Source organism: Carcharhinus amblyrhynchos, chromosome 1 (assembly GCF_965287045.1).
Source record: "Carcharhinus amblyrhynchos chromosome 1, sCarAmb.v2.hapA, whole genome shotgun sequence".
NCBI lineage: Eukaryota > Metazoa > Chordata > Chondrichthyes > Carcharhiniformes > Carcharhinidae > Carcharhinus > Carcharhinus amblyrhynchos.
Genome location: NC_137324.1, coordinates 115,858,416 through 116,002,594, shown reverse-complemented (window position 1 = coordinate 116,002,594; position 144,179 = coordinate 115,858,416). Strand labels below are relative to the sequence as shown.

The 144,179-nt window shown below is 42.6% G+C and overlaps 1 protein-coding gene across 2 annotated transcripts; it reads left to right on the top strand.

Moving 5' to 3' along the window:
* The first annotated feature begins 34,178 nt into the window (after nt 1–34,178).
* On the top strand, nt 34,179–142,197 carry pde5ab (phosphodiesterase 5A, cGMP-specific, b). Of its 2 annotated transcripts, none has more exons than XM_080191359.1 (21): nt 34,179–34,987; nt 54,891–55,473; nt 59,265–59,354; nt 74,899–74,970; nt 76,529–76,618; nt 79,490–79,627; nt 83,783–83,850; nt 92,688–92,796; nt 92,913–92,997; nt 112,172–112,347; nt 114,627–114,677; nt 116,983–117,129; nt 117,744–117,869; nt 121,405–121,499; nt 123,795–123,882; nt 126,791–126,891; nt 129,441–129,518; nt 133,822–133,885; nt 135,849–135,923; nt 136,134–136,217; nt 138,174–142,197. In XM_080191359.1, the coding sequence occupies exons 1-21, from the start codon at nt 34,860–34,862 to the stop codon at nt 138,285–138,287; spliced, it is 2,562 nt and encodes an 853-aa protein (XP_080047485.1). In that variant the 5' UTR covers nt 34,179–34,859; the 3' UTR covers nt 138,288–142,197. The 2 variants fall into 2 exon arrangements, with proteins under 2 accessions (XP_080047485.1, XP_080047476.1); XM_080191350.1 differs by having other exon boundaries at nt 114,627–114,686.
* Nucleotides 142,198–144,179: the final 1,982 nt, after the last annotated feature.

Below are 144,179 nucleotides of genomic sequence, written 5' to 3'. Positions count from 1 at the left end.
ACACTCTACACTCGGTTCCCTCCTCCAGATCATCTATATAAATGGTAAAAAGCTGAGGCCCCAGCACCGACCCCTGGGGCACTCCACTAGTCACCATCCGCCAATCCGAATAGCACCCGTTGACCCCAACTCTCTGCCTCCTATTTGACAACCAATCCTCTAACCACGCTAACACCCTACCCCCAACTCCATGTCCCTCGACCTTCTGCAATAACCTCTTGTGAGGCACTTTGTCAAACACCTTCTGAAAATCTAGAAAGACCACATCCACGGCTCTCCTCTATCCACCGCCCTAGACACATCCTCATAGAACTCCAGTACATTTGTCAGACACAACTTCCCTTTAGTGAAACCGTGCTGCGTCTGCTCTATCAAGCAATTCCCTTCAAGATGCTTCGCAATTTCCTCCTTAATGACAGATTCTAACATTTTACCTACCACAGACGTTAAACTAACCGGCCTATAATTCCCCGCCTTTTGCCTGGCACCCTTCTTAAACAACGGCGTAACATTAGCCATTTTCCAATCATCCGGCACTTCCCCGGAATCCAGCGACGTTTGGAAAATAACCACCAAGGCATCCACTATCACCTCTGCCATTTCTTTCAGAACCCTCGGATGCATTCCATCCGGTCCTGGGGACTTGTCCACAATCAGCCCCTCCAGTCTGTCGAGCACCGCCTCTCTAGTAACAGTAATGTCATTAAGACCCTCCAGTCCTACCACCTTTCCATCGCTAACACCCGGCAAATTATTCATGTCCTCCTCCGTGAAGACAGAAACAAAAAAGTTATTCAAGACCTTAGCCATATCCCCATCCCCTACCACTAGGTCCCCTTTCTCATCCTCTAAAGGACCAACATTCACCCTAGCCAGCCTCTTCCTTTTTATATATTTATAAAAACTCTTGCTATCCTTTTTTATATTAAGCGCTAGCCCAGCTTCATAGTTTCTCCTACCCTTCTTTATCAACTTCTTTGTCAATCTTTGTTGATATTTAAACCTCTCCCAATCCTCTTCTCGCCCACTACTCTTAGCTACTCTAAATTCCTCCGCTTTTAGTTTAACACTTTCCTTCACCTCCTTCGTTATCCACGGCTTATTACTTCTCCTCCTACTAACCTTTTTGACCAAGACGAATGGGATGCTGGCCTTCATAGCGAGGGGGATTGAATATAAAAGTAGGGAGGTCTTGCTGCAGCTGTATAGGGCATTGGTGAGGCCGCAGCTGGAGTACTGTGTGCAGTTTTGGGCGCCGCACCTGCGCAAAGATATTTTGGCCTTGGAGGGAGTGCAGAGGAGGTTTACTAGGCTGATACCGGAGTTGAGGGGGTTGAGCTATGAGGAGAGGCTGAATAAACTGGGCTTGTACTCGTTAGAGTTTAGAAGAATGAGGGGAGATCTCATTGAGACGTATAAGATGATAAATGGGATGGATAGGATAGAGGTGGAAAGACTCTTCCCGCTCAAAAAAGACAGTAGGACTAGGGGGCACAGCCTCAAGATAAAAGGGGGGCGGTTTAGAATGGAGTTGAGGAGGAACTTCTTCACTCAAAGGGTGGTGAATCTCTGGAATTCTCTGCCCGTTGAAGTGGTGGAGGCTGCCTCGCTAAATATTTTTAAGACGCGGGTTGATGGGTTTTTGATAGGAGAGGGGATTAAGGGTTATGGGGAGAGGGCGGGAAAGTGTAACTGAGCCACGACAGATCAGCCATGATCTTATTGAATGGCGGGGCAGGCTCAAAGGGCTGGATGGCCTACTCCTGCTCCTATTTCTTATGTTCTTATGTTCTTTGAGATTGAAGGCGAAGTAGAAAAAATAAGTTATTGTGAAAACTAAAGATTTGTGGTAAAATTAGCCCTCCCACCCCAATTGCCAGACTGACCACCCGCCCCTCCCCGGTCACTAGACCGACCTCCTTCCTTGGACAGCCCCAATTGCCCCCTCCCACTCCATGGGATGCAGAGTGGCAGTGGGTCACCCCAACCACCACTGACTGACTGCCCCCTTCGCCCCACGCTCTTACCACTGCCTGGTGGGCAGTGCCAGGGTGCGAGGCTGGTAGTGCCAGACAGCCCCCCCTTACCCCTGGCCTCAATGGTTTCCAGTTCTACCAGCAAAGCCATCATGACTGGTCCCTGCTGCTGAGGGCCTCTCCCAGGGAGGCCACAGGTGATAATGCCCTGGCTCATTAATTCAACTCAAAAGACATTTAAATATAATTTTAATAAATTATTCAGCCTCATGCCGGAAATGGCTCACAACCATCCGAGGGCAAAAATTTCTCTTCACCTCTGTTTTAAATGGCCAATTTATTTTTAAACTGACCCCTAGCTCTCTCACAATTAGAAACATTTTCTTAACATCCACCCTGTCAATACTCCTCAGGATCTTATGTTTCAATCAAGTAACCTCTTACTCTTCCATTCTCCAGCAGATACAAACCTAACCTATCTGACCTTTCCTCATAAGACAAGCAACCCACTCCAGATATCAATCTGATAAACCTTCTCTGAACTCTTTCCAAAGCACTTATATCTTACCTTAAATAAGGTGACCAAAACTGCACACAGTACCCTAGTTGTGGTCTCATTTGTGCCCTGTGCAATTGAAGAATAATCTCCCAACTTTTGTGTTCAAGCATAACTGCCCTACTTTTGTATCCAATTTTGCTAGGGCTCCTTGATTCCCCACTCAATCGAATGCTGCCTAGATGTCAAAGGAAGGCACCCTCACCTCACTTCTTGAGTTTTACTCTTTTGTCCATATTTAGACCAAGGCTGGGATGATGTCAGGAACTAAGTGGACCTGCCGAAACCCAAACCCAGTGAGTAGGTTATTGCTGTGTAAATGCCACTTGATGGCACCAAATATATAATTATGGAGAGAATATATGAGACCATGAAAACTATTTTGTGATTTCTGATTATCTCAGTGATTCATTGATTTTGCATCCCTTTAATCAAATCTGCTTATCTACTGCATACATTCCAAATTGACTAATTAGTGGACATTGGCTGCCTAATTGGGATCATTTTTCCATTGAACCATCAACAAGAAAATTATCAAAATGAACATGAACCAACCTTTACTAACAAAGTAATATAGTAATACATAGTGTCAATTGATTAGGAGGTAGTCAACAATTTAAAAATATTTGATTATACTTATCTATAGAAGGACATAGTTTGATGTTAAAATGAATCAATGGGCAATCTTGAGTTGTATACAAATCAAGTATCTTTAATTTGTCTTAAATTATGATGAGACAGATACTTTTTACTTATTTGAATGAAACCACAGAAGCCAAATTGGATTTATAATCCCCCAAAAATTCTGTACTTTGAATGAAAATATTCACTGATGGAAGGAATCTCTGGGTTACGGTAAATAATTGCCTCCAAATTAATGCGTTGTCAGAAAGAATATTTTGAGATGTGAAGCTCAAAAAAACAGTGTTATTAGTAAGAGGTGACAAATGGAGAGCCGGAGCCAATGAAGTATTTCACAAAGGACTATAATTCAAGTGCACATCACCATTCTGTCTCAAAGTAATAAAAATAATTGCACTTCATTTTTCTCCTGGCTCGATATTGCCTTTATTTGGACTACTTTTTAAAAGTTAAAATGTATCAAGTATTTCTTCTAATTTAGCTTCAACAATGACTGTATTGTGATAAATACTTTCAAACTAAAGGGCATGAACTGTTCATAAATGCGTCTTTTTTTCATAATACAAAGCCTTATAAAGGGTCCTCTTACAAATTCCAAGGTGTGATCAGGTTTATTAGATAAACATTTCTTCTTTCTAAACTCAATAAGTTTTTTCAAAACTCAATCTCACTCTGTTTAACATTATTCTCAGAAAACTATGAAGACAGAAAACAGAATGTGAACTGAAACAAGTGGAGTACGCAAGGAGTCTAGATAGGTGTAAGTTCCTTTTCCATAACTTTTATGTTGACTCCTTTGCAAAATGATATGTCATGTGAAGTACAGTGAAAGAGCAGAATTGATGCCTGATCCACGGGTGAGCGTACCAGGCATCTTTCCAATTTATTCCATTGTCCTGATCCTAAATATCACATTGATCACATGATAAAATATTTTGGTTATTTTGGTATATTTGTCAAAATGTGACTATATCACCAAATGTGATCAGGTACATTTTGCTAGGAAGAATAATAAGAGGCAATATAAACTAAATTTTACAGTTTTAAAGGGGGTCCAGAAACACAGAGTCCAGAGAGTAGATGGGAATGAAAGGACAAACTGAAAAAACTGTAACAGAGACATACAAGTTCCTGGCTTTACAATCATATATGGACAGTGTAAAGTAGAAAAACCAGGAAGCTGTGTTAAACTTTTATAAAGTATTAGTTTGGCCTGAGCAGAGTATTGCACTTACTTCTGGACAACTCACTTTAGGAAGGTTATCAAAGTTTTTAAAAAGGTGCTGAAAAGATTTGCAGGATTGCTTCTGGAGGTGAGGGAATTCAGTTGTGAGAATAGATTGGAGAAGTTGGGGTTGTACCCCTTGGATAGAAGAAGGCTGAGCAGGTATTTAGTATAGGTATTCAAACTCATGAGAGATCTAGACAGAATAGATTTACAGACACTGTTCCCCTTATCAAATGAGTCATAAACCAGAGGACACAGATTTGAGGTGATTGTTAAAAAGAACCAAATGAAATCTAAGAAAACATATTTTATGCAATAAGTGGTTAGGAACTAGAATGTAGGATCTGGAATGGACTAAAATGGTGTTGTAGGCAGATTGAATTGTTGCTTTCAAAAAGGATTGAATAAGCATCTGAATCTGGACGGCATGACGACACAGCAGTTAGCACTGCTGCCTCAGTGCCAGGGACCCGGGTTCAATTCCCAGCTCGGGCCACTGTCTGTGCCGAATCTGCACATTGTTCCCATGTCAGTATCAGTTTTCTCTGGGTGCTCTGGTTTCCTCCCACAGTCTGAAAAGTGTGCTGGTTAGGTGCATTGGCCATGCTAAATTCTCCGTCAGTGTAAGCGAAAAGGCACCAGAGAGTGGCAGCTAGGGGATTTTCACAGTAACTTCATTACACTGTTAATGTGACGCAAGTAAAATCTTTTAAGAAAATATGAACGTACAGAGTTACAGGGAAATGTGGAGAACTAATTAAATTGTTTTTTCAGACTGCTGGCCCAGACCCAACAGACAAAGATACATTCCAGTGAGAAAGGAGACTCCAGAGCCAGAATTTTACTGTTCTGCCGACCATGGGAATCGGAGTGGGTGAGGGGCGGACTGTGGAAAGATCAGTTGACCTTGGGCAGGATTTTCTGGTTTCAGAGTGAATGAGACTAGAAAATCCCATCCTGGGCATAGGATGAGGAGACACCATGGGTGGAAAGAAAGTTCAAACTGAAAGAAAAAGCATACAATTCTGCAAAGATTAGTGATAGGTCAGGAGATTGGACAGAATTTACAAACCAGCAAAGAATCACTAAAAATAATGAGGGAGAAATTAGAGTATGAGAAAAAGTTACATACATACATGCATATAGTTAAATGTTTTGACAAGTATTTAAAAGGAAAAGACTAGCTATAGTGAGCATTGGTCCTCTATAGAATGAAGTTTTGGCAATTAATAATAATAGGTAATAAAGAAATGGCGGAATTGTTGAACAGATATTTTGCATGTGTAGAAGACACAAATAACATCCCACAAATGCTTGTAAACAAAAGGTAAAAGGGAGGGAAGAACTTAAAACAGAGACAATCACCAGTGAAAGGGCACTGAGAAACTGATTAAAAAGCTAGGCTGCTAAGTCCCTAGGATCTGATGGGCTTCATCCTATTGTTTTAAAATAATTGGTTGCAGAGAAAGTAGTTGTAAGTTTCCAAAATTTCCTAGATTCTGGAAGACCCCATCAGTTTGGAAAATAGCGAATGTAATTCCTCTAGTCAAGAAAGGAGGGAGACAGAAAACTATAGGCTAGTTAACCTAATATATGTCAGAGAAAATGCTTGAATCTATTCTTAAGGAAGTTATATTAGAACATCTTGATGGAATTAGGCAAAATCAACATGATTTTGTGAACGAGAAATCACAGAATTTCTATAGGACAGAAACAGGCCATCCAGCCCATTGAGCTTGCACCGACAACAATCCCACCCATGTCCTATCCCCGTAACCACTGTATTTACGTTGCTAATCCTCCCGACTCTAAGGGGCAATTTAACATGGCCAGTCAACCTAACCTGCACATCTTTGGACTATGGGAGGAAACCCACACAGACAGTGGCCAGGTATGTACTGTTCAGAAAAAGCAGAATAAATCCAACCCAATCAATAACCACCTATCTCAATATCTTTCCTATTCTGTAACACTTTTGAAAATCAATGGGTGGGATTTTCCGGTCATGCTCACTCCAAAACCGGAGAATCCCGCCAGAGGTCAATGGACCTTTGAGTTGTTTGTCCCCCGCCCACTTTAATTCCCATGGTGGGTGGGAAGAGAGAATTCTCCCCATATATGCAGCATCAATGACATTACCTTCATCAACCCTTTCCTTTATCTCATTGAAGAACTCAATCAAGTTAGTCAAACATGATCCTTGCTGATGTTAATTTATTAGACTAAATTTTTCAAATCTCAATTAACTTTGTCCTCAGTTATTATCTCTAAAAATTTCTCCAGCACTGATGTTGAGCTGACTGGCCTGAAGTGCCTGGCTTTATCCCCTTTCTGTTCTTAGGACAAGGGCATAACATCTGTATTCCTCCAGTCCTCTGGCACTGACCCATATCCAAGTTGAATTCAAAAAATGTGACTAGATGCTCTGTAATTTCCACCCATACTTCTCTCAGTAACTTCGGACACATTCCACCCAGACTGGGTGACTTTTCTACTTTGAGGGCTGCCAACATTTAAGTACCTTGTCTTTATTTAATTTGTATCCAATCCAACTCACCACTGCCTTCTTTCCTGCTACATTGGCAGTGTCTCTAATGAAGGCAGAAGCAAAGTACCCACTTATTACTCAGCTACACTGTACTTCCACAAGAAGAAATTTCTTGCCCCTAGTTAACTCCATTCTTTACTTGACTGGCCTTTTACTGGCTATGTGATGCTGGAAATTTAAAAGTAAGGCAGAAATGGTGGAAAATACAGAACAGCTCAGGCAGCATCTGTGGAGACAGCATGCAAGATATTTTGTGTATGCACCTAGCATCTTCCCTTCTTACAAATCAGGTGTATAGTTTCTGCCTTAACGGAGCAATAGTAGACTAGAAATATGGCAGAATAAACTTGAGTGACACATTTCCACTTGACTTCCTCATACAATTGATATTCATAGAATCATAGAACCCCCTACAGTACAGAAAGAGGCCATGCGGCCCATCAAATACGCACTAATAACAATCTCTCCCGGGCCCTATCCCCATAACCCCACATATTTTCACTGCTGGTCCCCCTAACACTAAGCAGCAATTTAACATGGCCAATCAAACTAACCGATACATCTTTGGCATGTGGGAAGAAACTAGGGTACCTAGGCAAAGCCAGTGCAGACACAGGGAGACAGTCATCAGAAACTGGAATTAAACCCAGGTCTCTGGTACTGTGAGGCAGCAATGCTAACCACTAGGCCACCATACTTTCTTTCACAGTTGAACTGAATTCCAAACATTTCCACACAATGGAGAATTGAAAACCAATGAAAGTGCAAATACGTTAGGTTTTAATATAGTTAGAAAATGTTGAAATAATGCAGTGGCAACATAGTTTTTAAGAACAATTCATTCCCTGCTCACCTCAGAAAAAGGTACTTGGTTTTGTATCGCCACTTGAATCAATAATGCTGGAGCTATGTTCATCAGCTCACTACTTTAATTTGGTGTGGCTTTGACTTTGTTCAGCCACCACTTTCTCCTCTTGGACGTTTCCTAGGAATAAGGCTCATGCCAGGGAAAGCACTGAATGTCACAGCAGAAAATGCTCACACTGGAAAGCTCCGTGGGTTCTGATACTTTTTTCAGTGATTTCCATCAGATCCTTCATTGAATATAACCTACATTTTGGCATGACTTTTCCATGCTTAAGCCGAAAGATTTATTTTATCTTAGTTTCTGAGTTTAAAGGAAAGTTTTCTAATAGTAGCTACTACAGGAGGAAGAGCACTGTGCCAAAGCAAATTATTTATGGGAAAATGATGTGTAACTGGATGTTGCATTCAAAGGAAAAATAAACAAAATTGTCACTGTCTAAATAAGCTCAAGTATGTTGGTTTGCAAGAGATTGGGTGGATTCTCAAGAATCATGCTCCAACCAACCTGGAACATTTAGTTCTGATGAAAAGGTCATTGAGATTCCCTTTCTCCCCCCACAGATGTTGGCGCACAGGCTCTTTCCAGAATTTTCCATTTTTATTTCTGTTTTCAAGCATCTGCAGTAGTTTGCTTTTGGAACACTTAGTAACATGACTGTGAACTAATACAGATAGCATGCTTGGATGTACTTTCAAATCAATCAAAGCACACAAAATGGACTGAAAAATGGATTAGGATCGAAAGAGAAAGGGACAGGGCCAAAACAGGGTTTATAAGGATACCAACAAAATACTGCAGCTGCTGGAAATCTGAAATAAAAACTGAAAATGGTAGAAAAACGCAGCAGGTCTGTGGAGTGAGAAACAGAGGTGACATTTCAAGTCTGTATGACCCTTCAGAGCAGGAGAGATAGAAATGAATCGGGTTTTAACATTTTGAAAAGAGGAGATAGAACAGGTGGAGCAGAGTGGGTCAGGGATAGGTGGATGCTCAGAAGAGATTTGGCAAGACAAAGGGAGTGCTAATAGTTGTGTTAAAGACTAAGGAAGGTGCTAATATGGTATGAAGGTCAGATAGCAGAATGTGTTAATAGCAGAATAAGGGTCAGCGCTCGCTGAAAGCAAAACACAAGGACAAGTTACAAACTGGCCGTGTGTGTGTGTGTGTGTGTGTGTGTGTGTGTGTGTGTGTGTGTGTGTGTGTGTGTGTGTGTGTGTGTGTGTGTGGGGAGAGGGGGGGTTGGTGTTTAGGGTTTTTTTTGTAATGGTCCAGATAATGGTCCAAAGGAGATGTCAGGGGTAAGTTTTTCAATCAGCTGCCGTCGGTGGTGGTAGAGGCGAACTTGCTGGGGTCTTTTAAGAGACTTCTGGATGAGTACATAGGATTTAATGGGATTGAGAGTTATAGGTAGGCCTGGTACGTATGGATATGATTGGCACAACTTGTGGGCCGAAGGGCCTGTTTGTGCTGTAGTGTTCTATATTCTATTTTCCAAGTTAATAGTTGAACTCAATGTTAAGCCCAAAGGGTTGTAACGGAATTTATAAGGAATTGTTGTTTGTATAATATGGTAACAATTTGCTGCGTGGTTTAGTCAAGCATGGCCACATCTACTTTATTAGTAGCTTGAGATCAGGCCTATTGATAGTCATTGCACTGCTCATTACTAAGTATCAGTCCATGATACATTCAGAGCTGCCCCATTCTGGTCAGACATTTCCCATATACTTTCATCTTTTCATTACTCCTACATGTAGAACTATGAAAGCCCTAAAAGGAAAGGAGAAGCACTGAATGCTACTTCTGCATATTATTTGTTTTCGCTTACATGCTTAGTCTTTTTAAACACACTGTGATATTGCCAGATTTCTAATTTCTGTGACTCAATTTTGTTACTTAATTTTGGTTTCTGTTGGCACTCTTCCCAGTTGCTTGACTCCCCTTTTATTGTCAAACTCTAAATCCCCTGGTTTCTTGTTTCATGTGTTGTCCTGGCTGCTGTTCTCTTTTAATGAGAGATTTTCCGTTTCTTTACTGCTGGCACATGACAGGAGTACATATCAAGAAACTGTGCACTCCCAAGCCACACATACTCATCCAGCTGGATGGAAAGTCAGCGGTGCACATTTTCCTATTATGCGCTTCTAGCGTATGCCAGAAACACTAGTGGAAAACCAGTCCTTTTCTTTGCTATTTCTCTTTTTAAATCCTTTTCAGCTGCCTCCATCTTCATTCAAGGCACAAATCTGGAGTGTGATCAAAAAACTTTCACTTGCCTGGATGTATGTGGCAAGAAACTCAACAGCATCCTGGCTTGCCTGCTTGACTGGCACTCCATTAACCACCTTAAAGGTTCACTCCTTCCAGTATTGGACACTGGGGCAGTAGTGTGTACCATCCACAAGATGCACTTCAGCAACTCACCAAGGTTCCTTCGGCAGCACCTTCTAAATCACAATCTTCAGCACCCAGAAGACAATGCCACTACCTATAAATTCCTTCCAAGTCGCACACTTTATATGGCCAATCCTTCCTTTCTGTACAAACAATAAAAGAACATAAGAACTAGGAGCAGGAGTACGCCATCTGCCCCCCGAGCCTGCTCCGCCATTCAATAAAATCATGGCTGATCTTTTTATGGACGCAGTTCTATTTACCCGCCCACTCACCATACACCTTAATTCCTTTACTGTTCAAAAATTTAACAATCCTTGCCTTAAAAACATTCAATGAGGTAGCCTCAACTGCTTCACTGGGCAGGGAATTCCACAGATAAAGACTCCTATCCTTCTTCCAGTCTATCACTTTCTTCCCTCTCTGTACTCAATCTTCTTTGCCTTCTCTGAAAGTTAAGTAGTTTATTGGAAATTATAGTCAAAGGTCCACATTACCAAAACAAATGTTTCACTGCCAGGTGCAGCAAGTTGGTCATTTATTAAAGGTGCCATTTAATGACACCGGCACCTAATCTTCCTTGTAACAGAAAAACTGGCAGACAAGTAAACAGAACAGTTAAGATAGTCTGGAGGTAACCAGGGAACGGTATGAGAAAAGATCATGAAAAATAGAACAAAGATCATAGAATCAGAAAGGAAAAAAATAACAAATAAAGATCTGGGACCAGTAAATTGTGATTTTCCATTTTCTTTTCCTCTCAACCTTTTACAAACTAATGGAGAAAATTACTCATCCATAGCAGTACCACCCAATTTGCACTTGATTGATCCTAGATGAAAATGCACTTGTTACTGAATAAACTTACAGACTCCATGACATCCCCCAGTGCTAATTGCTTTTCTCTGTAAGCCCCGGAGGCCTTATCCTTTGCAGGGTTCTGCATTTGTCACTTGAACTATCACCTCCAAGATCCAGTTGCTCTGCAAGGGACTGGAAGGTGACTTTGAATGTGCATCCCAACAAGCAGCACTCCCAAAATATTTTATCTTTTAATGCTTTAGAATCCTTACAGCTGAACATGTAGGAGGATAGATTCTTTTCGGCACTAAAAATAATGGTGCTTCTCTGGTTGCACTTAGGTAGATGGGAATGGAACCAGGTGAGAACGACATTGCACATTATGTGCCAAATATTGGACAATCAATAATACTGGTTTATCATCTTGCCTTATCTGTTAGCCTGTGCTATTTAAATGCAAATTCATTCAGTGCAATTTATGCTAATTAATGCTATTATACATTCAATTAATGCTAATCAGTTCTATTCAGTCTATTAACATAGAAATTCATGTTTATATGGCACTTCTAACATAATAAAACTGTCCCAACACACTTCAATGGATAATTATAAAATAAAATTGTCACCAAATCCTGACAAGATATGTTATGGTAGAGGAGGTGGGGGAGGGGGAGGGGGTGGGGGTGGGGGGGTAGTGGAGGGGAAGGGTGGGGTGGGTGGTGGATAGTGGAGGGGTGGGGTGGGTGGGAGGAATGGGTAGGAGGGGTGGGGGGTGGTGGCGATTACAAAGACAGAGAGGAGTGAAGCCATGGAGGGATTGAAAACAAAGAAGATTGCGGGCCGCAATTCCCCCGCCCACTGCGTTAGTTTGGCCAAGAATGCACTTTAGGAAGGAAGTAAATGCTCTAGAGAGGGTTCATAACAGATTCATGAGAATAATTCCAAGCATGAGAAATTTCAGCTACGTGGATTGATTGGAGAAGTTGGGAATTTCTTTTTAGAGAAGAAAAGGAGGAGATTTGATAGAGGTAGCCAAAATCATGAGTTCGAGACAGAGTATATAGGGAGGAAAAATGAGGGATTTTCCCAGTAACTTCATTGCAGTATCAATATAAGCCCACTTATGACTAATAAATAAACTTCAAACTTTAAACTGTTCCCATTGACAGAATGATCAAGAACCAGGTAAATGACAAAAGAACCAATAGCAAGATGTGGGAAGCTTTTGTTTTACTCTGAGTGATTAGAATCTGTAAGGCACTGCCTGATATTATGGCGGAGGCCGATTCAATGGGCCAAATGGCCTCTTTCTATGCTGCAACCATTTCAACTCCATAAATAGTCTAGTCTGAAAGTAGCACAGACATGGATGAGGGTTTTACCATCAGGTGAGCTGAGGCAGAAGTGTATTTGGACCATTTTATGGGAATGGAGCTAGTTGGAATCTACTCCCAATCATCAGTGGCATGATGGAAGGTGGCAACACCTACACAGCAATAACCTGCTCAGTGATGTTCAGTTTGGGTAGCCCAGGGTTGCTTGGCTCCAGAACTCAGTAAAGTCTTGAACACAAACAAAACAGCTGAATTCAAAAGGTGATTATCTTTAATCTCATCTTTCCTTTTGCTAAATGTGGCTTCATTCAGTGAAAGATTTTCTTCCCAACTCCCACCAGTTTCAATTTTTCTCAGATTCCCTAATGCCACTATCTGTAATATGAGGTTAAATATCCCTCATTTAAAATTACTTCTTTGATCTGATGAAAGAAGTTGACTTTACAACCATTTGGAATTCACTAAATATTTTTAATCTAATTTATTTCTAACTCCCAAAACAAAATATTCATGGATTGCCTTTATTGCAAAGATTGAAAACACTGGGCGTGAATCTTGCAAAACAAACTAAATGCCCAAAGAGCAGGAGTACAGGAGATTTTGCTGCCCGTTTTTTGGGCGAGCTGAATGAATCTCTAGGACCCTGTGCATCTCACAGTTCGTGACATGATTCGTGGGAGGGGTAGGGGTGAATCCGCCAGAGAGGCAGACTTCAAGGTGCTAAACGGGCCACTGCTCATCTACCGACCTGTGGAGGAGATGCCCCCTCCATTGTTGGCCTCCTAGTCACCGGCTTCCCGATTGCTTCCCCGGACCCTCCCTCCCCCCACACACACACAATTGCCAGCCTCTGTGACCCCCCCTTCTCTCTGATTGTCATCCTCTGTGACCACCCTCCTGCTGACATCCATGACCCCACACCCCAACGTCCATCCTGACCCCACCCTCACTTGGTGCAGCCCGACTCCCCCAACCCCATGGCCAACCCCCACCTGCCCACACCACTGGTCCCTACTGCAGAGCGCGCAGCAGGTACCCCCCCCAGCCACCGTCAATCAGCCCCGCCCCAGTAGGTCCCCCTCAGAGTTTTGCAATCGGCAAGACACAAGCCACAAATCCTGCTACAGGGACCCGCCACTGATATTTCCCAGCCTGCTACACTTCTTGAGGAAGGCCGGGAGAATTGTTTAAATTCTGGGCTGTATACCTTTCAAATCAGCGTGGACCCAACCTTATAAACATCTGAGGTTGTTTTAATTCAGTTACTTTAGAACTGCTTTTTACCATTTTCTCAACCAGCCTCCTATTTCTACAGTTGATCCTAAAACCAACAGACCTATTCTATGGCCTGTGAACCATGAAGTAGATACTCACAACAATATAGTTGATCCTATGTCACCGAGCTGAGGCTTACATCCTGGTGAGGCTGCCAAGACTTCAGAGCTGTCAACCCGATGACAACCCTGGTTCATCAGCATCAAGAGTCAACCCACTGTTCTAAATTAAGTAAATATTACTTGGACAGCACAAATAGAGACAGCTAATTAGGAGACCACTCCGAAATAGCATTGAGTTGGGTTCACTGTCAATAGGTGTGGGCTTGGAAACTTCCATTTGGTCCTGACTTTGGAGTCCTGCAACCTGTGGGAAAATCCAGCCTGAGGTATCAGAGATTTTATTTTCTGTCCAGATGTGGACTACATTTTGAGAAACAGCAACATCTGCTCATGGTCTATTTTAATATGAATTAAATATTTATCGCTCAGCAGAGGATTCACTTTAATCCATTTCTTTTCTTTGTATTCTGAAAACTTGAATTTATTCTGAACATCATCTTGCTGCACAGTTTGATTTGCATCCAAAGCTGACTCAGTTCCCTGGCCAGAGTTTCCTCTCTCCTGCCCCAACATGTGGACTTTCAATAGCTTGCCATTCTCTGCCCACTGTAGGGAAATAGGGCAGGATTTTACAGCCTCACTCATCCTGAAACCATAAGGTCACACCCAAGGTCAACGGACCTTCTTATTGTCTGCCCCTCACCCGCTCCAATTCCTGTGATGGGCGAGATGGTAAAATTCTGGCCATGGAAGGTGGGAATAACAACAAGCACTGGAGGACTTGCATTTAAATAAATACTTTTAGTAGGAAAGAAACATCTTTAGGTGCTTCACAGAGACACCAGCGATTCTCCCAAATTGGGATTAAGTGCTCACACCAGAGAGAAATCTGGAGGGTTTCCCATTGGTGTTAGTTGTGTCTATCAACTGGGATTCTCTCTGTGCACAACTAGGTGCAGGAAGAGAAAGAAACACAAGTTTCCAGAATCACAAATTAGTTCCAGCACAGCAAGAGACCAATCAGCTCTTCATGTGTCTGCCAGGAATAATTCACTCAGTGCCACTCCCTCATCTTTTTCTTCATGACCTTGCAATGTTGTCCTTGTCATGCAATGATCCAATTCTCTTTTGAAAGCCATGATTGAATCAGCCTGCATCAAACTCTTAGGCAGAGCTTCCCAGATCCTAATCACTCGTCGCCTGAGAAAGATTTTCCTCATGCCGCCATTACAACTTGCCCCAATCTCCTTCAATTTGTGTCCTCTGTTTATTATCCACCAATGGGAACCATTCTCTAGGTAAAATAATTAGTTAACTGCATCACAGGAATGCTGCTGTGACTAGTACTTTTTAAAAAATGTTATCTTTTACATTAATTGGGACCGAGAATAACACAATTTCTCTTAGCTAGTAACTCAGTCTGTTCAATAGTTAGTTATCATAGAAACATAGGGATTAGGAGCTGGAGTAGGCAATCCAGCCTGCTCTGCCATTTAACATAATCATCGCTGACCTTACGCTGATCTCAACTCTACTTTCCTGTCTGCTCCCTATAGCCCTTTATGCCGCTTTTCTGCAGAAACATATCTATTTCTTTCTTGAATCATAGAATCCCTACAATGCAGAAGGAGGCCATTGGCCCATTGAGCCTACGCTGACCACAAACCCACCTAGACCCTACACCCGCAACACCCATCTTCCCCTCCCTCTATTTACCTTGCTGGACTCCTGACACTAAGGGACAATTTAGCATGGCCAATCAACCTAACCTGCACATCTTTGGACTGTAGACAAAACCGGAGCACCCGGAGGAAATTCACACAGACATGAGGAGAATGTGTAACCTCCACACAGACAGTGACCTGAGGCTAAAATTGAACGCAGGTCCCAGGCGCTGTGAGGCAGCAGTGCGAACCACTGTGCCACCATGCCGCTCACAAATCTGTTGATTGATTCTGCCTCAATGAACAGTTCTATGTAGAAGGGTGTCAGATCAATGTCATAACTCAAGGCAATAACCTATTTTGTGAGGCGTTATATTGCAGGCATATTAGTACCTTAAAAATGTTGTTTCAAAATCAATAAGGAGTTATCATAATTAAATTGTGACATTTCAGCTAAACATTCCATAGGATTCTAGAGTTATAAGAAAACTAAGAAACTACATTTGTAAGTTTTCATTTCCATAGAAAAGAAACATGCAGGTCATTTTTTTCAGTTTCCCCGAGGATTGTACAATGTCAACCAGAGGCAAATGGATTTCTGAATGACCCATTTCTGAGGTGACTCACATCTGAATACCGCATCTATTTGTATGGGTCACAATGTTCTGACTCAAGTGGTTAGATATTACAAAAGCAAAATACAGCAGCTGCTGAAAATATGAAACAAAAACAGAGAATGCTGGAAGCATTCAGCATGTTGGGTAACAACTGTAGAGAGAAAATCAAACTTAACATTGCGGGCTGATGATCTTTCATCAGAACTGGCACAAGTTAGAGATATAACAGATTTTAAGCAAGTATAGAAGCTTAGGATGAGGTGGAAAGGGATGAAAGATCAAAAGGGAAGGTCTGTGATATGATGGAAGGCAGCAGTGATTCAATGACACAAGAAATGACGAGGGCGGTACAGTGGTTTGCACTGCTGCCTCACAGCGCCAGGGACCCAGGGTCGATTCCGGCCTTGGGTCACTGTTCGTGTGGAGTTTGCACATTCTCCCCGTGTCTTTTGGGTGGTCCTGTTTCACAGTCCAAAGATGTGCAGGTTAGGGTGATTGGTCATGCAAAATTGACCCTAGTGTCAGTGAGATTAGCAGGGTAAATATGTAGGGTTGCGGGAATAGACTTCGGAAGGATTGTGATTGGTGCAGATTCAAATGGTCTCCTTCTGCACCGTAGGGATTCTGTGAAATGCTTAGGTAAGGCAAAACAAGTTTGTTAATAGGACAGATAAAGATGCAAAAGAAAGGTCCAGAGGACCCATGAATAGCAGCATCAGAATAATGACCAGTATCTGCTGTCCAAAGCAAAAGATTTAGCAACTGAAATTACTGAACTCATTCTTGAATCCAAAGGTTGTAAATTGCCTCTTCAAAATATGAGGTACAGTTCCTCAAGCTTCATTAGAACAGTGCAGGAAGTGCAAATATAGATAGATGGGACTGGGACATAGAATTAAGATAATAAAATGGGTCATAATTTCCTAAAAGTGACAGTGAGTGTTGGATTTCCACTCCATGCCCAATTGCCTACATGGATTTTCTTTCATGCTTTCAAGCCTGGCAAGATCTAGCGCAGTTGTCCTTGAGACCCATCATTAAAGTTCAACTTTGTTGGATTAAAGAACATGCCCCCTTTGTAACTGCACCAGCTACCATAAAACCAGGGAGGCTAAATGGTCTCATTAAAACTGACAGGCCAGGGAGGAGGTAAGTGCAAGAGAACTGGATATGATTTGGGGTATTGGAGGATGAATGGGGGATCAGAGTTCAAAGGGGTGAGGAGGTATGGGGGTAGGGGCATTGGAGTTGGGGAGCTGTGGGAGTGGAACCCTGAGGACAGGAGTTGGTGCTTGAGAGGATGGATGGAATGGGATCCTGGTCAGTGCGGGAGGGTTGGAGTTCGCGTGGGTGGGGGCAGGTGTGTCCTGGGAATGGGACGGCCTGAGGTGCAGAAGGAGTCTGGTCCAGTTGTGGGGAGGGGGAAGACAGTTGGACCTTCAGGTTGGGGGGACAGGATCGGATCAGGTTGGGTGAGCGACAGGAGGTGGTATCAAATATAAAAGGCAGTTGTCTGGTTGAGTCAGGGGGATTCTCATGGGATGTTGGCGGAAGAGGGGGCTTTAAGAATAAGTTGGTTTAAGTTGGTTGCAGAGAATGGGTGAATCACATGGGGAGGAGATTTGTTGGGGGAGGGGCCAGACCCCAGGGGACTGGGATGTGGGGCATCGCCCTGTGGAAGGAGGATGGCAGGGGTGGGCGTTGGCAGGGGAGGGGGTGCTGGTGGGCTCAGTCTGGGTGTTTACAATAGTTATCCAAAAGTTAGAAGAGGTTTTACTTCTGCTAATGTTTTCTGAATAAAGATTCATAAAACAATCTTGAAAAATTGTTTTTTCGGATGGTTCCCAAAATAGGATAATTGCCTAGAGGGGGTTAGAACTTCTGGGAAACTGCTGTGCAAACCCTTACCTGGGAGGTTCCGAGAAGGATTTTCCCAGTGCACCTTTGGGCCAACCCCTAAATCTGCTGCTGGGAGATTGGAAGTTGTACACCAATATGATCATGGTTGCAGACTAAATGAAAGTGTTCAGGAAAGCAATGACTCCCTCTGTCCCCAGTATAGAGGAGAGTGCATTGCCTGTTGTGGACAGAACATACTAAATTAAGTACAAGCAAATTGCTGTTACACCTGGAGAGAACACTTGGGCCCCTCAGCAGTGGGAAAGGAAATAACAGCTAATCATTTTTACTTTGGACTGACATGATCACTGATCAGTGATGACATTAAGTGCAAAAAGAATAAAATATTTTGTCTGCCTTGTTAATAATCTGTTATGTTCTCAATCTCAAGACATATCACTCTTGGTTAGACATTGTTTATAATCTTCATTTGCATAACGGAGTTCAGAAGCATTGAGCTCAATTACCTATCCTGCAGTAGTATATCCAAACTGAGAAATGATAGGACAGACAGTAACCCAAATACTATCTTGTACATACTTTCTCAAATCTGCGTCGGTATTTGACTTTCATTCTGCCAGGATTTTGATGAAGAGCTCTGTATTTTTCTTCCAATGTCTTGCTGATTGACATTGTTATGTCTTGCAGCTGGCAATAGGATGTCCTTCACTCTTTCAGCTGTTCCACCTTTTCTTTTTAAATTAATTTTTTACTCCATCCTTAATGTTACAAAGCCAATGCTCAGAATGGACTGGGCAAACCCAAATCCATTCCTTGCTTGCTTCAAAACCTCAATTCAAATTGAATCCAATTCAAGGTCCCCATGAGAGAGACAAAATATGATGCAAGCTGACAAGATAAGGCATTGCACCCCGTCTTGGGCTTGATCTGATGCTTGATCTTAGGCAAAAGACCTCTGCTGGTTCCTTGCAGCAGTCAGCGTGTGGCACACTGCTATGTTACTTGAGATGCTCACTATATCATACCTCAGGTCATAACCAGCTTGATCAGGGCAACTGAAGTGCATGTTCATCCCAACAGCATGGACAACAAGGGGAATTTGTCACTTTAACAGTCACATGGAGAGACTACGCTATAAACAGGAACCATGATGTGGAGATGCTGGCTTTGGATTGGGATAGACACAGTAATAAGTCTCACAACACCAGGTTAAGGTCTAACAGGTTTATTTGGTAGCACAAGCTTTTGGAGCGTTGCCCCGCTCATCAGATGAGTGCTCTGAAAGATCGCGCTACCAAATAAACCTATTGGACTTTAACCTGGTGTTATGAGACTTATTATAGATGGGACTCAGGACTGCTTGCTCACATGAGGCCTAACTTTGTCAACCTTCCTTTGGAAACTGAAAGTCTGCAGGGCCCACTTGTTGCTCAACTGCTGGCAAATGCACTCTACATTCGACAGTCTACACTCTGGTGTGAGGGTATTGGTGGGTGAGTGCCACATTTCTGTTGTTCTGCTTCACTAGCCTGGCTTCTATTCAAAGAAGCTAAGAAAGAAATTCTCAAGAAACCCCCATCTAAAACAGGAGGAGGATTTGACAAATGAAAGCAGATGGCAAAGGATTGGTGACAATGAGAAAATTAAGAACACATTAATGAGATTTGATCATTAATAATTTAAGAAGTTTGCTTATTTAAATATTGCTTAATACCCTGAAGAGCCATTCCATTTCTTCATAATTAAGTATCAATGTAAATGAGGCAAGTAATGAAGATGGCGATACCATGTCATTAACACTTTATTGTTCCATCCACTAAAGATTAGTTAGCAGCCAAAATGGACAGAGACTCTACTTCCTGACTCCCACCCAGTTAAATTTTTTAAAAATTCATTCATGGGTTGTGGGTGTTACTGGCTATGCCAGCCTTCATTGCTCATCCCTATTTGCCTTTGAGAAGGGGTGGTGAGTCCCTGAGGTGTAGGTTCACCCACAGTGTAGTTAGGGAGGGTGTTCCAGGATTTTGACTCAGCAACAGTGAAGAAACAGCAAAGTATTTCCAAGTCAGAATGATGAGTGACTTGGAGAGGAATTTTCAGGTGGTTGTATTCCCAGTATTTGCTCTCTTGTCCTTCTAGATGTTGGTCGATGTGGGTTTGGAAGGTACTGCCTAAAGAACCTCGGTGAATTTCTGCAGTGTATCTTGTAGATGGTGCACGTTATTTATATGGCTAGTCTAGTTCAGTTTCTGATCAATAGTGATTTACAAGATTTGACAGAGGAGGATTCAGCAATGGTAATGCCTTTGAATATCAAGGAACAATGGCCAAATTCTCTGCTGCTGCAGATATTCGTTGTCTGATAATTGTGTGGCATGAATGTTACTGGCCACTTGTTAGCTCAAACCTGGACATTGTCCAGGATATTTGGACATGGATTGTTTCAGTATTCGATGAATCACAATGCTGTAAACATGGTACAATCATAAGCAAACATCCACACTTCGGACCTCATGATGGAAGGAAGGTCACTGATGTAGCAGCTGCAGATAGTTGGGGTCTATGACACTACCCTGAGGAATTCCTCCAGTGATGTACTGGAGTGAGATGATTTACCTGCAACAATTAAAAGCATCTTCCTTTGTGCTAGATATGATTCCAACCTACAAAGAATTTTCTCCCTCATCCCATTGATTCCAAGCAGTTTTACTAGGGCTCCTTGGTGCCACAGTTGGTCAAATGCTGCTTTGATGTCAGGGGCAGTTACTCGCATCTCAGCTCTGGAGTTCAACTCTTTTGTCCATGTTTTAATCAAGACTAATGAGGTCAGGAGCTGAGTGACCTTGGTGGAACCCAGATTGAGCATCTGATTTTTGCTAAGCAAGTGCCACCAGATAGCACTGTTGATGACACCTTCCATCACTTTACTGATCATTGAGAGTAGACTGATGGGGTGGTAATTGGCTGGGTTGGATTTATCCTTCCTTTTCAGGACATAACATACCTTGGCAATTTTTCACATTACTGGGTAGGTCCAGTGGTGAAGCTGTACTGGAACAGCTTGGCTAGGGACGCAACAATTTCTGGAGAACAAGTCTTCAATCTTATTGCTGAACTATTATCAGGGCCCATAGTCTTTGCAGCACCCAGTGTCTTCGGCTGTTTCTTGTTGTCGCGTGGAGTGAATCAAGTTGGCTGAAAACTGACATCTGTAATGCTGGAGACGTCCGAAGGAGGCCGAGATGGATCATCTGCTCGACATTTCTGTTGAAGAATGTCACGAATGCTTCAGCCTTATTTTTCGCACTGACGCGTTGGGCTCCTCCATTGTTGAGGTTGGGGTATTCGTGTAGTGTTCTCTTCCAGTGAATTGCCATTGCCATCAGTGCCGGATGTTCCATCCAGTTTCATTTTTTTTAGGCTTTTTAGCATTTTGATCCCATTGAGTTGCTGCCTAGGCCCCTTCATCCACTTCACTGTGGATCTGGACGCACATGTAGATCAGACCAGGTAAGGACAGATATTAGTGGACCAGATGGGTTTTTACAACAATTGATAATGGTTTGTTTCATTAGACATTAATTCCAGATTTTAACTGAATTCAAAATCAAATGGTGGGATTCAAACCAGGATCCCTGGAGCATTCCCTGGGTGTCTGGATTATGGGTCCAATGACAACATCACTATATCACCACCTCCCCAGCTGAAGCTGAACTGACAGAATGAGAATGATCATTGAAAAGGCAGAAATTACAAAAGCCTGAGTCTCACCTCTGTCTATGGTACTGATGTCGAGACATCAAGATTAGGCTATATGTTGGCGTGAACATGTGCACTGTATCAGACATACATAAATTCTGTCTCTTTTGCAGCTTGGTGACTGTTAAGCTTCTTTATGGATTTGTGTGCATTTTGGACATTTTAACTGAAAATAACAGTGGAGTCAGCTACTGGGAACTTTTAGCATGTCATTGGCAGTGCACCCTGGAAAACTCAGTATCAGATGTAGTTTTGATATTTGACATAAGGGACAATGTGATAACTGGCTCAAAGCAATCTGAGTCTATACAAAGACATGTGAATACAATAAGTAAGCACAAAAGAGTAGTTTAGTGATCTTGGCCAGGATTCTCCCAGCCCGCTGTGCTGCTCGAGCAGGAAAGCGAGCTGGGAGACATCAGTGGCGGCCATTTCACAGGATTCACACTGGGCGTCACGGCCTCTGCATGTCTCCTAAGTTAAGTTTTTGAGCATAATCAGCTCCTCACTGAAATCACCATGGAGTTGATTATCATATTGAAATTGTAATTTCAATATGATTAGAGGGCCCAGGGCCTCTGGGTCTGGGCCTGCTAGAGTCTCCCTCCCCTCACACCCCTCTCCGACCGAATGTGGTAGCCTCCAGCCTGGCACCCTGGCACTACCCAAGGGACAAACTGGCAATGCCCAGTGGATGGGACCAGAGGGGGCACAGGGTTTACTGGTGATATGACAGGGAACAGATTGGTGGGGGTGGAGATCTGTTGCAACTCTACAAGAGGGAAGGGGGGGAGTGAGGGCTATCAGGCTGGCCATCGGGGTTGGGGCGCAGTCAGGGCTGTTGGACGGGGGTGTTGGGGGGATTGGGTCTAGCCCAGGGAGGTCTGAGAGTCCAGCCATCAGGCAGTTGGGAGTGGGCATGGTGGTCAGATGGCCAGTGATCAGGAGGATTGCAGGGCTGGCCAGTGATTGGGAAGGCCAACGATCGGGAGACTGGCAGTGCGGGCCACTGCACATGTGCCAATCTCTGCGCTGACAGATCAGCGCGCATGCACAGTGGCCCCTTCAGCGCTTTGCTGCCAGCCTCTTGGGTGGGAATCAGCCCCACTCCCTATTTTCCAGAGTGTATTTCACTGAGGTACTCTGCAGTGCTCAGAGTGTCAGAGATTCCCCCAAGTAAAAAAAAACGTGGGAATTACTCCTGTTTTCCGGCACATTGGGAATAGAACATAGAACATTACAGCGCAGTTCAAGCCCTTCAGCCCTCAACGTTTGCGCCGACCTGCGAAACCAATCTAAAGTCCATTTAACCTATTATTTCAATATCATCCATATGTTTATCCACTGACCATTTAAATGCCCTTAAGGTTGGCGAGTCCACTACTGTTGCAGGCAGGGCATTCCACACCCTTACTACTCTCTGAGTAAAGAACCTACCTCTGACATCTGTTCTATATCTATCACCCCTCAATTTAAAGCTACATCCCCTCATACTAGCCATCTCCATCCGAGGAAAAAGGATCTCACTGTACACCCTATCAAATCCTCTGATCATTTTATACGCCTCTATTAAGTCACTCTTAGTCTTCTTCTCTCTAACAGAAACAGCTTCATGTTTCTCAGCCTTTCCTCATTAGACCTTCCCACCATACCAGGCAACATCCTGGTAAATCTCCTCTGCGCCATTTCCAATGCTTCCACATCCTTCCTATAATGCCAAATGTATGCAATACTCCAAGTGCGGCTGCACCAGAGTTTTGTACAGCTGCAACATGACTTATGGCTCTGAAACTCAATCCCTCTACCAATAAAAGCTAACAAGCCATACACCTTCCTAACAACCCTATCAGCCTGGGTGCCAACTTTCAGGGATCTATGCACGTGGACACCGAGGTCTCTCTGCTCATCCATACTACCAAGTAACTTACCATTAGCCCAGTATTCTGTATTCTTGTTACTCCTTCCAAAGTGAATCACCTTACACTTTTCCGCATTAAAGTCCATTTGCCACCTCTCAGCCCAGCTCTGCAGCTTGTCTATGTTCCTCTGTAACCTGCAACATCCTTCCGCACCGTCCGCAACTCCACCAACTTTAGTGTCATCCACAAATTGACTGACCCATCCTTCTACGCCCTCATCCAGGTCATTTATAAAAATGACAAACAGCAGTGGCCCCAAAACAGATCCTTGCGGTACACCACTAGTAACTGAACTCCAGGATGAACATTTCCCATCAACCACCACCCTCTGTCTTCTTACAGCTAGCCGATTTCTGTTCCAAACCGCTAAATCATCCTTAATCTCATGCCTTTGTGTCTTCTGCAAAAGCTTATGGTGGGGAACCTTGTCAAATGCTTTACTGAAATCCATATATACCACATCAACTGCTTTACCCTCATCTACCTTTGGCCACCTTCTCAAAGAACTCAATGAGTTTTGTGAGGCACGACCTACTCTTCACAAATGCGTAAAAGCCATCTCTTCTAGTACACTGAGATGCATTCTATCAGGACCAGGACACTTGTCTACCTTTAGTCCCATTAGCTTGCCCAACACTACCTCTTTCGTGATAATGATAGTTTCTAGGTCCTCACCTACCATAGTCTTTCTGTCATCAATTTTTGGCATGTTATTTGTGTCTTCCACCATGAAGACCGACACAAAATACCTGTTCAATGCCTCAGTGTTTCCTCATTTCCAGTTATTACATGCCCCCTTTCATTCTCTAAAGGACCAATAACATCTTAAACCTGACCAGAAAATGCCTACTTCTAGTTTTAACAGAGGAGGGAGCAGGGGGCACAGAGCAAAGCAACTAACACACATCCAGGAGATAGATTGTACATTTAAATATTCTACTGAGGCTGTCAGCCCTTCTGGGATCCAGCAGCTGAAGGGACGTGAGGACTGCTTCCTGGAAAAAAATTGCTTTTATGGCATTGCTTGTGGGTCAGGAGGAGCAGGGGTGCTGTCTCCCAGCATAAAAAGGAAGTACAAAAGCAGAAGGGGAGGTTTGAGATGACGGAAGTGCTACCTGGACAGCTTCAGGCAAAAGGATAAGAACAGAGCAAGGTCACAGGTGGGTTCTACTTCATTGCATTCAGATGAGGACACTGATGGGGCAGCCTAGGAGAACGCTGCTGACGATGTACACTAAGCTGCTTCCGGATAGCCTCCATTCACTCTCTAATGGCATGGAGGAGTCTGACTCTAACATAACATGGAACATTGTCCAATATGGAAAAGATGACGGTTGTCTCAACTTCTTTTGCAGCAGAGGCAAGGGCCACCCTGCTTCGTTGGAACATCTAATGGAGGTCATAAGACCTGTGTTTGCTGTTATCAGGCTGAGGATCTGAATGCTCAATGAGCCCTTCACAGTAGATCGCTAGGATTGCAGGGAAGCTACCCCTGTTTTAGTTTTATTATTCATCTGGGCAGGTCCTGTCGATTGTTACTTTTCATTGGTTGAACATTAAGATTCCTGGAATGTGAATTTGGGTTCCATAATCAGGGATGTATTGTGCAGGTAGTGGTAGTTCCTGTATTCTATATATTGTATATATAGTATTATATAGTGCAGTATTCTGGGAAGAAGGGCACATGTAGGCCATCTTCAGCACATGCTGGGAAGCTGTAATTCAGTGAAACACTGACATCACATCGCCTGAATGGAAAATCTGAAATCAAGATTCCAAATTTGGGCAAGGCTGAACAAAGATCAGATGTTCTGCTGTATGATGGACAAAAGAAATAGGAGTGACACTGTAGAGAATTACCTTTTGTTCTCTTTCAGGGTGATAGCCAGGCTGTCAGTAGTTGTAAAGAATGATGTCTTCGCTCATGGGTGGAGGGAGGGGGGTCTTTTAATATTAGGGGTCATAAATAACAATAATCATTAATAAATTCAACAATGAATTTAGGAGAAACTTCTTTACAGGGGAATAGTTAGAATGTAGAACTTGCTACAACAATAAGTTCTTGAAGCAAATACCATTGATATATTTAAGGAAAGTTAGATGAATACATGAGGGAGAAATATGGAAGATTGTGTTTATAAATTTGGATGAGCAAGGCTTGAAGGAATTCTTGCAGAGTATAAACACTAATGTAGACTTGGAGAACCAAATGACATTTTATGCAATTCTATGTAAATAGGAGGATTTTTTGATCATTCTGGATAGATAAACTCTGAACATCATGTCTCATTTCTAAATATCTTGAGACCTTGTAATGTGTTACTGAAAAAGGTTTAAGCCAGCTTAAAAAATAAGTAGATCTGTAATACCAAGAATATTAGTAATGTTGCTTTAAGACAATTCTGAAATCAATGCATTCTATAATCTATATTTACATAATGTACTTAAATGTATAAGCAAGAGGACAGGCTGAAAGCAGTAAGATAGAGACTGAAAAAGTAAAATATCTAACCGACGCTATTTGTGTTTCTCTACTTGGTTTTGTTAATATGTCTCTAGCAACAATACACCAGAGCTGGCCAGCAGACAATCATGGGGCACTTGTGTCTCTTCTGTGGCGGAAGTGTAGCTTTTTGAATGTTTTGTTTAGCTGTCCAATCCAGCTGTCCCAATAACAGAGATGCAGAAATAACAAACTGTACGATCAGCTACAACCAGTAAGTAAAAATTTCCTTCTATTCTGAATGAGTTGATCTATATTAATTTTCTAATTGATTGCAATATATGTATTACTTACTACTAATTTTGTCATCACATTTTGTGTTATGATGCACTTTGAAAATATTCTAAATATTCTTATTTCGAATACTGGCTGTTATTGTCTTGGTTTCAACATTGCTTTAGGTTGCAACAAAGTACACTATATGAAAACAAGTTTCTAATTTGATTCTTTATGAGGATTAAAACAATGAACTGTTGTTATGGCATTACATATATAATTTTTGAACTTTGATGTTCTATAATTAGTTTGTTACAAAGAACTGCTTTATGACATGCAATCCAGTATATCCAAGTCTATAATCGGCTTCCACAGATATTATTGAGCATTTTCTGCCACAATTCTATTCTATTTGTTATATTTTTCTCCCAAGGTAGCTGATGGAATTTGAATCTGATTAATAAAATCTGGAATTAAAAGCTAGTCTCAGTAATAGTGACTATGAAACTGCTTTGATTGTCATAAAACCCCATCTGGATGGAAATCTGCCATCCTTACCTGGTCTGATCTATATACGACTCCAGACCCACAGTAATGTGGCTGACTTTTAACTGCACTCTGAAATGGCCTAGCAAACCATTCAGTTCAAGGGCAATTAGGGATGGGCAAAAAATGCTGGCTTTGCCAGTATTGCCCACGTCCCATGAAGGAATCATGAGCAAAAACTTACAAAAGCCCACGAGGCATAATTCTCTACTTACCAGAAGATGAAAATATAATCAATGTCTTACCAAGATCCTGATCTGATGAGCTATAGCAAAAGATTTAGAATGAGTAATGTGCCCAATCTTCAGATTGAAAATCTCCATCATTTGTATAGATGCCTCTCCATCAAAACTTGTGTTTATTTTGGCATGGACAGAATACAGAATAGATCCAAGTTCTGAACTGTGTAGTCAAAACAGACATTGGCTTTATTATTCGCAGAAACTGGAGACTTTATTGGAAAATAAATGACTTTTTGATCTATATCTATTCTCATGGTAAACAGCAGTGAAGGCGAGGTTTGGTAATGGGGCTTTTTTGATTAGAATGATGTTTTTAATTCATGAAAGTGAAAACGGAACTGTAATCTCTTCTTGAAATCTGGTGAAAAATTGAGTTTGTCATCCACATTCTTGTTCAAGGAACTAAACAACACAAGCAGATTGAGCTGAAACAAATGTTTAGCAAACAGCAGGCCATATATTAAATTTGGAAGTATAATTTTTCAAAGCAAAAAGTAGAATGCTGGCTTTCACAGTTATATATTAGAGGACAATATGTGTTCTAATTCAGCATATTTAACACACATTCATGTTAGAGGCAAATAAGGAATAGGGACAGCAATGTCAGACAGGGGTATGGAGAGGCCATTCCAGTTTTCCAGGATTAGGTAATTCATTGTGCAGCTTTTCACCAAGTACGTAGGGGGGAAATTCCATTTTATTTGATAGTTGAAGCAGTTTTAAGCACACACATGATTCTAGAATGTGTAAATCTGTTAGAATAATTTTTGATTGATCAATTTGAATTTGAATGCATCACAGCATTCTCCAGAGGATTTCCCCGTTCAACTTTCAAACAATCAGTCTGGAACCCATTGAAGGAGCAGATGAAGGTCAATAACACAGGCATAGAATTGGGTCCCTGCAACGTCGAAAGAACAAAATGGTATCACTGGAAGAGGCAATAGCTGAGTCTATAGAGCAAAGGAATGCCATCATTAAGTATGAGAGCCATGGGAAGAGCAAAGGGGAAGCAAGGCAAATAGAGTAAGAAGAAATGGAAATGAAGAAAGAGGGAACAAGGGGTTAAAACAAGATAGGTTGAGAGAAAGAGGGAAAGAGTAAGGGGAGGAAAGAGGGAAATTATACAGCCAGAAAAGTGAATGGGAAAAACAAGAAAAGTTAAAATGAGAATGGCAAAGCAAGGAAGAATGGAGTTGATACAGAGAGAATGTGAAAATGGGACACTAAGTGACAAAAGATGAAATGAAGGAGAAAATAGTGAAATAGAAGGCAAAATAGGGAGAAACAAGTAAGAAAGATCAGTAAGCAACAAACGAGAGTGAATGAGAAAACTAAGAGGAAAGTAGACAGGTATCATGATGGTATTTGTCATATTTAGGTAAGTTTTTAAAGGACAAATGTATGAGTGAGTTTGTGAATCGGTGAATGGATGGGTGAGTGAGTGAATAGATGAATGGATAAATGAGTGAGTGGGTGAATAGTAATTAAGTGAACAGGTAGGTGGATGAGTAGTTGAGTAAGTGAGGTTGGTAAAGTGGGTATGTGGCTTATGGGTAGGTAAGTGAGTGGGTGAATGGGGAGGTGGCTAGGTAATGAGTGGGTAGTCAGGTTGGGGAGAATAGTTGGCTAGTTGAGATGATGTTCTGGTTGATTGGGAGAACAGTGGGATGTTCATGAGGATAGTCAGGTTGAGTAAGGGTGGTGTTGAGGTTAGTTATGCGGTCAGGGTTAGCCAGAGGGTCAGGTGTTGTAGGGTAGTTGGGGTAGTCAGGTGGTCAGGGGAATGAGCAAAGAGAGAGATGGTTGGGTGGGGACAGTTATGTCAGTTGCAAAGGGTGATGAGGGTTTGGTTATCAATTGAATTCTGCTGGCTGTTGACTGAGTTAAACCAGTTATAAGATTTAGAATCATATAATCACTGCAGTGCAAAAGGAGGCCATTTGGCCTATCAAGTCTGCACCTACTTTCCAACAGAGTGTCTTATCCAGGTCCACATATTTACCCGCTAATCCCCTTAACCTGCACATCCTGGGACATTAACGGGTATGGCAAATCCATCTAACCAGCACACTTCTGGACTATCAGAGGAAACCAGAGCACCCAGAGGAAATGCATGCAGATCTGGGGAGAATGTGCAAATTCCACACAGTTACCCAAGGCCAGAATTGAACCTGGGTCCCTGGAGCTGTGAGCCAGCAGTGCTAACCACAGTGCCACCACGCCATCCCTGGATATTTCCGAAGTAAATATCCAGGTATGTCATGTGTATCTCACTCACATCTCTGATCTGAGCTCAGGGCTCAGAGACATTCTTGTAAGTCCAGAGCAGCAAAAAACGGCCCATTGGAAGTTTAAACTTCCTGGGCAATTATGGGCAAGTGTAAGCATCAGGACTTTTGCAGGATCCTGAGGCACATCTGTGAACTTACATCCTGCCTCTCACAGTATGGATACTGGAAGATTTGGGTGATAATATAAGCGGTGAATATTGTAAATAGAGTAAATGGAAGTGAGCAAAGGAATGACTGGTAACAGTGTTTAAAACAACTGATGTAAAAGGTAGTTATAATGATGGAAATAATGAGAGATTGAGGGATAGTGGGTTTATATGTGTGTGTATATCTGAGAGAGAGAGAAAGAGATGGGAAAGAAAAGGAAATGGGTGTCAGAGACTAAGCAATAGGGGATCAGACAGAGAGGGAATGACAAAATACAATCCAGATGCGAAAAACAAAGTATTGGAACAGTCACATTGATAGCTAAGATTGCAATGTTTGGGATTTAAAAAAAAAGTCCTACGAGGCCTGCTGACCTCCATGCTCAGATTTCCAATATGCATTCCTGACGTGAGAAAAATCTGTGCCAAGACCATGAATTCGTAACGTCTTCCCTCAGATTTAAATGCCATAGTCCCTATATTAATAGATTGTTTCTTGGTCAAATCCTGAGCTCCGAGAAGTTGTGCAATTCAGGGAAAGAGATATTTCAGGGAGGAGACCTGTGAAGATACCCAGGGATTGGTGAGTTTATACAAAACATACATTGATAAGATAGACATCACTTTGATTAACACGGGGGGGGGGGGGGCATGTTTAAAAAGCAGCTCATTTCTGAGACAAGTCAAAAACGTTGCAAAAAGGTTCCAAAGTAAATATTATCAGAACAAAAGCTAATGTATTGGTGGTTTTTCATACTTCATGGTTACTTCATACTTAAACTGCTAGTAAAGTATATATATTTTAAATGGCCACTGCATTGTGAACACATTCCTAAGATGATTGATAGGCTAAAAAAAAAGCAACAAAATGCAAAACTGAGGTCCAGTAGCAGACACTTTGAGTTAAATGTACCTGTTACCCATGAATTGTTGGTGATGTGTGATGCTGATTGATCAAGCCAAACACACTGTGTAAATGTTTTGTGTGCGGAAAGCTGGGAGCCAGTGGACAGTGCAATCCTGATCCGTGTTTTGGAGATGCTCACCGTTTCCTCTTGCTGCTGGTGACTTTTAGGGACTCGCTGGCAGGTTGGGGCGGCCCAGCTAAGGACTGGAGTTTGAGTGTAGGTGTAAGTGAAAGGGACTTTCTTTCGCTGCTGCGTTTGAAGGCGTCTCTCGGAGCTGAGTTCTCAGTCCTTGCCCGTATTCGTCCGAGCTACAAGAATAGTGAAGTAAAAGCGGAGAACCGGGCGGAGAGGGTGAGCCGGGGGGGGAGGGAGAGAGAGAAAGTGACAGCCTGGGGAGAGAGAGAGAGAGAAAGTGACAGCCTGGGGAGAGAGAGAGAGAGAGAAAGTGACAGCCTGGGGAGAGAGAGAGAGAGAGAAAGTGACAGCCTGGGGAGAGAGAGAGAGAGAGAAAGTGACAGCCTGGGGAGAGAGAGAGAGAGAGAGAGAAAGTGACAGCCTGGGGAGAGAGAGAGAGAGAAAGTGACAGCCTGGGGAGAGAGAGAGAGAGAGAGAAAGTGACAGCCTGGGGAGAGAGAGAGAGAAAGTGACAGCCTGGGGAGAGAGAGTGAGAGAAAGTGACAGCCTGGGGAGAGAGAGTGAGAGAGAAAGTGACAGCCTGGGGAGAGAGAGAGTGACAGCCCGGGGAGAGAGAGAGGGAGAGAGAGAGTGACAGCCCGGGGAGAGAGAGAGAGAGAGAGAGAGTGACAGCCCGGGGAGAGAGAGAGGGAGAGAGAGAGTGACAGCCCGGGGAGAGAGAGAGAGAGAGAGTGACAGCCCGGGGACAGAGAGAGTGAGAGAGAGTGACAGCCCGGGGAGAGAGAGTGAGAGAGAAAGTGACAGCCTGGGGAGAGAGAGAGTGACAGCCCGGGGAGAGAGAGAGGGAGAGAGAGAGTGACAGCCCGGGGAGAGAGAGAGGGAGAGAGAGAGTGACAGCCCGGGGAGAGAGAGAGAGAGAGAGTGACAGCCCGGGGACAGAGAGAGTGAGAGAGAGTGACAGCCCGGGGAGAGAGAGAGAGAGACAGCCCGGGGAGAGAGGGAGGGAGAGAGAGAGTGACAGCCCGGGGAGAGAGAGAGAGTGTGACAGCCCGGGGAGAGAGAGAGAGTGTGACAGCCCGGGGAGAGAGAGAGAGAGTGACAGCCCGGGGAGAGAGAGAGTGACAGCCCGGGGAGAGAGTGAGGGAGAGAGAGTGACAGCCCAGGGGGAGAGAGAGAGGGAGAGAGAGTGACAGCCCGGGGAGAGAGTGAGGGAGAGGGAGAGTGACAGCCCAGGGGGAGAGAGAGAGGGAGAGAGAGTGACAGCCCAGGGAGAGAGTGAGGGAGAGGGAGAGTGACAGCCCAGGGGGAGAGTGAGGGAGAGAGAGAGTGACAGCCCGAGGAGAGAGAGAGAGAGAGAGAGAGAGAGTGACAACTCGGGGAGAGAGTGAGAGTGTGACAGCTCGGGGAGAGAGAGACTGAGAGAAAGTGACAGCCCGGGGAGAGAGTGAGAGAGTGACCCGGGGAGAGAGCGAGAGAGAGTGACAACACGGGAAGAGAGAGAGAGAGAGTGTGACAGCCCGGGGAGAGAGAGAGAGTGACAACCCAGGGGGAGAGTGAGGGAGAGAGAGAGTGACAGCCCGGGGAGAGAGAGAGAGAGAGTGACAGCCCGGGGAGAGAGTGAGGGAGAGAGAGAGTGACAGCCCGGGGAGAGAGTGAGGGAGAGAGAGAGTGACAGCCCGAGGAGAGAGAGAGAGAGAGAGAGAGTGACAACCCGGGGAGAGAGTGAGAGTGTGACAGCTCGGGGAGAGAGAGACTGAGAGAAAGTGACAGCCCGGGGAGAGAGTGAGAGAGTGACCCGGGGAGAGAGCGAGAGAGAGTGATAACACGGGAAGAGAGAGAGAGAGAGTGTGACAGCCCGGGGAGAGAGAGAGAGTGACAACCCAGGAAAAGAGAGAGAGTGTGACAGCCCGGGGAGAGAGAGAGAGAGTGTGACAGCCTGGGGAGAGAGAGAGAGTGACCACCCGGGGAGAGAGAGAGAGAGTGACAGCCTGGGGAGAGAGAGAGTGACAGCCCGGGAGGGAGAGAGAGAGTGTGACAGCCCGGGGAGAGAGAGAGAGTGACAGCTCAGGGAGAGAGAGAGAGAGAGTGACAGCCTGGGGAGAGAGAGAGAGAGAGTGACAGCCCGGGGAGAGAGAGAGAGTGACAACCCGGGGAGAGAGAGAGAGAGTTACAGCCCGGGGAGAGAGAGAGAGAGTGACAGCCTGGGGGGAGAGAGAGGGAGAGAGAGAGAGTGACAACCCGGGGAGAGAGAGAGTGTGACAGCCTGGGGAGAGAGAGAGAGAGAGAGTGACAGCCTGGGGGGAGAGAGAGAGAGAGAGAGTGAGACAGCCCAGGGAGAGAGAGAGAGTGACAGCCCGGGGAGAGAGAGAGAGTGTGTGACAGCCCGGGGAGAGAGAGAGAGTGTGTGACAGCCCGGGGAGAGAGTGAGAGCCCGGGGAGAGAGAGAGAGAGTGACAACCCGGGGAGAGAGTGAGTGACAACCCGGGGAGAGAGAGAGAGAGTGACAACCCGGGGGGAGAGAGAGAGAGTGATAGCCCGGGGAGAGAGAGGGAGAGAGAGCGAGAGAGAGTGACAACCTGGGGAGAGAGAGAGAGAGAGAGACAACCCAGGGAGAGAGACAGTGACAACCCAGGGAGAGAAAGAGAGTGACAGCCTGGGGACAGAGAGAGAGAGAGTGACAGCCCGGGGAGAAAGAGGGAGAGAGTGATAGCCTGGGGAGAGAGAGAGTGAGAGTGACAACCTGGGAGAGAGAGAGAGTGACAGCCCAGGGAGAGAAAGATTGACAGCCTGGGAGAAAGGGAGAGGACAGCCCAGTGGAGAGAGAGAGAGAGAGTGACAGCCCGGAGAAAGAGAGAGAGAGTGACAGTGTGGAGGGAAAGAGAGTAACAGTGCCGGGGGGTGAGAGAGTGACCGCCTGGGGAGAGAGTGAGTGACAGTGCAGGGGAGTGAGCATGACAACCCGGGGAGAGAGTGACTGCTCAGGGAGAGAGAGAGTGACAGTCCGGGGAGAGAGAGAGTGACAGCCCGGGGAGAGAGAGAGTGACAGCCCGGGGAGAGAGAGAGTGACAGCCCGGGGAGAGAGAGAGTGACAGCCCGGGGAGAGAGAGAGTGACAGCCCGGGGAGAGAGAGAGTGACAGCCCGGGGAGAGAGAGTAGTAGCCTGGGGGAGAGAGAGTGATAGACTGGGGGGAGAGAGAGAAAAAGTGTCACATCCTGGGGGAGAGAGTGACAGCTCGGGGAGAGAGAGAGAGTGACAACTCAGGGGGAGAGAGTGACAGTCTGAGGAGAAAGCGAGAGTGACAGCTCAAGGGAGAGAGTGACAGCCGGGAGGCGAGAGAGTGACAGTTCAGGGTAGAGAGAGAGTGACAGCCCGAGGGAGAGAGAGAGTGACAGCCGGGGTGGAGAGAGTGATAGCCCGGTGGAGAGGGAGTGACAGCTCAGGGGAGAGAGAGAGAGTGACAACCCAGGGGGAGGGAGTGTAACAGCCTGGGGGAGAGAAGGAGAGAAAGTGACAGCCCGGAGGAGAGGGACTGTCAGCTCGGGGGTGGGGGGGGGGGCGGGCAGACAGAGAGAGAGAGACAGCCTGGGGGAGACAGAGGGTGACGCCTGACACCCCAGGGGAGAGAAAGTGATAGCTTGGGGGGTGGTTGGGGGGTGGGGGGGCGGAGAGCGTGACATCCCAGGGGAGAGAATGACAACCGGAGAAAGAGAGAGTGACAGCCTAGGGAGAGAGAGAGAGTGACAGCCCAGGAGAGAGAGTGACAGCCTGGGGAATACAGTGTGACAGCCCGGAAGAGAGTGACAACCTGTGGGAGAAAGGGGAGGGGGAGTCGTCACAGGGAGAAGGGAGAGTGACATCTTGAGGATGGAGAGTGACATATTGGGTATAGAGTGTGACAGCCCTGGGGGACAGGGTGACTGACAGCCCAGGGGAGAAAGAGAGTGACAGCCCAGGGGAGAGAGAGAGAGTAACAGCCCAGGGGAGAGACAGAGAGTGACAGCCCAGGGGAGAGAGCGAGTGACAGCCCAGGGGAGAGAGAGAGAGTGACAGCCCAGGGGAGAGAGAGAGAGTGACAGCCCAGGGGAGAGAGAGAGTGACAGCCCAGGGGAGAGAGAGAGTGACAGCCCAGGGGAGAGAGAGTGACAGTCCAGGGGAGACAGAGTGATAGCCCAGGGGGGAGAGAGTGACAGCCCAGGGGAGAGAGAGTGTGACAGTCCAGGGGAGAGAGAGAGTGACAGCCCAGGGGAGAGAGAGAGTGACAGCCCAGGGGAGAGAGGGTGATAGCCCAGGGGAGAGAGAGTGACAGCTCGGGGAGAGTGAGAGTGACAGCCCGGGAGAGAGGCAGACGGGAGATATCGGAGCTGAATGCAAGGAAGGTGCCAGCGAACCGGGACCATGGCGACCTACGAGCCCAGCGACTGTGAACGGATGGAGGCTTGGCTGGATGATAATTTAGAATTTGCACATTCGTACTTTGTTCGGAAGGCTACCAGGTAAGAAGGGTTAAATCTGGATTTGTGATGAATAGTGTTCAACTCGATGGCGCATCTCCAGATCAGGGATGAGAGTATCTGTGTGCTTTTAAAATGTTAATTGACTGCAGTTTGCAGGGGATTGATTGAAGTAAATTCATTCACAGCTCTGCTGTGGGATGTGATGAGTAACTTGGTGCGGGGTACGATCAAATTACAACTTTTCAATGCTTAGAGTGGTGATGAGACTGAAGAAATCTTCATTACTGGTTGTGTGTGGGCGCTGGCCATGAGAAGTATTGCTGCAGAATCATAGCAATGATATTTTAGAGGAACACTTACTATTTCCACATTGTGTCATGTGCCGCTGGCAGGGTGGCAGGTTAGTGTAACATGGCTTTTGGAGTGTGACTGGTTACAGAATATTAAGGAACCATTCTTCTTCTTCATGTCCTCATGTATACATGATCAAATTCACTATAGGAGTACGCAATGACATACCAGTTGGTAACGAGGACATTGCAGTCAGAACAGCACATGTCCGATTCAGATTATTGTATGAGTTTTAGATAAATGGTCCCTGATATAAAATGAATGGTGACAATGTTCTGGTATCGGCACAATCTGTCAGAAGAGAGATTAACTTACAGCAGCCACAGTTATGCTTCGTTAATTTTACATAAGTCCTAAGTGGCAACATGCAAAAAGCACCGTTTTTCTGGCAATTTAGCGTCAAAAATTAAAATAGCACATTACACATCCTTTTGAAATGATGCCCTCTTCGTCATTTTATTTAGTAACAGTTGCCTTTTAGGGTTTTGCTTATGATACATCAAATCGATAAATTTTTTTTGAAAACAGAAAGGCTATTATACTATTGTAAATACGGTAGGGGGCTGTTTCCTTTTACTTTATAAAGGCTGTTATGTGATTTTCTATTACCCCAAGAGGAAAACAATTATTCTACTTTTGTAATAATTATAATCAAAATTAATTATTTAATCGTTCATAGCAAATGTCAAAGCTTGTATCAATATTATTATTCAATTTAATTATTAAGAAAACCAAATATATCAATTACGTTAATATTAACAATTCATACTCTTTGGAATTGTATCAAATTTAAGTGCATACACAACTCTGGCAAAGCAGGTCTACAGTATTTGCCATATGTTAATTGGTCTTTGACATTTTCTTACCAGAAACAAGACTGTTTGTAATTTTGTTGTTGAAGGAACTGGCATATGACACACAGTTCTCTTTTTAACACAAAAGAGTACTACCAGATACTTTTTGAAGATGTTTCTCTAACTCTTATAACCCCGTCATTGTCAACAGAAAACCATAGGAAAGCAGGCCTTCCATTACCAAACCGCACACACATTGCATTGCCAGAAATCAATCAACTTTCTGTTTCTGCTTTTGATCGCTATTTGCGCCACCGGTTACTTATTTTTAAACATGATGTCAATCAGATGGTAAACAACACGGAGGGATGATTCAAAAAGTGGGGGACGACCAACAATTTGGCAACATCAATAGCATTCTGAGGTTATAAGAAGAAGCAGAAATTAATGTCACTGTGTGAGCATCTGCAAACCCAGATGAAATGACTGAAAGATCTGTCCTCTAATAATAAATGTGTGTTTTAGAAACTGATAAATAAATCTGCTAACCTGCTAAAATGAGATGTCTTTCCATTGATGGCATTTTTGGATGTTGTGGGATAACGGTATTATTGTGTCTAATATTACGTGGAATCTGAAGCAGTCTAGATAAGTAAATACAAATTCATGCAACTGACATTGGTTTGTCTCATTTTTACTGTCAGCCCCAGTCAAGCCAGACCAAGCCAGTCACCACCAAGAATAGTTTACATAAAAGGAATTTAAGTTGATAGAAAGATAAGTAGATTGAAGTGCAACTTTTTTAAAGTAACCAAACTATGTTCATAGGAAAAAATATTAGAGCCATCTATTTTTCCTGTACATGAAGGAGAGATGGGGGAGATAGAATTGGCATGGCATATTTGATGGGGCGTAGTGGCATGGAGTCCTGTCAGCTCAGGAAACCTGATCTGCGCACATCTGTATCTTTTAAAATGCTGACTCATGTCTGACTTTGCCTGGGAATTTTGTCTTTTCACACAGGGGTTGGGCTAGCAGAGCATTTTGTGGGCCACTGTGGTGTTTATGAGGAGTATAGGTGCATGGTGGTCTAGCCAGGAAGCTCATCTCAGTTTTCCAACACAGCAGACCACCTCCCCACATAATTTTAAGGTCTCAAAAGCTCACCTCTTGCTCCCTTGTCCCCATGTCATCCCATATCACCTATGTCCCTCAGGTTACCTATGTCTCTCTAAGCTTTCTTAACCCCATGCCACCAATGCCCATCAGATATGTCATGCTAATTCCATATCCCCATCTACCCTTCATGTGCTTATCCAATATGCATTATGTGCAGGCTTCAGGAACAGTTTAATTGCAGTAGGAAGCATTTTAAAATCATTGGAAAAAATGTTTTTTTTAACAAAGCAATAAGACCCTGAATTCAGGGTTTAATTAAAAATAATGAAAAATTTTATCATTGTACTGGAAAACTATTCCAGTGGGAAAAAAATTGTATTCCTGTAAGTACCTATTGGGTTGGTAAACAAACAATAAATCACATCGATGATATTATTATTATTACCGCCTCTTAAAAGTTTAAATTTTCCTTGGATCAGTAGACCACTTGTTTCATAGCAGTCAAGCATTCATAATTACTTCAGCTTCATCATCTATAAAGCCTGTCCACCATCCATGAGGCACAAGGCAGCAGTGGGATGGGATACTTTCCACTTGCCTGGAGGAGTGCAGCACCAACAACACTCAAAAAGCTCAATACCATCCAGGACAAAGCAGCCCACTAGGCGGCACAGTAGCACAGTGGTTAGCACTGCTGCTTCACAGCGCCAGGGACCAGGGTTCAATTCCTGGTTTGGATCACTGTCTGTGTGGAGTTTGCACATTCTCCTCATGTCAGCGTGGGTTTCCTTCAGGTGCTTCGGTTTCCTCCCATAGTCCAAAGATGTGCGGGTTAGGCTGATTGGCCATGCCAAAAATTGCCCCTTAGTGTCCTGAGAAGTATAGGTTAGAGGAATTAGTGGGTAAATGTGTAAGGATAGAGGGTAGGGTCTGGGTGGAATTGTGATCGGTGCAGACTTGATGGGCCAAATGGCCTCTTTCTGCACTGTAGGGTTTCTGTGATTTCTAGATTGGCACCCCATCCATAAATATTCACTCTCTCATCACCAACACACGGTGGCAGTGTTGTGTATCATATACAAGATGCATTGCAAGAAGTCACCAAGGTTCCATAAACAGCATATACTAAACCCACAACCATTACCACCAGAAGGAGAAGAGCAGCAGACACATGGGAATACCATCACCTAGGAGTTCCCTTCAGGCCACTCACCATCCTGACTTGGAAATATATCACAATGCCTTCACTGTCCCTGGGTGATAATCCTGGAACTTCCTCTCTACCAGCACTATGGGTGTAACTACACCATATGGGCGGCAGCTGTTCAAGAAAGCCGCTCACCAATATTTTAGGCTTGGGCAATAGATGCTGATCTAGCCATTGATGCCCACACTCAATGAATGAATTTAAATTAAAAAAACAAAGATTTCCAGCAATTTTGTCTGAAATTGAAAGAAAAAAAGTGTCTGATTTCAATTCCAAAGCTAAATACCAGTCAATCAAAGGAAAGGTACAGGTGCTACCAGCCAGTGTTGTCAATTACTATAAAGCAAAGCACAAAACATGACAACAGAGGTATTTTATTTTCTACTTTAATGCATTATGGCACTTTATTCAATGGGAAAAAACTACTAAAATGTGTGTGAAAGTAAGAGTCAACTTACCATGCAGGACAGATCCTTATGATGAATTACTGCATTAAAACACATCTACATTACAATACAGTATCTAATAGTGACATTTGAAGGTGTCAAAACACTTTACATTTAACCTTTCAAAATGTTCCAGACTCCTCAGCAAGCTTTCCCCAGTGGTCACAAATCTCCAAGGGGGTGCATTTTTTTTATGGCTTTCAACACACAAAAATAGTGTGCAGGAGAAAATCCAATTGCCTCTGGCCCTTACAATGGGGACCCTGACCTTGGAAAAGGTGCATGTGCATTTTGAACCCAAGGCCTTCCAGACTGACCAAAAGATTGGATGAAAATGATGTGGGTCAAGAAGGCAAAGGAAAATTGTTTCTCCACAAAATAAGTGTTTTTTAATCTGATTTGCACGTCCACAGGGAAACAATAATTCAACTCCATGTGGCATATTTTATCATGTTTTTAAAATTATGAAGAGAATTAATAAATTGGAAAAACAGGATTATTTTCTTTTGCAGAACCAGGAGTACCAGTGCACACAATATCACCCACATAAGCTGATCTTTACATGAAGTGTAACATTTTTATGCTTAGAATTAATGTAATTTTAACCTAACCCACTCATCAGAAGACTGAGATCAGGGGATGAATTGGAGGGACGAGGTTGTAGATGAGCTTGAGATACTTTTGCTGAAAGCATAACATTAGTCCTTAAATATTCTCCCTCAATTGTATAGCCCCAACATTATGTGAAGGTGAGTAAGGCTGTAATCATCTAAGACAAACTTGAGTACCTCTATGACAAAGTTCTTGACAACCTGAGTTTTTAATTGAAGGCAACACAGGTTATTCAGGGTCATTGCTTATGGGCCAAATCTAAGAGTAAATTTTAAATACTGGACCATCAGTTAGGTGTGGCAGAAGTATGGTAGCTTAAGATCACAAGGTGCATTAAGATCAATTATATTGTATGGTTATATTTCCTGTTGTTTGACACTAAGGTCAGAATTTTATGCTTTGAGGGAGTTTGGGGCATGAAATTGAAGGATGGGATGATGAGATTCCTTCTGGGTTCTTATTACCTTTGGCAAATTAGCATTCTTCCTTGCATAGGGATTAGGGTATCAGTCCTGTTTTGCATACTGATATGTAAGTTCCGTTATAGTTATTGCCAAACCCATGGCCTCATCAACTTTCCACAGACTTATAAAAATGGGCATAATATTACAGTTAAACTTTTTCCAGCTGCACTGCAAAATTTTATTTACCAAATGCCCTACTTAGCCTGACCATATATTGCATGTGTTTTTGTTTTACATTGTACTGGTGTTGAGTAATTTTGAAACTGCCAGTGATTTTTGCAGTTTGTTTATCCCAAAATTTCACTTGATTTTCAGCCACAATTGTCACTCATGCTCCTCAATCCAACTTTAATCACCTCGAAAAAAAATTCACTCAGGTTTGTTAAGCATAATCCACCTGTTTTAAAAACTCATGCTGGCTCCCTTTGATCAGGTGATTATAGGGTTCAATCACTCGATCCTTAAATTAGATGTTAATAATTCCTGGCAGCAAATATTAGGCTAACTGTGCTATAATTCTCTGGTTCCCCTCTTTCATTTTTCTTAAACAACTGAGTGATATGTACAGTTTTCCAGTTTAAAGGAACAGATCTTGAGGGAACTTCATTAGATTTGAGGCTGGACATTTGCGTTATTTTCATTCCTCTTTTAATAAAGCCTTTTAATTTTAGAATCATAAAATTTTTAGAGTGCTGAAGGAAGCCATTTGGCCTGTAGAATCTGCAGCAACTTTCCATCAGAGCATCTTAACCAGGACCCCCCCCCCCCAACCTTTGTCCTGTAACCCTGCTTATTTACCCTACTAATCCCCCGACCTGTATATATTGGGACATTTAGAGGCATTTAGTATGGCTAATGTATCTAACTTGCAAGTCTTTAGAGTGTGGGAGGAAACCTGACCATCCAAAAGAAATTCATGCAAGCATGGGGAGAATGTGCAAACTCCACACTGACAGTCACCCAAGATTGGAATTGAACCCGGATCCCTGGAACTGTGAGGCAGCAATGCTAACCATTGTGTCACCATGCTGTTTTATGTCGTTTCAGCTCTTTAATCATCTATAGCTTTTATTTTGGCAGATAGAACTCTCGCTCCTTAGGGATATAAATTGGTTCCATATCATATTCTTGAACATCTCCCACTAATCTTTCACTTTAGTCATAAACAAATGTACAAATTTTACTATGAATAGACTCTGCATTTAAATCAGCCTTAATTACGCATTTCTCCTTTACTCTACATTGAAGTCAGTCACATTATGAGCTCTGTGAGATAAATGCTCACTAATAAATGTTAGGCCAGTAACTAAACATGGCTCATTACTAAATATAATATGATACACCTTCTTGATGGTTCTCAGATGTATTATTGCAGAAAATTATCTTGAACATCCTCATGGAATTCAATATCTTTCTGACACCTGCTAGTTTGCTTATCCCAATCTATATGAAAGAGAAAATTCTCCATTAAAACACCCTGTCTTTGCTGCATGATTGTGTATTCTCAGCATCTGTACAATCTACCACTTGAAAGCTGCTACCGGGGACACAATTCCCATTATCGTCTTAAATCCTTCTCTATCTCTTAATTGTACCCAGGTTCCCACTGCCAAATGACCTCTCATTATATCCTTTTTAAAGATTCTAGTGATTTCATCCTTAATCACTAGACTATTCCTTCCCTTCTACCATTTTCCTCTCTCACCTATAGAACTTATAACTAGATAGATTTACTTCCTATTCCTGACCATCTGATAGCCATATCCCAGTAATAACTACCATGTCATGCCCTCCAAGTTGAATTTGTGCCCGTAATTCATTCAATGTGTTCCTCATACTCCATGCATTTGTATAAAGAGCGCATTTCAATCCACACACTTTAACTTCCTCTTATGCCTTAATGCTTTACTCATATGGTTTTCATTTCTCTCCCCCAGTTTAATTACTTTACATCTTTTTGTTTTCCATTTGTCTGCAGAGCTTGAAACGTAACATCTTGCCTTCTGAGATTTTTTAGTTTAAAGCTCTTCTGGTTTTCCGGTTTATCTTTTCTGCTAAGACGCTGACCTCAGCCTGGTTCAGGTGCAGCCTATCCTAATGGTTCAGTTCCTTCCTGCCCCAGTACTGCTGCCAATCTCCCATAAAATGGAACTACACCACACCTTTAATCTCCTTAATCTGTTTATTGCACTTATCTGCCAAATTCCATGTGGCTGAGGTTCTAATCTAGAGTTTATAACCCTTGAGGTCCAAATTCTTTCATTTAGTTCCTGTTTTCCGATGTGCTCCAAGCAAAATCTTTTGCTGATGCTTCTCCATGTTGCTAGTCTGAGCACAGGTCACAATGATTGGATTCTCTCCTTCTGCTTCCAATATCCTTTCAAGTTGGTTCAAGATGTCCTTCAGATAACGTGCCATGTGTGACTCTTTCTCCTGCTGACAAGGGACATAACCTGTCTACCTGGTTATTGAATTCCTAAAACTACCACATTAAACTTCATCAATGGGTGGAGTGAGCAGGTAAAGTCACAATTTTTTGGCTCTCGTGATTTTATGGGGAGAGTGGGCGAGAGGCTGAATAAGTTATTTAAATTCATTTAAATCTTCCTTTACATCCATTTAGCCAGCCCAGTGCTGAATCGTCCAGGCTCGCTTGCCTTTATGGCCTCACCGGGAGAGGTCCGTCTCTGGCAAGGAAAGCACCTGCTCCCCATGAATGGGGTAAGAGGTCTGACAACACCAGGTTTAAGTCCAGCTGATTTATTTGATAGTAAACTCACAAGCTTTCGAGGTTTCCCTCTTCATCCGGTGAATGAAGAGTTCTGGCCTCAGACAGCATATAACAGCACAGACAGTTTAGTCCACCCCATGAATGGGGGGCAGTCGTGTTGGCCTTGTGGTGGAACCGGAGGCCATTGAGGCCCCTTGGAGAGGCCGAGGGCAAGGGAGATGCTCTTGGGCAGTGCCAGCCTGACAGTCACCTTGGCACTGTTAGCCTGGCACCTGGGCAATGCCCACTGGGCATCTTTACTGTTCTGAATCTGCACTTCTCTACAAGGTATCACCAAGTCTAGAGCCAACTATTCAGGTAGTTCTTCTTCTCCTGTCAATGTTTATCACACTCCACCTCAACAGCCCAGATGGGATGTGAATGAAGCTGAGTAATTTTTGTGCCACAGAGTGGAATGATGAATTCCCAACAGTGTTTTGGAAAATGAAGTCAGCAAATGGAACCTGACAATCCGACCCAATTTGCCAGATGAATAATTAATCAGGTAAACAAGCTATTTATCAGCTGGAAAGGACCAGTTTTTGACTTTTAACAGACAGCATAGGAACTACAAGGGGGCCTGGAGGAGGCAATGCAGTGGGAAGCCAGTTGTGGCTGAGGGAGATTAACATTAAGCAGCATAAATGGGGGAAGCTCAAGGCAGAGAAATAAGATCATGGGTGGAATTTTCCCATCCCACCCACCGTGGGAAATGTAGTAGGCAGGACATGGATCATGTAAAGGTCTGTTGACCCCAGGCAGGATTTTCTGGTCCTGGGGCGAGCGTGGCTGGAAAATCCCACCCCAATGTCTCTTTACCACTTCCAGCGGTACAATCACATGAAACATAACAGTCTTCGGTGTTCTCTACAGTAATGCAAGGGTTCTGAGCTAAGGTTAAGGCATTGCAGTGCTCCTGGCATTTATCTCTCTGATGTTCAAGAGCACTACGCATCCTCAGGATGTTCAGCTTGTGAGTGTGTTGGTGATTACAAACCTGAAAGCCTTATGCCAGGCTCTTGTGTCACACTCACCATGCCAAACCAAACAAGCTATCACTTAAGTGATCTTTATAATTCATAGAGAGGCCTTTTTGTTTCTCATAGGTTGTATTTGTTGTTCAAAATCTGAAGTCGCTGGTGGATTTTATAGTGTTTTGCATTAATGTTTGGTGACATTGATGCATTTTTTAGAGCTCCCATGAATTCATAGACATAATACAACCCATTAAAAAAAACCTTCAGCACTAATCATAAAAATGTTTCACTGAAGCCACTTTAATGGAGCATGTCCTTAAAAGATGAAGATTGATAAAAGGATTTACTTTTTAGGTGATTATTCAAACCAACTTACATCATAGTGCATTACACAAAGAGAGCTTTTTTAGAGAATTGTGTGTGGTAAACTAAAGAACTAAGTCATGGCAGTTAAAATTTTGGACTTGATTAAAAATGTCATGCCGTCAGTGTTTTTCGATCCAGTGAAACAAAATTTACATTTAAAGGAGAAACTTACATTTAGTGTGGTGTTTAAATGGGAATTCAAGATGGCAAAGGCTCAGATTATGTTTGTAGAATGTGGAGACACAGCCTTGCTTTATGGTCTGTGGAATTGCTTGGGACTGTGAACATGAACATAGCCACTGGGTTCACTGATAAAGACTGAGCTGTGTACTTAAAAAGACTGACAACCTGAAACAGAGAGACACTTCAACACTCTTAGAGTAGGCCAAATTCAAACTGACACTACCATATTGTCCAAGAGCAGCAATGTTACTGACTCCATTTTGAGATCACATGGCAGGTACAGCAAGTTAAAATTAGTTTCAGTAACATAGACATGTGGCCAGGTTAATTCTTCCCATTCATCATTTCTGCTGGGGGTGGGCAGAAGGTGTCCTTCTCAGCCCTGCATATTTTCAAACATTTATTAAAGTTTTTCCTTGAGGCTCCAGCCTCTTTCTAAAGCCTAGGATTATAATTAACTTTTCTGCCCTCTATTTCCTGTTCATTTGTGGAAGAACATAAGAACATAAGAAATAGGAGCAGGAGTAGGCCATCTGGCCCTTCGAGCCTGCCCCGCCATTCAATAAGATCATGGCTGATCTGTCGTGGCTCAGTTCCACTTTCCCGCCCTCTCCCCATAACCCTTAATCCCCTCTCTTATCAAAAACCCATCAACCCGCTTCTTAAAAATATTTAGCGAGGCAGCCTCCACCACTTCAACGGGCAGAGAATTCCAGAGATTCACCACCCTTTGAGTGAAGAAGTTCCTCCTCAACTCCGTTCTGAACCGCCCCCCCTTTATCTTGAGGCTGTGCCCCCTAGTCCTACTGTCTTTTTTGAGCGGGAAGAGTCTTTCCACCTCTATCCTATCCATCCCATTCATCATCTTATACGTCTCAATGAGATCTCCCCTCATTCTTCTAAACTCTAACGAGTACAAGCCTAGTTTATTCAGCCTCTCCTCATAGCTCAACCCCCTCAACTCCGGTATCAGCCTAGTAAACCTCCTCTGCACTCCCTCAAAGGCCAAAATATCCTTGCGCAGGTGCGGCGCCCAAAACTGCACACAGTACTCCAGCTGCGGCCTCACCAATGCCCTATACAGCTGCAGCAAGACCTCCCTACTTTTATATTCAATCCCCCTCGCTATGAAGGCCAGCATCCCATTCGCCTTCCTGACCACCTGCTGCACCTGCAGGCTGGGTTTTTGCGACTCATGCACAAGGACCCCGAGGTCCCTCTGCACCGTCGCCTGCTGCAGTTTTTCGCCCCGTAAGTAATAGTCCTTCCTACCATTCTTCCTACCAAAGTGGACCACCTCACACTTGCCAACATTAAATTCCATTTGCCATTTCCTGGCCCATTCGCCCAGCCTATCTAGATCCTTCTGCAGACTCTCCACACCCTCCGCACAATTTGCCTTTCCCCCAATCTTGGTGTCATCAGCAAATTTCGACACCCTACACTCGGTTCCCTCCTCCAGATCATCTATATAAATGGTAAATAGCTGAGGCCCCAGCACCGACCCCTGGGGCACCCCACTAGTCACCAACCGCCAATCCGAATAGCACCCATTGACCCCCACTCTCTGCCTCCTATTTGACAACCAATCCTCTATCCACGCTAACACCCTACCCCCAACTCCATGTCCTCTGACCTTCTGCAGTAACCTCTTGTGAGGTACCTTATCAAACGCCTTCTGAAAATCCAGAAAGACCACATCCACCGGCTCTCCTCTATCCACCGCCCTAGACACATCCTCATAGAACTCCAGTAAATTTGTCAGACACGACTTCCCTTTAATGAAACCGTGTTGCGTCTGCCCTATCAAGCAATTCCCTTCAAGATGCCTCGCAATTTCCTCCTTAATGACGGATTCTAACATTTTACCTACCACAGACGTTAAACTAACCGGCCTGTAATTCCCCGCCTTTTGCCTGGCACCCTTCTTAAACAACGGCGTAACATTAGCCGTTTTCCAATCCTCCGGCACTTCCCCGGAATCCAGCGACGTCTGGAAAATAACCACCAAGGCATCCACTATCACCTCCGCCATTTCTTTCAGAACCCTCGGATGCATTCCATCCGGTCCTGGGGACTTGTCCACAATCAGCCCCTCCAGTCTGTCGCGCACCACCTCTCTAGTAACAGTAATGTCATTAAGACCCTTTGTCTAACCTCCCCTGAAAGGCATCAATGATATTCACTTTGACCTCTCCCTGCAGTAGAAAGTCCCACATTCTCATCATTCTCCAACTAAAGAGGTTTTTTTCTGAAATCTGAATTCCCTATTGGATTTCTTGGTGACACTATTACTTTGACAGTCTCCTGCTATGCTCTGTCCCAAGACTGGAAACTTTTGCTGGAATTTTACCAGTATGCCTGCCCCACACGAAGTTCACAGAACAGGAGGAAGGTGAGCTAGTTGGAGGAGGTATACTTCAGAGGCCAGGCAAGGAGCTACAAAGTGGGGAGTATGATGTTAGCAAGGGAGATGCTCCCAGTGCACACAGGATCCTCCCCCCAACCCCCCATCCCCCAAACAATGTGTGCCCACCTTCCTTGCCACCTTTTTACCAACTTGGTTGAAAGAATAGCCTTCCCACTCTCACCCATCTTTCACTGCTCAGTACATTATGACAGTGGAAACAGACAGAGTGCTGTAAGTGGGCAATAATTGGCCATCTCAAAGTCTTATTTGGGTTACGTGTGCGTTGGCCAGTGGATGGCTTACCCAACCTCTATATTATGGAAGCCAGGTCAGGAGTTGGCAGGACGGCATTGGGCTACTCATGTAACATATTTTCCATCTCCCCTACTGAAAACACGTCTAATGGGGTGGAATAGGGGTCATATAATCTAGCCCATAATATTTAGTTGCACCATGACAATATACTACAGGCACAAAGAACTGCTGACATTTACCTGGCTATCATTTTCTATTCTTGCATGCAATTTTGACAGATGATCAGCAGAAACCTTCCAAAATAGCAAACATGAGAGAATCCCTGTGCAATTTGCTGGTGTAGATTTCTACCTCCAATTATCCATCTTACTAATTTGATAGAAATTAAATACATAAATACATTTGGGTATTTAAGGGGTTTTTAAATAAGCACATGAATATACAAGGAATAGAGAGATATGGACCAACAGCAGATAAAAGGGATTAGTTTAATATGGCATCATGTTCAACGCAACATTGTGGGCCAAAGGGCCTGTTCCTGCGCTATACTGTTCCATGTACTAAGGGAAAATGCATTAAGACATTTGCAGCTGTCACAAAACAAAAGAACAAACTGTGGAATTTTGTTCCCACGTTTCCTTATTTTGGGTGTTTCAAGCCAGTTACATTTCTATTCTTTTCCGGTTGTGGTGAAAGGATGAGTTTGAAACATTAACTGAGGTTCTCTCCCCACAGTACAGCTAGACCTACTAAATATATCCAGCACTTTCTGTATTTATTTATGATAGAATTATGAGATTTAATTCCCAACGCAAAAACAAAATCCCCAGAAGAGCACTTAATATAAATAGAATTTGACTTATTCAGTTGCTGTAAATCAGCTATCCTGATGTTACCCATATATGGCATAAACATCAGTGTTATAAAATTGTGAATCCTCTGACTCATTATGGGCAACACCAGGACTGATTGGCTGATATCCTTAAAGCTGTTAGTGAATGAATTTCTTCTGTTCATCAATTATAAGAAAACATATTTGCAAGAATTAATATTCACAGCTTTGTATTCACAGCAGCTTTCTCCATATCATTAAGAAATCCCTACAAGTGCAGAAGGAGACGGGGTCCTTGTGCATGAGTCGCAAAAACCCAGCTTGCAGGTGCAGCAGGTGGTCAGGAAGGCGAATGGGATGCTGGCCTTCATAGCGAGGGGGATTGAATATAAAAGTAGGGAGGTCTTGCTGCAGCTGTATAGGGCATTGGTGAGGCCGCAGCTGGAGTACTGTGTGCAGTTTTGGGCGCCGCACCTGCGCAAGGATATTTTGGCCCTGGAGGGAGTGCAGAGGAGGTTTACTAGGCTGATACCGGAGTTGAGGGGATTGAGCTATGAGGAGAGGCTGAATAAACTAGGCTTGTACTCGTTAGAGTTTAGAAGAATGAGGGGAGATCTCATTGAGACGTATAAGATGATGAATGGGATGGATAGGATAGAGGTGGAGAGACTCTTCCCGCTCAAAAAAGACAGTAGGACTAGGGGGCACAGCCTCAAGATAAAGGGGAGGCGGTTTAGAACGGAGTTGAGGAGGAACTTCCTCACTCAAAGGGTGGTGAATCTCTGGAATTCTCTGCCCGTTGAAGTGGTGGAGGCTGCCTCGCTAAATATTTTTAAGAAGCGGGTTGATGGGTTCTTGATAAGAGAGGGGATTAAGGGTTATGGGGAGAGGGCGGGAAAGTGGAACTGAGCCACAACAGATCAGCCATGATCTTATTGAATGGCGGGGCAGACTCGAAGGGCTAGATGGCCTACTCCTGCTCCTATTTCTTATGTTCTTATGTTCTTAGGAGACCATTTGGCCTATTAAGCCCACATCAGCAATAATCTCACCCAGGCCCTATCCTCATAATCCCACTTTTTACCTGCTAAGAGACACTAAGGGATAATTTAGCATGGCCAAAATACCTAACCCACACACCTTTTGAACTGTGGGTGGAAACCAGAAACCCATACTGACATGGGAGAATGTGCAAACTCCGCACAGACAGTCACCCAAAGCCGGAATTGAACTCGGTTCCCTGGCTCTTTGAGGCAGCAATGCTTACCACTGTGCCATCATGCCGCCCATTTGTTATCCTTTATATAAGTATATCTCTGATGTGTTATGAATTTAGAATTCGGTTTTCATTTAAATCCCCCTCCTACTCTGTCCCCTCCCATGTCCACATCATGATATTCTGTACAGTTTGCTTGACTGGCTTTTAAAAAGACCTCAAGTGTCAGCGAAGAGATCTCATGGTGCAATGAGCTCTGAGCCAGAAACTCTGTATTTAAGACCCACCCCAGAACTTGACCGAGGAGGGTGTGTTCACATATTGCCAAACTGGTTGGTCATCAGCCTACCAACATATACCAACAGCAGAATGGGAACAATTGTAAGAGTTTCAATCATCACTATCCATAGCTCCAGATATGTAAATGTTCACGTCATCACAACAACTTGGACTCCTTACTGGTCTGTATACCAATGCATTGGAACAAGATACAGGATAGTCATTAAAAACAAATAAAATCAATAATTGCTTTCTCCTATTATTGCTTATCTGCCTCTCAGTCTAGAAATTATTGTTACAGATGTTAAAAAACAAACTTTCAATGCACTTGTATAGCATTTCTCTGACTGTAGTTGTGATGCAGGCATTAATTGGTTGGCCTGAAGTGATTTAACATTCTCTCTAAAGTAACGAAGCGAGAAGATTGTGTCCCCTAACATTGGCAGTAATGTTTTGCTTTACTTTTTATTCATGGTAATAGCCAGATAAAAACATGGCCTTGAGTTCCATGTTGATTTGTGATGGTGAAGGGATTTGCATTTTGTGGAGGTATGAGAACAAACGCACAAAGAATATGTGAGATGGCAAAAATATGTTCTATGTTTGGTGTCATAAAATTGATGGAAATGTGGTCCAACTATGGTGTTTAATAATGAAATGTTTTGACTGAAGCACTGACTGGTTAACCGAATCACTGTAACTTCACAGTGCAATCATTAATTAATCAATTAATCAATTAATTAATCAATTAATCACTGTTCTTTATTGTGCCAGTGATATTGGAAATATATCTACAAAATCCTGAGAGCACCATAGATTTTTCTGGACTGCAAAGGCACAATAAAATGGCCTTACAAATGACAGAAGCTGTGATCAAATAATAATGTTAGCTATGCCAGCCTGTGTCTCATCCTTTCCACCAACCTTTCCCATGACCCTATATTAGAATACAAAAAAGCTAGATTAAATTAATGTTAATATTTCTCAGTGAAAGTTTGAACATATTTTGGGTACAATTCATTTGAACAATTGGCAATTCAAATGATAAAAAATGTGATTGAAATAGACCCATGAATTGTTCACAGGATAGAGCAGATGGCCACAATTCATAGATCATCACTGATAATACCTTTGTGCTGTACATGACACTGAATGATTGAAGGGTTTGATTGCTACCATTGCAGGGAATAATAATTATCTAACTTATTAATGTTTATCAATCTATCTTTTATATATTTCTTCCCAGAATTTATCTCAAGTTTTTATGTTATGTATTTGATGTTATAAGTGAATTGTGAAATATTTTGATAACTCGCTGCAAGTTAATGACAGGAATGACAGCATTGTTATTAAAAATACAATATGCTGAAATGAGGGATATACTGCCAGAGGCTACATCAGAACAGCTAGTCTGTATTAGCAGAACCCAGAATCAGCTCCTGAACATTGTAATATGTTTATCTTATAACATAACAGAAGATTTATCTTTGTTTGTATCTACTGTCAAGTCACTCATCATTCTAGGCAAATTTATCGTGGGTACATTTCTTGCACCATTTTCACATATGTCCTCCCCACAGATCCCTCCTCTCTTCCTATCCACAAGTAAGTATATTTGATTTGAAATTCAGAGGAGGCAGTGTTGCAGTGGTATTGTCACTGGACTAATAATCCAGAGACCCAGGGTAATGTTCCAGGAACCTGGGTTTTAATCCCACTATGGCAGATGTTGAAATTTGAATTCACTAAAAATCTGGAATTAAAGGTGTAATGATGATCAGCAAACCACTGTCAATTGGGTAAAAAAAAATTGTTGATTGTTGTAAAAATTAATGCCCTCAAGGAAGAATATCTGCTATCCTTACCTGGTGTGGCCTACATGTGACTTTAGGCTCTTAAAGGCTCTCTGAAATGACCAAGCAAGGGCAATTAGGGATAGACAACAAATGATGACCCAGACAGCAATACTCACATTTCAGTTATGAATAAAATATAAGCCATTACCTTGTGCGAATAGTGGAAAATTCTACCCAGAGTCATGGATTTTGCAGGTACTTATAACAAGTTATGAATGAAATGCCAATTTTTTATATTATCACTTGCTCCCATTCAGTATTTAATGTAAACGATGAGGGTCTGAAAAGCTGACGAGAGCCTCACTTCATCTACTGTCAGGAAGGTCTGCCACATTAATTCCCAATCAGTAAGCGGTGAGGCTTCCCTGAGATCAAGAATTCTGTGGAGGAGGGAGGGAGACCTGTACTTTCACCCTATCATCTTACCCCGTCTCCCAGTTCAACCCCAGCCTTACTTCTCTATGCACATCATAGTCTCCTCCATACTAGCCTATTCATCACTCAGTCTCCTCTTCCATTGAGGCAACTCTTTCCATCAGTATAAATTCTTCAATCTTGTTATTTCCTTCTGTTTTGACTGAAAACCTTTCCACAGTACTTTGAAGCGCCCCTCCCCATTTTCTCTATTTTATGTCTCATTGTTGCTTGGTGTCCATTTTTTAAATTTACTTTATTTTTCCAAAAAGAGAAAAACAGTTTGGGCCACTGTTCTTATTTCCCAGATTTTATTCTTTGTTTTCCTTCTGGGATATAATGCTTTGAATTACTTGCTGAAGAGTACATTACAAATATATATTGTTATTCCTAATGAATGTTTAATATCCATAACGGGTGACCGAAACTTTCCGAACACTGGAATTTCAATAAGGTTGAGGAGTGGTGGGGTTAGGAGGGGGAGCGGAGACACGGTGGTGAGGAGGGTTGGTGGAGAGAATGTAGTGGAAAACCCATAGCAATGGTGTGAATAACTAAAAATAACTATTTAAACATCCTATCAAGGGCACGACTAACCTTGCACTGGAGAAGCCCCACTGAAGTTTTGCACGACTATGGCTAACCAACAAATAATTCAATGCGTTAACATCACATTTTGGGATTTTGTCATATCCTGTTTTATCCTTTTTTTTCATATGTTTATTTATTCTTTTTCTAGTAAAAATGCATCAGACTGAAAGTTTTCATGGATATATGGTCAAGTAGACAGTGAATGGAATTGTTCATTGGAAAAGATTTGTAACTCCTGTCGTTTTGTTTCCTTCTTGGGAGCTATTTCATTTTTCATCTTTACAGAACTTTCAAGATGTTTCCACCAATTATTAGGGAAGTGCGGCCTAAAAGCCTGATTATGTGATGTAATTACCTGAATGCCTAGTTAAAGTTAGCCTGGAAACAGCTCTGTATGATATGAATGTAGAATGCCTATGATCTATCTTAAGGGAGGTATAACCACTAATGTGGTAGATTAAGAAGTCTCACAACATCAGGTTAATGATCAACAGGTTTATTTGGAATTGGGAGCTTTCAGAGTGCTGCTCACCTGATGAAGGAGCAGCGCTCCGAAAGCTTGTGATTCCAAATAAACCTTTTGGACCTTAACCTGGTGTCATAGAGTCATAGAGATTTACAACATGGAAACAGGCCCTTCGGCTCAACTTGTCCATGGCGACCTTTTTTTTGAACCCCTAAGCTAGCTGTTGTGAGAGTTCTTACTGTGTCCACCCTAGTCCAATGTCAGCATCTCCACATTGTGGTAGATTAAGCAGTGAGTAGAAAATACAGTGCAAATACAGCATAGTCCAGTATGTGTGGGCAGAATCATGGCAAGTTTTGTGTGGGAGGCATTTGACTTGGGCAAGAGGGTGGCATTTGAAGACTGTCACCTTCCTGCCTCCACCCCGAATAAATCACGGCAGAAAGACCTGTTGATGGCCCTCCAACCCCATCGTCAAATGAGGCCATTGTGCAGGCAATTATTAATATTAACTGAGCAGTGGGCAGCAGGAAGTGGGGACTTCTGGAAGCCAGCCTCCATGCACTTTCTGTCCACCTCTGTCATCCCCTCCTTCATGGCCCATCCCATGAAATCCTTCTCACCATCACTAAACTCTACCTGGATCCCTCCTCGATTTGAGGTCTCAGGAGGCTGTAGTACTAGCAGCAGCCACTGCCTCTGCAGTGGAAATATTGAGTATCGAAGCGCTACCTGTCTGGCTGTGCCTTCCCCCCTTGGGATCCAGGGAAGAATGTGCTTGAGTGGCATAAGTGCTTGACAAGTGCCTGAGTAGCATAAAACACAGCAGGTCTTCTCAAACAGAAATACTGCAGGGTGTGTAGGGGCATTGCTGGGAGGCCGGGGGGATAATCATAGAATCCCTACAGTGCAGAATAGCGAATCTGCACCAACCACAATTCCACCACAACCCAACATATTTACCCAGCTAATCCCCCTGACACTAGTGTCAATTTAGCATGGCCAATCAACCTAACCCACGTATTTTTGGACTGGGGGAGGAAACCAGAGCACCTGGAGGAAACCCACGCAGACACGGGGAGAACATGCAAACTCCACACAGACAGTCATCCGAGGCGAGAATTGAACCTGGGTCCCTGGAGCTGTGAGGCAGCAGTGCTATCCACTGTGCCACCCAATAATGGGTGTCAATTGACTCATTAATAAGCCTGATTGACATTCCATCATTGGCTGCCAGAAATTTTGCATCACTCTTACCCACCTCTGACTTCAGGGGAAGATTCTGCTGGCAGAATGGCGATGGGGCGGGGGGAGGGGGCATGGAGGAAGGGGGGGATCTCTCCAACAATGAAGTGGGATTGGCTACCATGATTCCTATCGTGATGAGCTGAATGAAATCCAGTCCATTGTCTCATTCCTGTAGCGGGTACCACTGATTTTGGGAAATAGTGCGCAGTGGGTGTTATTAAATCAGCCGTGTGTTATTCTATCTCACTTCTTTGCCAATGTATGTCAGGAAAAATGTCAGAGAGCCTCTGTTCAATATTACACACTTTACATTATTGGTCAATGTCAAAATTATTCCTGTACGTTTTCTCTCTTTTGCTCCCTCTGCTATATATTCATTCTTTCCCGTCTCTTTCTTGGATACATTCTTTTGTAAATAAAGAACTGAACTTTAGCAATTTATTTGAGCCTGTTCAGCACAAAAAGCAAGGAACCATAGGTTACAGAATTCATACAGCCCAGTTAATGGAACAATATTTCAGATATAGTTCGCTTGTATCTATGGACTTAAACATTTTCTTATTTATTCATGGGATGTGGGCATCACTGGCAAGGTCAGCATTTGTTGCCCTATCACTCATCATCCTTGAACTGAATGATTTGCTTGGCAACTCCAGAGGGCAGGTAAGAGTCAGCTATATTTTTGTGGATCTGCAGTCACATGTAGGCCAGACCAGGTAAGGACAGCAGATTTCTTTCCCTGAAGGATTTTTGTGGACCAGATGGGCTTTTACAACAATCAATGATGGTTTGATGGTCTGAGGCTAGCTTTGTAATCCATATTTATTCATTGAATTTTAAATTCCATCAGCTGCAGTGATGGGATTTGAAACTATTCCCCCCAGCATTAGCATGGGCTTCTGGCCATTACTCATCCAGTGACATTATCTCTACAACCATGGCCAGCCAGGCTGACTGTATTTTAATAAACATACTGCTAACAATATGTAATGGTTCTATTCAATGTAAGGTTCCTTGAGAAATAGAGGTGGCACAGGTAAGCAGTATTTCAGTTTTCCAGAAGGTGACATTGTTTGTGTTTCACAGGGAAATGGTCAATGCATGGTTTGCAGAAAGAGTGCACACTGTTCCCATTGCAAATGAAACTGTGAGAGACTTCAGCCCTGTGCATCAAATGGCTCACGCAGAGAGTGCCACTCCTGGGACTCCGACGAGGAAAATTTCTGCTTCCGAATTTGACAGACCCCTGAGACCCATCCTTGTTAAAGATTCTGTTGGGGGTTTGACATTCGTCTTCGACTCGGATAAGAAGGAGCAGATGCCATTCAAGTTTCCCAAGGCTGCCTGCGAAGCTTTACCTGTCGACGATCAGTGCTCCAGACTTCTGGAACTTGTCAAGGATATCTCCAGCCATTTGGATGTCACGGCACTCTGCCACAAAATCTTTCTTCACATTAATGAAGTGATCGCTGCTGACAGGTACTCCCTTTTCCTGGTGCACGAGGACAGCTCAAACAAAAAGTTCCTCGTCAGTCAGCTCTTTGATGTCGCAGAAGGCTCCACTCCTGAAGAAACTTCCAACAATTGCATCCGATTGGAATGGAACAAAGGAATTGTCGGATATGTTGCAGCCACGGGAGAGCCACTGAACATTGAAGATGCATATAAGGTATGAGCTAATTTCTTCTGACTGTAGCGGTTTGGGCTCAATTACTTCAAATTTCACTGTTGATTGCACCAAGCTCAGTGGTACAGTTTTAGACAATGAAGTTACATGTGTATCTTTGAATTGATTCTCTTATCCAAAGAAGGTTATTTCTTCAAAGAACGTTGGTGAGAAAAAAAAACCTTTCTACTGATAGTAAGTATGATGAAGTAGACTTGGAAATTGCACAGACATGTAAGACATCTCAAAAGTTTAGTGCATTGGGAATTAATATAGGAGAATCATATTTGGTTTGGATTTTAGCTCTCGGAAATGTTGACGATCAGGAAGACGGAATAATGATCATGAAACAGCGTACCACGCAATAACAAGTGATTCAGGCTTGAAACTGTCTAAATTAACAACTAAGTGTTGGGAGATCTGATGCCACAAATTCCATCCCCTCCCCATTTATTCAATTCCTCTCTCAGAGGCTGAAGTGAGCTTTCAGTCATATATTTCAGTCATCACAAAGCCTGTCCATTTTCACTTCAGTAACACTGCTTGTCTCTGCTCCTCCCCTGCTTTGGAACTTCTGCTGCTGAAACCCTCAACCATATCTTTGCCTCCAGGCTCCACTACACATATAATCCCCACAGCGCAGAAGCAAGCCATACTCTCCAACACAGCATATTACACAGCTCCCCATCAACTCCACCCCTCCTTCCCCCCCTCACCCTATTCCCATAACCTACACATCTTTGGACCATATGGGGCAATTTTACATGGCCAATCCACCTAATCTTCCCAGCTTTGTACTGTGACAGGAAACCGGAGCACCCAGAGGAAACCCATACAGACACGGGAAGAACATGCAAACTCCACACGGATAGTGACCCAAGGCTGGAATTGAACACAGGTCCTTGATGCTGTGAGGCAGCAGTGCTAACCACCATGACTCTAACACATTCCTGGCTGACCTCTCACATTATACCTTCTGTAAACTTGGGGTCATTCAAAAGTCTCCTGCCTGATGTGTCCTAACTTGCTCCAACTGCCATCAACCCTGTGCTTTAATGACCTACACTGTCTCCTGGTTCAACAATGCATCAATTTTAAAATTCTCACTCTTGTTTTGAAATCTCTCCCTATGTCCAGAGATGTGTAAATTATGGGAATAGGGTGAGGGGGTGGTGGGGTTGGTGGGGAGCTGTGTAAGATGCTGTTTTGGAGAGTATGGCTTGCTTCTGCGCTTGTAGGGATTATATGTGTAATCTTCTAAAATATCTTCTCTAATTCCAGCCTCTTGAATATCCACAATTTTAGCGGTGATGTCTTGAACTGCCCAGGCCTTAAGCTCTGGAATTCTCTCCCTCCACTTCTATGTCTCTCTACTTCTCATTCCTCCTTTAAAACACTCCTTAAAACCTTTCTCTTTGACTAAGGTTTTGCTGATCTACCCCAATATCTCCTTATGTGGTTTGGTATAGTATTTTGTTTTATACTGCAACCTTGAAACAACTTGGAATGCTTTATCATGCCAAAGGCATTATATAAATGCACGTTGCTATTGTTATCATTGTCAAATACCATTTATGGCATCCAAAAGGTTCAGCTATCTATCTTTGTAATATGCATGTGCTGCCAACTCTTTCTAACTTACAGCAGTTTTTGCAGAATCTTATTTAAATTCCTAACAACAGCCAAACTCTTCAATGACTGCACTTGAGTGTTTTAGTTCCATTTAGATTAAAGAAAAGGAGAATGTGTAAAACAATAGCTATCAATCCTTACTGCCTTGCTTTCAACACAAGAGTCTTACCAGTTGCAGTTTGGATAAATACATTAATTTTTTTATATTTAATTTTTTGTTTAAACAAAAAAATGGAAGACCATCATGAATACTACCACTTATCCAAAGAAAGTTATTTCTTTAAAGAACATTTGTAAGAAAAAGTCTGAACCTTTATGCTGATTGCAAGAATGATGAAATAGATTTAGAAATTGCACAGAAATATAAGACATCTCGGAATTTCAGTGCACTGGGAATTAATATAGGAGAACCATATTTGGTTTGGATTTTAGCTCTCAGAAATATTAAAGATCAGGAAGATGGAGTTGTGATCATTAAACAGCATTTCATGTAGTAACAAGTGATACTTAACTGTCTAAATTAACAATTAAGTACTGAGAAGTCTGAAGCCACAAATTCCGTTTTCAAGTAGATTGGAATTGCTCCTGACTATTCAGTAATCAATTAAGGAATCAGTAAAAGACTGCTGTGATTTTTTTTAGAAAGTGATTCACCTCCTATTTAATAATAAATCTTTCCCTTGTCGTTTAATTCTGGTGACTGACAATGTGGTGTTACCATGATGATAACTGAGGGGAAAATATGTAAAAAAAAACTAGTCAGTAGAACTATTTTTTCAAGCTTTTATAAAATTATAATTCATTATAACTCACTTGACTATCAACATTATTTGAAAATGAGCTCTCCTTTTGCACAGGATTTTAAGGTGAGGCTAATTGTATTTGGGAACATAATCGATGCTTGATAGAATAGTCTGTGTTAAACCTGTATTCCATGTTTCTAGTTACCAAAATGCTGCACTAGCGAGTATGAAAAATCTCGGGAAACATCAAAAACAAGAGAGCGCCATAAACTCCAACAAGAACAGAGGATGCTGGAAAAATACAGCAGGTCTGGCAGCACTTGTAAGGAGAGAAAGCAGAGTTGATGTTTCAAGTCCTTTTGGCTCTCCATCAGAACTGAAAAAAATGGAAGAATGTGTTAGATATTAAAATGTAGCAGTGAGGGATTGCAATAAAATGAAGCAACTTTAAGAAGAAAAGACAAATGTGGGAGGTGGAGGGAGTGTTTGTATTGAGGTAATACATGAATGGGTAAAATGATGCATGTTCACAGAGTTCATTCGAAACAAAAGGCACTGTGGTTAGCAGGTTAGCACTGCTGCCTCACAGCACTAGGATCCTAGGTTCAATTCACGGCTTGAATCACTGTGCGGAGTCTGCTCATTCTCCTCATGTCTGCATGGGTTTCCTCTGGGTGCTCTAGTTTCCTCCCACAGTCTGAAAGACGTTCCATTTAGATGCATTGGCCATGCTAAGTTCATCTTCAGTGTACCCGAACAGGTGCCAGAGTGTGGCAATGAGGGGATTTTCACAGTAACCTCATTGAGTTGTTAATGTAAGCCTCCTTGTGACACCAGTTGATAAAAGGTATTTATCAGTAGGAAAATCTGTACAGAGGCCAGCAGCCTAACCAGCTATCCAGTCCCTTACATGTCATCTGCCCCAGAGAGGACTCTATGCCCTGGGAAGATTATTTACTCTCAGCCCCAATCAGACCTTCTTCTGCTGTGTTATCCTTAAAGGGACAATCACCTCAATGGGATATTTGAAAAAAAAGTGATGAGGGGGTGATTAAGATGGAAAGGTTACAATCTAAAGCTGCCAAACACAATGTTGAGTCCCAAGGGCTGGAAAATGAGAAGATTTTCCAGCTTGTTTTTTTCAATAGCTGGTGCTGCATTACTGCCTTGTCAGTGGTTATTTTCTAAATGAATGTTTTTCTTTTAATTATAATTGCATCGTAGGACAAGCGATAAGAAAGCATTCTTTTGAGGAGAGGAATTTCATACTGATTGCCCTTTCAAATAACAGACTACATGTCACAAAATACACAATGAAATGGGAACGATCCAAAGCTCAACTTGTGTTGATCTATCACTTATATGTTTGCAGCTCAAATACAAATAAAATCTTACATATCTGTTCTGTGACCTTCGCAGGATCCCAGGTTCAATGCAGAAGTTGACCAAATCACGGGGTACAAGACGCAGAGCATTCTATCAATGCCGATAAAGAATCACAAAGAGGAGGTGATTGCCATTTACCATCACGCTATGATTTATAAATGAGTTGTGGTGCAATGTAATGAGAAGTGTGTGGAATGTTGTTATTGTATTCTGCACTACCTTTTGGCCCAACCGTTAATATTTTGGTGGGTGGAACTACATATAGTACAGTTTTCAGGTAAGAACTAAGCAGTGCTCTGCACAGCTTCAGTTTGACTTCAGGGAATTTGAGTTTAGATGCTATGACAATATGGTCTGACAAATTTCATAGTATATAAATATAAAGAGCAAAAAGTTGACTAACACTGCTAGGTCTGTTTCAAATTGTTTTTACCACATTCTATTCTACCCAAAGTGTACCTAAGAATACAAGACCACAAGAAGTAAGAGTAGGCATAGACCACGTGGCCCGTTCAGCTTGTTTCACCATTCAATATGATCATAGCTTATTCCCTAAGACGTCAATAATTTATCTATGCTGTATCACTATTTTAAATTTTGACATGCATTAGCTTGCATTTCCCTAAATCAGCAGTCTCCAAACTCCGGTCTGGATGCAGCCCACTGTGGGCTGGATGTGGCCCACGCTGTAGTTTGGTGACCCCTGCCCTAAATTGATAAATAAAAAGCAGAATACTATAATTACGAAAAGTTATTTTATATTTGACTGACCAAATACAAACCAACTTTGAGGAGTGTTTGATACGTTTACTGTCTCTCCTAGCATTGTCATCTGTGAATTTAACTGCTGTGCATTAAGTTTATAGTGCTAATTAGGATTACCCAATATATATAATGTCGTCCATTTTTACTGTTTTACCCATCTTTACATATAGCTCTAATTTCCTGATTTATGCTCTGCCGAACATTACCACCAGTTTGGTGACCTATAAATAACTCCCACCAAGGTTTGTTACCTTTGCTGTTTCTTTGCTCCACCCAAACTAAGATTACATTTTGATCATTTGATCTAAGGTCCTCTCTCACTAACAGACTGATCTCATCCCTTACTAATAATGCTACTGCACCTCTTTTTCCTTCTTGCCTTTCCTTCTTAAACGATGAAGATCCTTGAATATTCAGTTCCTAGTCTTGGTCATCCTGTAACCACGTCTCCGTAATAACTATTGAATCATAGCCATTTACCTCTATTTGTGCCTGTAAATCACCTACCATGTTGTGAATGCTGTGTGCATTTAGATTAATTTTGTCTTTTTAACACTATGCCACATTTTGTTCCTATTTGATGCTTGTCTTCATTATTCTGCCTTCTAATTTCACTTACTACTTTACTTCCTCTTACTAGTTTTGCTTTCCTACAATCTGAGCTCCCTTTCAGGTTTCCATCTCCCTGCCAATCGAGATTAAACTCTCCCCAACATTTGTAGCAAATTTTCCTGCCGAGACTTTAGTCCTCGATCTGTGGTCCTGCTACAGTGCAACCCATCAATTTTATACAGATCCTCTCTGCCCTAGAACTGGTCCCAGTGCATCCAGAGAGATGCTATTGAACAAGCCTTGGTGAGTTGCTTCAGTGCGCAATGCAGCCATTTTACTCAGATAATAGACAGACTGAATATTTAACATAGTGGAAGGGGTAAAGACTTTGTCAACTGGACTGGATGTGCCTTTGTCATAACTGAATCTGATGCCTAGGTTGATGCTAGGTGTTTCTTAAATAAAATAGCAATTTGCTAACTGAGCAGTTGGCTTTGTTATTTCAGAGATAATAGAATCATCCACATCACTGTGGGTCTGGAGTTACACAGGTATTGGTGGCAAATTGCCTTCACTAAAGTATAGTAGAAAAGCAGCAAATGGGTCTTTGTGAAACTATTAACACCTTCATTGTCATTATTAACAATACTAGCATTTCATTCCAGATTTATTTAATTAACTAAATTCACAAATTGCAATGGGGAGGTTTGAACTCACTTGCAGATTACTCATCTAGGCCTGAAGATTATAAGTCTAGATACATCACCACTATGCTGCCATATTTGAGTAATTGGATATATTATTCAACTTCTGCCCCCCATTTACTCTGAAACTAGCTCCAGACCGCACATTCTATCAGAATTGCTGCCCCCTGCTATTTCTGGAACGTTATCTACATCCTTTCATGCCGAGGCCATCCATCTTGGAAACTCTCATTCATGTGTTTTGTCATTTTCAACTTCAACTATTCCAATGTTCTCCTGACTGGCATCCTATCTTCCACCCTCCCATAACCCATCCAAAACTTTGCTGTCTCTATCCAATCCCACAGCAAATTCTGCTCTCTGACCATGTCTGTGAAATCAATAGAATGTAAATTGGATTGGTTCTGTACCTGCCATCTCTCCAGACTGCCAGTTTGGTAATGAAGATAAAAATCTATGCCAATACCTTAGCTATTTGAACATAAGAAATAGGAGCAGGAGTAGGCCATCTAGCCCTTCGAGCCTGCCCCGCCATTCAATAAGATCATGGCTGATCTGTCGTGGCTCAGTTACACTTTCCCGCCCTCTCCCCATAACCCTTAATCCCCTCTCTTATCAAAAACCCATCAACCCGTGTCTTAAAAATATTTAGCGAGGCAGCCTCCACCACTTCAACGGGCAGAGAATTCCAGAGATTCACCATCCTTTGAGTGAAGAAGTTCCTCCTCAACTCCGTTCTAAACCGCCCCCCCTTTATCTTGAGGCTGTGCCCCCTAGTCCTACTGTCTTTTTTGAGCGGGAAGAGTCTCTCCACCTCTATCCTATCCATCCCATTCATCATCTTATACGTCTCAATGAGATCTCCCCTCATTCTTCTAAACTCTAACGAGTACAAGCCTAGTTTATTCAGCCTCTCCTCATAGCTCAACCCCCTCAACTCCGGTATCAGCCTAGTAAACCTCCTCTGCACTCCCTCCAAGGCCAAAATATCTTTGCGCAGGTGCGGCGCCCAAAACTGCACACAGTACTCCAGCTGCGGCCTCACCAATGCCCTATACAGCTGCAGCAAGACCTCCCTACTTTTATATTCAATCCCCCTCGCTATGAAGGCCAGCATCCCATTCGCCTTCCTGACCACCTGCTGCACCTGCAAGCTGGGTTTTTGCGACTCATGCACAAGGACCCCGAGGTCCCTCTGCACCGTCGCCTGCTGCAGTTTTTCGCCACGTAAGTAATAGTCCTTTCTACCATTGTTCCTACCAAAGTGGACCACCTCACACTTGCCAACATTAAATTCCATTTGCCATTTCCTGGCCCATTCGCCCAGCCTATCTAGATCCTTCTGCAGACTCTCCACACCCTCCGCACAATTTGCCGTTCCCCCAATCTTGGTGTCATCAGCAAATTTCGACACCCTACACTCGGTTCCCTCCTCCAGATCATCTATATAAATAGTAAAAAGCTGAGGCCCCAGCACCAACCCCTGGGGCACTCCACTAGTCACCATCCGCCAATCCGAATAGCACCCGTTGACCCCCACTCTCTGCCTCCTATTTGACAACCAATCATCTATCCACGCTAACACCCTACCCCCAACTCCATGTCCCTCAACCTTCTGCAATAACCTCTTGTGAGGTACTTTGTCAAACGCCTTCTGAAAATCCAGAAAGACCACATCCACCGGCTCTCCTCTATCCACCGCCCTAGACACATCCTCATAGAACTCCAGTAAATTTGTCAGACATGACTTCCCTTTAATGAAACCGTGCTGCGTCTGCTCTATCAAGCAATTCCCTTAAATATGCCTCGCAATTTCCTCCTTAATGACGGATTCTAACATTTTACCTACCACAGACGTTAAACTAACCGGCCTATAATTCCCCGCCTTTTGCCTGGCACCCTTCTTAAACAACGGCGTAACATTAGCCGTTTTCCAATCTTCCGGCACTTCCCCGGAATCCAGTGACGTCTGGAAAATAACCACCAAGGCATCCACTATCACCTCTGCCATTTCTTTCAGAACCTTCGGATGCATTCCATCCGGTCCTGAGGACTTGTCCACAATCAGCCCCTCCAGTCTGTTGAGCACCGCCTCTCTAGTAACAGTAATGTCATAAAGACCCTTCAGTCCTACCACCTTTCCATCGCTAACACCCGGCAAATTATTCACGTCCTCCTCCGTGAAGACAGAAACAAAAAAGTTATTCAATACCTTAGCCATATCCCCATCCCCTACCACTAGGTCCCCTTTCTCATCCTCTAAAGGACCAACATTCACCCTAGCCAGCCTCTTCCTTTTTATATATTTATAAAAACTCTTGCTATCCTTTTTTATATTAAGCGCTAGCCCAGCTTCATAGTTTCTCCTACCCTTCTTTATCAACTTCTTTGTCAATCTTTGTTGACATTTAAACCTCTCCCAATCCTCTTCTCGCCCACTACTCTTAGCTACTCTAAATTCCTCCGCTTTTAATTTAACACTTTCCTTCACCTCCTTCGTTATCCACGGCTTATTACCTCTCCTCCTACGGTCCTTTTTGACCATCGGAATAAATTTCCGCTGAGCACCAAGAAAGATCTCCTTAAAGATCCTCCACTGCTCCTCAGCAGACCCTCCCTCCAACGTGCTCCCCCAGTCAACATTCGCCAATTCTTCTCTCATCCTACCATACTCCCCTCTATTCAAACAAAGGACGCGTGTCCGGGAACCCACTTTCTCCTCCTCCATCTGCACCAGAAACTCCACCATACAATGATCACTCTCTCCAAGAGGATCCTTCACCACAAGGTCCCTAATTCTACCCGCCTCATTACATAGCACCAGATCCAAGATAGCTCGCTCCCTCGTCGGCTCCAACACACACTGTTCCAGGAAACTATCCTGGCAGCATTCCAAGAACTCCTCCTCGAGCCCACTGCGTCCAACATAGGTCGACCAATCAATATGCAGATTGAAATCCCCCATAACTACGGCCGTCCCATTCCTGCACGCCGCACTTATTTGCGCGTTAACAGCCCGCCCCACCTCCAGATCATTATTTGGGGGCCTATAGACGACACCCACCAGCATCTTCCTCCCTTTGCTCTTCCTAATCTCCACCCACAACGATTCCACGTTCTGCTCCTTGGCTCCAATATCCTACCTTGCTATCACCTTGATGCTATCCTTAATCAGCAGAGCTACGCCACCCCCTTTTCCCTCCTGCCTATCCTTCCTAAACACTTGATAGCCCTGTACATTCAGCTCCCAGTCCCTGTCACCTTGCAGCCACGTCTCTGTAATGGCCACCAGATCGTATCCATTTGTGTCGATCTGCGCCACCAGCTCATCCACTTTATTCCGAATGCTTCATGCATTCAGATAAAGCGCTTTCATACCAGCCTTCACCTGGACCCTATTTGCCGTAACGCCACCAACCATACTCACGCCCCCTATTCCCATTATTATTGGGACATCCTCGGCCTCTTCCCTTACCTGTACCCTATCCTTAACTTTAGACCTTGTAACGTCACCTACCCTCGCACCCTCCCCCCCCCAATTAGTTTAAAGCCCTGCCTACAGTCCTCTTTACTCGATTCGCCAGCACTCTGGTCTTCTCTTTGAATCCAGAGACATAAGATTTCAGGAGAACTCATTAATGGACTGTACTGTTCTGGTCTAGGTTACAATAAGATAAGATTTATTTCTTTGATAGTTCACAGATTTTCTTGGTACTTCTATTTCCTTAAGAAGCATTTCCAATTAGGTGGCACGGTGGTTAGCACTGTTGTCTCATAGTGCCAGGGATCCGAGTAAAAATCCAGTCACAGGTGACTGTCTATGTGGATCTCGCACATTCTCCCTGTGTCTGTGTGAGTTTCCTCTGGGTGTTACAGTTTTCTCCCACACTCATAAGAACATAAGAACATAAGAAATAGGAGCAGGAGTAGGCCATCTAGCCCTTCGAGCCTGCCCCGCCATTCAATAAGATCATGGCTGATCTGTTGTGGCTCAGTTCCACTTTCCCGCCCTCTCCCCATAACCCTTAATCCCCTCTCTTATCAAGAACCCATCAACCCGCTTCTTAAAAATATTTAGCGAGGCAGCCTCCACCACTTCAACGGGCAGAGAATTCCAGAGATTCACCACCCTTTGAGTGAAGAAGTTCCTCCTCAACTCCGTTCTAAACCGCCTCCCCTTTATCTTGAGGCTGTGCCCCCTAGTCCTACTGTCTTTTTTGAGCGGGAAGAGTCTCTCCACCTCTATCCTATCCATCCCATTCATCATCTTATACGTCTCAATGAGATCTCCCCTCATTCTTCTAAACTCTAACGAGTACAAGCCTAGTTTATTCAGCCTCTCCTCATAGCTCAATCCCCTCAACTCCGGTATCAGCCTAGTAAACCTCCTCTGCACTCCCTCCAGGGCCAAAATATCCTTGCGCAGGTGCGGCGCCCAAAACTGCACACAGTACTCCAGCTGCGGCCTCACCAATGCCCTATACAGCTGCAGCAAGACCTCCCTACTTTTATATTCAATCCCCCTCGCTATGAAGGCCAGCATCCCATTTGCCTTCCTGACCACCTGCTGCACCTGCAAGCTGGGTTTTTGCGACTCATGCACAAGGACCCCGAGGTCCCTCTGCACCGTCGCCTGCTGCAGTTTTTCGCCACGTAAGTAATAGTCCTTCCTACCATTCTTCCTACCAAAGTGGACCACCTCACACTTGCCAACATTAAATTCCATTTGCCATTTCCTGGCCCATTCGCCCAGCCTATCTAGATCCTTCTGCAGACTCTCCACACCCTCCGCACAATTTGCCTTTCCCCCAATCTTGGTGTCATCAGCAAATTTCGACACCCTGCACTCGGTTCCCTCCTCCAGATCATCTATATAAATGGTAAATAGCTGAGGCCCCAGCACCGACCCCTGGGGCACCCCACTAGTCACCAACCGCCAATCCGGTTAGATTGATTGGCCATGCTAAATTGCCCCTCAGTGACAGGTGATTAGTGGGGTAAATAGGTTACAGGGATAGGGTCTGGATGGGATTGCTGTTGGTGTAGGTTCGATGGGCCAAATGATCTCCTTCTGCACTGTAGGGATTCTATGAATCTGTGAATTTGCTGATAAAATATTCATTGTTCATAGTAGCAAGCTTGCAAGTTAAACCTAGTGAGATTGACGTATTAAGATCTTTGACTATATGATGAGCTGGGTGCACAATAAAACCAGTACAAAGCCAAATGATCTTTGCAGGATTTTACTATGAATTTCAATCAATGCAAATTATTAATAGTAACTGCTTGTAATATAATTCTGAAGTTATGATGTGTGAGTTCCTGCTTCTAGTTATTCATGCTCAGACCAAATGTATCTTCAAAAGAAAGAGTCTAGACATACCAGTCAAGGAGGAAGGCCTGTATAAAGAATGTTGGCTTGCAATGTCTTGTGCAGCTGTAGCGCACAATAGAGGAACTGACCTGCTTCAGGATTCAAGTGCCTCCTTCCATCTGTATTTGATTAATTGTTCAAGAATTATGTTATCATTTGATCCACTGCCAACCTCACTCATTTTGAATAAGCACATAGTTTAGATAAGAAGAAGCGTGGTAATTTGTTCTTGAAATCTGGATGTTTTAACTTTCTCTTAAAGAGAATAAGTGTGTTGGCCAATAGTTATCTCTCAACATCGCCAAAACAGATTACTTGCTTATTTGTGGGACCTGGCTGTGTTTGAAGTGCATGCCAAATGTAACAGCGGTCACTACATTTCAAAACCTGTAAAGCATTTTGAGATGTTCTGAGGAAATGCACTTTATATGTGCATGTTCTTTCTTTTTTATTATTAGCCTAACATATAGTTAAATGGCTTGGTAACAACGAGATTTCTTTAACTTCTGATTGATTGTACTTGATTAATTGATGTAAAGTGGACACAACAAAACAAAAGAAAATGAAGGTAGATTTCTACCTTCTGTCAAAGTCCGAGTTAACTTCTGTTCTGGGGCTGGAAATGCTCACAAACTTATATTTACCGTAGGATCGCTACAGTGCAGAAGGAGGCCAGTCAGCCCATCAAGTCTGCATCAATTCTCTGACAAAGTATCTTACCCAGGCCCCACACTATCCTCATAAACCCCACATATTTAGCATGTAACCTGCACATTTTTGGACTGTGGGAGGAAATTGGAGCACCCAGAGAAAATCCATGCAGACATGGGAGAATGTGCAAAATTCACACACACAATTACCGAAGGCTGGAACTGGACACTGGTCCCGGTGCTGTGAGCCAGCAGTGCTAACCACTGTGCCACCATGTCACCCTTTACTTTACATTAAATTAGGCCTGATGATTCTATGAAAATTCCCGAACGTTTTGATCAGTACAGCAGTCAGATATCTACCCACCAAATATAATGGGCAGGATTTTCTCACTTCCACTCTGGGAAAAAGCTTCTGACTATCCACTCTGTCCATGCTTTATAATCTTGTAGACTCCTACCAGGTCACCCCTCAACCTCCGCCATTCCAGTGAGAACAAACCAAGTTTCACCAACCTCTCCTCACAGCTAATGCCCTCCATACCAGGCAACATCCTGGTAAATCTTTTCTGTACCCTCTTCAAAGACTCCACCTCCTTCTGGTAGTGTGGCGACCAGAATTGAACACTATATTCCAAGTCCACTGAGAGGCTGCTGTCACTGACTCCTGCATCCCTGGATCCCAGAGCAAATTGTGAATTTGTGACCATTTGGCTCTGATTCCCGGTGTATGCCAGGTAGTGGGGTCGTGACCTGAGGCCTCAAATAAATGAGGAACTAAATGAAGTTCAGCGAGCCTCCTTTTTAACTTTCCACCCAGTGTCTCTCCTAATCACTCTCTGTTCTGCCTCGCAATATGCTCAATTCCTTACCTTTTCATCCCATTCTCTCTCTTTTCTCCCTTTGACTTGGTGTCCGTCCTGCTTCCTTTCCCTTCTTCCTCACCCCCATAGTTCTACTCTTTCTTCCCTCACTCACACACTCGCACTCTCCCTCCCTCAAGATCTTGGCATCATTCTGAAACATGGTTTGATCTGTGCCAGTCTCATGCCAAAGGACAGAAAGGGCAGCTTCTGACTCAGTTTGCCACAGCTCTGTTCACACATAGCAAGTGAGGACCCGGGTTCGATCCCTGGCTCGGGCACTGTCTGTGTGGAGTTTGCACGTTCTCCTCATGTCAGCGTGGGTTTCCTCCGGGTGCTCCGATTTCCTCCCACATTCTGAAATACATGCCGGTTGGGATGCATTGGCCGTGCAAAATTCTCCCTCAGTGTACCCGAACAGGCGCCGGAGTGCTGCATTTGGGGGATTTTCTCAGTAACTTCATTGCAGTTACATTGCCTGTCTAAAACTAGAGGGCATAGGTTTAAGGTGAGAGAGGAGAGATACAAAAATGTCCAGAGGGGCAATTTTTTCACCCAGAGGATGGTGAGTGTCTGGAACAGGCTGCCAGAGGTAGTAGTAGAGGCGGGTATAATTTTATCTTTCAAAAAAACATTTAGATAGTTACATGGGTAAGATGGGTATAGAGGGATAAGGGCCAAATGCGGGCAATTGGGATTAGTTTAAGGGTTTTAAAAAAAAGGGCGGCATGGACAAGTTGGGCCAAATGGCCTGTTTTCATGCTGTAAACTTCCATGACTCTATGACTATGACTCTTTAGCCCTTGCAGAAACAGCAGGACCATTAAGCCAGCTGGGAACCCACTGAACTCATCAGCAGACTTTGCCAAGGCTCTTTATGCTGAACTATGACATTGGCATCCCACTTCTGGGTTCCTGGCCAGTCAGGGAGGATGGGTGAGATGATGCATTGGTTCAGTCAAAGGAAGGAGTACTAATTAAGGGGACCCCCCAGTGGGTATGAATGGTTCAGCTGGACTTGATTTTTTGAGGGTGCATCAGTGACAGGAATGGAGGGACTCCTGACTCCTCCCTGTGTTTTTCACCCTTACCTGGAGGTCCCGCTGTGTGATTCCAGGAGTTGTAGCAAATTGAACTTTCCCCAAGGATATGAGATGATGACAACATCACCACGTGACCAGTCATGGATGAAAGTGGCCAAGGGTGCCAGCAGAAGTAGTTTGGCCCCTCCAAGCTAGAAACAGTATACTAGATGATGCGGAATTCCAGGAGTGCTGTAATTTCTGGTGTCAAGCTCCACGGTCTGACTTTCCCACCATTCTCCTGCACAGAATTTCTCAGAACAGCACAGTGACTTTCAAGAATTGTCCATCAGCAGTAAATTATGGAAAACAGTCTCTGAAGAGGACCATCTTGAACTGCAGTCTCTCACCTGGCCATGGCTGCAGCCATTCAGGTTCATTGATCAAAACCTATTGCCAGCCAATAAGTTTTTCCAAAATAATTCTCACCCTTGTGTATTCACCTCAGCCACTCTAGCGAATTCCACACAGTTCAGAAAATGCATTTTCTGTCTGTAAAACCTGCAAAATTGACTGCGACAACAGATAATTGCTTATTATAATCTTTGACTCTAAAACCCAATAACTGCATAGAATTCTCTGTTCACCTTCAAATGTGCCTAGGTAAAAGTCAGAAGTGTACATGATGATTTGGGCTTTCTGCTGGATATCACATTTTAGTAGATTTAACTCCCCGTATGCATCAAAACCCATCACCCATTTACTTGGGCAAAGTTTCCCCCGTGGGTGTAGAGAATTACTAAGGCATGCAGTTTATAGAATTGCACTTAAAGAGCATAGAGTGAAATATGTCGGAGCATGACAAGACTTAAAATTTTCAACTGGTTTCTCTGTTTTGCTTTTTTTTCCTCTTTCTACTTTGTTAGTCAAAAGGCATTGTGCCAAGTTCTCCAGCTTGTGAATAAAATTGAGATTTTAGGTTTCCCAATGGGAAGTTCACTTTCTGTCTAGTTTTTAAAGAAGAGAGAACAGTGAGAAATGCCAGGCAGGTTTGGCTGAATGACAGGCAGATTGCTAGATGCCACCAATGCAGATCTTCAGACCGAGGTGATATGCACTTTCCAGATAACAGTCAGTTGGAAATGTGTACACAGGCTCTAGGTCAGCAGTCGTATAGAAGCAGAGCCATGCCATCTACTGCAAGGTCACGTGCAGCAATATGCTTTATTTAGGCCGGTATTGCCAGTGCACTATTCATCTATCATTGACTATAGCAAGGTCTGCAAGACGTAACAGGCTACAAGATGAAGGCATATAAAATCGCCAGCTTCAACGCATCCCTCCCTAATGAGCTCAATGCATTCGACACCTGTTTTGAGCAAAAGATCAGCGAGAGCATGCCCTCTAGCCTGGAAGCACTGGATGAACCTGTATCTGAAGTAGCATTGCAGATGTCAGAGCAGCTTTCTTGAAGGTCAACCCACGGAAAGCAACTGGCCCGAATGGGGTACCTGGACGAGCGCTCAGATCCTGCACGGATCAGCTGGCGGAGGTGTTTGCAGACATCTTCCACCTCTCTTTACAACAATCTGAGGTCCTTATCAGCTTTGAGAAGACAACCATTATCCTAATACCTAAGAAAAACCAAGCAGTGTGCTTTAATCATTATCGGCCTGACATCCATCATTATGGAGTGCTTCAAAAAGTTAGTCATGGTATGAATCAATTCCAGCCTCCCAGACTACCTGGATCCATTACGGTTTGCCTACTGCTGCAACAGGTCCACAGCAGATGCCATTTCCCTGGCCCTGCTTTTAACCATGGAACACCTAGATAAGAAGAATATCTATTCATTGTCAGATTCCTACTTATTGGTTACAGCTCAGTCTTCAACACTATTATCCCCATGAAACTCATCTCCAAATTCCGTGGCCTTGGCCTGGGCCTGGGCACCCCCCTCTGTGACTGGATTCTGAACTCCCTAACTCACAGACCACAATCAGTAAGGATAGGCAACAACACCTCCTCCACGATTATCCTCACACTGGTGCCTCACAAGGCTGTGTTCTCAGCCTCCTACTATACTCTTTGTCCACCTATGACTGTGTGGCCAGATTCCCCTCCAATTCGATTTTCAAGTTTGCTGATGACACCACCGTAGTGGGTCAGATCTCAAACAATGACGAGATAGGGTACAAGAATGAGATAGAGAATCCGGTGAACTGGTGCAGCAACAATAATCTCTCCTCAATGTCAACAAAATGAAAGAGATTGTCATCGACTTCAGAAAACATAAAGGAGAACATGTCCCTGTCTACATCTATGGGGATGAAGTAGAAAGGGTTGAGAGCTTCAAGTTCAGATCACCAATAACCTGTCCTGGTCCCCCCATGCCGACACTTTAGTTAAGAAAGCCCACCTCCACTTTCTCAGAAGGCCAAGGAAATTTGGCATATCAGCTACAACTCACGCCAACTTTTACAAATGCACCATGGAAAGCATTCTTTCTGGTTGTATCACAGCTTGGTATGGCTCCTGCTCTGCCCAAGAATGCAAGGAACCAATCCATCACACAAACCAGCCTCCCACCCATTGACTCTGTCTACACTTAGCACTGCCTTGGCAAAGCAGCCAGCATAATTAAGGACCCCATGCACCCTGGACATGCTCTCTTCCACCTTCTTCTTTCGGGAAAAAGATACCAACCAACTCAAGAACAGCTTCTTCCCTGCTGCTGTCAGACTTACCTAGCATTAAACTGATCTTTCTCTACACCCTAGCTGTGACTGTAACACTACATTCTGCACTGTCTCATTTCCTTCTCAATGAATGGAATATTTTATCTGGATAGCACACAAGAAACACTGTATGTTAATACATGTGATAATAATAAATCAAATCAAAATCATCTGCTGTGTTCCTTTCTTCCAACTCCTAGGCTTGCTTCATAGGAATATCGTAAAATGGGGGCAGGGGTAGCCATTTTGGCCCTCTGAGCCTACTGCACCGTTCATTATGATTATAACTGATCATCCAGCTCAATGGTCTGATCCCATTTAATCCCATATCCTTTGATCCCCTTCACCCCTAGAGTTAGTTCTAACTCCTTCTTGAAAACATATAATGTTTTGGCCTCAACTGTTCTCTGGGTAGTGAATTCCACAGGTTACCGCTCTCTGGGTGAACAAAATTCTTCTCATCTTTGTCATAAAATGTTTATCCCATATCCATAGACTGTGCCCCCTGGTTCCAGACAACCCACCAGCAGGAACATTGTTCCTGCATCTCCCTTGTCTAGTCCTTTTAGAATTTTATAGGCTTCAATGAGATTCCCCTCTCATTCGTCTAAACTCCAGTGAATATAATCCTAACCGACTCAATCTCTCTTCATATGTCAATCCTGCTATCCCAGGAATCAGCGTGGTAAACCTTCGCCACACTCCCTCCATAGCAATAACATCCTTCCTCAGTTAAGGAGACCAAAACTGCACATAATACTCCAGGTGTGACTTCACCAAAACCATGTATAATTGTAGCAAGGCATCCCAGCTTCTGTACTCAAATCCTCTTGCTCTGAAGGCCATCATTACTTTGCTGAAAGTTTGCCCTGACATGGGAATTGACATCACCACCCCTGCTAGAAATTCCTTCTGACCACATTCATTTTATAGGAAATAAAGGAACGTTGCATTTATATAGCACCTTTCACATCGCAGACTACCTTAAAGCATTAAAAGCCAATGAAGTTGATTTTTGAAGTGCAGTCAACCAATATGCTCACAGTAAGCTCCCACAAACCTCAGTATCACACCAACCAGATAGAGTGTGTTTTCTAATGTTAATTCAGGGATAAATAATTGGCCAGAACATAACACCCCTCCTTTACATCTAAATCAGAGGGCAGGCAGAACCTTAGTTTAACATCTCATTTGAGAGACAGCACCTCCGACAATGCAACACTCCCTTGGTACTGCACTACAGTGTCAACCTTCATTTTTTGTTATCAAGTCCTGGAGAAAGGCTTGAACCTGCAACCTTATAGCTTAGGGGTACGAGCATTACCAGCTGAGCCACAACTGACATTTGATAAAGGCCACCCAGTGGTTAGCTTGTGAAGGACAGCAACTGGGGGAGGGAGAGGACAACTAGACCAACGTACGTGAACGCATTAACAAACTTGCAGAATGGATATGTAAATGGAAAATTAATTTCAATGTAGATGAGTGCAAATTGGTGCATTTAGGGGAGGGATGAAGAAACAATTTACTCCTTGCAAGATAAGACTCCAATTGGGGTAGTGGCTCCAAGGGGTTTAAAAGTACAGATTCATAGTCAGTAAAATTAGCAATACGGGTTAACAAAACAATAAAAAGTGAAAACAGGATTCATTTTTGGAGGAACCTGCTAATTTATATTGTACCTTGATCAGACCACATTTACGTGAACAATCTTGTTCTCCATATCTCACAAAAGAACACTGGAGAAAGTGCAAAAAATGTTCACAGGAATGAGTAGGTACAGCACTCAGGAGAGACTGAACAGACACCTGGTAAAAACCTTCAAATCTCAGAATGGCACTGCTAGGGCGAATGTAGAGAAGCTCCCACTTGTGGGAATGACTCAGACTGAGGGCCATAAATGTAAGATAATCATTAATAAATCCAATAAGGAAGGGTATGAGAATGTGATACTACATGAAATGAATAAAATAGAATTGAGACGAATAGCAGAGATACAGTAAAGGGAAAGCTAGATAAATAAATGAGGAAGAAAGGAGTAGACGGATATGTTGAGAGGATTAGGTGAATTATGTGGAAGAAGGATCCTATGGAGGGTAAACCTTGGCTTAGACTGCTTCTGTGCTGTAAATTTGGCATAATTCTGTACAATTTTGCTCCATCCCTTCATCCACAAATTTGGTTTCCCACTTCCAGTTCATTATGACAGGAAATAGGGATGGGTTTTTCCATGCAGTTGATGGCCCACCATTGGCCAGTGGCATAATCTTTTAGTCCTGCCTTTGTCAATGGAGTTTCCCATTGAATTCACCCCTCGTCGCCAGGAACTCTGCAGTGGGGATATGCAGAACCAGAAGATCCCGCTAGCGTGACTGGCCGCAAAGTTCTTTCCTAGGTTTCCAAACCAGAATTTTAAGCTTCCAAAATGTTATTGCTTCATTTTCGTTACCAAACCTTTTCAGTAGCTAAAATAAATACTTTGACTATTAAGACCTTTCATAATGACTACCAACATTTTTATCTTCAAATGCAGCCGCTTCCCTTCATTTGGCTATATCCCTCTAAATGTACCCAACACTATCTGTAAAAAGAGCTTCCAAATACCAGGCCCAATATAGGCTGATAACTGAGGAGTGCAAATGAGGTAAATGAACATTCGACTTATTTTTCCAAGCTTAATAAGTTAATATGCAACTTGGTTGGTTTCAGTTGAAAATCCATCAAGAGATTCAATCACTCTCAATGGAAAACCAAAATTCCAATCAGTTTAGTTTAGTTGGTAGTTCCTCCCTACTTTTCCTGAATATAAGATGCATAAATTCTGTTACAATTCAAACTAAGCAAAATCAATATTTAGGAATTAGGAAAGTTAATACATTTTCAGGGACTTTGTATCCTTTGTTAATTTATACTTCCAATCACAAAGGTGTGAACTTTCTTTAGAATCAGTGTGCGCATAGCTGTATCTAGTTTCTATTTAATGATTTCTATCTTACCAGGTTGTTGGCGTCGCCCAAGCAATCAATAAGAAATGTGGTACAAATGGAGTATTCACCAAAAAAGATGAAAAGGTAAAAGAAATTTAAGGTTGATTACATATTTTTTTATTGAGAAACTGACTTCTGTTTAAACGAGAGAAATTAAAATATATGAAGTACAGTAAATGAAGGGATCGGGGCAAGTAACCAGTTTCTAAGTTATAGATGTCTTCTAGTAATATTATGCCAGATAGATTAGTACTTCGTATGAGCATAAGAATGTGATCATTTATTACTCGCTGGATCCACGGAAGATTTGTTTTTGGGATAGTGGTCAGTTTTGTCTATATCTCAGTATAACAGAAAGTGGAAGAAAAGAAAGCAAGTGTTTGCAATTTTAATTTAAAAGGTGGACTAACTTTTCTTTAGTCTATATTAGTTCAACTAATAGCAAAGCAGCCTTTTGGCAGAGGGAGTATTTTGAAGTTCCACTCCAGTACTTGAATATAGAACGTGAGTTAGTATTATTGAGAAAATGCAACATTGTGAGTGGTGTAATGCTACAGCGCAGAAGGAGGCTATTGGGCGCATCATGCCTCTGCCAATTCTTTGAAAGACCACTGCCCAGCTTTTTTGCAATGTTGTCCTTGGATAAAATGACTAAGGAGCTATATATTGCTTTAGTGATTTAGATAAGTATTTGTGGAACCCTCGCATGATAGCAGGAAGTTGCTCTTTCACGTTGATTCCGAGGGCAATGTTTTCAGACAGAATGGTGACCATAGAGAGCCTGAGATCACGAGGTAAATTCTCTGGTCACAGCTGCTGTGGGAATCATTGTGGGCTGGACAGAAAATTTGGCAGATCATTTAAAGATCCATTGATCTCAGGTGGAAATTTGTAGTCTCGGGATGGGTGTGATCGGAATATCATAATATCCATAGTATTTGATTTTAAATGGAAAATTGAAAATCTCTGCTTGATATTTAAGTGGTTATAGTTGTGGCCATGTAGCAGTAACAAGCGCACTGTTGGGTGTAACGGAGAATATATAATTCGACTGAAGAAATCCACTATGATTTACCCACTAGGAAACTGTCGAACCACTTAAATAGTACTGATGCTGGGGCGGCACAGTGTCACAGGAAAAGGAACTGCTGCCTCATAATGCCAGGGACTTGGGTTCGATTCACAGTTTGGGTTGCTGTCTGAGTGGAGTTTGCACTTTCTCCCCGTGTCTGCGTGGGTTTCCTCCCGCAGTCGAAAGACACGCTGGTTAGGTGCATTGGCCATCCTAAATTCTCCCTCAATATACCCAACAGGTGCTGGACTGTGGCGACTAGGGGCTTTTCACAGTAATTTCATTGCAGTGTGAATGTAGGCCTACTTACAAATAAATAAACTAATAAATAAAGTTTAACTTTATCCAATGTATTACTAGTCATTTAGACTTGGAAGCCTTGTTAAATAATTACTGTACTTTATTCTTCTCTTTACTAAATGAACAGATTCTGCTTGTGGTAAATGTCTTAATCTTGCCTTTTTTAAATTTAACGAGAAAAGTTAGAGATTAGAAATTAGACTGATGCTAATTGTATTTTCCTGATGTTGAATTCCATTGTTCAGTATCATTATTGTCATTTGTTTTTAGGATTTTGCTGCCTATTTGACGTTTTGTGGGATTGTCCTTCACAAAGCGAAAGTGTATGAAACTTCACTGCTTGAAAACAGACGCAACCAGGTACTGACCAAAATGATATTTGCAGAATCCAAGCAATAACACCTTGGTTGGGAATTGGGGATGGGGGATTGGATTTCTGTGGGATTTCATTGCTCATCTCGCAAAACTATGGTGGAAAGCCCTGGGAATCCCCAAAAATTGCATTCAAGCCAACTTTCCATGACATCTAGTGCTCTGCCACCAAAATGTACAGTGACTCCATGGTAACCCACAAAACTTTCCTCTGTGGAATTCTGACCAGATGTTGCTTTGCAGATTATTTTGTTTTGGTCCGTCACATCTGTTTACAGAAGGTTACACTTTGTACAAAACACTAACAAGCCCCAGCTGAAGACACTCAATGAGAAAAGTGAAACAGAAATTTGCTGACCTTCACGTAACCTGCTTCTCTCCAAAGACAGGAGGCACACACCAACTCATCTCATGAAACTGCCAACTTCAGCAACACTGATTTAATTTCCACCCATATTTTGCAAGGCCCCAGATGTTTTGTTGCCGTCATGCATTCTGTTACCAATATGCATTTTCCATAACTTGTAAAATGAAACATTTTTGAATTGAAGAGTACAGGAAAATGTCTAAGTAACAAGATATTGACACTGGGATGAAGTTTGACTTGGTGGCAGTACAAGTAGGGTGTTAGTAAAGTTGTTAGATTAGAATAGCAGAGTTCAAAACGGATGGAGTGAATGTAGAATAAACTGTTCTGTTCTCCAACATGGCTACTTCTCGTCTTGACATCCAAGAGACTAAGGGCAAGAAAAGAGAAAAATATCAAGGCTAAAATTATAGGGAAAACAAATACTTTGAAAGAGACTTTCAGTTGCTCTGACAGGAGAGAGCTTATCCCTCCATTTTCACTTCCCATCCACCCAATGGCTTCCTGAAAAGTGTCTATCACTAGCCTAGCTGCCAGTTTCAGTCCGGAGATTCTCTGAAATCGCAGGGCAGCTTTTTATGGTACATATAGAACTCCAGATGCTAATCTGGAAGACAACTGAGTGGAGTGTGTGCTGTGCACACTCTGCCCCAGTTTTGCTTGGTGGTGCAGCCAAAGAGGAGACTAGAAAAGGATGTTTAAAAAATTACTTTTGTAGGATCAGAAGGAGCACCGGTGCTCTTCCAAACTTCACAGGAATGACATGGCCTGCTGTTGCTCTTCACTCCCCTCCCCAATGATCAAAAATCCTACTCCCCCTGCCCCCCCCCGATGATCAGTAATCCTACTTCCCCCCCCCCACCCCGATGATCAGTAATCCTACTCCTTCCCCCCCCCCCCCACTCCTCCCCGATGATCAGCAATCCTACTTCTCCCCCCCTCCACACCCTCTTCCCCGATGGTCAGCAATCCTACTCCTCTCCCCCCCCCGCCACACACCCCCCTGCCTGATGATCAGCAATCCTTCTCCTGCCCCCCACCCCCTCCCCCCTCTCCGATAATCAGCAATCCTACTCTCACCCCTTCCCTCCTGAACTATTTTTCTGTCGGCCAATCCATTCTCTGAAACAGCAGCTGTATATGAACACTTTGCTCAATTGGTTCCCCACAGCCCTCCACGATTATGTGGCTCAGCCCTGAAAATTGACAAGTCTTCAAGCTGGTAGCACTTAATTTGAATCGATAGATTGAAAATTGGGCATGTTCTACAGTGAGTGGGTGATTTACTCTGCCAGGAGCTGCCCAGGCAGCAGAGTTCAAAATGGCTCCATCACTTACATAAAAATTAATGTTAAGAAAGGCAGCACTGTAGCACAGTGTTTAGCACTGCTGCTTCACAGTTCCAGGGACCTGGGTTCAATTCCTAGCTTGGGTCACTGTCTGTGTGGAGTTTGCACATTCTCCCTGTGTCTGCGTGGGTTTCCTCCAGGTGCTCCGGTTTCCTTCCACAGTCCAAAGATGTGCAGGTTAGGTTAATTGGCCATGCTAAATTAGTGCCCTGGGTTGTGTAGGTTAGAGGGATTAGTTGGTAGGATATGGGGATAGGGCCTGGGTGGGATTGTGGTTGGTGCAGACTCGATGGGCCAAATGGCCTCTTTCTGCACTTGTAGGGTTTCTATGATTTATATGATTCTAACATAGTTACAAATTGAAGGCATTAACGTCAAGAGCATGTTCCTTCTCAACATTATAGATTAGTGGATGATTAGCAAACACTCCTGATGGTTCACAATTAATAAATAAAGTAAATAAAGTATAAATCAGTTGCAGCTAAACTAAAAGAGTAAGAATCAATCATAGAATTCCTACAGTGCAGAAGAAGGCCATTCGTCCCATCGAGTCTGCACCGACTTTCTGACAGAGCATCCTACCCAGGCCCCATCCCCGTAGCTCCACTTATTTTTCCATCAAATCCCCCTAACCTATGCATTTTGGGAGACTACGTGGCAATTTAGCATGGCCAATTTATCTAACCTGCACATCTTTGAACTGTGGGAGGAAACCCTCGCAGACACGGGGAGAACATGCAGACTCCGCACAGACACAGTGACCCAAGGCTGGAATTGAACCTGGGGCTGTGAGGCTAGCAGTGTTAACCACTAATTTGAATGTCTGTTCTCAATGTTGTAAATGCATTCTTGCTGGAAATCTCTGTCAACAGCAAATTAATTCGACACCTTTTAGTTTTCAGTATATTTGCAATTTCACTAGAAATGCTAACCTGAAGAATTATTTTTGTCAATGCATTTGCAATTTAACTGAGCATAGCTGCCATATTCTTACTCCATATTGCAAATTTATAAAAATTACCTTTTGGGTGTTTCCTTTTCATCAGATACATGAAGTATTACTTGTTGAATTTTTGTCACTTTCATAAAAGTGGAGAAATAACTACACGTAACTTACTTATTGTTAATGCTTTCTTTGGCAAGGTTCTACTTGATCTTGCAACTCTGATATTTGAGGAGCAGCATTCCTTGGAAGTAATTGTGAAGAAGATTGCAGCAACTATCCTTTCATTCATGCAGGCTCAGAGCTGCACCATCTTTATTGTGGATAACAATTCCTCTGTGAGTATTAGGATTTGGTTAATATATCAACCCAGGCCTGTCAGAGACATGGAGGTGGGAGAGTGGAGGTGGTCAAAATTCATCAGCTGCTCTCGTAGATTTCCATGGGAATTTTGGTGGAAGTTTGCAAAGCTTGAGGAGCTGAATGGCTTGCTCCTACTTCCTATGTTCTTTATGATCACATATCTACTAGCATCCAGATACATTTTCATTGCACAGTGGTTAGCACTATTGCCTCACAGTGCCAGGAACCCGGGTTCATTTCTGGCCTCGGGTATCTGTGTGTTTGTTCTCCCTGTGTCTGCGTGGGTTTCTTCCAGGTGTTCTAGTTTCCCCCCACAGTCCAAAGGTGCGTTAGGTGGATTGACCATACTAAAATATTGTCCCTTAGTGTCAAAGGGATTATCAGGGTAAATATATAGGGTTACAGGGATTGGGTGGAATTGTTGTTGGTGCATATTCAATGGATCGAATGGCTTCCTTCTGCACTGTAGGAACTCTATGATTCTATGCTTATTTGAGAAATTGGCAAAATCCTGTTTTCACAAAGGGCAGAATCTAGCTGTTTGCAGCAGGGTCAGGTAGTGCTTGGACTCCAGACACTGGACATTCCTGCACTCTAAATCTCATGGGTGTCTAACATTAGGCAGGGTGAGAGAACCTGAAGAACAAAAATGGATTTAATTTTGAGGGTGTTTAGGGGAACACAATGGAATCCTGGCAAAGAGCCCAAAAGACTATAAATTTCATTTATGAAATCTCTTACAAAAAGATTATTTTCAGTGTTTCCATGAAGCTGTTTGTGTGTGTTTGTGTGTGTGTGTGTGTGTGTGTGTGTGTGTGTGGAATGGGTGGCTGGTGCGGAGTATGGGGGGAGCAGGCATCATCTCACTCACGCCTCCAACCCCCAGATCTGGCAGTGAGGTTAGACTTTCCAGTTCTGGATTAATGAGCAAAGTGACCTAGAGGCACAGGTGCCTGCTGAATGGTGTATGTTCTCCTTCTCCACATCATGTTTTGACAGGGTCAGTGCTAAGAGCACTATCAGGTATGTTTCTGGTTTTGATACTATGCAAAGCGCTGAGTCTGTAGAATACCGGCCAGACACTGCATTATAGGAAGAACTTTTTCTCATTCGCTTTGAAGTCAGTTATCATTTCACTCTATTTCCTTATATATTTTACTTGCTTTTCCAAACAGGTAATCTTCTAATTGTAAAGATTGTTTGATAAGGCAACAAACAACCTTTTGTTTTAGATATATTCTCCCTGGAATAAGATGCAATGGCTTTGTATATTTTAAGTGCAAGCAGTTAATAATAAGCCCATTGAAGTACTAGTAATAAAGCCCCCTGCAGTCTTTTCATTATTCATTTAATTTCCCATTTAACAATTCTTAATGTGGCCTCTCCAAATCCCTGATTCAAGCTTTCTTCATTTATTCACTATGAGACTATTTTCAGTATTGCTTACTTGAACTTCTTCAGTGCCAATCTGATCAGCAAGAAAGAATACATAAAATAGATAACAGCTAAAGCTAAGTTTCAGAGCAATACAAAACAGAGGTTAACCAATCAGAGACAGTATCATAGTGATGACATCACTAGACTAGTATTCCAGGATTTTGCTCTGGGGACATGGGTTCAATCCCACCATAGCAGATGGTGGAATTTAAAGTTCAAATTTAACAAATTCTGGAATTGAAAACTTGTTTCCGTAATGGCAACCACAAAACTCTCATTGATTGTGTTAAAAACCTATCTGGTTCACCAATATTCTTTTGGGAAAGAAAATCTGGTGTCCCTACCTCATTCAGCTTCCGCATGACTTCAGACCCACAGAAATGTGGTTAACTCTTAACTGCCTTCTGAAGTGACCTCGCAAGCCACTCAGTTCAAAGGCATTTAGGATGGGCAACAAATGCTGGCCTTGCCAATAACTTCTGCATCCCATGAACAAATAAATTTTAAAAAATCTTAAAACCAGGCAGCAGCATAAAAGAAGTGATCGGCCATGCTTTGACAATCCTAAGCGTGCTGTAACCACATTTTTTTCACTTCAAGAAAGAGAACAGGCATTTTGGAATAGATAGGTCTGTGTGAGTGTGGACCTAACTAACAGCGGGTACATGTCGCAAGTCCTAGAGCGATTCATTTTCTGCTTATTCCCTTTGTACACTTGGAACCCACCTTATTGTTACTCATCACCTTGCCTGAAAGTACTACAATGGAGGTGGAAAATTTCGGGTGGGATTTTCCAGCCCTCCTTACTGGCAGGATTTTCCAGTCCTGCCAAGGATGACCCACCAGGGCAGGTGCCCCAGCAGTGGGGCGGATGAACTATGCAAAAGCCTGGAGACTTTGGTGGAAATGGATGACCCCCCAGCAGCCAACGGCTTGTCGCATCTGCATGGGAACACCTGCCGGGGTGGGCACGGAGGAGTGGGTGCGGTTGAGGATACTGGAGATACTGGCATTATTGTACTGTGGAACTCATCTTGTATTCTGGTGTATTGTGACTCCATGCTCCAATGCACTTTAGCATGATTGATGCATTTTCTGATTATTCACTTTATCAAATGTGTGATGTGAAGAATCTAATTTAAGTGTCCAACACCTTTAAAGAGAGCCAACTTTAATTAAGTAGAATAAAAATTGTTTTTGTTATTCAGTAGCGCGTAACTTAAGGGACTAAAGTCTACCTCCTGAATGTTTTAATGCAATTAATGAAAATTGTCATTCATGCGTTACGTAAAGTATTAGTTATATTAGTAAAACTAATACTGTAGAACTAATGGGACAGAAAGTTGGTAAACCGCTTAGACCTGATGATCCATCCCACAGAGTTGAAAGAGGTCACTGTAGAGATAATGGATGCATTGGTGGTCATCTTCAAAAATTCTGTAGATGCTGGGATGTTTCTTGCAGATTGGGAGAAAGCAAATGTAACCCTACTATTTAGGAAAAAAGGGAGAGATAAGACAGGAAATTACAGACAGGGACAGGTGAAATGCTAGAATCTATTACAAATGATGTAATAACAGGATATTTAGGGGGCAATCTTACCAAAAAAATCCAAACTCCAAATGAGCTTGAAAATGGGAGAAATGTGCGCCACTTTTTTTGGGCAACTTAAAAATCAAATCTTACATGACTTTGTCAAAAAAAAACTAGCCAAATTTGGAATATGCCAGCAGGGGAGGTGAGAGGGGCCTAAGTTGCCCCAAAGCCAGCCGATAGCAACAGAATATGCAGTTGTGCATGTGCAGATCTCTGTGTTTGGTGAGCACAGAAACCTGTCACTGCCTCCCCATCTATAGCCAACCTCCGTGGCCTATCATCCTGCCCCTGCTATCACGGGGCTCTGCAGCTGAAACCATTGCCCCCAGCCTGGACCGATCGCCACCCCTCCAGCCATCCGGACAGATTGCTGATGGGATGAGAATGTAAAACCACCCCCTTAGAAAATAATGTTAAATTGGGCAAAGTCTGCATGAACGTAAGGAAGGAAAATGTTGACAATGTTGGCGTTTTCTTTGAGCATCTAACTAATAGAATAGACGAGGGGGAACCCATGGATGTTGTGTATTTGGATTTTCTGAAAACTTTCGATAAGGTCCCACCCAAGAGGTTAGTAAACAAAATTAGAGTGGATTGGCATAGATTGAGAACAGGTTAATGGATGGAAAACAGGTAGGAATGAATGTGTCATTTTCAGGCTGTCACTTGCATGATACCCCAAAGATCAGTGCTTGAGTCACTCCTAGTCACCATCTGAATCAATTATTTTGATGTGGGACCAAATATAATATTTCCAACTTTGCCAAAACTAGGAGGGCAATTCTCCCATCCCACTGTGCTCACTCGAGGAATGCAAAGCATATCTCTGTGAAAAATTCTTCCTTGTATATTATGAATGAAGGGAATTGTTCAACCAAACATTTTGACATTTTTTTTCCAAGGATCATTTTTAAACAGTATCCTTCCTCAGAGTTTCAAATAGGAATGAAAGGAGAGTGAGGCTATCTTCAGTGGTTAGAGCCCGGTTAAATCTTTAAAAGGTGTTTGGCTTCACATATCTATAATACTTGCCTATTTTACACAATTATCTCTTAAGTGCATTGAAAATAAGTTCTCTAATTTAATTGCATTTTCAGGATTCATTTTCCAGTGTTTTCCACATGAATTCAGCAGAGTTGGAAGATCCAACAGAGTTCCAGAGAAGGTAAAATACTATCTCAATAATCATCCTTCTATGAAACACAGAAACTAATTAGAAATGATGATATTTGTTTTAACAGTAATTAGCCACATAAACTTTATGCCAGCAACGAAGCTGCAGTTAAAGCTCAAGTCAAATTGATTTTATTCGGAAGAGGGCCTAGAGGAATTCATGAAAGGAAACAATAGGAAGATTTTGCTATTGTACCAGACTCTCGGTGTCTTCAACGGGTTACTTGACATGATTTGAAACAAGCAGAGAAATGATCAGTGACTGTCAAACAATATTGTTAATTCTGTATTAGTTTTTATATATTTTTTTAATGAGGTTTTGCAGCAGTCACCAACTTCTTTAGGATATTCAAAAACTAGTGGTTACCATTTTAGAAAATAAGAAATGGAGAATGAAAAAAGCAATTCAGGTATAACTATTTCCTCCCAAGTGTCTGGAGGAGTGGATTTATGTCACTGCAATCTTTTAAACTTAATGCTATAAAATTAATTATTAGTAAGAACCATTGAAACAAACTGTTTCGGGAGACTATGAAGCCACACTTGCAGTGCAAGTGCAGTGCAGTGCAGATGGTGTGAGTTGACATTGACACAATGGGTTTTTCTGGGAAATTTCCTGGTTCTGATTGAGTCAGTAAAAAGTCTGACAACACCAGGTTTTAGTCCAACCTATTTATTTGATAATATACTCACAAGCTTTCGGGGTTAGTCCCTTCGTCAGGTGAATGGAGAGTTAACTCCAGTCCAACGCCGGCATACCCACATCATGACTCTGATTGAGTCCACATAGGAATGAGATGAGAGCAAGAAAATGGCTGCAAAGTCATGTGACCATAAGTAATGACTGCATTTCCATCCTTTCTATCTTCGCAAGAGTGGGGGAGGAGCAGGCTGTGTAACAGGCCCACTGCTATTGAGAAGCTTTCTAAATGCCTTGTGGGTCCATTAAGAGCTCTTCCAAAGCAGTTTTTTTTTAATTTCCAGGGATGCAGTCATAACTTAGCAGCTGTCTGGCTTCAGACCAGTGGATCACATCCACTGAACATCTGGCTCCCCAACTAACTCCTCCCTCTCCCTCCAACATCCTAACAATTATGAGGAAATCTTTTCTCCCTCATGTTCGAAAGAATGCTGAGTGAGCTGTATGAGTAAAGGCCCATGGCATTGCTTACCCCTGGGGAATCAGTATTGTCTGCATAGTGAGACAAATAACAACTTTATGGAAGAAATTCATGCATGTACTGCCATCACTACACAGACAATACTGATTCCCCAGGGGTAAGCAATGCCATGGGCCTTTACTCATACAGCTCACTCAGCATTCTTTCGAGCATGAGGGAGAAAAGATTTCCTCATAATTGTTAGGATGTTGGAGGGAGAGGAAGCAGTTAGTTGGGGAGCCAGATGTTCAGTGGATGTAGAACATAGAACATTACAGCGCAGTACAGGCCCTTCGGCCCTCGATGTTGCGCTGACCAGTGGAACCAATCTAATGACCCTCGAACCTAAACTATTCCAGTGTTATCCATATGCCTATCCACTGACCATTTCAACGCCTTTAAAGTTGGCGAGTCCACAACTGCTGCAGGCAGGGCATTCCACGCCCTTACTAACCTCTGAGTAAAGAACCTACCTCTGACACCCGTCCTATAACTACCACTCCTTAATTTAAAGCTATGTCCCCTTGTGTTAGTCATCACCATCCGAGGAAAAAGACTCTCACTGTCCACCCTACCCAATCCTCTGATCATCTTGTATGCCTCAATTAGGTCACTTCGTAACCTTCTCTCTAATGAAAATAACCTCAAGTCCCTCAGCCTTTCTTCATACGACCTTCCCACCATACCAGGCAACATCCTGGTAAACCTCCTCTGCACCCTTTCCAATGCCTCCACATCCTTCTTATAATGCGGCGACCAGAACTGTACTCAATACTCCAAGTGCGGCCGCACCAGAGTTTTGTACAGTTGTAACATGATCTCACGGATCCGAAATTCAATCCCTCTATCAATAAAAGCTAACACACCATATGCCTTCTTAACAACCTTATCAACCTGGGTGCCAACTTTCAGGGAGCTATGCACATGTACCCTGAGATCTCTCTGCTCGTCAACACTACTAAGAGTCCTTCCATTAGCCCTATATTCTGTGCTTCTGTTACTCTTACCAAAGTGAATCACCTCACACTTTTCCGTATTAAACTCCATTTGCCACATCTTGGCCCAGTTCTGCAGTTTATCTATGTCCCTCTGCAAACTGTAACATCCATCCTCACTGTCTACAACTCCACCGACTTTGGTGCCGTCAGCAAATTTACTAATCCATCCTTCTACACCCTCATCTAGGTCATTTATAAAAATGACAAACAGCAGTGGCCCCAAAACAGATCCTTGAGGTACGCCACTTATAACTGAACTCCAGGTTGAATATTTCCCATCAGCCACCACCCTCTGTCTTCTATCAGCTGGCCAATTCCTGATCCAAACTGCTAAATCACCCTCAATCCCATGCATCTGCATTTTCTGCAGTAGCCTACCATGGGGAACGTTATCAAACGCTTTACTAAAATCCATATACACCACGTCAACTACCTTACCCTTATCCGGCCCTTTGGTCACCTTTTCAAAAAACTCGATAAGGTTTGTGAGGCATGACCTACCCTTCACAAAACCGTGTTGACTATCCCTAATCAATTTATTTCTCTCTAGATGATTATAAATCCTATCCCTTATAATTCTTTCCAAAACTTTGCCCACAACAGAAGTAAGGCTCACCAGTCTATAATTCCCAGGATGGTCTCTACTCCCCTTCTTGAACAAGGGGACAACATTTGCTATCCTCCAGTCTTCTGGCACTATACCTATAGCCAATGACGACATGAAGGTCAAAGCCAAAAGCTCTGCAATCTCCTCCCTAGCCTCCCAGAGAATCCTAGGGTAAATCCCATCCAGCCCAGGGGACTTATCTATTTTGACACTCTCAAGAATTACTAACACCATGTGATCAATGGGATGTGATTAGTGGGGGAGGGGAGAAGGGGGGATCAGGTGGTCAGTTGAGTTGGGGGTCTGGGGTTGGCCAGTGGGGAAATGGTTGTTGGAGGGAGGTGAGTAAGCAATGAAGGGGTCAGTTGGACAGGGGTTGGTGCTCAGTCGGGGCATTGTGATAGTTGCCAGGTGTTTGAGGTTAGTCAGGGGGATCCAGGGGATAGTGGGGGATTGGAAAGTAGAAAGGGGATGAATTCCATGGGGGGCATTGGGTGGACAATTGGACTTTGGGAAGGGTTGTTAAGGAAGTATAGTCACGGGGGGAAGGTAGGCAGTGGTTTTGTGGGGGTGGTCAGGAGCATAGTCAAAATGTTTGGAGGGTTGATCGGAGGTTGGGAACTGTAGCCGAGGGGGTGAGGAGTGTAGGAATGGTTGTGTGAGGAGGGTAACTGGAGCTTCGTTGGGATTTGGGAGCATAGTCAAGGCCAGAATCTTACCACCTTTCACGCTGGCAGGATTTTCCCAGCTCACCACAGTGAATGGAGATTTGCCTAGCTGCCAAATTGTCCGATCACTGCAGAGGGAGAGCGGCATGAATGGAGTGCAAGATCATACCCAAAGTGTTTGGAGGAGGGGGGCTGTTAGGGATGGTAGTTGAGGAGATGTGGGATGTAGTTGAGGGGTTCCATGGGGGAGCTGTGAGGTGTCAATACTACAGTTAGTCAGGAATTTAGAAATGGTTTAATTCTTCTGTTCCTGTAAGAGAGTTGGAATCATATGAAACTTGCAATTTAGGTGGAGTATCTGACCGTTCCCTGTGCAGGGAAATTGCCCAGTGGAAGTTTGAACTTTCCAGGCAATTACCACACAATCTTTATGTGGGGACTTCCAGTGAGAGGGCGTGGGGGACTGTTGGAGAATAGAAATTAATTAACTAATTAGGTTTCAAGTTTAGAAATATCATTCAGTGTCTATCTGTATTATATTAAGGAATTTGATCAGTTATGCTATAAATATAGTGCAATATTGGTATCTCCCCAGCAGCAGTTTAAACTACTTAGAGAGTAACAAAGAACTTAAAATGTGCATAAGCAGAGTTAAGCACTCGACAGCACGGCAGCATAGTGCTTAGCACTGCTGCCTCACAGCGCCAGGAACCCAGGTTTGATTCCTGGCTTGGGTCACTGTCTGTGCGGAGTCTGCATGTTCTCCCCGTGTCTGCGCGGGTTTCATCTGGGTGCTCCAGTTTCCCCCCACAGTCCAAAAGACGTGCTGGTTAGATGCATTGACCATGCTAAATTCTCGCTCAGTATACTCAAACAGGTGCCAGAGTGTTAATGTAAACCTATTTGTGACTAATAAATAAACTTTAAACTTTTTATCTCACTGCACTCATCCAAGCTGCATCTTACTGCAAGACATGCAATTTCCTTCATTAATAAGGGGGATGGAATACAAAAGTAGGAAAGTCTTGCTGCAACTCTATGGGTGTTGGCGAGGCTGCAAATAGAGTAATACATTCAGCTTTGGTCTCCGTACTTAAGGAGGAATACATTTGTGTTGGAACAGTTTAAAGAAGATTCACTATGTTGATTCCTGGGATGAAGGGGATTGGCTTGTGAGGAATGGTTAAGCAGGCTAGGAGTTCAGAAGAATGAAAGGTGATCTTACTGAAATATATAAGTTTTTGAAGGGACTTGTGTCATGATGCTTAGTGGGTGTTTCCCCTTGTGGGGGAATCGAGAGCCATGGTACCCTTTTCCAGAAAAGGGGATTCCCATTTACAATGGAGTTGAGGAGGAATTTATCCATAATGTTTCTTTAATAATTTTAGTTTTTATGTGTTTGGCTGATTTAGATCTTCCACCTGTGTGTGACCTAATCTTTATTTCATTTCTTATATAGGGGTTAAATGTAAGACATATGTCTTTTTTTATTTACTGTCTGTGAAGGTTGTTCAATCTAGTGTGTTAAATATTTTCCTTGCTGGTTGATCTACTCACAGAATGTGCCAAATTTGAGCTGATATCAGAAGTCTACAAATCAGCACTGCCAAGCTCACTAAAAGCTTGGGGATAATTATACATGCCATTCCATTGCCACCCACAGCAAAGTTAGTGCCAGCATAATTCAAATCTTGCATCTACTTGCACGTACTATCTTTTTTTTTTAATTATAAATTCCTGTGAACATTTTTTTTGCTGGAAGATTTCCTATATAAAATTGTTAAGCTGTTTTTTGTTAATTGGAGTCTGTTTTTAATTACTTCATGGATGATTGAGAAACTGAGGGCTCCATTGTACACAAGAAACAATGATTGCCCACAAGTGTCACATCTCCTTTCTCACTGAATAAGATCATCACACAAATTACAGCAACATGTCGATGAACAGGGCGTCCTGCAGAAACTGGGGCTACGCAGAACAAGGTGACAACGGATTCATCCTCTTCCGAGAAGAGGTGCTGCAGTGCCCTCACCGACAAGAGCGTGTAACTACAATATTCCCTGTTACTGAAACAATTTCCATTGTAAATTTTTAAAAACGTTTTTTATTAGTATCACAAGTGGGCTTACATTCACACTGTAATGAAGTTACCATGAAAATTCCCTATTTACCATACTCTGGTGCCTGTTTGGGTACATCGAGAGAGAATTTAGCATGGCCAATGCACCTAACCAGCATGTCTTAATGTGCAGACGCCATACAGACAGTGACCCAAGCCAGGAGTTGAACCCCGGTCCCTGGCGCTGTGAGGCAGCAGTGCTAACCACTGTGCCATTGTGCCGCCCTGTGTGGACATAAGACTTTATAGTGGCATGAGGATAAAAACAGAATAAATTACTTAGAATGGGGACTGAATTACATCATTGCACTTTGTCCAAAGATGCCCTCCATTTAACCTCACTTACCATATTTATTCTTCCTTGGGATATGGACAATCTTTGCCGGACAATGTTTACTGTACTTTCCAAGTTAATCTGAGAGGGTAGTGGTTGGTCATCTCTTCATAGCTGTATACTCGCATAGCAATATTAGGTATGTAGTCCCAGAATACTGAACCAACAATAATGTAGGAATTACAATATATATCTAATTCAAGATAGTTTGTGGCTTGGAGAACAAATTGAAGGCGTTGATGTTCCCATGACATTGCTGCTCAGTTCTCTTTGGTCATAAAGATCAATGGGGAAGAAAGAGTTGTCAACTGCAATTGCTTTTGACTCTCCATGCTCCCCACCATGGAAAATCAAGGTCTAAATCAAAATAGATACTTATGATCACAAGGCATAATTTACTATTTGGGTTCATTATTTCATCTGCAATCTACTTTTAAGATCATTGAGAAAAGACTAGAACGTTGGGGAGATTCTTTCAGTAAAACACAAAAAGATATGTTCAGCTTCCTGTAAAAAGAAGCATTTCAACCTTATGATGTGCCATCATTCAGTTCTCAAAAAGCAAGTGGCTGCTGTCCATGGTGACACAGAGAGATGATTTTGATTATACAATGGAGTAAAATAGGCAATACCAGATTAGCTGCCCATCTGGAGGGAGCTTTATGATAGGAGTTGTTTTGACAACAACATATGCTTTTACAAATTGCTGTCCAATTTATAATGCCTTTTCTTGCCTGACCATAACTCCTTGTGCTGACAAGATTGTTATAATTCAGGTCTGAAACTCCAAAGTGTTTTGTGAAGGGGCAGCACTATAGTGCAGTGGTTAGCACTGCTGCCTCACAGGGCCAGGGATCCGAGTTCAATTTCCGGCTTGGGTCACTGACTTTGCGGAGTCTGCATGTTCTCCCCGTGTCTGCGTGTGTTTCCTCCAGGTGCTCCAGTTTCCTTCCACAGTCCAAAGATGTGTGAATTAGGTGGATTGGTCATGCTAACTTGCCCCTTAGTGTCAGGGGGACCAGCTAGGGTAAATGTATAGGGTTGTGGGAATGGGAACTGGGTGGGATTATGGTCACTGTGGACTCGATAGGCTGAGTGGCCTCCTTCTGCACTGTAGGTTCTATAAGTCTGCATAGATCATAAGTTTTGCACTTTGTATTTGGCTAGGGTGAGCATAAGATGTTTCACTTCATGTATGATTCAAATGAGCCACTACGGAGTTTTTTACAAACAAACATTATTTAAGTGTACAGTTAACATGCATAGAAAGAAAATTAGCAATAACTTTTACCAAGTACAAGCAAAAACAAAACAACTTGATATTGTATGAACCTTAACAAATATATCTAAAATGTTCCAATCAAACAAAATGTCCCTATACAAAACCCTTTCCATAGGTTCAGCACAGAAAGTACAAATGCTCATATGATGCTGAAACATTGTCCTTTGGGTGGAGAATTGAAATCCTGACTTTTCAGTCTTGTAACTTCCAACAGCCCTCTGGACACAAGAAGAACAGTTTGAAGTCAGAACAGCTTCCCAGAACACCAGGGAGAGAGACAGAAATACTGCTTTCAGTCTGATGTCCACTCCCTTCTGAAGTAAACTGCAGCCAGCAGCCAAACAGAAAAATGAAACCTTAAATTCACTAGGAAGAAAAAAAAACTGTCCAAAACACATAACCTGCCAACCAGTCTTCCCTCTAACAATGCAGGGACATAAAACAAATCCCAGAAAGTACCTGAGGCCCATAGTAAAAATAAATAAAACCTTGTTTAAGCCACTAAAGGAGCAATAAAAGAACTTCTATAAACAACTCAGCAATGAAAGCTGAGGATGTGCGAGCTGCAGAGAACATGATGAAAAAAAAATTCTTAAAGGTACACTGGCATCACAAGACCCTTTTACAGAGTATTTAAGATTGTTTGCAGGTGCAATGGTAAAATAAATCAAGTTGGTTTTTGATTTAACAAATGGATGTAAAATTCATAAACTGATCACTTGAAAGGTACAGGTGCAGGTTATGATTTAATTAGACCAACAAAACATTTGGAAGAAAGCCGAGAAAAAAAGATGTTTAACCTTTCATAGCAAAGCCATGTTAACTACCTCTAAGTGGATTGTATTGTGGCACAGTGATTAATACTTCTAGCTCATAGCACCAGGGATCCAGATCACCTGGTGCAAAGAGGGGAGGGTCGGGATGGCGACCTCCTCGTGAACCTGCTCCTGGGCCTGGCAAAGTGCGCCATTTACAGGTCCAGGCAGCAGGCGATTGAGGGGGCCATCCATCCTGACTGTCTGCCCCTCTACCACGGTTATGTTCGCAGCCAGGTGTCCCTGGAGAGGGAGCATGCAATGTCCACGGGTACAGTTGACGCCTTCCACGCCCATTGGGCACTGCAGGTTCTGGGGTGCATTATTGACCTTAATAATCACATTTTAATTTGATATTTTCAAGTTTCCTGTATACTTTGACTTTGTTCGAGCTGTTTCCCTTCCTTTTGGAGAACTGCCCCTTTTACTTTGTCCTGATTTAACTTGAGTTTGTTTATTTGGTTTGACCTTAAAAGAGGCCAGAGACCCAGGATCGATTCCAGTCTTAGGTGGTTGTCTGTGTGGAGATTGCACATTCTCCCTGTTAATGAGTGAGTTTCCTCTGGATGCTGTGGTTTTCTCCCACAGGCCAGAAATGTGCAGGTTAGGTGGATTGGCAATGCTAAATTGCCCCTTAGTGTCCTGAGATGTGTAGGTTAGAATAATTAGCTATGGTAGATATGTGGGATTATGGAGATAGGATAGGACCTGGTTGAAATGCCTTGTAGAGAGTTGGTGCAGACATGATGGGCTGAATGGCCTTCTTGTGCACAGTAGAGATTCTGTGAAGTGGTGGTCAGCAGTCTTGATAACTACTGTTAATATATATTTGTTTGATTTTTACAGGAGTTATAATATAAATAAAATCAACTATATGTTTGCAAAATATGCAAAAAGCACCATGGAAACACTGAATATTGCAGATGTTAACAAGGACTCACGTTTTACGTGGACAGTAAGTCAATCTTATGAACCTCAATAAATTTAAAATGATTAGCCCAAGGATTTAATCATTTAGTGACATTTGGATATTCCCGGTAGCTTTTAACCGTTTTTTTATTTGCTTGATAGAATGAAAATGCAGAAAGTACAAACAAACAAATAAAAAGCTTGCTCTGCACCCCAATTAAAAATGGAAAGAAGAATAAAGTGATAGGTACTGGAGCTTCTCTGAACATTTTAATGTACATTTGTGTTGGTTGTATGTGTGAGGTTTGTCTGCATGTCTGCACATTTCATTCATCCAATGAACAATGCTTCTAAATGATTCACTTCATTTGTTAAAAATCACATTGTACTGCAATGCAGAAATATGCAATTCATTGGCTTTCTGTTGTCTAGTGTGTTAATTTCACGAAAGTGCATCAATTATTGAAATTTCACCAACCGTTGATACAAAAGTTCAGGTTTCAGCCCAATCTTGGAATGTCATGAGTGAATAAGCCATTCACATTCTTAATGAAGCTTTCTAACTCAGAGAGATGTCTCTGCTCAAAGGAGGTTCTTCCAAGCTGTGCATTGAAATAAAAACAGGAAGTGCTGGAAATACTCAGGCCTGGCAGATTCGGGGCAGCACGATGGCACAGTGGTTAGCAAGCACTGCTGCCTAACAGCGCCGGGGACCCGGGTTCGATTCCCGGCTTGGGTCACTGTCTGTGTGGAGTTTGCATGTTCCCCCTGTGTCTGCATGGATTTCCTCCGGGTGCTCTTGTTTCCTCCCACAGTCCAAAGATGTGCGGGTTAAGTGGATTAGCAATGCTAAATTGTCCCTTAGTGAGGAATGGTTAGGGGAAATGTGTGGGGGTGAGCCCTAAATGCGATTGTGGTTAGTGCAGACTTGATGGGCTGACTGGCCTCCTTCTATATGGTAAGATTCCGTGACCTGTGAAGAGAGGAATAGAGCTAACCAGGTGGAATTTTGTCAGTGGCCTGCTGTTCCCAATGGTGGAACTGGAATGGTACTCCACTTCCACTCTCATGTTTTCCCATTTCCTACACAATTTCAATGAAAATTTAAACAGGGGCGTGCATAGGAAAGACATGTGATTTGACTGTGAGGATGCTATTGAGTGGTGAAATCAGCTGACAATGCTGTAGCTGCAGGCAAGCTACATCAGAACCTCTGGACAAATGGGGGGCTCCAAATCACTGTCACAGTTTTCCTGCCCAACACCATTACCATTAACATAAGACCTATTAAGTGAACAATTTGTGTTTTTTTTAATGTATGTCTCATTTGTAAATCATTCATATTACATTGGTTTCTCTTAATTCATGTGTACATCATTATTACTTACTGAGACTATCTTAGTCAAAGAGCTAATTGCACTGGTATGTCTCATGGTTGACACACAGTGTTATGACAGGACTTAGAGACATTGCCTTTTTTTTATTCACTTATGGGATGCAGATGTTGCTGGCTGGGCAAGCATTTATTGCCCATCTCTAATTGCTCTTGAACTGAGTGTCTTACTAGGGGCACATTCCAAAGGGTATTTAAAAGTCAACTACATTACTGGAGTCACAAGTAGGCCAGACCAGGTTAGGATGGCAGATTTCCTTCCTTAAAGGGCATTAATGAACAGGGTGGGATTTTATGCCAATCAGCAATGGTTTCATGGTCACCATTAGATCTTTTAATTCCAAATATTTATTGAATTCAAATCCTGTTATCTGCCATGGTGGGACGCAAACCTGGATCCTCAGAGCATTGTCCTGGTCCCTCGATTATTAATCCATTGGCAATATCCCTCGACCAGGAAGATAAAATATTGTTCTAAATTTTCAGGATGCCTATCATCCTGAGAGTGGGTGGGGAATGCAGCTCACTAACTCTGAGCTGCCACTTCACAGTCATTGAGCTCAGATTGAGAGCAGGCGGAATTCCTGTCCGCACTTGGAAAGTTCTGAAGAACTGTCAGCCAGTCAGATTGACCAAGAGTTCTCCAGTCCCTCCAGGCACGGTGCTGGAAGATCTACTATAGCACCATGCCTGAGATTATGTCTCCACACTGCACTTCAATTAAGTACCAGGGATCCTGGGGAGGTAAGGATAGATGATGCTCTGGGGAGGCAGCAGAGAGAAAATATTAAAATATTGTAGGTGAACTAAAAGCCCTGTGAAAAGACAGCCAAACAAAATTATAGGAATTAGGAGCAAAAGTGGGCAAATTCAGCCCTTTGAGCCTGCTCCGCCATTCAATCAGATCATGGCTGATCTTTCCATGGACTCAAGTCCATCTCCCATAGTTATGCATGGCAGATTTCCTTACTTAAAGGACGTGAGTAAACCCAACAGTCGACAATGGTTTCAAGGTCATCATTAGACTTTTAATTCCAGATTTTTATTGAATTCAATTTTCACTATCTGCTATGGTGGAATTCGAATCAGAGTCCCCAGAGCATTATCCTGGCATTCTGCATTACTATGGATTACCACGGCACCATCTCCTCCCTCTGACTACTGCCAGACCTGCTGAATACTTTCTGCATTTGCTGCTTTTCATTTCAGATTTCTAGTATCTGCAACATTGTGCTTTTTTTTAAATCTATATACAGGCTTTGAATTAGGAATTATTAAAGAAATAAGTTTAACACCTACTTCTTTAAGTTTAGACAGCCATTCCACTTTTTGAATTGCGTAAATTGTACATTCTAGGAAGAATTAATTGGTTTAATTGAAGAATAACAAAAGTCTATGAAGGAGATAATGCATGTTGTTGATGAGCCTAATGCATCACTCTGGCCAAGATATGGGATGGGATCCTCCGGCCGGGCTTGCCCCAAAAGCTGAGAATCCCGTCCGAGATCAATGGACCTTATCATGGACGTCCCCTCGCCTATTATGATTCCCTCCCTACTGAGCTCCTACAAAGAGCACTTCATATTTTCAAGAGGAGGTAACAATTTTTCCTCTTAGAATGTATCTTTTGAATGATTTAATAGATGGATGTCACATATTTCTGCGAAGCTACCAGTGCCTTAAGAATCTGCAGCATGAACAAGTGCACAAACAATTCAGTGAGCAGTTAAATAGGAATGTAACTATCATATCGAAAACATGAAAAGTGTTGTTCGTCAAACACAATTGCCACGTTAATGACAGATTCTTTCCCCCGGTATGGTAGTAAGAAGGAAGACAGTTTGGCCAGCCAGTATAACAATTTGCCCATCCCATTCCTGAGCCATTTTCCTGGACGTGGGATTGTGGCCGGAAGATCTGCCTGCTTGCAAGTAGCAGGCAGCAATTAAGCTAAGTAAAAGTCCAATGAAGAACCTGCAGATTTTCCTACAGAGTTGGGGAAGGTCAGCTGCCCAGAAGTGATCTCCTTTTCCACAGTGGTAGCCTGGCAACTGTGACAATTTTTAGTTTTGGTTCTTTAAAGTTGTTGAGATGACGCCTCAAGATGAACATGCCTGTCACCTCCCAAGTCTCAATATCAAGCTTCACCCTTTAGGTATTAGAGGGTCTTCTGTTGGCCTTCCATTCAACAGCCCACCGCGAGCACGCCTTCTGGCCAGTAAATAACCAATTCAGGGAAAATCACTGCCAGGTAACTACTCCCAAGACAGTGCAGGTATGGACCCCCAGTTGACCCCAACAGTGGGATCCCCACCAAAAGTGAAAAAATCCCATCCAAAATATCTGATGAAGAAACCGCATTTAAAATAACGGATTGAATGAAATGTGTGCACAAGTCAATTCTTAAACACTGAAAGACACCAGGGAGAATGAATTACATCATCATGCTCATAAATATTAGCAGTCTTTGACAGTCCACCTGATTTCTTTTCATGTGCGGAGTGTACAACAAGCTGTTAATGTCTTCTTGCCTGTTTTCCTCAATTACCACAGAATCCTAAAATCGAGAGGGCGATTCTCCAAAAGAAACAAAGTGCAGGAAAATGGGAGATTTCCCGCCTGTCTTTTGGGCGTACTTAGTTTCAGTGCTCCAAGCTGGCACTGGCCAAGGGGCACCTCCCTGTCCCCAACCTCCCAGGGAGGCCTCAATAATCTCTGCCCCACAAGCCGGGGGGAATCGCTTCTGGTCCCCCTTGATGGAGGCCAACTTTAATCCCCGTTGTCTCCCAGCAGAGGGGGAGACACGAGCAAGCTCGGAGAATATCGTCCCAGACTCACTAATCTTATTGAATTTCAGATTTCAATATGGTGATCAACCTCATGCCAATTTCCGATGGGAGGCTGATTATGTTGAAAAGCAATGCCCAGGAGACTCACGATCGGCCAGACACCGGTCGCAAGTCCCACTACAGACCCCCGGCTGATGTCTCCTGGCCCGCTGTGCTAACTCAAGTAGCACAGCAGGCCAGGAGGATCACACCCATAAATCTGTATATGCAGACAGATAGCTACATTCTGTTCCAGACAACAGCCACCTCTATTAACATCTGTTTTGAACAGTGCACCAAGTATTCAAAGCCTGTATTGTAGAATGAATGGCCTTATCTAAAGAATGTTTGAGATGAAAAGAAATGGATATCCAATTTGGAGTTGTCCACCCCTTTAACCTTTGAGCAGCCTAACCCTCAAACATGACACAAAATCCAGCCCCATAACTGAAGTAAAGGCAAAATGCTGCAGATGTTGCAGATCTGAAATAAAAACAGAAAGTGCTGGAAAGACTGAGAGCTCTGGCAGCATCTGTAGAAAGAGAAACAGAATTAACATCTCGAGTCAAAAATAACTTTACTTCAGAACTGGAGAAGATTCTGTAGAAGAGTCATATGGCACTTGAAATAACTGCCAGAATTATTGAATACTTCCAGAACTTTCTGGTTTTAGCTCTATAATTGTTGTTATCAGGATACATTGGTTAAAGTTGGGGTTGGAGGTGAGCTTAAGGTAATGCTTATGATTAAATTGGTATTGGTTGTTGATGGCTGAAAATGAATTAAATATCCACTCAAAATATGGCCAGCAATGTTCTGAAGCACTTCAATGCAAACAAGAGGATAAGAGAACAAGAATAAGGAAGTCTTACTACAATTGTATAATTCTTTGTTGAGACTACACCTGAGGATTTGTGTGCAGTTTTCATCTCCATAGTTTTGGAGGGGTATACTTGCATTGGAGCAGAGGTTCACTCGATTGGATCCAGTGATGAGAAGCTGAATAAATTAGGCGTATACTCTCTGGGGTTTAGAAGAGGTGATTTCATTGAAATATACAAGATTAAACCCTGCTTGACAGGGTAAGTACTAAGAGGTTGACCTGAATTTTATACTCCCCTGCCAATGGGATTTAAGGTAGGGGGAGTGTCAAATTGCAGGGATGGGATTCCGTCTGAGTTCCCATCTGCCCTGACCACACAGTAATTTTATGCTGGAACAGGCAAGGCCTTGGATGGGAAGCCCTTGCTTGCTCCAATTGGGATTCTTAAGAGGCCAATTAGTAGCCACCCAAGGGCCATTTTCCACCTAGCCTCAATTTTTAGGCTGGCAGCTACATTGAACCTCCATGAGGTTGGCCGGAAAGGATCAAAGGATCTTGAGTAAGACGGGGGCTGTTAGAAGCCCCCTTCTGACTGAGGACACCCTCCCCTGAAGACTCGATGACCTCCAGGTCTCTCCACTGTCCCCACCCATCCCAAGCTACTTCTCCAAGACCCCAATCTCTTTAACCCCCAGGCTTTCTCTCCTCTCACAGCCCTAGGACTCCTTACACTTACCTTGTCCTGAGGCTCTGGCACTTGGGCTCAGGTAGGTCAATGCACTTCCTCTGCCATCACTGAGTGCTGTGATTGGTCAGGAGCTCCCTAAGACAGAATGTCCTCCTGAATGAGCCAATCAATGGGATCCTCGGAAGGTCAATGTAGGTTTTCGAGTCTTTCCATCCAAAAAATTCAAGCCATTGTGTTCCCTGCCTGGCTTTCTAAAACATGGGAGCACAACCACAGGATAAGGGGGTGATCATTTAGGACTGAGATGAAAAATTTCTTAACTCTTGAATTTTATCAATCTTTGGAATTCTCTATCACAAAGGATTTTGATGTTGCATCTCTGAGTATATTCAAGCTGGATAGATTTTTGGGGTCTCAGTGCCATTTATTTAATTGTTGCATAAGGGCAAAACTACTTTTGTCATTCTTTCAGAACTGAAAGAAAATGTCGTTATGGGAGCCCCCATGGATTGTTTATCCATTATTCTAAATTAACAACAATTGTGTAGTGTTTCAATGTATTTTAACCTCAATCAGGAACTCTATTGCCAACTCAGTTAAAATCTATATATAGAAAGACATGCATCCAAAAGGCATGGCAAAATATCTGTCATATTTCACACTGCCCATCTTGTAGGAAAACGTGTCAGGCACAAGAATACCACATTTAATGTTCACAAATAAACAACAAATCACTCTTAACTGAATGAAATTGATTGAACTTCAAATACAGTTAAAGAAATATAGATGTTACTAATGAAGAAGCAGAAATAAAAAAAAACTAATCTGCAGCGAGAAAGCTATCTGTTTCCTGGTAAAATTGCATAAGACTTTTTCAAAGTGCTTCTAATCCAGCTATGATCCTTGGCCAGACTCTAGGCTCTCAATGGAGAGGGAATCTGGTTCTGAACAATAATGTTTTGTTTAAAGTAGATATAAGTTTGAGATTCAGGATGCTTACTCAGTGAATAAAACAACAAGATTCCACAGATTTTTAAACAAACAAAAATAAACTTTACTATATATTGTCACAAAGATAGAACACTACCCATCTTATACTCTAACATTCAAGGTAAGTGTGAGGTATATGTGAATTAATAGGTAAACTATGGTCATGCAAGACACAATAGGTGCCAGATGCAACCAGAATAGATTCCATGGATTTCTCAACAACCCACCCAGAAGCTTGTCACATTCACTTTGCTGAAATGTTGTCTTTTTCACAAGAGTTTCCAAACTCCACATCTGAAGATTTTGCCGAGGCATCTTTCCCAAATATTGCTCCTATTCATATTACTTTGACAATGACCCATCCCACAGGGTTTCAATTTTGCCTTCCAAGATTCCTTTCCCTGGATCTCTGAGTACTTTTGAACTTCACATTCCTTGCACAATTTCACATCTTGCCATGCCAAGCAAAACACCATTGCTCCAAAGGGATAGCTTTGACCTTACAGTCTGCATTACAGAATCAACAATCTTTAGCTGCCTCCATGGATCTTCAGGGGTCCTCATGTCCACTTGACCTAAAGTTTGCTCCCTGTAGCTCTTTCTTGAATTTGGAGCTTATTACTCAGCTCCTTTATTCAACTTTACTTAACAGGCCTTTTTTCTGTCCCCTGGTTTTGTCCCTTACCTGGGACTTCTTTTTGGGATCTCTCCCTGTTCCCTTTCCTGGTTTGGGACCTTTCCCCATCTTGTGTCCCAATCCCTGGGATACCCACATGATAGCGCTCTGTATAAGGTCATCTGACCTGTTTCTTCACACCATTTTGCTTTGTCCAATTGTGCAGGCGTACAGGCACACAAGGCTGGACCCTACTATGAAAAGTGTTAAAACAAAATAACTGCAGCTATGTGGCCATTTCCCATCCAGTACGTAAGCCAGAGACCTGAGTATATTTTGAGCCAGGGTTGCTAACCTCCAAAGATAAGCATAGGCTTCTTATCAATTCCTTTTTTTTCAGTAATAAAAAGACTGAATGTTCAGTCTTAAAATTGCTAACCTTGTAAGCAGAGAAAAATTAAATAATTAATAACAATGTTTGTGTCTTGAGTTCTGTTGGATTCCCATCTAATCAGTAGGCATGAGCAGATTTCAATGTTGTTGAGTTCATCAGTGTCACCTTACATTCCAGCAAACAATGAAGGAACTTTTCCCAGGCAAGGGGAGGCGGGTTTATGTGCAGAGAGTTCAATATTCTATAAGTGACTTTGAGTTGTGATCCCAGTGTCATCCTTCTTGCTTTCTCCTGGATAGGTTCCAAGGCCAGCGGAGAACTTCCTTTGATCTGGTGGGAAAGCAAGTGAGGCAATTAGAAAGACAAATGAGAGCCTCTTTAACCCACATTCTGACCATATGAGGGTTCCACGCTGTGTTTGTACCGCAGCAAATTGGAGGGGGCAAGTGGCAGCGGGGAATCATTGTCGACTGAAGCTGATCAACTAGAAATGGCAAAAGTGCTGAATTTGGCAACCTTTGTGGTCAGTTGCAGTGAGAAGCTAGCACTGACAGGACCAGTTCTTTCAGTCTGAATTCACTGATTACTTTGGCAACAGCAATCCTTTTCTAGCAACTTCAAAATGCCTTGTCGTCCACTGAGGTTAATCTCAACATCTTGCCTGTGAGACCTCCCTGTAGCTTGGGAGATATATATACCATCCAGTAGTTTGAAGTTCTGTGGAGGAGCTGCAACTTGATCCAGCCTATCAACAACACTGACAACAGCAGCAGCAGATGTGTTCTCCATAGACATGTGCAGCTTTGGGGAATGGACACAGGGCTGCGTGTCAAAGGAAGCGATGCCCCAGTACAGCGCACATAGTCCATGGGTCTGCTTCCTTGCTATCTCCAAACCATAGTCCCTCTGAAGGTTCAGGCTCTGGTAAGAGATAGATACAGACAACTGCAGCCTTTAGAACAAAGAACAGTACAGCACAGGAACAGGCCCTTCGTCCCACCAAGCCTGTGCCGACACAGATGCCTGTCTAATCTAATATTTTCTTGCCTCTACATGGCCTATATCCCTCTATTCACTGTCTATTAATGTATCTATCCAGATGCCTCTTAAACATTGTTATAGAATCTGCTTCCATCACCTCCTCTGGCAGCGCAGTTCTCTATTCTAGAGGCACATGTGGCCATCTGTGGCTGTCAAGGTGATCATGACTTTCAATATTTATGCATTTGACTGCTACTGGGCAAGAACTGGTGCCATTTGCAGAATATTGCAATCTGCAGCCCACAACACTTACCCAGCAATAACCTCTTTGCCAAGACCGTCAACCACATCCACTTTGACCTGAATTCCTACAATGCAGAAGATGGCCATTCAGCCCATGGAGTCTGCACCAACTTTCTGATGGAGTATCCAGGCCCTATCCCTGTAATGCCACATATTTAACCCACTAATCCCCCTAACCTATACCCCTTGGGACACTAAGGGGCAATTTAGTATGGCCAATCCACCTAACCTGCACATCTTTGGACTGTGGGAGGAAACCGGAGCACTCGGAGGAAACCCACATAGACACGGAGAGAACATGCAAAGTCCATACAGACAGTGACCCAATGCTGGAATTGAACCCAGGTCCCTAGTGCCTTGAGGCAGCAGTGCTAACCACTGTGCCACCCAGAGTTGACAGCTTTGCTTCACTCACAGGATTTTCACGGCTCTAAAGGATGATTGTTTGCACTCTTGGTACTCAAGGCACTATCAGATCAGCCAGTAGTCTATGTTAATCAGAAGAACTTCCACTCCCTTAATGTGGTCTGTGGCCATCTCAAAAACGTGATGCCATTCACGCCCCAAGAACTCTGGCAAGGTATAATTCTGAGATTAGACATTTGAAGTCCCAACCCAGACTACTGTTGTGGGAAGGTGGGAGGAAGTCATGCCAGTCCTCTCACAATTAGGAATTCAGAAGAAGGGCAAATGAGACAGAAACCTTCTGGATATGTCTTCCACGATATGTGGCAATCTCCCCGTCAGACTGTACTGCATTTATGCCCATCCTGCTCTCCAGTATCTTAGGTCCATTGTATGCTGTAGCAGATGAGGTGTTTAATTAATTAATAATCCTCTCATTGTAAAATGGCATCCTGCAGATTGTAGCTTACACTCAGAATTCAATAGATATTCATAAACCACTCTTAGCTTCCCTAGTTTATAGTAAGAAGTCTCACAATACCACGTTCAAGTCCAATAGATTTATTTGGAATCACAAGCGTTTGGAGTACTGCTCCTCCTTTAGGGGTGGCACAGTGGTTAGCACTGCTGCCTTGCAATGCCAGGGACCTGGGTTCTATTCCCAGCTTAGGTCTGTATGGAGTTTGCACTTTCTCCCCATGTCTGCGTGAGTTTCCTCCAGGTGCATCAGTTTCCTCCCACGGTCTGAAAGATGTGCTGGTTTGGTGCATTGACCTGAACAGACACTGGAGTGTGGCAACTAGGGGAATTTCATAATAACTTCATTGCAGTGTTAACGTAAACCTTACTTGTGACTAATAAATAAACTTTAACTTGAAACCTGTTGGACTTTAACCTGGTGTTGTAAGTTTTCTTACTGGGCTCACCCCAGCCCAATGCTGGCATCTCCACACCATTCCTGGTGTGTGACATTATGTGAACCCAGATTTGATGTTACACCTTTATTCCTTTCCAACTTTCCAAATTACTCTGCCAAAATATTAACGGAAGTAGGAATCAATTCTACCTTCTCCACACTAATGAAATGAATATCAGCTAGGATCTACAGTGAATGGATAATCTGCAAAATGATCGTTTAGCTGCAGAGTGTAAAATTACCTTTTAATATGCCAAAAAACTCCAATATAAAATGAATTTGGGTGTGTATAGAGAATTGACTGATATGTCAACAAATGCAGAAGTACTTTAGAGCTGCACCTTAACAGAAATAATATTCGCTTGTTAGAACAGAGCTTGAATAATGTGAAAGGAGAGACATGTTGCCAAAGCTTTTTGCCTTGCACACATCAGGACAAACACAAGAATGCCAAATTTCAGAGGATCACAGTGAAACAATTTGTATTACATGACAAAAGGCTGACTTTCAAAATGTGTTTACTCCAATGAATGTTGGTTAAAATATCGTAACTCAGCAGAGTTAGAGAAGTTAGGGTCAGTCTGGGAGATGGGATATTTGGAGAGCATCGTTAAATGAGTAGCAATAAAATGAAGAAAAAGGTTGCAAATGCTAAAATACCTTTAATTGCAAATTGCATTACTGTTTTACAAAAAAATTTTTTGACCATTCATGTGTCAAAAGATTACAGTGGTTGCAATGTAGTATTATTTTCTGTTTACTGTGAAAACATGGTTGAAATAATGAATCTTTAGGAAACTATTGACCAAACTGAAAATATTCAGCTGTGGCATTGAATTAAAGTAATGCTGCTATGAACATTTAATCAACCAACAATGCACGGTGAATGACCTTGATAACATAATGACATTTTCATAATTCTTGCACTCAAGCGTGTAGTGATGTCTACTTTGCTTATTGATTTGATTTGATTTATTATTGCCACATGTATTAACATACAGTGAAAAGTATTGTTTCTTGCGCGCTATACAGGCAAAACATACCATTCATAGAGAACGAAATGAAAGAGTGCAGAATGTAGTGTTACAGTCATAGCTAGGATGTAGAGAAAGATCAACTTAATGCAAGGTAAGTCCATTTAACAATCTGACAGCAGCAGGGAAATAGCTGTTCCTGGGTCGATTGGTACGTGACCTCAGATTTTTGTTATCTTTTTCCCTACGGAAGAAGGTGGAAGAGAGTATATCCGAGGTGCGTGGGATCCTTAATTATGCTGACTGCTTTATCAAGGCATCGGGAAGTGTAGACATTGTGATAGTGTATTGTGTATTGTGATAGACATGTGCCTTGCTGGGCCCATTTTTTGATGCATGTCTCTACCAGTACAATCAGCAGAATTTCTGATGCTGTCTCTGTGTAGCTGTGTGAAGTTTTGTCAATGATATATTTATCTGACAATAACATGAATATTACACCTGAGTAATGGCAGCAATGGCTATGATGTGAAGATGCCGGTGTCGGACTGGGGTGAACACAGTAAGAAGTCTCACAACACCAGGTTAAAGTCCAACAGGTTTATTTGGCAGTAAGCACCACTAGCTTTCTGAACGCTGTTCCTTCACCAAGTGAGTTCACTCTCCACTCACCTGACAAAGGAACAGCGTTCCGAAAGGTAGTGGCGTTTACTACCAAATAAACCTGTTGGACTTCTATCTGGTGTTGTGAGACTTCTAACAATGGCTATGTCAGTTTGGTTGACATTCTGATTACTTTGATTTTATACTGCAGATATCTCACTAATGTGACAAAAATGTATCATATTCCAAAATGTCTGATACTGTAAAATCAACTTAAAATCCAGAAAGATTTAGAACAGTATTTTCCAGCCCTTCCTGCTGGTGAGACCTTCTGATACGGTCAAAGGCCACTGCCCCCTGCCCCCCCAGCAGCAGGTTCCCCAGTGGCAGAATGGGTGAGCCATGCAAAACGCCATAGATTTCAGTGGTACAACAAGATTCCATTGGAAAAATGTGAGGGGGTAAGAAGAGGGAGGCAAAAAATCACCCCCCCCATCCCTGAAACAGAATGTGCTTCATAAACTCTTCCAAGCTTCCTTTCAAAATAATGTTCAAGGATCTGATTATAGTCTAAATACAATTCTCATCATAATATCTGCTAGAGGCACAGTTTACTTCGCACTTCGGCCACTGAAAGTTAATTTCACTTTTAAAAGCCACTTATTTTTCGAGCATTATCAAAAAAAACCGATTCTGTGAGCTTTTCAATGTCACTCTAAATTTGAATAATATAAACAATCCAAAAAGTTGCTTCAACAACTTGAACAAAGAACTAAATCAGTATCATTTGTCCTTTCAAGTAACCATGATTGTGCATTAGTGACAAACTACACCAGTGGTGGCATGTTTAGCCAGTGCAACTGAAAATGGAATATTAATCTTAAAATCATGCATACAATTGACAGTATTACAAAGTGATTTCAGGGAAGCAATCTCATGGGAACATAGGAACTGCTGCATGAAAAGAGTCCAAGACCCACTTAATTTGCCTTCTATTACTCTGGTTTTTGTAACATTCAACAATAATGGACTTTTGGGGTGGGGTCGGGAGAGGGAGGGGCAGATTGGGTTGGGTGGTGGCACGGGAGCCTGGGGACACTGTAGGAGGGTGGAGAAGAGAGGATGGAAGCAGAGACATTATACCGTTGGGGAGGTTGGAGATGTCATGGAGTTGGAGAGAGCAGAGACATTGAAGGGAGAGAATTCAGTGGAGCTTGTGGAAGGGGAGAGTGAGACAAATTGTTATAGGGGAGGGTGATGAAAACACACATTCCCCCAGAGCAATCTTTCCCAACAAACCATCCCTGACGGGAGGCAGATCCCCCCTGGGAGGCAGTCCCCCCCCCCCCCCCCCCCCCCCCCCGGGCAGACCACCACTATTCCCTTTGCCCACCCCTCCACAGCCCACCCCAATCGTTGGCCTCCCTCCAGCCCAAACTGATCCCCACGCAGAGTGGCAGCAGGACCCACCACCTCCATCGTCGCCCCCTATGCCCCAGCCACAATAAGCACTTTGCCCCTTGGGCAGTGCTGAGAGCACAGGTTGGCACTGCTAGAGTGCCCATGCCCGGGGGCACCCCTCCTTCCCCGACCCTCTTGGGAACCTCAATTGCCCCCTTCACTCTGGCGGGATCTCTCGCTAGTTTCCTGAACGTGGGTAGCTATTCTAAACCTGGCGGGGTGGGAGATGCTATTGGGCCCGGCATGGAACATGTATCACATGTAAAATAGATTTAAAATACATTTTAAAAAGATTTAAATCACTTACCTCTCTTCCTGCCAGTTTCTATTGCGGTCCCCACTGTTCTCCGGCTCTGGGAGACATGCATGTGTTGGGAACGCATGCGCAAATCCCACGGAATGGCCAACACACGATTTTCCCGACCTGATCCACCAGAAAATTTGGGGGTTGCCATGGGAGAATCGCCCCCATACTTTTTGTTTAAAAGTTTTCAGCTATAACCTTCTTAAGATGATTTATTGCCCGCATTTCTTTTTGTTTTTGTTAAAACTGAAAGTTGGTGGTTGGAGGCAGCTTGAATTTGAATTTGAATTTTTTTGCATTTTAATTTCTCATCTGACCCAAACCCATCTGTTTTTAGGATTTAAAATTCCCCTATGGTTTTGTTTTCCTAAACATGTTACATTTAGCACGCAACTTTTCTCAAATTCTTCACTTTAGGATTTAGATGAATGGTTGTCAACTGTTACTGTCAGTGTTTATAATATTGGAATTCCTTTGATGTGCCTTTCGAACGATAATTAATCTTGGATTTAAAACTGATTTACAGTATACAATGAAGAACTATGAAAATAAACTATTGCATTTTGGATTAAAAATGCTGCGACAGTTTATAAAGGACTAACAAAATAGTGAAATATTTTAACCACAAACTAAAAAATACTGGCATTTGCTGTCAATGGAAAGCTTTTTGTCGACAGCATGTTGTTTATTCTTCCATTGGATGCTCACTCGCTGTCTTCTCCCAGTCTCTGAAGAAAAACTTCCAGAAAATCAGTGTGGCTTTTAACCAAATCATAGAACAATGGGCATGGTTTCCACTGTCCAGCAGCTTCAAGAGAAATGCCAGGAGCAACATTAACTACTCATCAAGGCCTTCGTTGATTTGACCAAGGCTTTGACAATTGGAAGACCCTGTTAAAGGCCAGTTATCCAGAGAAATTCATCAACATCCTCCGACTCCTCCACAGCAAGATGTTGGCGGCAGTCCTCCCCGACAGAAACCTTTGATGTCACGACTGGAGTCAAGCAGGGACGTGTTATTGTCCCCACACTTTTCTCCATTTCACCATCACCATCTTTTACCCTGTCAAGTACAAGCTTTCCAGTGGAGTGAACATCGGTTACAGGATGGATGAAAATCTTTCCAACTTCAATTGTTTGAAATCCAAGAAGTAAAATAACACTGATATCGCTCGTGGAACTTCATCAAGCAGATGACAGTGCCATCTCTGAAGACAATCTCTAAGCCATGTTTGACACCTTCATGGAAGCATACCAAAGAATTGGTCTCAGCCTTAGCCTCAAGAAGACTCAAATCCTTTACTGACCTGCCCCAAGGCAAGATCAATTCTCTTCTTCCATAAAAATCAACAGAGAAACCCTCCCAAATGAGGAACATTTCCCCTATTTGGGGAGACTCCTGTCATTGAAGGCTGACATTGATGTGGCGATCCAACATTGCATCTAATCCATGAGTGCTGTCTTCAGATGCCTAACGATGAAAATTTTAGATGATCATGACATCTGTGCTGATACTAAGCTCCTTGTGTACAAGGCGGTCGTCCTCCCAACTGTTCTATGTGGCTCAGAAACCTGGACTACGTACTGACGCCATCTCAAGGAGCTGGACAGGTACCATCAAAACTGTCTGAGATGGATTCTCTGCATCAGCTGTGAGGACAGGTGTATTAACATCAGCATCCTTGAAGGAGCCAAGAGCACCAGCATTAAGGTCATGGTCATCTGAAACCAACTCCGCTGGGCTGGCCACATGCTTATGATGCTAGAGTCTCGACTGCCAAACCAAATCTTTCTTCAGCTCAAGGAAGGCACTCGAGCAAGAAGAGGATGAAAGGAAACACTTCAAAGAGTCCCTGAAGGCTCACCTCAAGAAATGCAGCATAGATGTCAATGCCTGGGAGACCCTTGCTCAGTAGAAACCTACCCGGAAGCACCTCCTGATTGAAGGGACACAATCTTTCAAGAAGACCCGATAGCAAGAGCAGGCCTGGAAAAGGAACCTGAGAAAGGAATACCATTGATCTCGAGTCCACGGAAAAATCCCATCTTCCAGAAGCACCTGCCAGTTGTGCAGTCTGGGATCTAGGATCAGGATCATCAGCCACACAAGAACCCACAGAGCTCAGGACCAGCGACACGGAGTTTCCTGGGTGACAAACATTCTCAAATGATCGCTGAAAAGGAAGATTATTCTACTGCCCAAATCCTTTGCAACTAACAAACATGACAACTTCTGCCAAGGATATACTAATCACTAGTTGCTGTACCAAGATATACTAATCACTAGTTGCTGCACAATCATAACTATGTTATAGAGGGCTGAATTAAATGGGGCACCACAGTTCCTGCTCCCCTGTCGGAGGGAGCACTTCCAGTGAAAGAGCAGCTGCCCCACGGTCAATTGGCCGTTAATCGGTTGGAAATCGGATTTCCACTCCCCAAATCCCATCTCAGCGAGCTGTTGGTCAACCAGAAGCTGGCAGCTCACTACGTACTGGTAGCAGCACCAGGAGTGGTGGCCTTTGCCACACTGTCAAGGGGCACTGTCTCAGGAGACCAGGGAGCCTGTTATGGAGAGACATACCTCTTGCTTATCACCAGCTTGCCAAGGGAAACCTCCCAGTTCAGCCACTTTGCATCAGTTTCTCCTGCCTCATTAAATGCCCACTCAAAGGCCTCAATTGACCCGGTGACCACTGGTATAATTGTGGTCAGGGTAGGGGCAAGCAGCTATAGGCTGGATTTAACATGCTCCACACTCTCAAATCTGTCGATGGGAAACTTTAAATCCAGATCAGGAAGTCATTAAAATAGTGACCATGACTAAAAATATGTTGTGCTGAGATTTTAGGACAAAATGCTGTATGGGCCTGGACCAAAGTGAGGCTGAAATTTTACCAGAACACCTGCCCAAGCTCATGGGATCCCACCTGAGGCCAATGGAGAATGCCGTTCTGTGAACCTCGCGTGCTGGTAAAATTCCAGCCTTCATGTCAAATGGTTGCGTCTTCTGCAGTGTGATACCTGGGGAATTTAAACACCTGGGTTTCACCTGCATAGCCCCTGGTAACTGTTGGCCAATGCACAGGAGGAGATTGCTGCACAGCCAAAGGAGTGGTCTCCGATATTCAGTAAGTGTTTTAGGATGGAATATTTGAGAGGGCCTTGGTTGGAAATGGAGAAGGATCTTGCTCATTGTAACCCTCAAGAGAACTATAAGAAAAAAACTTTATTTTCTGGCCTTGGCTCTAGTTGCCAGCAGATTAGCAAGGCAGAAAAGCTGCAATATGCCTCTGCACATAACTCGGGTTAAAATTGCAATCTTCCCACCTGATTTGCATATATAAAGAAGAGCCCAATGGCTGGATTGTTAATAAAACTGAGTAACATTGCCACCTACAGGAAGACAGCAGATTTATCATAGAATAGAATCCCTACAGTGCAAAAGGAGACCATTCGACCCATCGAGTCAGCATCAACTAACCAACAGATAAACCCCATTTTCATAATCCCACCTATTTACCTTGTTAATCTCCCTAACCTACACATCTTTGGCACTAAGGGGCAATTTACCAAGGCCAATCTACTTAACCTGCACATCTTGGGAATGTGGGGAGGAATCCAGAGCACCTGAAGAAAACCCATGCAGACACGGGAGAACGTGCAAACTCTACACAGACAGTTGACCCGAGACCAGAATTGAACCCGGGTCCCTGGACCTGTGAGGCAGCTGTGCCATCATACTGCCCTTAATATTTGATATTTAGCGCACTTAAGTTGTACTAGACATTTTAAATATTTGTCCACTTGGGTTTCTATCAATCAGGCAGGGGTTAAATATCACATTTAAAAAATAAACTCACCACGTTATATCTTGGGAACATCAACACAAAATTGGAAGAGAATGAGTTTAGCTACATGCGATCTGTACTCAAGCTCATTGCACATGTACAAAGGATTCAGGATATTTTTGAATGAAATGTTAAATTGAGGCTCTGTGGACTCCTCAGGTGCAGAAGATCTCAGGACACCAACTTGAAGAGGAGCAGAGGGAGACATATTACATGTTATTTCATTCCTATTTGCGGGACTGTGTGAACAAAATTGGCTGTTGCATTTCCTATTGTACAGTAATAATTACACTTCAAAAGTACTCTATTGGCTGTAAAGTGCATTGAGATATCCTGAGGTCATGAACGATGTTATATAGATGCCAATTATTATTCTTCTAAAATCTTTGGAAATAATACAAATTTTGTTTTATCCAAATAATCCAAATTTCTTATTGTAATTGCACAAGAATTATAAATCAAGACAATGGAAATGGATTAGCAGAAGATGCCAAATTTATCAGACAGTTATGTTTTAAACTGTCTCCTTTAATTCAAGGTAAAATGGAGTAGTTTGAAGAGAAGGATGTGACCTTCTATGGCATCTGCTGGGGATACAAGTCCATGTGACTCTGGCCGGAATTTTACTGGCATGCCAGCCCTGATTCCAGGGGCGGGCTCAGCTCGGAGAACGGCATTCTCTGTTGGCTCGGGTGGAATTGTGTGAAACTAGCGCAGTTGTGCCGGTAAAATTCTGCCTTCTGTCTTATTATGGATACATCAACTCAAATTGACACTTATTCAAAGCCAGATTCAAGTTTTAACACTTGGACTCAAAGGAGGAAGTAACTGGCCTTACTTTTGTCCAGACTCAGAGACACTCAGGAGCAGCTAGAGAAAAAGAAAGAGTAGGTGCTGCTATTCCGTAGAATCATATAATAGAATCCCTACATGCAGAAGGAGGCCATTCGGCCCCTTACGCCTGCACCGATGACAATCCCACCCATATAATCCCACATATTTACCCTGCTAATGTCCCTGTCACTAAGAGGTAATTTATCATGTTCAATCAACCTAACCCACACATCTTTGGAGTGTGGAAGGAAACCAGAGTATCCAGAGGAAATCCATGCAGACACAGGGAGAATTTGCAAAATCTACACAGACATGAACTGAGGCCAAAATTGAGCCCGGGTCCCTGGCACTGGGAGGTGGCAGTGCTAATCACTATGCCATGCATTCCAGGCAGACGATGGCAGAACGTGGCCTTTATGTGCAGCGTTTACGTGCAGGCTGCACTTAAAGGTGCAAAGTCATTCCCAAACAGTAAGTAAAATCAGATGGGACACTAAATAGGCAGCCAATCCAATCCTACTGTTTCCCACCAGGCAAGATAGTGAGTGAATGATCTGCATAAATGTAATTGTTGTGACCTGCCAGGGTCACCAAAGGTGGTATCAGAATCTTAATAGAAGATTGAATCTAGTGGCAAATCAGTGCCCAGTGTGTCCACCACATTTTCCTTTGTTGACTGGTCACTTTTCTGTTGAGAAAAGGGAAATTGTTGAAAATTGGTCACCAGCATCATTGTAATTCAACTCACATCATTCGATGGTAAAATAGCACGTTGCTAAATGGAAAATGCTAAAAACAGAACTGCTGCCACATAAAGTATCTCTCACGCGGAACAACTCCATTTGAAGCATGTGTCCACTCACTGGCAGTAGTAACCATATTCATTGTTTTACAAACACTATTGATCACTCCATGTTACTTGTGTTACCCCAGATTATGTATTCTCTGATATACAGTATTTCATATGCTTGCATGATCTGAATTTACACTGAAACCATTTTAAAATCTACCATCGGGTTTTTTTTTTTGGTTACATTATGTAATTTGTGCATTGCAGGAGTCTGTCAGCTGATGAACAAAATGGGTGACGCTTCTGAAAGAATCAAGGCCTTCAATAAAAATGATGAGCAGTTTTTGGAAGCATTTGCCATTTTTTGTGGATTGGGAATACAGAACACTCAGATGTATGAAACTGTTGAAATGGCCATGGCAAAACAGATTGTGACACTAGAGGTAAGTGATAATTAAGGGTAGCTTTTAATTTTCACCACGAGTCATTATACTCAGCATTTGATATCAGCACACCATTTACACACCCCAGCCCGGCCCTCCTTCACCTGGGCCAGGATCCTCTCAAAAAAATTCAAAGGCCCCAATTCATGTGAAAACAGGAATAACTCCCACTGTGGGATTTTCAGAATGAATCTGCCCCACACTGAGCACTGCAGAGTGCCCTAGCAGGATTCCTTCTGAAAATCTGTGGGCCGGACATATTTCCACTGGAGAGGTTGGCAGCTTAGCTTTGAATGGGCCACTCTGCATGCATCGATCTGACAAGGCGGAGATCAACGCATGCGCAGTGGCCCCCACTGCTGGCCTCCCGATCGCTGGCCAGCCCTGCAATCATCCCCATTACTGGCCCTCTGACCTACCAACCCCCATTTAATGGTCTCTTGGATGTCTCCAGAGCCAGCTCTGAAGTCTTCCCCCAGGCGAGCACCAATCCCCCACCCAGCAGTTTCAACACCCCCACCTCACCTGGCAGCCCTGACCAACCCCCACACCACCCCCCCCACCGGCATCCCCAACCTCCTAGGCAGTCCCGTTCCTTCCTCAGTTCCTTCCTCAGCCCAAGATCCACGTGCAGAGTGACAGTGGGACCACCTACCCTTACTGATTGGTCTCCCTCTGGCCCCACCCTCTTGGCACTGCCCACCAGGGACAAATCTTAGCTGTGGAAATGTGCAGAGGCCGTGGCGCCCAGCAGGAAGCCCGCGAAACAGCCTCCGCTGACGTCTCCCAGCCCATTGCACTGCTAGAACAGGCAGCAGGCTGGGAGAATTGCCATACTGGTCTTTTATATTTGAGTACACTGCTCATGTAGGGCTAGCAATGTTGCTGAAAGTGCACCATTAACAATTATCAACCAGTTGCTGCATGTGGTTCATAGAAGACTCAAAGAATGTGATCAAGCTCGGTTACAGCTCCCCTGTCTCCTGTCTCAAGGTAAACTGTTGCTTAGATAATCCCCAAGGCTCTAGCCTGTCTTGCCCTCTCCTACCCCACCCACCCCAAACAAATTTATCAGTGCTGGCTGGGAGGGAGGGGTGTGACTGAGAATGAGGACTTCCAGTCTGGGAATTTCTTCACCCTCTCCTGAGAAAGTGTGAAGTGTTAAATGAAAGAGCGACACTGGTTACTGGCTGGCAGCAATGGAAACCAGCACATGATTATGTTACTGGTTTTCTTCATGAGAGATGGTTCATCCGAGCCTAAAACCTGCTGAGCTTGGGGATTCGTGGATCCTTCCTGGAGGAGCAAAGGAAATTAAGGGGAGATTTGATAGAATCATAGAATGCCTATAGTGCAGAAGGAGGCTATTCGGCCCATCAAGCCTGCACTGACAACAATCCCACCCATTTCCTACATATCCACATAACCCCACATATTTAGCCTACTAATCTCCCTGGCACTAAGGGACAATTTAGTTGGGCCAACGCACCTAACCTGCATACCTTTGGACTGTGGGAGGAACCCAGAGGAAACCCACATGGACGCAGGAAGAAAGTGTAAATTCCACACAGCCAGTCACCCAAAGCCAGAATTGAACCCAGGTCCCTGGCGCTGTGAGGCAGCAGTGTTAACCACTCTGCCACCATGCCACCCATAGACCAAAGGATATGTTGATAAGGATGGACAAAGGAAGGTAGGAAGAATATTGGGTTGACCATAAATGTTGATCAATTGGACTTAATGACCAATTTATGTGCACCATAAATTCTATGGAAGTTGATGTAGAACTCAAATCCATCCTCTCGTGCTATGTTCTTCTTTCTCTATCTTGGCAGCCACCTTTAACAATAAGCAGAGGATGTTCCCAGCCCAGCACAGTCAGGATACGGCGCTCACAGGATTTTTGGCGTTTTAAGTTTACTTCGGCACTATCGACCTCACTGAAACATATCAGTTAAACTTTAAACTTTTCAAACATATTGTGATGGATATTTAAAATTAATCAATAACTAAACAGATGGATTCCACCTGGAGTTTCATCTTTCAATTTTCTATCCGAGGAAAATATTTCCAAGTTATCCATTGTTACTTCATTGAATGTGAAAATGTTGGTGATGGCGCAGCTATCGTTTGCAGCCACTGATATTTGTCTTTTAATAACATGTAGGAAAAGCTGAGATTAGCTCAATTTTCTTATGCTGTACTCTTGGTAGAAAAATGCTGTAACTAACTGCTGTATCTAGGGAACTTGTTGAGAATGGGTTTTGATGTTGTTTCAGGTCCTTTCATATCATGCCTCTGCCACTGAAAATGAAACTGAGGAGCTCCAGGTAACAGCGGTAAAAACACTTTTCATTTTCCATTTGATTCACAGTTTATGTTGTTCAGCATCTAATCTTCATTACATATCATCTGTGCCCATGCAACTGGTAACTTCCAACAAAGACAGAAAACATGTGTGGAGAGAGGACAGAGCTAATGTTTCGAGTCTGGATGACTCTTCATAAGAGATGGTAACTCCAACACCTGAGCAAGGCGATGGAACCATGGCAATGTTACAAAACTTACCAGTGACAATAGCTTTGTTCCATCCAATTTTTAGCTGGAGGAAATGTACCTCATCCAGGATTTCTTAGTAGCAGTCTTTCATGCAGAGGCAGCAGGAGAGTTAAAAGAGGAGTTGGCAAGATGGATCTGGTGCCATTGGTCATTGTGTAGAAGCTGACTCCATAGAGTGAAAATCCCCCTCTGTAAAACATGTGGACAGCACGGTGACACAGTGGTTAGCATTGCTGCTTCACAGCACCAAGGATCCAGGTTTGATTCTCAGCTTGGTTCACTCTCTGTATAGAGTGTGCACATTCTCCTGTATCTAGATGGGTTTCCTCCGGGTGTTCTGGTTTCTCCGCACAGTCTGAAAGATGTTCTGGTTAAGTGCATTGGCCATGCTAAGTTCTCCCTCAATGTACCTAAGCAGGCACTGGAGTGTGGCGACTAGGGGATTTTCACACTAACTTCATTGCAGTGTTAATGTAAGCCCACTAATGACTAATAAATAAACTTTAAAACTTGGATCATTGAATCACTACTGTGCAGAAGAAAGCCATTTGACCCATCGAGTCTGCACCGACCTCAATCCCGTCCAGGCCCTATTCCTGTAGCTCCACATATTTACCCTGCTAATCCCTTGACAGTAGGGTCAACCTAACCCTCATATCTTTGGACTGTGGGAGGAAGCTAGAGCACCCAGAGAAAACCCATGCAGACATGGGGAGAACGTGCAATTTCCACACAGATTGTGGCCCGAGGCTGGAATTGAATCCAGCTGTCTAGCGCTATGATGCAGCAGTGCTAACCACTGTGTCACCATGCCGATCAGGGTGTATTTCAGAGGTAATAACTGGGAAGATTTATAGCACATCGATAACCCCACCCTTGACTTCTGAGTTTTATTCCAGTGTATTATGAACTATGTGTGACCCCCTTGGAAGATGAGGGTTACAATTAACATATGGTAATTTTTAACACACTTCTGAATGTGCCAGGTCAATGGATTTCTTACGTTTCTTGAAACTTGCCAGTGAAGGCATGCTAAGTACAGAGTGCAGTTGAGTAGGCTGAATTAACCTGAAAGAATGTATGACAATAAGTAGCAATAAAGTCCTGGAAATCCTCAGCAGATCAGGCAACATCTGTGTGGAGAGAAACAGAGTTAATGGACTTTTGGATTTAATGGGATTTTGGAGTTAATGGGATTTTCTGGCCACACACACCCCAAGACCAGAAATTCCCACTCAACATCAATAGACTGTTAAATGGTCTGCCTCATTTTCAGTCCCACTGGCTACAATTCCCACAGCGGGTGTGATGGGTAAGTTCCACACAATGGCCCCGGCTTTACCGGCACGGCCACCTGAGGCTCTTAGGATTGCACCGGAGGCCAATGGGGAATGCCGTTCTGCGAGCCTCGTCCGCCCTGATTTCAGGACAGTCATGCCAGTGAAATCAGGGCCAATGTTTCAGGTCAAGGCAACCTTTCATCAGAACAGAAGGAAGATAGAAATGTAAGAGATTTCAAGTGACGGAAGGAGGGGCAGGAAAAGGAGAGGGCAGGAAGACCAAATATGGAGTTTGCACGTTCTCCCCATGTCTACATGGGTTTCCTCCAGGTGCTCCGGTTTCCTCCTGCAGTTCAAAGATGTATCAGTTAGGTGGATTGGTTGTGCTAAATTGTCCCTTAGTGTCCAAAGGTGTGTAGGTGAGGTGGATTAGTGTCCAAAGATATGTAGGTTAGGAAAATTGGTTAATATATGGGGTTACAGGGATAAGGCCTGGATAAGATGTTCTGTTGGAGAGTTGGGGCAGACTCGATGGGCCAAATGGCCCCTTCTGCACTGTATGGGTCACTTGTGCATATCCAAACTCATCACCATTAAAACCAGAGTGGGCATGTTGGAGACAGATTGAGTTAGGCTTTCCAATTCCTGCCATTTTGATCTACACACCCAACCAATAAAATTTCCCTGCCTTCATCCTAAGATGTCTCTTTTGTGTCAAGGGTCCAGTAAATGTATAACCATTCATCGTTAGCATTTTTGTCATGTTTGCTCTTATAAATGTTGTTTTCTTTTTCAGGCCATGACAATCCCGTCTGCTCATTCACTTAAACTGCTGGATTTTAGCTTCAGTGATTTTGAATTGTCTGAAATGGAAACGACGCTGGCTGCAATCCGAATGTTCATTGATCTGAATTTTCTACAGAATTTCCAGATGAAATATGAGGTATAGCATAGTTTGTGGCAGCCGCAACTAAAGCAAATGATCAATTCTATAAACTTAAGCTACATCGGTGTAACCTTTATTACTACAAATATATGTGCCTTACTAACTATGTGTTAAGATGGGGAAACATGCAAACTATTACTACCTTCTTATTTGAATTTAGTCATAGAATCCATACAGTACAGAAGGAGGCCATTTGGCCCATCAAGTCGGTACTGGCCACAATCCCACCCAGGCCCTATTCCCATAACCCCATGTATTTACCCTGCTAATTCCCTGACACTAGGGTCAATTAGCATGGCCAGTCAACCTAACCTGCACATCTTTGGACTGTGGGAGGAAACTGGAGCACCAGGAGAAAGCCTGGTGCTGTGGGAGGAAACCAGAACACCCAGGGGAAACCCACACGGACATGGGGGAATGTGCAAACTCCGCACAGACAGTGACTGGAGGCTGGAATTGAACCTGGGACCCTGACACTGTGTGACAGCAATACAAACCACTGAGCCACCGTGTCACCTGGTCCATTCTGAACATTGGCTTTGTAACTTTAAAAAAGGAGTTAAAAAATGGTTTTAAATTTGCATAAATGATTGTTTTTTTTACCCTCATAGGTCCTTTGCCATTGGATTTTAAGTGTTAAAAAAAATTATCGAAGACATGTAGCATATCACAATTGGAGGCATGCATTCAATACAGCTCAATGCATGTTTGCTGTGCTGAAATCTGGCAGGATTCAGGTTTGTCGCTTCTCATTTTACTTTTAAATATTCTTTATTTGTCACCAATTATTAATTAAATACCCCACTCTTTGTAATGCATTAACCACGATTCTGTAACTGCCATCAGTTGCACAATTGAATATCTGCAGTCCTACCTCATATTAAGTTGATCCTTCTCCACACCCTAGCTATGACTGTAACACTACATTCTGCACTCTCCTTCCGTATGTGCTCTATGAACAATATGCTTTGTCTGTGTAATGACTACACACTAATACTTGTGACTATAATAAATGAAATCAATATTTCTGATAGAACCACCAGAAATGGATAATTAATGCTAGAATTTTCTAAATTCGGACAATGAACATGAATTTGAATCCCATACTTGAAACACTTTGTTATTTGCGTCCACAATTTAGATACATGAATTGCTTTGTTCATTTTAGTTTTTTTTTAAATTGTATGAAAGTAAGTTTTTAAGGGGGAAATGTCCAGTGCTAGGAATTGAATGAGATGAAAAATGAATTGGTTTAATTTTCTCAGAGCAGTGATGACAGTGTTTGAAGCTATGCTTTGAGTATGTTAATTTGTAAACTTTGACCACCATCAGAATTCTCATGTCAGGCACATTACGAAGAGGATTTTCCCTCTATAGAGCCAACCATTTTTGCTAGGCACAGAAATTCACCTTCTGTTGTGCCAGTGTAACATTCCCTTTCTCACACCTGGCATGTTGTTCATTACTGACAATAGGGCAGTTTAGTGACAAATTATAAAGAATGCTGACAAGTGGGTTTACAATCATTACTAACTTGAAACTTTCCAAATGTGTTTTATTAAGGAAAGGAAGCGTTCATCCCGTCATGTTAGTTTCAAATTCTGACCCTGGAGTTGAATGGACAGGTTGTTAACCCATCGCATGAACCAGTCAACCCACCTCTAAAGCTTATTCAGAGTGAAACTCTCAGGGCCTCGCTCATGAGCTGGGGGAAATATGGATGGATTTTCAACTTTGGAGATAAGACCTACTGGGCAGGATTTTCTGACCCCACTCACCCCGAAACTGGGAAATCCTGCTGGAGATCAACAGATCTTTCCATGATCCACCCCTTGCCCATTATGGTTCCCGTGGTGGGCAGAACTGGAGAATTCATCCCACCCTGTAGGGCACCTTCCTGATTTTCAATCTAGAATTAAAGAGTAGGATTTTCCAGTCCCGACTGTCACCAGGATTGTCCAGTCCCACCAAATCTACCATGGTGAGGCCCACCACAATTGGGGCCGGAAAATCCCAGCCAAAGAATCGAACCATAGAATGGCTACAGCATCAAATGAAGCATTCAAACCATCAGGGTCACATGGGCTCTACAGAACAGCAATTTTGGTCTCACTTTCCTCCCCTTTTCCCTTAATCCTGCATTTATTTTTCTGTTCAGGAGCTTATCTAATTCCATTTTGAAAGCCACGATTGAATCTGTCTTCACCACACTCCCAGGCAGTGCATTCCAGATCCCAGTCTCTGGCTCAGAGAAAGGTTTTTGACTTGTTTTCACATCATGATTTGTTGTGCGGTGATGCTTTTTCCAGTCACTTGAGACTTCTGACCCTCCCAAAAATGAGAACAATTTCGTTCTGTTGAAATTTAATACAATTGAAATAAAGAATCGGACAAGTAAGGATACTGAGAATTATCTGTATTTCCCATTGATGGAAATCTACAAGCTATTACTGCATTACAGACAGCAGGATTTTTATATATTACTAGTTGATCACCCATGGAGTTCCACACAGGAAGGCAAGGCTGATTGTAGATCAGTGTTTGAGAATAAGGTTATATTGATGAGAGGTTGCAAACATAGTCCTATCCCCAATTAAATTTCAGATTTTGTTTCTTGACTTATATAGTTATAATTACAGTATCTGCATTTATCCTGGTGGATGGGATTCCAAGAAGCAACCATTGAAGGACAGAATGTGGAGTCAAGTTATTGATAAAAGGTTGTATTTAATTGGTTTATGCCATGCCTCCTACCCTGCTAATCAGTACCTTCTGGCTTCTGTAAGAGGAATTTTCCAAGATGTTCCCACTGGGGGACCCTGTATTTGTTGACCTCGCTTACCCAATACATAGACTGCGAAAGACTGTACACAGTTAAAGAATGAAAAAAAAATTTGTTCATGCATGCATCAAGAGAAAGACACAGTCAGTGAGAATTAACTTTCCTGTCTGAGCAAATATTGCAAGGTAAAACTATTATATTATTCTGAACATTTCACTATCCCACCCAGTCTTGTCAATCAGACTGGAAGGCCCAATTACAATATTACATTTTATTACCTTAGCCAATAACATTCCACTTGTCAACAGAAATAGGAAATAATTAGCTTTTTGCTCATGTAGGTTCCTTCCCCTGTACCTAGGAAACCTAACCCACATCATTACCACTGTCTAAGCTATAGTTAACATCTGTGATTTTTAACTGGTGAAAGGAGTCACTCTTTTGTTAGAACTGGGCCTCATTTATCTGTTTGAGAGACTATTCCAGCCTCGCTACCCGTGAATGAATTTACTCCCTTAAATAGCAGGCCTATGATTAGACATGTTTTTGTGTACCCAAAAACAGATAGCAGAAGCTGCCTTTCTGTGTTCCACTGTATTAAAAGAATTCGGCCTGTCTACCATTGTTTCCTATCATGCTGCATTCAGAACGAAGTTGGCCAAGGCGCCCAATACATATATATAGAAAATACAGTTTAAGTTTATAATACTTGTTTAATTTGTGGTTATACAGTTTATACCATCACATATTTTGTTCCAGGCACATTGTGAATTTTCACTATATATGAGGCACTTTATAATTACCTTAACTTAGTTTACTTATTATATGAAGGGCCTCATACTAAGGGTTGTATAATACTCCTCTCCATCAACCTCCATTCCATTGTCCTCCTGCAAGTCAGGAGAAAGTGTCAGTTACTGTGGTGCAGTTGATTTGGACAGTGTGGCTGTCATGGTTGAATAACTAGAAAAGCCCATGAGATATGGGTGTGATGCTTGCAGGAATGTTAAAAATGTGAGGTTGAGGTGAAGCTATGAATGTGAGATATGAGTCATGATTGATGGAGATTATTTGAGGGGCTGGGAGTGGTGTATTGAGCATTGTGTGGGGCTGGTTGTGAAGTGATAGTCAAAGATACTTGGGTGAGGTCATCGAACTTTCCTGGCACTAAATCCAGGTTCAAGGGTTTTGATATGTTGTATTGACCATCAAAACCATATGCTTCCACTGCTTCTTAGTCTGCAGGGCCTTCTGCCCCCTATGGATGGAGCATATCTCTCCTCCTTTGCACCTTCTCCACCAAGGCTTCTAGCACAATGTTGGAAAATCTCAGAGCTCATTCTGTCCCATGTTGTGCCATTCTTCACTCTTTCCCAGGTCAGGGTCAGCTGTAGAATGACTTCCAGCATCTGCTTCTTAATGCATCTTCCTGTTAAATAACTTGAATGCTGAGAATTTAAAAGTTCCCTTGTTTTCTTCTGTTGTTACAGAGCAAGTTAACTGACCTGGAGACTTTAGCTCTTATAATAGCAACCCTGAGCCACGATCTGGACCACAGGGGTGTGAACAATGCTTTCATAAAGAGGTATGGGCCTTTTCAAAGTTGTGAATATAATATATTACAGGTGGTGAATATAATTTCTTACAGGTATTGTACTGTGGTGGGTTGGTGCTCCAATCTACTTTCCCTCAGATAGGTTTTCAAATAGCTCTGTGGCCTCGCTACTGCCTATCTCTTTGACTTCCTCCAAGATCTCTGCACTTCTCCATGTTTGGTCTTTTGAGCATCCTCAATTTTCATTGTCTGACCAATGGCAGTCACTTTCAGCTGTCTAGCCTGAAGCTCTGGAATTCCTTACTTGACTCTCCCCATCCCTTTATCTCTCTCACTCTTCTTTTAAGATATTCTTACCTCTTTTGATCAAGCATTTGGCTGTCTATCCTACTTTGTTTCTTTGTGTTTAATAAGTTCTAGTGAAGCATCTTGAATGTCTTGCTATATTAAAGATCTTTTATACAAACAAGTCATTGTTCTTGTTGCTGTATGCAGTATAGCTTCATTGGTGTTTTGTTTTGGATTTATTTGTTTCCTCCAGGTAAATATTATGAACTTTAATGGTTGATGTATTCCATCCAACCTGCCACGCATGACCTCCGCATGAAAGGATAAATTGTTGTGCAGTTTACAAGTGAAAATGTCAAATGATTACAGGAAAAATAAAGTGTGATTGTATATTGATCAATATAATGAGCCTTTCAAGTATTGTGTACACTTTCTGCACCCACTGAAAAGGTCACTTTTCCTTTCACACCTGCTTGCAAATCCTGTATATTGTACCCAGGAGTTTGTTTTAGAAAGAAAAGAAAAATGTTTTAGCATCACACCTTTCATGATCTCAGTCCCAAAGTGTTTTACAGCCACAGATGTTCTTTTGAAGTGCATTCACCAACATAACTTGCAAAACACAGCAACTAATTTACACATGAACGGCAAGATCCCAAAAAAGTAATGCAGTAAATGAACAAATAATCTGTATTAGCTGTTAACAGAGGGATATATATTGTCAGGATGCCTGGAGAATGCCCTTGTATTTTTCTGGATAGTGCCAAACATGTTCATGTCCACCTGAGAGGGTAGCATCTTATCAGTACAGTGGCATCTTTGACTGTGCAGCACTCCCTCTTGGACTGGAGAGTCAGCTTAGCTTAGCTGCTTAAATCTTTGGAGTGGGATTTGAACCCAAAACTTTGAGGTATGAGTGCTACCACTGAGCTGTAGGGTGTGTAAAGCTCATGTGTAATTATATATGCGAACTATATATAACAATATTTAACTCAAAATCCCCCAGCTGTTAGTTGGTGCCTTTGCTTCTCAATCTTCCAGTTCCAATATTCAATCTGCAGTTTTGTTTTTTTACCTTCCCCAGCACACCGTTGCTATTGGTGATGGCTAGTGTCCGGTTCACCAGGCCTGCTTCAACTCTGAAACACGACTACAGAATTTCCTGACTTTTAAGTGTCAGCTCTGACGGGAAAAGCAGGGTGTAGCCCCTTGGCTGCACTGTCAGCTTTATCTGCCATATTCTTGGACATAAAAGCCAGGAGGCAGGCGGATCCCATGGCATCACACTGGTGGGGTGGGCTCTGAATGAGCCTTCCCCATCAGAAACATTGGCTCTCAAAATGATCTCAAAAGATCATTTTAAAAGGCAACCCAAATGGGAAGGGGGGTAAAAAAAAGGACCCCCTGGAAACGGAAGTCTCGCCAGGGGCAGTGTCAAGGCAGTGCCAGTGTACATCTGTGTATTCATCTGTGTGCCTCTGGTAGGTTCTGTCCACCAGATGCACATTGTGGGGCCTATTGTGATTTGTGCCAGGCTGTTCCTCGTACTGATATGAATGGAGAGTACAACATGGGGAGACAGTCGAAGGTAAATGCCTGATCTGCACTGGGAATCAGATGTAAATGATAAGGGCTGAATCTTCTAGCCCTTCATGCCAGCAGGATTTTTTGGTCCTTGCTGCAGGGATCAGAGATTTGGCTGAACGCCAAATTCTCCGTCTTTGCTTATAGTGGGGTGTGAATGGCCTGTAAGGTTGCACCCTAAGTCTCTGGTGGAGATGGGGATGGGGAGGAAGGGAAAAATTAAATAGGGAAATCCTGCCGGCATAAAAGCCGCTTTGAATCTCCTGCTCCATTCTTTGCCTACTCTGCCGTTCCCACCACTACCCCCCTCGAAAATGGAGGAGGCAAAATCCTCCCTCGTGAGTATGGAAAGAGGCAATTTAGTATATTACAGTTTGTAGTGATCTAACTTTGTGTTTTTAAAAGTTTAGTAAGACTATTAATCTGATCTTCTGTTTGATTGATGTTGTACAGGAGTGAGCATCCCCTTGCTCAGCTGTACTGCCACTCCATGATGGAACACCATCATTTTGATCAGTGTGTCATGATCCTCAACACCCCTGTAAGTGATTAACTGCTTTGGCATTTCATGCAGATTAATAATGTTATTACTCAAATGGTTCAATAGGGTCAGTGCTTTATTTTCAGAATTTGTCTACATTCTGTAGCTATTGCTTTGTTTTTTGAGTTTCTGAAAATCCTCAATTTTTCATAGAATCCCTACATGCAGAAGGAGGCTATTTGGCCCATCGAGTCTGCACCGACCACAATCTCATCCAGACCCTATTCCCATAACACTTCATATTTACCCTGCTAATCCCCCTGACACTAAGGGACAATTTAACATGGCCAGTCCACCTAACCTGCATTTCATTGGACTGTGGGAGGAAACTGGAGCACCAGGAGGAAACCCGCACAGACACGAAGAGAATATGTAGTCTCTGCGCAGACAGTCACTTGAGGCCGGAATTGAATCCGGGCTCCTGGTGCTGTGAGGCAGCAGTGCTAACCACTGTGCTATCATGCTGCCCCAAGCCAGAAGAATATTTTGCTTTCTAAGTGAATTGCCATATTTGGAGGCCTTGTACATTATAAAATTGGTTAAAACATGTTTATACAAAGTTACCTGGATAAAAATTCACATTATAAAATGATTTCATTCCCTACAATGAATAAAGCTTTGAATATTAAGAGAATGTATAGATATTGTTTTAGAATGTATGTCTAAATTGGGAAGTGCAACTTTTCCAAATAATGTTTGCACAATTACAAGATCCCTTCCGGGTCAGGGTGTTAAAAAGATATTGTGCAGAGGAAATAAAAAGTGAATACAACTTGTACTCACAATTGACAGAAATCATTGTCAATTGATGTAATAATTTTGAATACAGGTCCTAAATACTTTTTAAGTGATGCTGACATCGTGAGCCTTACTGAATCTATGAGAAAAATAGTGAAAGAACAACATAATTTTTAATTTGAATCTTAAATCCTACACTTGTCCCCATTTGTTTTGTTCCTATGTACTTATCAATACTTGACAGTCACCTCAATTTTGTGTGAAGTTGACTTGGAAATGTACTTATGAGATCTTGGTGAATCTGACAATTTAGCATTGTCGATCAGCACAGTATGAATTTTCAGCATCTTCCAAAATGCTTCCATCTGGTTGTAGTTCAAGAAAAATATTTGGTTAACTAGAATTTGTTAAACTTGGCCAATGCAGCAACATAGTTGCTTATCCAGAATAACAAATTGTAGGTTTGAATTAGTTTTTTTTCAGTTTATTTATTAGTCACAAGTAGGCTTACATTAACACTGCAATGAAGTTACTGTGAAAATCCCCTAGTCACCACATACTGGCACCTGTTTGGGTACACTGAGGGAGAATTTAGCATGGCCAATGTATCTACTTAGCACATCTTTTGGATTGTGGAAGGAAACAGTGACCCAAGCCGGAAATCAAATATGTGTCTCTGACACTGTGAGGCAGCAATGCTAACGACTGTGCCACTGCACGTGGTGATATTCATGATATGCTGTTTCCATTTGATGAGTAAATGATAGTATCACATGTCTGCTAGTTGTTGTCTCTCGCCTTAATTAGTGCTCGAGTATCGAGTCCATGAATTATTATTAATTGTTACGTCCGAGTTATTAGGCTACATTTTACAAGGAAGGAAAATTAGCTGGCAGCCAATATGCCATTAACAATCCTACCCCGCAGCCATAATATTCTGGAGTTGGGCTAAACATGATGAGGGTATGACTTCCAATTTGATTGAATAGCAGCTCGAGCAGCGCTGCCCTGAAGGAGGGAGCGTGAAGGACAGCGATGGCTGCCTCAGAACAGTAAACCCCGGAATTTTAGAGTGGGGTAGGGGGAAGATCTGAGAGCATAGGGATGGGTTTGAGAGGGCAGCAGGCTAGGAAGGGAAGAGATGACATCTTGAGGGTGGGTGTTTCCCCCAATGCACACAAATGAGGTGCACCCCACTCCACCCATCGCCAATTTTCATCTTGAAGCATCTGCCCACTCTCACCTATGTGCCTGCCTAGCCATACCAACCATATTTTGACATAGGCAGCATATTACACTGGGCAATGGACTTGCTAATAAGCCTGATTGACCTTCAACTATTCATTTAAATATTGCATTAAGACTGCTGACTTTGAAACCTGTCTGTAATAAGTCCTCAGAGGCAAAAGTCCCTTCATCAAAATTCCTTTATTTACAAATCTGACAATTGCTTTCAGTTTGCAGTCTACACTCGGAGTCCCTAACACCCGATTAGAGACAAAGCAAGAGGCTCCCTGAATCACCCATCAATTTAAAGTTTGTTTTTTCAAGTTTATTTATCAGTCACAAGTAAGACTTACATTAACACTGCAATGAAGTTACCGTGACATTCCCTTAAACGCCTGTTCAGGTCAATGCAGCTAACCAGCATGTTTTTTCAGACTGTGGGAGGAAACCGGAGCACCCGGAGGAAACCCACGCAGACACGGGGAGAATGTTCAGACTCCACACAGACAGTGAGCCAAGCCGGGAGTTGAACTTGGGTCCCTGGCGCTGTGAGGTAGCAGTGCTAACCACCGTGCCACCACAATTTGGCCCTTAATTAGGGAGTTCATATTCCAACAGGCCCACCTCAAATGCCTGACTAAAGTCATTACACTGTCCATTGGACTTATAATGGGGATCAGCTCGGGGGTAGGTAGGAAGATGATGGGCTGGCCACCCAACACCCTCGCAAAAACATGCTCAGCAGGAAGGGAGAGGTGTAAAATCCAGCCCATTATCTAAATTACCATTGCCAATCAAGAAATAAATAAAAAATAATATTTCATGAATGAATGTGTGTTGAATCTATGAGGAGAATCATTCATCTTAGATGGAGAATTAAAGTAACTGTGATGCAGTTTTTGGCAGCTTATTGAGTATCTAATCATACTTTATTTTCCCCCAGGGGAACCAAATTCTGAGTGGCCTTTCTCTAGATGAGTACAAACTGACTTTGAAGATGATTGAGCAGGCCATTCTAGCCACAGATTTGGCAATCTACATGAAGTAAGTATTAAGGACAAACACATCTCAGTTCTGATGTTCAGTCCTAACATTTTCAAACTGTTTGAAGTGTTGAATCTTTAAATTACAAAATCCATGTGCACGTTATACATGACAGAAGAAAGAAAAGGAGTAGTTTATGTTTTACTTTGGCAAATGTAATTACATTCAAAGTTGCGTGATAACCTGTTGGTTTGCTTCAGAGTGATATCTAATGAAATATTAATTAATGTAGTGCTAATATCTGTACTTATTATGCCATACTGTTTCCCTACAATAATGTATTGCTAAATCACAGAATTCCTGCAGTGCAAAAGGAGGCCATTTGGTCCATCGAGTTTGCACTGACTCTCCCGGGAGCATCTTATCCAGGCCCTATCCCCATAACTCTACGTATTTACCCCACTAAGCCCCCTAACCTACACATTTTGGCAATTTAGCATGACAAATCAACCGAACCTGCACATCTTTGGACTGCAGGAGGAAACTGGAGCATCCAGGGGAAACCCACGCGGACACGGGTGCGGAGGTTTACTGCCATGCCCATCCCAGACTCCACACAGACAGCCCCTTGATCCGTGGCACTGTGAGGCAGCAGTGCTAACCATTGCACCGCCATGCCGCCCTGAAAAAGGACTTGCAATTATCCAGTGCCTTATCATGTTGGCATGATATCCTAAAGCATTTCATATGCTATGAAGTACATTTGAAGTGCGATTGTTGTTGTTATTTGAATAAACAAACCAGCCAATTAGCAAATAACAAGCTCTTCCAAAGAGTGAATGGGATGAATGGTCAGTTAATCTGTTTTTGAAGATGTTGGTTGAGGGGAGAAGGGGAGAATGTTGGCCAGAATTCTATGAAAACTCTCTGTTTTCTTTTGCACCCACCCGAAAGGGAGATGGCATCTTTGGTTTAATATCTCATCATCTCTGACAATGCAGCAGTCAATCAATACTGCTCTGCAGTATCAGCATAAATTACGTGCTCGTGTTGTGGAATAACCCTTTAATGTAGCAATAGTTGCAGAGGTTTTTTTCTCATAGAGATATAAAATGTGCAAAACAATTGGAGAAATGTTTGGGGAAATAGCAGCATGGTCAAAGAGGTAGGTTTTAAGGAGAATATTAAAAGATGAAAGGTGAAGAGTAGAAGAGAGAGATGTAAAAACATTTCCAAAGCTGGAACAATGGTCGTAACACCAAAGGAGGGGGTTGCAAAGCCACCAGACACGGAAGATCAGAAGGCAATGATCCCGAGCAGAGCTGGAGGAGGCCAAAGAAGGAAAGAATTTAGTGGGCGGCACGGTAGCACAGTGGTCAACACTGCTGCCTCACAGCCCCAGGGACACAGGTTTGATTCCCAGCTTGGATCACTGTCCGTATGGAGTTTGCACGTTCTTCCTGTGTTTGCGTGGGTTTCCTTCAGGTGCTGTGGTTTCCTCCCAAATTCTGAAAGGCATGCTGGTTAGGTGCGTTGACCTGAACAGGCGTCGGACTGTGGCAACTAGGGGAATTTCACAGTAACTTCATTGCAGTGTTAATGTAAGCCTTACTTGTGACTGATAAATAAATTTTTGACTCTTTTTATAATGGAAAATTACAAGGATGGAGCAATAGGAAAGTAGAACCTATTGGAAGGCAAGATGTGAGCGTTGGAATTTTGGATCAGTTGGAGTTTATATTGGAGGAGCTCCTTGGCAAGGAGCCTTGTAAAACAACTTAGCCCTGCCGATATTAAATTGGAGAAAATTCTAGCTCATCCATAACATTGTGCCAAACAGTCAGGCAACACACTGGCCAACAAAGAGCTGAAGATAAAAACAGAAAATATTGGATGAGCTCAGCAGGTCTGGCATCATCTGCGGACAGAAACAGGGTAAACGAGTGGGATTCTCCAGCCATGTGCACCCCAAGAAATTCCTGCACAAGCTCAACGGACCTTTAAAAGGGTGTCCACCAAATTTTCCACCTTGCCCCTGATTCCCGAGATGGGAAATTTTCGGCCAACATTTCAGATCTAAATGACTCTTCTACAGTACCGTTCTGTGGAAGGACCACTCATATCTGAAACGTTGGCCGGAATTCTCTGGCCGTTCGTGCCCTGCCGCCGCTGCCAGCGAGAACAGAGCCAAATCTCTGAGTACTGCAGCCGGAGAATCCCAGCCTCGGGCAAGATCGGAGAATCCAGCCGTTAAATCTGCTTCTGTCTCCACAGGACCTGCTGAGTTTATTCAGCATTTTCTGTTTTTATTTCAGGTTTCCAGCATCCGCAGTATTTTGCTTATAAAAAAGTTGAGGATGTTGGTGGACAGTGTATTTTGGTGTAGGCAGCATTCATACATGAATCCGATAGGAGATTTTCATCTTCATAGTCTTAATGGTATTCAGGTTGAGTGACTCATCCATCCTTTATAGAATTCATAGTTTTTTTCTATTTTAAAGATAACGAACACAAAAATCCACCCTGATGGCTAAGGACAGTATCATGAAGGAAAGAAGATAATTTGTCTAAAATTAATCTCATGTGGCCAAAATTAACTTTTTTTTTAGGAGAAGAGAAGAATTTTTTGATCTGCTGACAACCAATCAATTTGACTGGGAAGTTAAAAGTCACAAAGAACTTCTAATGTAAGTAACAATCTAAAGCAGCATCAATTTCACACACAAAAAACACTGTTAAACCCGCATAAAATACTCAATTGTGACTAAAAGAAGGAAAATAAAGTCAGCTGACAAAGAAAGTGAAAGGAGAGAAGTTTGGAGAGGACATTGCCATATCACTCAGGATCTTTCAAGCTAATATTCAGTCAAAAAAGCTCAATCTAATTTGCTTCTATATCGAAATTGGACAATAAGCTCAAGACAAAGAATAGGTAAGTTTGGGTTCTTCAACTGATTTTTTTTATGGAGGGGGCAAAAGATTTTAAAAAGCAATCAAGTAGAAAAACAATAAAATACAAGTGACAGGTTACAGCCTGGGCATATTCTTCTTCTGGGAACAGAGGGATACAAACAAATGGTCTAGTTGGGTGCGTGAGCGGTGCAGGTTTGGAGGGCCGAAGGGCCTGTTCCTGTGCTGTACTGTTCTTTGTTCTCCTCCGGGGGACTGAACTTACCTGGGCAACCCCACTTGCTTCGTCTGCTTCAGACCTGTTGTAAATCTGAAAGATTTGAATGTGAGGAGTGACACAGCGGGGATACCCGTTAATGATATGGAAATGCGGCTTCCAACCTTTCTGGGCGTGAACATGTGCCAATGGCAGAGGACAATTACATCAAGGATCCTCTCGAGAGATTTTGCACCCATGTCGCCTTCTGCACCCGTGCAAACATCCCAGGCTATTTTTTTTGGCATAAAATGAGTTGTAATGCTTTGGTAGATGACAATTCAGTCTTTATGTCGGTGTGAATTTCCGGCAGGATCTTCTGCTGATGGCAGATTGGGAAACCCGCTGGAGGTAGGCATAAAACTAACTTGCATCCCACTACTGGAATGCAGATGAAGGCTTGACCACCCACAGACGATTCCCCACTGCACCAGTGGGAAAATACACCACTGCAAAACACATTTGGAAAGTGTAGCATACAGATATCGGACTCACCTAAAAAATACTTGGTATGGTGTCCGGAGTTCAGAATGCAGCTTGCCTGCAACCCTGGGCCCCAGAACACCACAGCAGTGCTTGGGGTGGAGCATCTATAGATGGATCTTCCATATTCAACGTTCTGGAGGCGGCCCATCTTCCAGCCTTAGAATGTTCCTGGACATCCATTTTCATGATCATAGGCTCTATCTTCCAGCCTCAGAGTGCTCCTAGGGACCCATCTTCTTTTTCAGGTGATCCACCATCTTTCTTCAATAGTGATGTTGGGTTCCTTTTTTATATGGCACTCAGATAGGGCAGCAGACCTGCCTCAACACAGAAGACTGCACTAAATGAGGTCAGGACTGGAAGATTTGGTGTGTTTTCCCACCGGTCTCCACAGTGAGAAACACTCCACATTCCTGCCCCCTCCATGGGGCTGGCTCCCAAGCTGGGAGAATTCCACCCACAGTTGCAAAATGTCAATCACCACAAAAACTATGCAATTCAGCAGCAAGCAAGTTTGAATTCAGTTATAAAGACCAACAATAACATCCTCATTAGGAGCAGTTGTTTCTGGTATTGTCAGGTTCTCAGGATCTGGCACAGTTTGTTGTGAACTCTTGGCTGATTCTGTCTCTGGCAAACTAACTCTAGTTGTTAAAAGTTGAACAGCATGCCTTGTCCACACAACATCATTGCGCAATGCAGGAGACCAGTCCTGTCTGTGCTAATATGATAGCAGGCATCCATTTCATTAGTGGTACAGTCCTGGCAAATTGATACAATTGTTCTTGCTTTTTATGATTTTTATTTAGAACTCGTTGTTTCTTCTCTAACATTCATGTTTGATCTGCCCCTTTCAGCACAATTCTGCAATTTGCATCTTTGCAGTGCAGTGAGTTGCTGTGTGTCCAGTTTTTGCACATTGCTGGCAATTTCAAACCTCTATGTTTGAAATTCGGATTTCAGCCGATACCTTATGGATGTTAGTGTTTGAACTTAATTGTTGGGCTTCCTTAACTGCTAATTCCATAGAGATCAAGACCGTTAAAGCCTTCTTTAAGTTTAAGTTGCTTTCTGTTATCAGCCTTCTCTGGACAGATTCACTTCTTGGGAAACCTGCTGGAGGTAGGCATAAAACTAATTTGCATCCCACTAATGGAATGCAGTGAAGGCTTGACCACCCATGGACAATTCTCCACTGCACCAGTGGGAAAATACACCACTGCAAAACACATTTGGAAAATGTAGCGTACAGATATCGGACTCACCTAAAAAATACTTGGTATGGTGTCCTGAGTTCAGGATGGAGCTTGCCTGCAACCCTGGACGCAATAGTCTGTCTCCAGTGGTGTCATTCCAACACATCTCCAAATTCACATTATTCAGCTAATTTCTTTAAAGTCGAAATTGTTGGAAAAGATTCTTAAGAGATAGGATCTATATATATTTGGAACTGAATGGTCTTGATAGCGACAGGCAGTATGATTTTGAATGAAGGGGGTTGAGTTTTTTTGAGGAGGTGACAGAAATGATTGACAAGGGAAGGGCTATGGATGTTGTCAATATGGACTTTAGTAAAATACTTGACAAGATCCGTCATGGCAGGCTGGTGCAAAAGATTAAGTCACATGGGATCAGGGGTGAACTAGCTAGGTGGATTCAGAACTGGCTTGGCAGACTTTTTACTGTGTTTTGGCCACAGAAGACAGAGAGTAGCGGTGGAATGTTGTTTTTCTGAATGGAGGTCTTTAACTAGTGTTGTTCCTCAGGAATCAGTGCTGGGACTCTGATGTTTGTAATATGTATAAATGACTTGGAAGAAAAAGTAGCTGGCCAGATTAGTAAGTTTACGGATGATACTAAGATTGCTGGGTTAGTGATGAAGATTGTCAAAGAATACAGCAGGATATTGATAGACTGGAAAATTGGGCGGAGAGTTGGCAGATGGAATTTATCCAGACAAATGTGAGGTCGTGCATTTTGGTAGATTCAATTCAGCTGGGACCTATAAAATAAATGGCAGAACTATCAGAAGCATAGACACACAGAAAGATTTGGGTGTGCAGGTCCACAGATCCTTAAAAGTGGCAGCATAGGTGGAAAAGGTGGTGAAGAAAGCATATGGCACACTTGCCTTCTTCGGGCATCGAGTATAAAAGTTGGCAAATTATGTTACAGTTACATAAAATATTGGTTAGGTCACATTTGAAATACTGTGTCCCATTCTGGTCCCAACAGTACTAGAAGAACTGCCACTTAAACTATCCTGCGTCATGGATTAGATCAATGTCTATAGTAAGCTTGATTAGTGCTTTGATGAAGAGCTATCAAGACTTGAACCAATGGAATCCCGACAGTACAGAAGGAGGCCCTTCAGCCCATTGAGTTTGCACCAACTCTCTGAAAGATCATCTTATCCAGGCTGAATTGATACAACAGACTGCAGACCAAAAAATATTAATTAATGATATAAACCTGGTGAGTTGCAGTTATGTGACTTACTTGCTTTTCAGCTTGTGAGTTTTGAACTTGGCAATTTTTTTTATCACAGCACATCTCATGTTTGTATCTTCCATTTGTTTATCCTTGACCAACTCTTTTATTTTAATTCCCATCGGCAATAACTCTGATTTTGTTTCAAGCCAAGAGGGAATTTATATCTGTTAAACACATTTGCCACATCCTCAGAATGTCCCTTAGTGTTTCATAGTCAGTTAATTATTTAAGAGTTGGCACCTTTGCTAATTTAGGCAAATGGTGGTTTGCATATACAAAGCTTCCACAAAGAATAAATGAGATAAGTGGCCAATTAATCTCTTCTGATGGAAACTGTTTCTTTTTAAAAAAACTGAAGAAAACAGATTGAGCCTAATGACATCAAGTGTCCTCTTTAGTGATCAGAAGCTAACCCATTAGCATCTAAGATTAACTGATGTTGAAGATGAACAGTATTGCTGCAATTAAGAATCAAAGATTAATTAAGAAACAAAGATTGAAAAGCTCATTTTTGAACCACTAAATAGCTTTGGATGTTGTAGGTCAAATATTTACTATTTATAGTGTTTATCTTACATATATTTCTTATTTAAGACTAACTGAAATATTCTGATTACAGGACAAATATTTGTTTGGATTTTCGCTTTCCATACAAGCGTTACTTTAGACTAGATTTACAAGTTCAGCAGAAATGTTAAACAACTTTTAATAGTGTTGCCAAATGTGGCAGCAAAAGGAGTTCCCACCCAAAGTTGTTTAAATAATTGCAAAATGATGACAGAAAATGTTGGTGAAGGTAATGAGATTTCACTAAGTTTTGACATTATTTTTACTGATGTTGACAGGGCGATGCTGATGACAGCATGTGATGTGTCTGCAATAACCAAACCTTGGCCTGTTCAGCAAAAGGTAATTCAGACAGTAGTCCATAGTTTTTTTTTAATGTGTGAATGCTGTGTAATATTAATCTTGCCTTGAAAACAGGTAATATGTATTCTAAAATGGAATGTGTTTTGCTGTCAAAATAATTTCAATTATACACATTTACACAAATGTACATATAAATGGTAAACCTCAGGCTTGAGAAGGATGCGGTTAAAATGTAAGAGTCCAAAGGCTACTGCCAAGTTTCTTTTATTTGTTGGTGCATTGTAACCATCATTGGTCGGCATTTATTGCCCATCTCCAATTGTCCTTGGGAAGGCATTTTTGACCTGCTGCAGTCCATGAAGTTTAGGTACACCCACAGTGCTGTTAGGAAGGGAATTCCATGATTTTGACCCAGTGACTGAAGGAACGGTAGCGATACAATTCTGAGTCAGGATGGTGAGTGACTTGGAGGGGAACTTGGAGTCATGCTACTCTTCTGTTAATTTTGATTAAAACTATAACTCCTGACATCAATCAGCAAGACAGCAGCAATAGTTGCCAATGCACACTTGACCCGTACTGCAGTCACCAGCTTATGAGCAGTTTTTAACCATCAAGCTGATGAGTACATTCTGTTTGGGCCCTGGGCCAGTTTAACCCTCCATCTAAATGGAATGTTAATTAACAGGTTTTAAATTATTTCTTTATTTTTATTTATTGGCTATTATGATCGGAAACCAGTTCTCCCCACCTCAACAGAAAAACAACATGCATTTTCTGAAATTTACTAAGCAGGTGAAAGCTTGCTGTTTTAATCATGAGTTCCGGATTTAAGCGTGGAGTGAAAGGACTCTGCTTTCACCACTTTCCGAGCACCAGACTGGTACACAGGGACATCTAACTGGCAAACTGTTCATTTGTCTAACTGCGAAATGCACAAAGCTTCAAAAACTTGGAGAACAAGTTGGAACGGTACTTTCCAGAAAATTCCTACACAGTTAGGCTAATTCCATTGGTAGACAATAATTAAATTTTGGACAGGATTTTACGGCCTCATTTGGACAAGACCGGAAATTCCTGCTCAATATCAATGGAGATTTACGTCGTCGGACCCTTGCCCTTTCCGATTCCAAGGCAGACAAGGTGGTAGAGTTCTGGCCTTAGGGTTGTGAGGATACGTTATCTATTAGTCCAAGATCAACACTTTTAAATAAATTAAAACGCAATTGATATTTCATTTAAAACATTAAATGAAGTGATAAGTGAAAAATCTGATTTTAAAATTTTCCACCTACCCAATGTGAAATATTTTTCTTTAAAAATGTTTTATTCAAAATCAGTTTTTAAAATGATTTTTACCAACTGATTACAATATCATGAAGTCTGAGGTGGAGATCCCTCTTTGTCAGTGCCAGTTCCAGAAATACAAGATTTAATTTTTAATGTCACTGACTACGTCAGGACAAGATCAGGAAGTGCTCCACCTGGTGTTGAGGCTTCAACAAATGCAACCTTTATGTAAACACTGGTGGCAGGATCTTTTGGCCCTGCTGATGTCTATGGTATTTTGCATTCACTGGCTGCGGCACTGGGGAATGCATCATGGAAAATCGCCACTGGCGGGGCTGGAAGATCCCACCAGCAGGAAGGACTGGAAAATTCAGCCACTAGATACCAAATCCAGCCCCCCTACCCCATTCTCAATACCAAGCACTGGGCCAGTACCAAGCACTAAGCCAATACCAGGCACCAAGCCAATACCAAACATTAAGCCAATACCAAATGCTAAGCCAATACTGGGCGAATACCAAACACTAGGCTGATAACGCCATATAAATAAAGTTGTATCTTGTTGCAACTTGACTATAACTCAGCCCCTACTATGGTCCTTGTTATAAAAATGTGCCAATCAAATAAAACAGATTTTGCACATTCAGTTGGTTTTAACAAATAATTTAAAATAAAACCCTGTGTGCACTTATCTTGCAACTGCATTTTTCAGATAGCCGAACTTGTGGCAACAGAATTTTTTGAACAAGGTGACAAGGAGAGAGAGGAGTTAAAAATCGAACCCATTGTATGTATCAGTTTTACGATTTCTGCATTAACAAAATATAGATAGAATATAAAATATAGATATATAAAATATATATAAACAAAATATAAATATATAAATTAATGCAGCTGCCATTTAGTTTTAACATGTAAATGTGTTTCTTTGATAGAGCAACACTGCTTCCAATTCGAATGACATTTCTGCATTAATTTTTTAAAATTTCTTTTGAAGGATTTAATGAACCGAGAGAAACGTGATCAAATCCCTAGCATGCAGGTTGGATTCATTGACGCAATCTGTATTAAGCTATATGAGGTAATTCTTTTCAGTAAATGCATTTGCCTGTAATTTCACTGGTGGGGGCTCGAGGCAGTGGTAGTTTGGGATATGGAGGATGGAAGGTGTAGTGATGGTTGGGAGGGTTGTGAAGCGGATAGGGAATGGGGTGATGGAGCATTACCTGGTCTTTTTCCGTAACTTCAGCATAAAATCAGCATAAACTGACCAAATTTCAGCATAAACCCACGAAGTTGAAATAAATTGCCAGTTGCACCATTTCTCAGGGGCTCCTCTGTGGCCTTTCCTGCATTTCCCTGTCCAGCCCCTTAAATCTTGATTTCTGCTTGATCAAAAATCGAATGAAGCCTTGAATATATTCAAAGACTCAGTCTTCACTGATCTTTCTGGAAGAGAATGTAGGCCAGACCATCTACCTGCCCTTGTATAAAATAAAAACAAAAATACTGGAGACGCTCAGCAGCTTAGGCAACTTCTGTGGAGAGAAACAGAATTAATCGGCTGAATAAAACATCCCCCAGAGGAAAGGTGGGCATGCAGCTGGTCCGCTCCATGCCAGCACATCATGCAGACACTGTACGTTGTAGGTGAGCTTAACAAGGACCAAATGGGACTTTCGGCCCTCGTTGGGGAGGCTAATCTGATTTGCTGGCAACTCCATCAGTCCCAGGAGCATCAAAGTCTTTAATGGCCATTGCCAGGACTGCAGTGAGGAGAAAGAAGGCCCCCTGGATCGACATAATGGGTACATGTGGGATTTTGGACTGGGACAGGTGTGGGGAGTGAGAGGATTATGCTGTTGGGGACACAGGGTGGCACCCGTCTGATCCAAATAGGGCAACCCTCCAGAAATAGAGCGCCCTCTTCTTTCCTATTCTTGATGATGCATTAAAAAATCGCGCCGCCTACTCCCACCCAGTTGCTGTTTAATGGATGGAAATTGCCTCAATTAGCTTGATAACCAACCTAATTACCCACATTTGAATATGATGGGCAGTCTGGCGGTTTTTATGCCTGCCTACCCCACATATTATGGGAGTGAGTTTGGGGGGAGCATGGTGAAAAGGTTGTAGCGTGGGAATAAAAGGCACATAGAACAGGATGGAGGCAGAAATTATAATCAAATGTTGTTGAATTTGATATTGACTCCAGAAGGCTGTAGAATGCCAAGAGGAAAGATGAGGTACTGTTCCTCCAGCTTGTGTTCAGCTTCATTGCTACACTATAGCAGGCTGTGGACAGAAAGATCAGAGTGGGACAAGAAGACTGAATAACATTCACTCTGGTTGTGTTTGGTCTTCATTGTAGAGGAGACCATGGGTGGCATTTGGCGACCATCTTCCGGCCACATGCTGAGGCAACCAGCTCAATGGAGATGGCCTTCCGGCAGCAAGCCAAGGGTCATCCAAGCCAGAGGCTGTGGGTCCCATGATTGGGATGGTGGGAAGGAGAGGCCCTTGTCCCAATCAATTCTGCTAGAGGGTTTCCATTTTGTTCCGTGGGACCACTGATATCAGGGTCTCATACATCCCGCCAGAATTCGCAGGGAAATCCAACCAAAATATGTAAATTATTGTGTAAAATAATCTCTCCCATTAATGGAAAGGGCGACATGGTGGCCCAGTGGTTAGCACTGTTGCTTCACAGCACCAGGGACCAGGGTCTGATTCCGGCTTGGGTCACTGTCTGTGTGGACTCTGCATGTTCTCCCGGTGTCTGCATGAATTTCCTCCGGATGTTCCAGTTTCCTTCCACAGTCTGAAAGATGTGCTGGTTCGATGCATCGGTCATGCTAAATTTTCCCTTAGCATACCCAAACAGGTGCTGGAATGTGGCGACTAGGGAATTTTCACAGTAACTTCATTTCTGTATTAATGAAAGCCTACTCGTGACTAATAAATAAACTTTAAATTAGTGTACATTGCCAATTTGTGACATTTACTTACCTTTGTTTTTCAAACCTGCTGCTTCTAGGCTCTGTCCAGAATATCTGAAGCGTGTTTCCCATTGCTCGAAGGCTGCAGGAATAATCGAAAGAACTGGGAAATACTAGCAGCCCAAAAACTGGTGAATGGAGAAAAGAAGTGATGTACATGGGGCTTGTTGATTTATCTGGCAGGCTGCTGAGAACGCAGGACTTTCGTAGGGTGAACCTGGAGCTCACTAGCTAGCTTGTCTGCCAATTGCCTCTAAAATGTAGTAAACATTTTTCAGTAGCTCAGTAAAATAAGAATCATTAGCTCCTCACTGGAGGGGCTCTTTTCCAGGCCCACTTTGACAAGCTGTCATTTTTGGTTTAATTATTATCACATTTTCACAGATCATAAGACAGCCTCTTGCTGAATGTATCTGCTATTTGTTAATAGCAATCAGGGAAGGAAAAGGACAGTCTACGCCTGCAACTTAAATGATGCCGTGGTCTCAAATCCCCCTGATGTATTGATATTTTCTATGTAGAAGACGTGTTACTAATGCTTTCTTATAGACGTGTGGGCCAGATGTAAACGCATTGGTCAATAATTATTCAATAACACATAATTATGACCTCCTAGCTAAATGTGACTCATACAAACTTTCAGGATGGCCTAGGATGTGGGTTATCCCTGAATAAATACATTGTTCCTCTTTCGCTGATCCATGTACTAAGAAGAATGATACGGCTTCCACTAAACACACTTACATTTTATTTATTTACACAAAAATGAGATTTGTCTTTTGATTTTAAAACAAGAGACAGTGGCAGTCTAATCTTGTATAGATGAATCTGATATATTTTGCAGCATTGTCAGTATTTTTTATATGGAGTAGAATGCTTTAGATTTCCAAGTACATATATTTCAGTGTATTGATGTTAGGAATACAGGACAATAGCAAGAGACCATAAACAACATATTTTACAGATATTTGTATATGGTAGCATTGGAAGAGGTGTTTTTGCACAGTTTTTGAATATTATAATTGGTTATATATGATAAGTTCTGACAGAGGGAGTAATGATTACATTGTGAGTTCAGTACTCCCAGTGTTGAGGCCTTATTTACAACCCATGCTCCTTTCAACTGTGGCTTCCCACTGTGATTGTGAGATTATTGATTTTACCCATTTGTTTTATAAGTAGAATGACCCTAATAACTAATCACTTTGGTACTGCATTGTCGTAGCAGCCACTGTTCTTTTGATCTTCAGGGTATAGTTTAGAAAATTAGATTGTCTACATTCTAACTTTTTTTATTATGTGACTGTATACATTGCAGAAATTAGTTCAGTTTGTCAATGCTAAAAATCATAAGAGTCTAGTCCTCTTAAGAAAGGCATGTAACATCATAATACTCGGGCAGCCATTTAATGCGTAAAGCCATCTTTCCTAGTTGGTATTTCACTTTGGGAGAGACAAAAGATATTGTCAAGATAGGAATGAAGAGACACTAATTAAAATTATTCTTGTTACGTGACATACTCTTTCATTTAAAGAATGAAACAAACAATATCAAAATGTACATCATGTCATGAGTCTTCCAAGAACAATATTGAGAATGCTGTTTAAGATGGTAGCCTGTTAATATTAGACTGAAATGTAAGTCTTGATGATGTTTTATCTGGAGGCTTAGCAATGAAGGTATTGCTGGGCCATTGACCTTAGGTATGTGGCAGGAACTGAATTCACAGAGTGATTTATAACTGAGATGACCCATGCATTTCAAGTGTACAATTCAGCCAAGGTCAGAAAGTAGCAGCATTGGACAGATTGTCCTGATTATGTTAAACACTGGTGGGGAAATAATTAATATCTGTAAATTGAATTAATGATGAAAACATCATTAATTACACAGAGAAATTTGAAATAAGCAAAACAACTTTAATGATACAGCAGCTCTTTTGACTGATGCACTATTTTCAGTTTCCCTATACAGTGCCGGTGAAATTACCCGATGTTATTTAATCAAATTTCAGTTGTCAATTTAACAGCTTCATTGCTTTTCTGGTTGTTTACAGCCTTCTCAATTCATTACTAAGGGACAACTGATTCTGAAATCATTGCTGACAGTCGGAGAACTCTCTTGTTGGTGTTACTTTGTTGGGGAGATTGGCTAGAAACTTTGAAATGCCTCATGAGGTCGTCTTCAATTGAGTCTGAATTTATTGTCAAACATTGTGATCAAATAGCTGTGCAGTTTTAAAGGTGTAGCATATAAACAAGTTGCTCTGATAGGAAACATGTAGGTAATTATTTTCATAAATTATTATCACAGGTTGTCAAACAAATGTATACTTCCTGCGTGACCAGGACACTAAGTGGCATCAACACAGTGATGTCAGTAACTGACAAACATTTTGGTAACATCGGTGGCAGATCATTCAGTTTCGTAATGCTAAATTGTTAGCTTACCAATTCAATAGAATGTAGTTTAATTATTTGTTTTATTGCACTAGATTGTTTACAAATATTGTGAGTATTGTAACTTCTAAGTTTCAATATAGAATTATGGTGCAATGGATTAGCACAGTCTTCCCATCTCCACAGCTTAGAATATAGGTTGAAGGCTTGTTCTGCATGGTAATTCTAATATAACTGCGGGTCTATAGCATGAAATTGTTCCTAGTGCAACTTCAAACTGGAATTCTCAATAAGGCTACAAAAATGACCGAAATTGGAGTAGTGGCATATTGCTAGGATTGATAGAGCTTCATTTAACAGCTGTTTATGATCAAACTGACATAATAATACGTAATGCCAACATTAGATGTCTGAATTGCGATTGTGTTCCTTTTACCAATTAGTATGCCTTGTCTTCATGAAAGACGTGAAGATCCATGTTAGATTAGCTACAAAGTAAAAGGACTTGGAACCACCATGAAACTTTGTGAACATCTCTATCCTCAACCATGGTGAAGCCAATATGAGTGCAAGAGCAAACATTTAAATGTTTGCTCATGAATTCTGGCAAAATTGACGAGATAAAGACCCTACTCAGTTTCCTCCTAGGTGCCCCATCATCATCCAATTCAGTTCACTCCACATGAGACTAGGAAGTCACTGAGTCCGCTTGGACATAGGAGAGGCTGTGGGTCTTAAAAACAAATAAAACACACTGGCTGCAGGCTTGCAGCTACAGCCAGTCACCCCTAGTACAGCTGTTCTACAACAGTAACACCTTCCCAACAAGTGCCTGATTCACAGTAAGTACACAAATCCACCTGGCCTATTCTTCCTGCTTGTCACCAAAAAAATTGATGGAAGATGTCATCAGTCATGCTATCAGGCAATACCCACTCTCAAAAACCTGCTCATAGATTTGCAATCAGTTGTGATTAACTGGCCCCAATTAGCACCAAATCTCATCCCAGTCTTGACAAAATATGGAAGCAAGTGATAGATATGAGATAAAAAAAGGCAGGGAAAAGCCACCGGTGGTTGGAATTAAACCTGTCACAAATGAAAATGGTCATAGTTGTTGTAGGGCAGTCAACGCAGAACAAGACATTACCATGGCAATTTCTCAGGTAAGCATCCTTGGCCCAACCATTTTCATCCCCTCAATTGTAAGGATAACAGTAGAGTTGCTCCATTTTCGAACTCCATTCACAACTCTGTATATTCAAGTAGCCCATGCTGTCTTACAGCTGGATGTGGACAAAATCCAATGTTTGGGCTAGCAGTTGGCAATGAAGAGTTGTATCACACAAATGTGAGACAATGGCTGCAATTTTCAGGCTCCATTTGCCGTGAGGATAAATCCCGTTATGACTGCTAACTCTTGAAGGGGCTATAACGGGATTTGCATGGCGAGATCATAAATTGGGGTCTTTCCCACCTTCCGTTGATGATGCCCCTTTTGGGAATTAACCTAATTACTATGAATTTATATTTTAATATTTCTAAAGAGCTTGACGCCATTGCTTTTGGGGGCTTTGAATACCCCGCCCCTCACATGCCCTCACTTAGAATGGGGGATGGGCCGATACCAGTGAAGATGGTGGGGGGGAGTTCGGGTGTGTGATTTTGGGTCGAGGTGGGTGGGGGGTGGGGGTGTGATGACCTGACCATTGAGTGGTGAGGGGAAGGGTTGTCCCTTTGTGTTGGAAGGTTGGGGATTTCCCCTTTGTGCTGGGGGTCACACTGTCTTGGGGGGGCGGGGGGGGAGGTCTTCAACTTTAATTTAAGTCCCAGCTTTGCTGGTGAGTTTAATCCCGCCTCCTCCAGCTCCCTCACCACCACTTTGAAATTGCACAGGATGCTGTACTGATCATGCTACAAAAGGAAGCTGTGGAAACCAACAAGTTTCATACAGCTTTTCCCATTTGATTCAGCACTCTGTGCAGTTTTGGGAAAATTCTGTCCAATGACTATTCCATCACTCTCAACCCATCTCTGAGCTTTAACAGCAGCACAGTTGCTGAGTTCCCCATCAGTATCTCAGGAGTCACCATTGACTAGAAACTTAACAGGAGCTGTCAAAGTCAAATCTGTCTACAAACACAGAGCAGAATGTGAGTGCTCAAGACTGGCTTATTTCCCAATAGCCCAAATCCTCTCTTTTCATCTACAAAGCTCTAGTTTGGAGTTTGATACAGTGCTTACTACAAGCCTTTCCAACAGTACTCAAAATCCATAAACATCATCTAAGATAAAACATTTTGCTTGATTAGTGCCCACATCCTGAATTAAGTAACAACCCTCCTCCAACACCAGTGCACTGTCACTGTAGTACGTGTAATCTATGGGATACACTACAACAACTGACCAAGATTATTGAACAGCATCACCACCAACTGTAAAAGAGTGAACAGCAATGTCATGGGAACAGCAATGTCATGGGAACATCATCACCTCCAAATTCTCCTCCAGGTTACATATCATCTGAACTTATATTGTTGTTCTTTCATTGTTGCTAAGGTGGTTTCTTAGAATTCTTTACCTAATTCCATCAAGGGAACACCACTGCCAGCAGAGGGGGTCAGTTAAGTCAGTTGACTCAGAGAGTGGCACAGAATAGTGCCAACAGCATGTGTTCAATCCCTCTTGGAGCCTATCCCAACCTCAACACCCCACCTTGCCCTTGCCCCATAATGATATCATGACATTAGTCATGATTACCAACCATTGGTGGACTGTAGTAAAAAGGCAAAAGCAGAGAAACACACTGTCCAGCCATCCCCTGCAGCTGCCAAGTTATCCAGACACCTTGTATTTTCCTCACCTCTGGGGACCATTCAAAAACAACTGAGAGTGGAAACAACAGCATGTACCCTTTCTCCACTTCAGTCAAATTATTTTATCTATATAAGTGTTACCTTTGAAATCACAGTTTTGACAAATGCAAATGAGGAGTCTGCCACTGCTGCTGCCACAATGGTTTCAGGAAAAGGTGCATCACCATCTTCTCACAACATCCAGGGATGGGCAATAAGTTTTCAGTGACACCCATGTCACAAGAACAAATTTTTAAAAATCTAAACTGTACTCAAAATTCACTTTAGGTATGGTTCTTTTGTATTTATTTTGAGAAAACTAAGATAACTTATCATTACTAGTTAGACATGCTGACGTTCCTGCTCCTTCCTCACCTGCTACTTCATGTTGTTTGTTGTCTTTCTCGAATGTGGAATACTGTAAGTTTGAACAAGCCACTATCATGTAAACCTCATGTTGCCACAACAATATCCTAAGTTCCTTTGGGTAACCCAGTGGGTAATGATATCTCCAAATGTAGCAGTGGTCAGATAAATCCTGCTTAATATTGAATTGGCTCGGGCAGTAAATGTGTTTTATTGCTGATTTCCATGGTGTTGGAAAAGGAAAAGGAAAAAGGAAACATAAGGAATTGTCTCCATTCCTGATAGTCCCTATGAGAAAGTGAGTACATCTAGGTGCCAGATGATGACAGTGTCCCGTTCAGCTTTGAAGACTTTCATAATCAAAAATTCTGCAAACTTTCATTATCTAGGATCACTTTATGATAAACAGACAATGGGACAAGG

Bases quoted from the DNA above. Each gene is read 5' to 3' on its own strand.
- pde5ab (XM_080191350.1), top strand. From the start codon at position 34,860: ATGCAAGGAAGGTGCCAGCGAACCGGGACCATGGCGACCTACGAGCCC. The intron at 74,971-76,528 runs GTAAAAGAAATT...ATTTGTTTTTAG, and splicing joins TCACCAAAAAAGATGAAAAG to GATTTTGCTGCCTATTTGAC. The intron at 114,687-116,982 runs GTAAAAACACTT...TTTCTTTTTCAG, and splicing joins AGGAGCTCCAGGTAACAGCG to GCCATGACAATCCCGTCTGC.